The sequence below is a fragment of the Pongo abelii genome, chromosome 9 (assembly GCF_028885655.2).
Source record: "Pongo abelii isolate AG06213 chromosome 9, NHGRI_mPonAbe1-v2.0_pri, whole genome shotgun sequence".
In the NCBI taxonomy this organism is placed as follows: Eukaryota; Metazoa; Chordata; class Mammalia; order Primates; family Hominidae; genus Pongo; species Pongo abelii.
Genome location: NC_071994.2, coordinates 77,292,558 through 77,421,074, shown reverse-complemented (window position 1 = coordinate 77,421,074; position 128,517 = coordinate 77,292,558). Strand labels below are relative to the sequence as shown.

Genomic DNA, 128,517 nt, shown 5'->3' with positions numbered 1-128,517 from the left:
TGAATGGCCCCACTCCTGGAAGTTTGAAGATTTACTTCTGACAACCATTTCAAATTCTGTCTCCTTCACAGCCACAGGGCTATGGACCCTTAGAGACCTTTGAAAGCAACAGATGGTCCCATCCCCTATTCCAGAAGTCACAGCGCTTTTTCTTCAGCTGATACAGGGTGCCATTCTAAGGCCTGGCTGTTTTATCCCTCTGCTTCCCTTACTTTACTCAGGAAGACATTAAAAAAGTATGTCTTGGCCAGTTGTGGTGGCTCACACCTGTAATCCCAGCACTTTGGGAGGATGAGGTGGGTGGATCACCTGAGGTCAGGAGTTCGAGACCAGCCTGGCTAACATGGCGAGACTCCATCTCTACTAAAATTACAAAAATTGGCCAGGCGTGGTGGTGTGCACCCGTAGTCCCAGCTACTCAGGAGGTTGAGGCAGGAGAATTGGTTGAACCTGGGAGGTGGAGGCTGTAGTAAGTCGAGATTGCGCCACTGCACTCCAGCCTGGGTGACAGAGCCAGACTCCATCTCAAATAAAAAAAAAAAAAAAAGTATGTCTCGGCTGGCACGGTGGCTGACACATGTAATCTCAGGACTTTGGGAGGCCGAGGCAGGAGGAACACATGAGCCCAGGAGTTCAAGACCAGCCTGGGCAGCATAGCAAGACGTTGTCTCAAAAAAAAAAAAAAGAAAAAGTATATCTACCAAGCAGCATGCATCATTTCACCTCTAAATTCCCTTCCTTGACTACAGTTTCCTCTTTTTTTTTTTTTTTTTTTGGTGGAGTTTTGCTCTTATCACCCAGACTGGAGTGCAGTGGCATGATCTCAGCTCACTGCAACCTCTGCTTCCCAGGTTCAAGCAATTCTCCTGTCTCAGCCTCCTGAGTAGCTGGAATTACAGGCGACTGCCAGCATGCCCAGCTAATTTTTGTATTTTTTAGTAGAGATGGGGTTTCACCATGTTGGCCAGGCTGGTCCCGAACTCCTGACCTCAGGTAATCCACCCGCCTCAGCCTTCCAATGTGCTGGGATTACAGGTGACAGCCACTGTGCCTGGCCCAATTTCCTATTGTCTAACAATTTACAAAATCACCAAATACTTGAAGAATTATCAGATGTCAGAGAAAATGGGATAATTTTCAAAAGTGAAATTCATTCATGGAGTGAGTGGTAATTTTGTGCCAGACCAGCCCCATGCAGGCAATGAGGATGGAGACAGGATGATAAATTGTCCCTGCTGTCAAGGGAGCTCATCACTCACAGGAATAAAGCACCCAGGAACAGTTGTCTTGAGGGCAGGGACTGTAACTTCTCATCTTGCTGTCCCAGTTTTCAGCACAGTGTCTGGAACATTCCAAATGTCTACCCGCCTTTCCTCCCCCAACAAAAAATTAGCTAGTTAAGGTTTAAGTTCCCCAAGCATCTATAACAAGAGTGAAGAGGTTGACCTGAGTAATTATTTGATTTTTCCTCATCTGTCAAAAGGACCATTTTTGTTAGCTGGTTTGTTGACTTTTGCTTTCATCTATCTGGGTGTGTCTGTTGATATTTGTCTGAGTCAACTGTTTAACTGCAAGGAACTTGGCCGTTCTGATTCTAGGCGTTCCTCTCTGAGTCCTTGAGTGAGTGAATATCTAAGTCAGCATTAGGGCTTTTCCCTCCTGGTCTTCCAGGTTCCATGGGAGTGAGGAGGCAGGAGAAGGGGTTAAAATCTGAAACCAGACCAGTCTGGGTTCAAATCCTGGCCTGACAACTTACTAGCTGAGAGGTCTTGAGCAGCTGAGACTAAAGCTCCCTTCACATTGCTTCCAGCCCCATCTGCCCTTCCTGCTCCCCACCCCTCATAACCAACCACCCCAATAAAGAGAGGGAAGGGGTAAAGTCCAGACCCCAGGACTCAGGGCTGGGCAGGAGGCAGAGTTTCCATTAGGCAGTCTATGCCCAAAGCCAGCCGCCTCATTCATGTTCATGGTCAAGGGCTCTTTACAACAAAACCTGGGGTCCCCGGCTGAAGATTGTTTCTGAGGATCTTTTGTGGCTGCAGCTCTAAACACCTTTTGGCTCCTAACCTAAACTTCCTGAACTTTCTGAGAGGTTCAGAGATAAATTAGAGCATTGTTTGGCTATCTTCAATCCCATCTGGCACTCAAGTATCCATAGCCTGTGTAACCAGGGGAGCTCTTAACAAAGTTTGGTAAACAGAAAAATACAGAAGATTTCTAGACCCTGGACATCTGCTTCAGTATTTATGCAGGAACAGGGGATCCCAAATTTCTACATTGACTGGACCCCCAAGAAAAGGTCCTTTAAGACCTAAAAAAACTGGAGATAATTTTTTGATTCTAAAAAACCTGAAGATTTGAGAGAGGTTGAAGCAGCCTGAACTTGAAGGCAATCCAAATGGTTATTTCAAGAGGCAATAGTGATTAAGACAAGAGATTTGGCCGGGCGTGGTGGCTCATGCCTGTAATCCCAGCACTTTGGGAGGCCGAGGCGGGCGGATCACGAGGTCAGAAGATCAAGACCATCCTGGCTAACATGGTGAAACCCCGTCTCTACTAAAAATACAAAAAATTAGCCAGGCGTGGTGGTGGGCGCTTGTAGTCCCAGCTACTTGGGAGGCTGAGGCAGGAGAATGGCGTGAACCTGGGAGGCAGAACTTGGAGTGAGCCGAGATCGTGCCACTGCACTCCGGCCTGGGCGACAGAGCGAGACTCTGTCTCAAAAAAAAAAAGACAAGGGATTTGACCTTCAAGCAAGAACAAAATAGTCACTGTAGATTTTGGATACTGTTTGGATCAGTAAAGAAGGAAATGTAATTCCAGGTCCCTAAACTGAGGCTGTCCAAATGGGAGAGTTCCACTGTAGCCTGGGAGACATTTAAGAGAGACATATAACTAAATGCAATAAATATACTTTGGGTCCAGATTTAAACATACCAACTGTAAAAAGAAAAAAGATGAGATATTTAGAGAAATTTGAAAATTGACTAGATATTTCAGATTGACCTGATCTTGATAACCATTGAAGTTGAGTGATGATGGGTACATGAAGTTCATTTTGCAATTTTTTTCTACTTAGGCATATGTTGAAATTTTTCTCAAAGTAAAATAAAATAAGGTCAATAAAAAAATGAAATATTCCAAATGTTCAGATCTAGTTCTTCTCTTTCCTTCCATATCATCAATTGCTTAAAATCATGCCACAGTTTCATATTTGAATCACAATTTTCTGGTATAGTTTTGTGTTTTTCCTGGAGTTTCTTGACACTTTTCCTATTCCTTTTTGAGAGAAGAACTGTGTGCTTTCTTTATCATACGACTAAGAGCTTCTAGCTTCTTAATTGTACTGTCTATAGACTGAAATTCCCTTTTTTCTTAAAAACATTTTAAAGACCCGCCTGGCACGGTGGTTCACGCCTGTAATCCTAGCACTTTGGGAGGTGGAGGCGGGCGGATCACCTGAGGTCCGGAGTTCGAGACCAGCCTGACCAACATGGAGAAACCCCATCTCTACTAAAAATACAAAATTAGCCGGGTGTGGCGGTGCATGCCTGTAATCCCATCTACTCCGGAGGCTGAGGCAGGAGAAAGGCTTGAACCCGGGAGGTGGAGGTTGCTGTAAGCCGAGATCGCGTCATTGCACTCCACCCTGGGCAAGAGTGCAACTCCGCCTCGAGAAAAAAAAACATTTAAAAGACATTGTTATCGCAGTCTTCTGTTTCCATGTTCTAATTTAAATCAAATACTTCCTGGCAGTTACCATTGTGGGACTTCTTTTTCAATGTGCATGTGAGTTAGTTCTGTGGTTTCTTGGTTACTATGTGACTTAGGTCCAGCCTCCTAGGAAGCAGAGGCTGGGATAGGGATTTTGGTGACAGTGACCAACTGAGGGAGTGATCCCAGGAGAAGAGGAGGGAGGGAAGCAGGATAGGGCGTGGGAAGAAAGCTAAGCTAGGAAGTGTTCTTGGCTGGAGACTGGTCTCAGCCTGGTGCCACCTTGAGACAGGGGGCATTTTGTACAGTAACTCACAGCAGTTGGGAATGGGTGCAGCAGCCTGGTGAAGGGGATTTGAGTGAACTGACAGCATCATCCACAACTCTGGGGTCTGCAAATTTGAGCATGCACTACATCACTTGGAAGGCTGGTAAAGACACAGACTGCTGCCCTCAAACCCCAGAGTTTCTGACTCAACAGGTTGGGATGGGCCCTACATTTGCATTTTTAACATGTTCCCAGATGCCGTTTCTGGAACGATATCTTGAGAATCAAAGCACTACATTATATCTGATTTTTTGTTTTTTCTGGATTACAATCTCAAGTAATTTTTTCAGCAAAAGCACGTGGCTGGCCAGGTGCGGTGGCTCACGCCTATAATCCCAACACTTTGGGAGGCCGGGATGGGAAGATCACTTGAGCCTCAGAAGTTTGAGACCAGCCTGGGCAACATGGGAAACCCCATCTCTATAAAAAATACAAATATTAGCCAAGTGTGTGGTGGTGTATGCCTGTAGTCCCAGCTACTTGGGAGGCTGAGGTGGGAGGATCAGTTGAGCCCAGGAGGTCAAGGCTGCAGCAAACTGTGATGGTGTCACTGCACTCTAGCCTGGGTGACAGGGCAAGTCTCAAAAAAAAAAAAAAAAAAAAAAGATAAGAAAAAAAAATAATGTGTGGGAGGTAAATTTTATTAGTTCTCAGAATTTTGCCCCTAAGCTTGTTTTGTGGCTTAACTGTTCAAAACCATTTCCCCTTAGAACTATACAGACCATTGTTTTATAGCTTCTAGCTTCAGAGAAGCCCAGTGCTAATTTGATCTTTATTCCCTTACAGATAATGTTTATTTGTTTCTAATTTCCAGAAGGTCTTGGACTTTCTGAAACCTCATGAATCCCTAGGATTCTGCTCAGCATTCAATGGACACTTTTAATCTAAAGACTCATTTTTTTGTTGTTACTGCTCTGGGAAATTTTCTTCTAGTATTTCTCTGATTATTTTCTTACCTCTATTTTCTTTTTTTTTTTTTTTTTTTGAGATGGAGTCTTGCTCTGTCACTGGAATGCAATGGCATGATCTCGGCTCACTGCAGCCCCTGCCTCCTGGGTTAAAGCAATTCTCCTGCCTCAGCCTCCCGAGTAGCTGGGATTACAGGCATGAGCCACCATGCCCAGCTAATTGTTGTATTTTTAGTAGAAATGGGGTTTCACCATGTTGGTCAGGCTGGTCTTGAATTCCTGACCTCGTGACCCACCTGCCTCAGCCTCCCAAAGTGCTGGGATTACAGGGATGAGCCACCACACCTGGCTCTTCTTTCTCTCTGGAATTCTCATTAAACAGATATCAGACCTCCTGAATTGATGCTTTATGACTTGATTTTTTTCTCCCTATTTAAAAAAATTGTGTCTGGGCATGGTGGCTCACACTTGAGCCCAGGAGTTCAAGACCAGCCTGGACAACATAGTGAGACCCTGTCTCTATAAAAGGTAAAAAATTAGCCAGGTATGGTGGCATGCACCTGTAGTCCCAGCTACTTGGGAGGCTGAGGTGGAAGGATCATATGAACCTAGGTGGTCAAGGCTGTCATGATTGTGCCACTGCCCTCCAGCCTGGGCAACAGAGTGAGACCTTGTCTTAAAAAAAAAAAAAAGGTAAAATAAAAAATTATTATTATTATTATTATTTTTTTTTTTTGAGACGGAGTCTTGCTCTGTCCCCCAGGCTGGAATGCAGTGGCGCTATCTTGGGTCACTGCAAGCTCCGCCTCCCGGGTTCATGCCATTCTCCTGCCTCAGCCTCTCGAGTAGCTGGGACTACAGGCACCCGCCACCACGCCCGGCTAATTTTTTGTATTTTTAGTAGAGACGAGGTTTCACTGTGTTAGCCACAATGGTCTCGATCTCCTGACCTCGTGATCCACCTGTCTCAGCCTCCCAAAGTGCTGGGATTACAGGCGTGAGCCACTGCGCCGGGTCAAAAAATTATTTTTTGTCTCTATATTTTTGGAGAACTATATGAATTTTTTTGTTGTTGTTGTTTTGAGTCAGAGCCTCATTCTGTTGCCCCAGGCTGGACTGCAGTGGTGTGATCTTGGCTCACTACAACCTGCCCCCTCCACCCGCCCCTCAGTTTCAAACAATTCTCTCCTGCCTCAGCCTTCTGAGTAGCTGGGATTACAGGCATGCGCCACCACACCCAGCTAGTTTTTGTATTTTTAGTGGAGAGATGGGGTTCTCCATATTGGCCTGGGTCTCAAACTCCTGACCTCAGGTGATTCGTCTATCTCAGCCTTCCAAAGTGTTGGGATTACAGCCATGAGCCACTGTACCTGGCCACTTTTTTACATAAATTTTTTATTTTGGAATAATTTTAGATTTGTAGAAGGCTGGGTGCAGTGGCTCATGCTTGTAATCCCAGCACTTTGGTAGGCCAAAGCGGGTGGATCACTTGAGGTTAGGAGTTCAAGACTAGCCTGGCCAATATGGTGAAACCCCATCTATACTAAAAACACAAAAATTAGCTGGGAGTGATGGCAGGTGCCTGTTGTCCCAGCTACTCGGGAGGGAGAGGCTGCAGTGAGCCGAGATTGTGCCACTGCACTCCAGCCTGGGTGACAGAGCGAGACTCCATCTCAAAAAAAAAAAAAGGTTTTTAGAAAAGTTGCAAAGATAATATACAAAGTTCCCATATACCCTTCACCCACTTTCTTCTAATGTGAGCATCTTACATTGATGGGAGCCGAAGCCTGAGGGCTGTGACCAACTCAGCATTCCACTGGAGGCTATATGATCAAACAGCAAACTGTTTATCATGAATACAGAATGTGGGCAAACTCGCATCTGCACCTGCTACCAGAAGGTATGCTGAGGGCAGTCACTCCCTGGTGCCGTGCTCCTTGAGGTTATCTATGGGGACATCTGGAGCCTACTCTTAAAAGAATGCAGTCATGCAGACCGTGTACTAAGTCAAGCAGCTGACCAACAACCACCCCCTTCTCCTTATCTCCTTTACTTAATAAATACAAAGGGCTCTAGAAGCTCAGGGCCCTTGTTCACTAGAAGCAAGGAGCCCCCTAACCCCTTCTTCCAATTATACTCTTTTGTCTTTGTGTGTTTTTTTTTTTTTTTTTTTGAGACGGAGTCTTGCTCTGTCACGCAGGCTGGAGCGAAGTGGCACAATCTCGGCTCACTGCAAGCTCCGCCTCCTGGCTTCACGCCATTCTCCTGCCTCAGCCTCCCGAATAGCTGGGACTACAGGCGCCTGCCACCACGCCCAGCTAATTTTTTGTAGTTTTAGTAGAGATGGGGTTTCACCATGTTAGCCAGGATGGTCTCAATCTCCTGACCTCGTGATCTGCCTGCCTCAGCCTCCCAAAGTGCTGGTATTACAGGTGTGAGCCACCTCGCCAGGCCTTGTCTTTGTTTTTAATTCCCACATTCGTCCTCCTTTGTTCAGTCCACCAGGGTCCGTGGCATTACATAACTGTGGTCCATCAAAACTAAGAAGTTAACATTCATATATTACTATTAATGAAACTCCAAATTTTCACCAGTTTTCCTACTAATGTCATTTTCTGTTCCAGGACCCACTCCAGTATTTCCCACCGTATTTAGTCCTCATGTCTCCTTGGTCTCCTCTGTGACAATTTCTCAGTCTTTCCTTGTTTTTAAAATCATTTTCACAGTTTTAAGAGGGCTGGTCAGGTATTCCGCAGAATGTTCCTCAATTTGGAATTTTTCTCATGATTAGGCTGGAGTTAGGTATCTTGGGGGAGAATATCACAACGGTGGAGTGTCTGGCTCATCACGTGATATCAGCTGGTGACGTAACCTTGATCACTTCATTAAAGCAGTGTTTGCCAGACTTCTCCACTTTAAAGTTACTATTTTTTTCCCTATCCATACTCTGTTCTTTGGAAGTGAGTCACTAAGTCCAGCACACATTCAAGGCAGGAGGGCCAATTCAACTCCATCTAGAGGGGAGAGTATATCTATATATTATTTGGTATTCCTCTGTAAGGAAGATCTGTCCTTTCCTACCATGTATTTATTTATTCAACCATTTATTTAGACCACTATGGACTCATGTTTATTTATTTTATACCTTGGGTTATAATCCAATATGACATTATTTATTTTGTTGCTCATACTGTTCCGGTTTTGGCTGTTGAGAGCTCTTTCAGGTTCCTTTTTTTTTTCAGTGCTTCCTTATTTTCTGGCACTAGCTTCTAGACTTTTTTTTTTTGAGACGGAGTCTCGCTTTGTTGCCCAGGCTGGAGTGCAGTGGCCCTATCTCAGCTCACTGCAAGCTCCGCCTCCCGGGTTCACGCCATTCTCCTGCCTCAGCCTCCTGAGTAGCTGGGGACTACAGGCGCCCACCACCACGCCCGGCTAATTTTTTGTATTTTTTGGTAGAGACAGGGTTTCACCATGTTAGCCAGGATGGTCTCGATCTCCTGACCTCGTGATCCACCCGCCTCGGCCTCCCAAAGTGCTGGGATTACAGGCATGAGCCACCGTGCCTGGCCACTTCTAGACTTTTTAATTATATTTGTTATCTGGGCAATCATGTATTTTATTTTCCAGGACTCTTTCATGTTGTCTAATTGATCCCTTTATTAGCAGTTCTTTCTTGTTTTATGAATCCAATATAATCTCAAATTAGAATTTGTTTTTAATTGTAATATTGAAAATGCTATTTATTGGATTTAAATGAGCAGAATTACTCTCTAGATAAAGCATGGAAGACTTAATTATAGTTACAGAATATATTTAAATATTATAACTCTCAGCAATATAAGAGTATAACTATCAGTGTCAGAAGGCTGGAGTAGAGGAGGAGAGATCAAACACTGCACAGATGCTTTTTCATTTTACATAGTATAAATCAAGAGATACTATCTTGGCCAGGCACGTTGGCTCAAGCCTTAATCCCAGCACTTTGGGAGGTCAAGGCAGGAGGATCAGTTGAGCCCAGGAGATCGAGACCAGCCTGGGCAATATGTTGAGCCCCATCTCTATTATTAAAAAAAAAAAAAAAAAAAAAGACAAAAAAGACAGATACTATCTAAAGTGCATAGGAATGGAAGTAAAGGTTTTATGCAATTATCAATCAATGGAAGAATAAACTAACACTACAACACAATGTAGAAAGGATTGGGAGATGAGCATTAAAGTAAATGAGCAAATGTCCTTTTTCATGAGAAGAGTCAATAAATGTTAATTCAAGTGGATAAATCAAGAAATTGAGGTATATGCATATCAATCAGATTTGTGGTACAAACTACCATAGCTAAAAGCAGAAAAGGTAAAAATAAAGTTTTTTTAAGAAAGGGGGTAAGCGCCGGGCGCGGAGGCTCACGCCTGTAGTCCCAACACTTTGGGAGGCCGAGGCAGGCTGATCACGAGGTCAGGAGATTGAGACCGTCCTGGCTAACACAGTGAAATCCTGTCTCTACTAAAAATACAAAAAGTTATCTGGGCGTGGGCGTGGTGTTGGGCGCCTATAGTCTCAGCTACTCGGGAGGCTGAGGCAGGAGAATGGCGTGAACCCGGGGGGTGGAGCTTGCAGTGAGCCGAGATGGCACCACTGCACTCCAGCCTGGGCAACAGAGCAAGACTCCGTCTCAAAAAAAAAAAAAAAGAGGGGGTATAGGGCAGCGTGGGATGAGGTTGGGTGGGGCTTTGACTTTTCCCTTACTAACATTCTGTATTGAAACTTTTTTTAAAAAGTAATGCTTTTATAAAAATAATTAAAATGTACATAAATGTTGACTGCAGAAACATGCTGGTGCTTGATAGAACGTGCAGGGTGGGCAGGGATATGATGGGGCTGGATGGGGCAAGAAAGGCGTCTCCCTGCTTGGGAGAGGTGCAAAGTGTGCAGGAAGGAGGGGTTGGAGCTGTAGAAAACAGCCCACCTTGGATTCAGGGGGTCCCAGAGGGCAGGGCCCTTTCCTCTGCTCCTAAGCACGCTCATCATCCAACAATTTACCTAGCGCTTCCTAAGCTTCAGACCCTGTTTTGGGGGTGAGGATATGGAGCCATCTTTGCTCTGGATATTTAAACCATCATTACAAAAAGACTGCTGACCCTAGGGTTGGCAGTCCCCACCATGGGAGAGGTATAGTCCATCCCTTTCTGATCAAGGAGGCTGGAGGATTCCCAGGAGGCGGATGTAATCCCTGGTTTCCTCAGGACTGTCCTAGTTTAAAAACTCATAGCCCTATGTCCCAGGAAACCCCCGCATCTCAGAAACCTGTGCAGTTGGTCACCCTTCCAAGGGGGCAATTCCAGCCCAGCCTCTCATTCTTCGTCCATCTTGGTTCTGCTGAAGGAGAACCTCTAGAGCCCCTAGCATGATCTGCTTTCTGAATTTTGGAGGGTCCACAGTAGTCGGGGGGTTGGGGACAGTGCAGATCAGGGAGCCAGTAGGGCTGATTTTCTGGATGGTTAAAGGAAAGGCAAGAGAGGACTCCAGCAAAGGGAACTAGGAGAATTGGGAATAGAGTAAGGTAGGGTGATCTCTCATCCTCCAGAATTAGCATGTCTAAAAGCATACAGTTTGGGCTGGGCGCAGTAGCTCATGCGTGTAATCCCAGCACTTTGGAGGCCAAAGTGGGTGGATCACCTGAGGTCAGGAGTTTGAGACCAGCCTGATCAACATGGTGAAACCCCTGTCTCTACGAAAAATACAAAAATTAGCTGGGCGTGGTGGCAGGCACCTGCAATCCCAGCTACTTGGGAGGCTGTGGCAGGAGAACTGCTTGAACCTGAGAGGCAGAGGTTGCAATGAGCCAAGATCACACCATTGCACATCAGCCTAGGGACACAGTGAGACTCAGTCTCAAAAATAAATAAATAAATACATAAATAATTTTTTTTAAAAAAGCAGATAGTTTGGCCCTGGGAGAGGACCAGATTGTTATGTCCACCCCATTTCTTGAAATACATTTATTCAATGAATATTTATTGAGCACCTACTATGTACTAGGCTCTGATTATTCAGTTACAATACACACACTAAGTAATCAGCTCTGTTCTAGGCTCTGGGGGTGCAGTTAGAAACCAGGCAAATACAGACACAGATACAAAGCTTACAATCCAAAAGGGGATGCTGACAACTGACCATATTCTTATGGGCTATTTCCATCCCATTAACCTATTTGTCTATCCTTAGACTAGTACTGTTCAGTCTTTTTTGTGTGTGTGTGTGTGTGTGTGTGTGTGCCAGAGTCTTGCTCTGTCACCCAGGCTGGAGTGCAGTAGTGCAGTCTCGGCTCACTGCAACTTCCACCTCCTGGGTTCAAACGATTTTCATACTTCAGCCTCCCAAGTAGCTGGGATTACAGGCATGTGCTACCACGCCCAGCTAATTTTTGTATTTTTAGTAGAGATGGGATTACATCATGTTGGCCAGGCTGGTCTGGAACTCCTGGTCTCAAGTGATCTGCTTGTCTCGGCCTCCCAAAGTGCTGAGATTATAGGTGTGAGCCACTGTGCCCAGCCCCATTCAGTCTTCATAATGGTAGCTTGAGAATAAATTTTAAAATCAGGTAGTATGTGTCCTCCAACTTTGTTTCCCCCTCACCACCAAGATTGCTTTTGCTATTTCCATATAAATGTCTACAACAAAGCTTATTGTATTGGATTTATAGAACAATTTTCGGAAAATAACAGCTTAATATTGTGTCTTACAAACCATGAACTTGTTATGTTTCTTAATTTGTTTAGATCTTTGATTACTTTCAACAATGTTTTATGATTTTCAGTGTAAAGATAGAGGTCTTGCATGTCTTTAGTTAAATTTATTTATTTATTTATTTATTTTCTGATACAGAGTCTCACTCTCTTGCCCAGGCTAGAGTGCAGTGGTGCGATCTCGGCTCACTGCAACCTCCATCTCCCGGGTTCAAGGGATTCTCCTGACTCAGCCACCCGAGTAGCTGGGCCTACAGATGTGCGCCACCACACCCGGCTAATTTTTGTATTTTTTTTAGTAGAGACAGGGTTTCACTATGTTGGCCAGGCTGGTCTTGAACTCCCGACCTCAGGTGATCCATCTGCCTTGGCCTCCCAAAGTGCTGGGATTACAGGTGTGAGCCACTGTGCCCAGCCAAATTTATTCTTAAGTACTTTGTGTTTTTTGATGCTATTATAAATAGAAATTTAAATCTCAATTTCTTTTTTCCTTTTAGAAACACAATAGATTTTCATATATTGTTTATTAATTCTAGCAGTTTTATATGTTCCTTAATATTTTCTATGTAAATATTCATGTAATCTGCAAATATAGACAGCTCTACTTTTTTCTTCTCAATCTTTGTGCCTTTTATTTCATATACATATTTAATTTAATTAATTACATTTTTAAAAAATATGGAGTCTCACTCATTGCCCAGGCCGGGGTGCAGTGGCACGATCTTGGCTCACTGCAACTTCCACCTCCTGGGTTCAAGTGATTATCCTGCTTCAGCTTCCCGAGTAGCTGGGATTACAGGCATGTGCTACCATGCCTGGCTAATTTTTGTATTTTTAGTAGAGACAGGGTTTCACCATGTTGGCCAGGCTGGTCTCAAACTCCTGACCTCACCTCGGCCTCCCAAAGTGCTGGGATTACAGGTGTGAGCCACCGCGCCCTGCCTAAAGTACATTTTTTGAAGGCAGTATAAAGTTGAGCCTTGCTTTTTTATTCTTTTAATTAGAAGGTTTAGTCCATATATACTTACTGCAGTTTTTTTTTTTTTTTTTGAGACAGTTTCCCTCTTGTTGCGTAGACTGGAGTGTAATGGCGCGATCTTGGCTCACCGTGACCTCCGCCTCCCAGGTTCAAGCAATTCTCCAGCCTTAGCCTCCCAAGTAGCTAGGATGACAGTCATGTGCTACCACACCCGGCTAATTTTGTATTTTTAGTAGAGACAGGGTTTCTCCATGTTGGTCAGGTGGGTCACGAACTCCCGACCTCAGGTGATCCGCCTGCCTCGGCCTCCCAAAGTGCTGGGACAACAGGCATGAGCCACCGCACCCTGCCCCTTAATGCAGTTTTTATACGGTAAGATTTAGATCTACAATTTTGCTGTGTTTCTTTTTTGTCCCATCTGTTTTTTGTTCTCTTTTTCCTTTCTGTCCTCTTTCAGGTTAATCAAGTATTTTTAGTACTTCATTTAAATATATCTACTTCCTGTATTTTTAAGTGGTTCCTCTAGGGATTACAATATACCTCCATAACCTATCACAGTTTATTCAGAATAAAAGATATAGGCTAGGTGTGGTGGCTCATGCCTGTAATCCCAGCACTTTGGGAGGCCGAGGCCTGTGGATCACCTGAGGTCAGGAGTTCAAGACCAGCCTGGTCAACATGGTGAAACCCCGTCTCTACTAAAAATACAAAAAGTAGCTAGGTGTGGTGATGCACTCCTGTAGTCCCAGCTACTGGGGAGGCTGAGGTGGGAGAATCGCTTGAACCTAGGAGGCGGAGGTTGCAGTGAGCTGAGATCGCGCCACCGTACTCCAGCCTGGGCGACAGAGCAAGACTCTGTCTCAAAAAAAAAAAAAGAAGACCAGCCTGGCCAACATGGTGAAACCCTGTCTCTACAAAAATATAAATACAAGATATAAACAAGATGGGGTTTCTCCATGTTGGTCAGGCTGGTCTCGAACTCCTGACCTCAGGTGATCTGCCTCGGCCTCCCAAGGTGCTGGGATTACAGGTGTGAGCCATTGCACCTGGCTGTGATTATATGTTAAAGGGTCAGGCCAGACCTTTGGAAAGAAGAGGGGCATGGAGTGGGTAAGCCCCCAAATCTGTATATAGACTTATTTGGGGGCTTACCCCCTTTGTGCCCCTCTTCTTTCCAGGATTTCTTCTTCAATTTCTAGCCATTTTAGCAGCCCCTAATTCCACCCTTTAATATCTCAAGCAGCTTCCTGCTTCCTAGAGATTTCTTCCTGAGTCCTAGCTTCCATGCACTGCCCAGATTGGGTAGCACCTTCAGGAGGAAAGTATAGAAAAGGAGATTTCCCCAGTGTGTTTCCCATCTAACAAGGGTGAATCCCCTCCAGTTTCGGCCTGTTTTTGTTTACTCTGCAGTGCTTTCAAATCCTTGTTTTTGTTTTTTAATTCAAATACAGCGTTTCACTCTGTCACTCAGGCTGGAGTGCAGTGGCGCAATCTCAGCTCACTGCAGCCTCAAAATCTGGGCTCAAGCCATCCTCTTGCCTCAGCCTCCCAAGTAGCTGGGACTACAGGTGCACGCTACCACGCCCGGCGAATTAAAAAAAAAAATTTGTTTTTTGAGACAGAGTCTCACTCAGCCACCCAGGCTGGAGTGCAGTGGTATGATCTCGGCTCACTGCAACCACTGTCTTCTGGGTTCAAGCGATTCTCCCGTCTCAGCCTTCTGAGTAGCTGGGATTACAAGCACCCACCATCATGCCTGGCTAATTTTTATATTTTAGTAGAGACAGGGTTTCACCTTGTTGGCCAGGCTGGTCTTGAACTCCTGACCTCAGCTGATCTACCCGCCTTGCCTTCCAAAGTGCTAGGATTACAGGCTTGAGCCACTGTACCCAGCAAAAAAAAAAAATTTTTTTTTTTTTCAGAGACAGGGTCTCGCATGTTGCCCAGGCTGGTCTTGAACTCTTGGGCTCAAGCGATCCTCCCATCTTGGCCTCCTGAAGTGTTGGGATTACAAGCTGGAGCCACCATGCCCAGCCAAATCCTTGTTTTTATATTTTGTCCAACATTTATATTGTTATCTGGAAGATGGTGGAGGATAATACTCCAAAATTAACAGAGTCAGAATCATTTTCTCCCTGTTTTAGAAAGCTAGCAATACTAAGGCATCCTGGCAAAGGCCTGTCAGCAAGGACATCTATCCCTTCATGTTGCCTCCCATTCTGAGCTATTCCTATAACTCACCCAGTTGCATTTCACAGTGAAGTGGATACTTGAATTGTTTTTGGCTGCTCAGCCTCTAAACTCTTTTCTTATGTTTGGGGAATTGTCTATCCCATGAGTCTTACAGTAAGTCAAAGCCCACCTCCCAGAATGGAAATCTCAAATGCCATCTACGCAGTTTCTCAGCATCCTTGAAGCAAGGGTGGGAGCACATAACCTAGACTCAGCCAATCAAATGCATGGGGGACTTTGACTCAAAGATGTAGGGCCAACAAAGAGTCCATCATGGTGACAGAGGCAGCAGTGGCCATATCTAGTTTCTGGGGGCAGCAATGGGGCTGGGTTTGGTGCTGGAGATAGTGGAGATGTGAACAGTGGTGTCCATTGTTCAGCAGTGGCAGCTACCTGAATATACAGCCAATAATTTTTTTGTATGTTTAAGTCTGCCAGAATTGGTTTTTGTTGATTACAAATGAGAACTTTGACACCGGGCACGGTGGCTCACGCCTGTAATCCCAGGACTTTGGGAGGCCGAGGCGGGCAGATTACGAGGTCAGGAGATCAAGACCATCCTGGCTAACACGGTGAAACCCCGTCTCTACTAAAAATAAGAATACCAAAAATTAGCTGGGCATGATGGTGGTCGCCTGTAGTCCCAGCTATTCCGGAGGCTGAGGCAGGAGAATGGCACGAACCTGGGAGGCGGAGGTTGCAGTGAGCCGAGATCGCACCATTGCACTCCAGCCTGGGCGACAGAGCGAGGCTCCATCTCAAAAAAAAAAAAAAAAAAAAAAAAAAAAGAGATAACATTGAAATGTCCACCTAGTGATAAATACCAACAATCCCACCTTAGGAAAATGGGGACTGGAGATCTTGTTAGACAAACCTAAAACAGGCCCTGAGCTGTATGGGGAGATGCCTTGTCTGAGCCTGCTTCCTCAGGATACGGCCCCATCTTCCTTTCCAGTCCCTCCCCACTACTCTGCTTTTGCCACAGATCCATCTGAATTCCCCCAAGCATTGTGCCCTTTCCTTCCTTCCTGGCTTTGCAGCTGTTGTGTGTCCTCTCTCTGGAATGCAGTTATCATCCCTCCCTCTGAATTGCTGACACCATGTCCTAATTGGTCTTCCTGTCTGCATCCCTTCTGGTGCACGTCCAATCCATTCTTCACACATCCGCCAGAGCATCTTCTCCAAATGCATGTCTGATCATGTCACCTCTCTGCTCAGCCTCTTCATTGATACTTGGATGAAGAACAAATTCCTTACGTGACCCTCCAGGCCCAGCATGGTCTCGTTCCTGGTTACCCCTCCAACTTTATTGGGAGACACTTAGGAGGTAGTCTGGGACTAGGTAGCTAAGGAGTGAGGTGAACAAGAAAGGAGTCAAGGATCACACTCTAATTTCTGGTTGGGCAGAGGTAGGGAAGCTCCTTATTAGTTTCTCAATTTCTAACATCTTGAAGGAGCACATCAGTCAGCCTCAAGGCTTTTTTTGAGCTGGAGTCTCACTCTGTCGCCTCAGCTGGAGTGCAGTGGCATGATCTCAGCTCACTGCAACCTCCATCTCCCAGGTTCAAGCGATTCTCCTGCCTCAGCCTCCTGAGTACTTGGGACTACAGGCGCGTGCCACCACGCTTGGCTAATTTTTGTATTTTTAGTAGAGACAGGGTGTTGGCCAGGCTGGTCTTGAACTCCTGATCTCAGGTGATCCGCCCACCTCAGCTTCCCAAATTGCTGGGATTACAGGCGTGAGCCACCACACCCGGCTCAAGTCCTTTGTTGAACAAGGAGCTGAAAACTCATCCACCCACTCACTTACACTTCAGTCTGACTTTAGTCTGACACTCAGCTATCTGCCCAGCTACGCAGCAGCTTTGGGTTTGAGTCCTTTCTCTACCTTTCATTTGCTATGCCCTTGGCTTAGGCAGTTTCCCTTGTAAAGTTTTGTGTTCTCATCTAAAAAGCAGACATAATACTTCCTTTCTCTCTATCTCTCCTTTTGTTTCTTTTTTTTTCTTGCTTTCTTCTTCTTCTTTTTTTTTTTTTAAGAGACGGGTCTCTCTGCATAGGCTGGAGTACAGTGGTACAATCATAGCTCATGGCAGCCTCAAACTCTTGGTCTAAAGGGATCCTCCTTCCTTGGTCTCCCGAGTAGTTAAGACTACAGGCACACACCACCAAACCCAGCTAGTTTTCTGTTTTTTTATTTTTTGTAGAGGTCTCACTATGTTGCCCAGGCTGGTCTCAAACTCCTGGGCTCTAGCAATCCTCCTGCCTCAGCCTCCCAAAGTGCTGGGATTACAGGCATGAGCCACCACACCCAGAACCTCCCTTTCTCATTTTTTAATAAGAAATGATTGTGAGTGGTAAATTTCAGGCATGTGACTCGCCCTAGTTGGAACACAGTTGGAGATGACCATCTCCTATGAGCCTCAGCTGTAGAAGCCATTTGCCTTTGAGCAAAAAATCACTCTGTTGCTCAGGTGGAGGATGTGAGACAAATGGGTTGACGGGAAGAATGGAGGCCACCAGTCCTCTCGACCGTGACTTCCCTTGGAGAATTACATGGATAGTTGGAACAGACAGACCCTGACCCAAACCTCTGAGTCATCCTGGATCCTCCATTATTCACAGCCAGTCCCTCAGTAGGTGCTGGCAGCTCCCCTTTCAAATATATCCTGAACCCGGCCAGGCGCCGTGCCTCATGCCTGTAATCCCAGCACTCTGGGAGGCCGAGGCGGGTGGATCACTTGAGGTGAAACCCCGTGTCTCTACTAAAAATACAAAATTAGCCAGGCGAGGTGGCATGCGCCTGTAGTCACAGCTACCTTAGGAAGCTGAGGCACTAGAATCGCCTGAACCTGGAAGGCGGAGTTTGCAGTGAGCCGAGATCGTGCCACCGCACTCCAGCCTGGGCAACAGAGTGAGACTCTGTCTCAAAAAAAAAAAAAAAATCTGCTTCCCAAATATATCCTGAACCCCTTTACTTCCTTCATTTCTGTGGCCACCTGTCTTGCCCAAAACCCCACCCTGACGACTGCAATAATGGGGTGCCTTGCCTCTGCTCTTGTCCGGTACCAAGTCACCTCTATCCAACAGTTAGAGTGACCTTTAAAAATGTAAAGCAGATCCTGGTACTCAGCTGCTTAAACCTCCCACTGGCTCCCCAAACTCCTCATCCTCAACTACAAGTTGTGTGTGACCCTAACCCTGCTCCCTCACCTGTACCACCCCTTGCCTGTTCACCAATACCAGAAGCACTGTCCTTGCTCCTGTGCCTCTGCAGTTGCTGCTCCTTCTGCCTGGGCAGCTCCTTCCCTGACTGTCCCCTCACATTGCTGATTCTTTTCTGCAGGTCTCAGCCCAAAGCCCACCTCCTTGGAGGGCCTTTTTCTAAGTCTACTTGTCCCTATCACCCTGTTTCCTTATTGTTTTATTTTCTTCATAACACTTATTACTGGCTGAGATTATATTGTGGATATACAAAGAGTTCTCCTCAACATTATCACTTTTACATTTTATTAAATTTTTTTTTTTTTGGAAATGGAGTCTGCCTTGTCACCCAGGCTGGAGTGCAGTGGCGTAATCTCGGCTCACTGCAATCTCCGCTTCCCAGGTTCAAGTGATTCTCCTGCCTCAGTCTCCCAAGTTGCCAGGACTACAGGCACCCGCCACCATGCCTGGCTAATTTTTTTTTCTTTTTTGTATTTTTAGGAGAGACAGGGTTTCACCATGTTGGCCAGGCTGGTCTTGAACTCCTGACCTCAAGTGATCTGCCCGCCTTGGCCTCCCAAAGTGCTAGGATTACAGGCGTGAGCCACTATGCCCGGCCATTTTATTAATACATAAATATGTTTTTCAAAAATTAGCTGGGTGTGGTGGCGGGCGCCTGTAGTCCCAGCTACTCAGGAGGTTGAGGCAGGAGAATGGCGTGAACCCAGGAGGCGGAGCTTGCAGTGAGCTGAGATCACATCACTGCACTCCAGCCTGGGTGACAGAGCAAGACTCTGCCTCAAAAAAAAAAAAAAATAAATAAATAAATAATAAATAAATAAATAAATAAATAAAGTAAATTAAATCATAGTTTCTACTATGTATCAGTTTCCCTTTGGGGGAAGGCTAGAGGAAGGGAGGTCAGAGGCAAGTCCCAGAGGAGGCTATGGATTTGGGCAAATGACTTAATTTCTCTGGATATCAGTTTGCTCATTTATAAAAAAGGGAAAAGAAGGCCAGGCATAGTGTCTCATGCCTGTAAATCCAGCACTTTGGGAGGCTGAGGTGGGAGGATCACCTGAGGCCAGGAGTTTGAGACCAGGCTGGGCAACACAGTGAGATCCTGTGTCTACAAAAACTAATTTAAAAATTAGCCTGGTGTGGTGGTGTACTTCTGTAATCCCAGCTACTCAGAAGGCTGAGGCTGGAGGATAGCTTAAGCTGAGGAGTTGGAGACTGCAGTGAGCTATGATGATGCCACTGCAGTCTGCATTCCAGCCTGAACAACAGTGAGACCTCATCAGAAAAAGAAAAAGGGAAGAGAGCACTTATCTCATAGAATTGTATCAAGTAGCACCAGGCATACCACAGCCCAGCCTCATGGAATTTATAGGCCAGTGGGGATATACAGTATTTGGACTCCTGCATGTTGGCTCCACAGTCTACCAGTCTGTTCAGTGTCCCTAAATGTCAGAGCTCTGCTTTCCAAGCTGTGGGGAGAGGTTACCTGAAACCACCTGAAGCATCTTTCTGGACTGTTTCTTTTACTCGGAAGTAATTAAAAACATTATTTTTACAGCAAAACAAATACAAAAACAAATACAGTAACACAAAACATGATAAATTTAGGGCCAGGTGCGGTGGCTCACGCCTGTAATCCCAGCACTTTGGGAGGCCGAGGTGGGTGGATCACCTAAGATCAGGAGTTCGAGACCAGCCTGGCCAACATGGTGAATCCCCATCTCTACAAAAATACAAAAATTAGCTGGGCATGATGGCAGTGGCTGTAATCCCAGCTACTGGGGAGGCTGAGATGGCAGAAATGCTTGAACCCAGGAGGCAGAAGTTGCAGTGAGCCAAGATCATTCCATTGTACTCCAGCCTGGGTGGCAGAGCAAGACTTCATCTCAAAAATAAATAAAATAAATAAATACATTTAGATGTTTTGGGCATCAGCATGGAGAGATCCATTGGAGATCACATGGTTTGGTCAAACCTGTTTTATAGGTGGGGAAACTGATGTGGAGAGTGGCAGGACCTGGCCTCACCATCCTGGTTAGGGATCTCTTGTCATCAAAGAAGATTCTAGTCTGCTTCTTTCCAGATCTCTGAGTCCTGCAGAAACAACAGGTGGCTTCCTCTTCTTCCCCTGTGGAGGGTGAAGCCTGGAAGCCAAGACTGGGAGGAGGGTTCTGGGCCTTCATCCACATTCTCTAGCTCCTAACATTGCCCAGAGGTGGGCCACCCTGCCTACCCATCAGCCTCCCCCTGCCTCTCTGCCAAATCTGGACATAATTATAGTAATTATACTGCATATAAACAGTATAGGTAACTGCTTCTGAGCATAATTACAGGAGATGTTTACATACTCACAACAGCATCAGAGTAAATGATAGCTTCCCTTCCCCTTAATACTTAGATATCAGGGACCTATCAGGGATAATTAGCCAAATCTCAGTAGTGAGGGTGTGGTAAAGACGTTACCATTTCCCACTACCTGCAAAGCAGGAAGGCACCTCAGACAAAGCAGGGTCCCAGCCAAGATTACACAGGACATCAAGAAGCCTGCAGAGAAGTGGGCTAACATCTACTGGGCACCTACTGTATGCAAGCGCTCAGGGGAGGCCAGCAAACACAAGCGAGTTCTTTCAACCTATTAACAATTCTGCAGGCTGATATTAGTGTATCCTCACTTTACAGGTCCGGACATGGGTTCTCAGAAGCTTGGTGTATAGGGTCACCCGCAGCAGGCCATGGAGCTGGGCATGGGCGCTTTCCACGGTACTACCCGGTCACAGCAGCGGCCCAGCTCTGCCTTCTTCCTTTATCGCCTCTTCTCACTTCTCACAGCTTCCTCTTCCCGGGCAGCCTCCTGTAGCCCCTGCTGGCCGCGGGTCTCCGCTGAGTTCCCCAGTGTCAAGGCCATCTACTGCCCCCTCCGCCCCTTCTTCCTGTCCCTGTTGGGTGGCTGGGTGTTATCTCTCCAGTAGAAGGGGGTGGGGTAGGGTGGAATGGGGAAGGGTGGAGCACAGGGCGAAGGCCTTGCCAGGCATCCCGGGGTCTCCAGCTAAGCGAGGGGCTGCAGGGAGCGCGGCCTCGGGGTCGCCAGACCCTCGGCTTCCAACCACCCGCACACACAAAGGCTGCCCCGGCATGCGCGGGAGAGCGCGCTCGCACCCACGGCCGTGCGCACACACGCACAACTGCACAAAGACGTGCACACTCCTCCATCCACACCAATACACTCCCTAATAGGGCCCGCACACACCCGTGCGCCCTCACGTACACCACACCACCACCACCACCACACACACACACACACACACACACACACACTCTCTCTCTCTCTCTCTCACACGGACTCGCACGCGGGTGGACCCCCTCCCCCAGCACAAACGCCGACCTTGGGGCCCTGACTCGTCCCGCCGCTTTGCCCTGGCTCGCTGGGCGGCGCGCGCACACGCAGACGCACACACACACACACACACACACACACACACACCCTGCGCGGTTCCACGCCCCTGGCCGCGGCCCGGGCGCTGCGCTGCTCGACGCGGCGGGCGGCGGGCGGCGGGCGGGGACCGGGGGCGGGGGCGGCGGCGGCGGCGGCGGCCGGGAGAGCGGAGGAGGCGGAGCAGGGAGCCGGGAGCGGGCTGGCCCGCGCTCCTCCTGCTGGCCGGGGATTTTCCAGCCTGGGCGCTGACGCCGCGGACCTCCCTGCGGCCGTCGCGGACCATGGGCGACAAAGGGACCCGGTGAGTGCAGGGCGGCCACCCAGCGCGGGGCGCGTGGGGGCGATCTCGGCGAGGACACGGGCGGGGGCTCCGATTGCGTCCTGGTTCTGCGTTCGCGGCCACCCCGGGATCTAGTACCAGCTCTCCTCCACCCGAGGTCTCCTGTGTGGTCTCCCGGTCAGGGCCGTGGGCAGGGGGGACCCAAAGGGCGAGGGCCGGGCCGCCCCATGTGGGCCGCGGCTCCTGGCCCGGACACACAGCTCGCTGACACCCAGCATTGGCCGGCAGCCGCAGAGACGCACGGGGGCAGGTTGACATACAATACACGCACGGGCACACTAACCCGTGGCACAGGCATGCTGGCGCACACACTGGCGGCCACTGGCACACGTTCATCACACGCAGTGGCACGCCGTCATACACGCCTCGGTCAACACATTCTTGCTGACAGCCTTGTTGGCATGCACAGCTCATACTCCAACACACACCAATTCTAACACACCCTCGTACTGGCACACATGTGTGGGCATACACTGATACGCACACTGTCACCTGCACTCGCTGTAGCAAACACTCTTGCTGGCACACACATCACCCTCACTGGCACACACACTTGTGCTGGCATGTCTCACCAACACAGCGGAGCGCAAGGCCACACCAACACTGACCCCCACAGACACAATCAGACTGATGCCCTCAAAGACTGGCACCCCACAGGCACGAGCTGCTAGCCCAAGGCCCGCTGACACACAGGCTTCAGGCCCCACATGGCCAGAAGTGGAAACACACACATCACACAGGGTAGAGCGCCCCCCTCCCCACCCCCAGCCTGGGGAAAACAGATCGCATCCCATCCAAATAGATCCCATCCATCTACTCTGTTCCCTTTCCCTCTGAACTCCTGAGGAGTGGCTGGCCAGGGGCTGTTTTGAACCTAGGGCTGGGAGAACCCCTCCCGTTCTCCTAGAACCTGGCCTGAAATACTCAGAAAGAAACAGTCTATGCCTCTGAAAGGGGAAACTGGGACAAAAGGAGGAGGGGGCTGGAGCAGGACAGCCCCTGGGGGCAGCCCTTGAGACAGGACCAGCCCTGGTCAGGGGCTCAGCATTGCCACCCTATTTTCCCCGTTGCGCTCCCCACCCCCTAAGTGGGCACAGCAGCCTCTCCCTGCGCTCTCCCTCTTTCTCATTGTTTTCTGTCTTTCTCCTCTCCTATTCTTGTGTCCCACTTCTGCCTCCTTCCTTTCCTCCCCTCCCCCTCCTCGTTTCCATTTATTATTAAGCTCTTGCTGTGTACTAGGCATAGTGTGGGGGATCAAAGATGCACAAGGCCCACTTCTCCCCTGAAGGAGCTAACAGACTAGAGAGACACCACCCCAGTGGGCACCACCTTTCAGGGCCACTGACAAAGCCATTTCTCACCCACTGCCATCTAAGACTCTCTCTCAACAGTGTGAGAAAGGGCTTGCAGAGATTATTTCCATTTTCTAGAGGAGGAAACTGAGGCTCAGAGGCAACTCAGACTCTTAATGTTCAGAAACTACTTTCCAGCCATCCTCCTGACAGCTCTTCCAGGAGGTTAATTTTCCGCTTCCTGTTTTCTAGCTGAGGAACCAGAGGGCTAGAGGTCATGTGATTTGCCTAAGGTCAAAAGGGGCCAGAGGCAGGGCGGAGGCTGCAGTCCACTTGGTCATGTCTCTGTAGATGGCCCTAGGGCACTGCCAGGCCCCTCATGGGCCAGGGAGGGGAGCCCTGCTCTGTGCTGGAGGCCCAGGCTTTGGGGGGGACGGCAGAAGACCATGCTGTGTCTGCATGCACCTTGATGGCTAGTCCCCATTGCAGCTGGCTGGCCAGCATTGTGACCCAGGCCTCTGTCCTCAGTAGGAAGGTATGTGACTCCCTCCCCAGCCACATCCATCTGCCCTGAAATTAAGACCCTCTTAACCCATGAGGTCAGGCTTTTCTTCCTGCAGGGCATAGCAGGGAGTCGGAGCCATTCCCCACTCCTTTGTCCTTCCTAGGCTGCCTTGTGATGGGGGTGACTCAGCCTCTCTTGGGTCTTTCTGTACCTGTCTGTGACTTGGGGGATAAGTGTCATTGCTGTCCTGCTGATATGATTGTCAGGAAGATTTGGACACCATGGGCTTCCAGGCACCTGTTGGAGACCCTGTCTCTGAGGCCAAGGTATTTTTCCATGGCTCCCCCTGCCCTGCCTCAAACTCACTGGTGGACCTTTGGGACATTGGGCAATTGCCTTTACTTTTCCGGACCTTAGTTTCCCATCTGTAAACTGGAGCTATCAATACTTACATTTTAGGGCTTCCCTTGTACTTACTGACTTCACTGGGCAGGGGAAGAAGCACTGCCTGAAGCCTGGAGCCAAGGCCCAGCTAAATCCACCTGATGGTGGCCCTGACCTCCCCTTCAGACTCTCCTGCAGCCCCATGAGGCCTTTCTGTCCCTTTCCAGACAGTTTGCTAAGTAATTTGGAAAAGAAGGGCAAAATCAGTAATGGCTGTACCTTGTCTTTTTCCGTAAGCCATGAGATTCTACTTTACCCATGACTTAGAAGAGGAATCTGCAGGTATCAAAAACTGAACATCAGGAATCATCGCAACCATCCCTCCATCTGGAATTGCACCCCCATATGAAAGTGACAATGAAAATTTATCACAAACTGTCACTGCCCTCTAGGAACTCCCAGGGTCAAGGGGGAAAGAGATGTTAAATACCTGGACAGGGCTGTGCGTGGTGGTTCACGCCTGTAATCCTAGAACTTTGGAAGGCTGAGATGGGCAGATTGCTTGAGCTCAGGAGTTCAAGACCAGCCTGGGCAACATACCATCTCTACAAAAAATACAAAAATTAGCTGAGTGTGGTGGCACATGCCTATAGTCCTAACTACTCAGGAGGCTGAAGTGGGAGGATCACTTGAGCCCGGGAGGTCAAAGCTGCAGTGAGCCATGATCATGCCACTGCACTCCAGCCTGGATGAGAGAGTGAGACCCTGTCTGAAAAAATAAAAACAAAATACCTGGACAGGACTAATCACAGGGCAGGAGTATGATGGTTGCTGTAAGGTGCTCTGGGAACAATCATATATTCATTCAACAAATGTTGATGAGTGCCTTCTGAGTGCCCAGGGCCTGGGGATTCAGCGAGGAAGGAGTCTACTCTGTCCTCCAGGGATTTAGAGTAGAGCAGGTGGTCATAACGCAGGATGACATGTGTTGTGGGAGGCTTAAGGAGAAGTCCCCAACCCAGGCCCAGGCAGGGAGCATGGCACAGGAAGCTCTCCTGGAAAGGAGGTGGCGTTGGAACTACTGAGCTTCATCTGGAAGGATGAGTAGGCCAAGGGGGTGGGATTGAGAATGATATTCCTGGCCAAGGGTGCAGAATGTGCAATGGCTTGGAGGCAGAATGCAAGGCGTGCAGCCTGGGGCCTGGGCTGGGGATGACAGTGAGCCTTAAGAGGTAAACACAGACCGGTCACCAGCAGTCTGGGAATGTCAGGCTAAGGAGAGAGCATTTTCTCCTGAAGTGGATGGTGATTCAGAGAAGAGTGTGAGGCAGCAGAGGGCTGGAAGCAGATGTTTTCATTTCAGAGAGATGTCTTTGGCAGCGCCAAGGAGGGTGGATGGGAAGAGCAGGCCTAGAAGCAGGGAGACCAGTGAGGAGGCTGGGGAGAAACCTGAGAACTAAGGCTGCGAGCTCTGAACTTAGGCTGCAGAGAGGATAGAGCTGAGAAATATGAATGTGAATAGGAGGTGGAGTCCATCAACCTTGCTGGTCGATTGGACCTTTGCCAGGTATCTGGTGTGTGTTAGAATTACACGCATAATCTCAATGAATTAAACTGTAGTGTAGTAGTGTAGTGATTGTTGTCTCCATTTTGCAGATGAGGAAACAGACTAGAAGAGATTAAGTATTTGTTCACTGCCATTCAGCCAGCAAGCATAAGAACCCAGGCCTATTGACCCACAAAGCCCTCTCTGCTACTCGACGCTTTTGCCCAAGAGAGGGGGCCTTGTCTGGCTCACAGTTGGCCTCCCCAGCAGCTCCCAGCCTCAAGTTGTACGTCCTTTCTGGGCCTTGCTGTTTCCACTAACTCAACAGACAACATGAAGGATCAGATTTAGACAACAGGAGGGACTTCCTGAGAGGCAGTGGTAGGGAATGGAATTTCCTTTCCTGCAGATGAACTCCTCTTTTTTCAGAGAAAGGAGGGTGATGAGGACATGTAATCACCAGCTGTCTGTGAACTTTGGCTGTCATTTCTCTTGGTGGTTAAGCCCTGTGTGACCCATCTTGGCTGGAACACGGGGAAGTCCTGTGGCTTTGGCCAGGGCTGCTCATGGGGCTGCTGGGAGTGGTAGCATCAAGCCTGGCCCACTGTCTCTGATCCCTGATTCCAGGCCAGCCTCTGGGCTTCAGACTTCACTGCTCTCTTCCTTCCAAGTTTGGGCCTCCTTGCCTGAGGCTGACGCCTCCCGTTGGCATGGGTCCAGAGGTCCTGAGTTGTGGGCTTGCCACTTCCAGGGCTTCTGACACTTTGGGGTGGTGGCAGTAGAACAGCAGCCTGGGAGTCAGCACACCCCAAGTGAGGTCCTGGCCTCTACCCAGCCATCCTCCGCTACTGCCAGAGTGCCCGCGCCTACCATCTGGCTGAGGCCTGCATGGCTGGGAGCAGCTTGGTGAGGGAGCCAGGGCAGTCTGTTATAGGCTGGACGTAGTGGGGCTTCTGCGTAGAGGGGTCTGGATCCTGGGGTAAGGATCAAGGTGAGAGGCAGGGCTTTGGAAATGTGGATGAATGACATCGCATAGGGAGGAGGTATAGAGTATGAAGAGAGGATGATTAGGGACAGCCAGGGCCTTGGAGAGCACCAGTGCCTGGGCATGGAGAGAAGAGGGAGGAAACTGACGGAAGGCCATATTCTTGGAGCCAAAGAAGCAGGGACAGACCCACAGAGGATGAGCTGGAGCGAGACCCCTCAGATTCAGCCAGAAGGCAGTAGCTGGTGGCATGGGTTTTGGTGGAGTGGTGAGGGCAAAACTAGGCTACAGCGGGCAGAGAGGAGTGGGAGAGGACCCTGCTTTTCCACATGCCTGGAGCAAGGCTTGAACCTCTTGGAGGAAGGGCATGAGGCCCTGGGCTGGGAGCAAGCAGTATGGCGGCAGGCAGTGAAGACTGGGTATGGGAACCTAGGGGTTTTATCTCATCCACCCCCTCCCTCTGCCTAATGTCCAGAGGCAGAAGACCACTCCCCTGTGCTGTCCTTTCAGGCTCAGGCTGAGGGGTTGTGAAGTGTGAGCTGGTCCTGGGGAAGACATGTAATGTGCTGGCTCCAGAAAGGAGGGGCTTCTGACTCAGGTGGGGGACTTTGAGGAAGGCTTCTTCGAGGAAGTGACCCGGGAGCTGGGTGCTGGAGTATGAGAAAGACTTAGGCAGGAGTAAGGTGTTCTAGACAGAAGGAAGAGCCTAGGCCAAGGTGCAGGTACTGGGTGCAGGTGTGGGAGTGTGAGGGGTGAGGCTGTGGAGGAAGGGGCAGCCTTGGCCAGCAGGCCTTGGATGCTGGAGTGGGTGGTTTCAAGGTACTTTCTTATTCATTCATACCTCAGGCTGAGTGAGCTCCCCATTTGGTGAGCAGCTTGCGGTTCAGGGCTATTTCTGTTTCTCAGTTGATGCTTCCTTACCCACGCTGGGTCTGCTTCCCCAGGAGATGCCTGGCAGAGGTTTGCTGAACTGGACTGAACATTTTTTTCCCTTCTTGCCTCTGCTATCGGTCCAGGGACTCCCTAAGTGCTGAAATTAGGCCTTTCCCATTAGTGAATCCTAAGACTGAAAGCGATATTTCCCACATTAGGCAAGTTCTCAAAAGAGAGGGGTGGGGTCCTGACTTCTCCATCAGACTGGGAAGTCCTGAGGGACAGGGTTATACCACCCCTATTAGCATGGGGCGCCTGAGCAGGAGGCCTGGGGCTCCCTCATCTGATTGGCTTTTGCAGGTGGGAGCCATGTCTCCCTCCTCAGACTGGAGGCTTCTGAAGGAAGGATATCTCCTCCATCACACTGGGGGCTCCTGAGGTTGGGGCCTTGTCTCCCATGTGAGTCCTGGGATTAGAACACGTATCGTCTCAGATGGTCCCTGGGCGCCCCGCGTTCTTCCCTCCCATGTGGACAGGATGGGTCCTGTCCCGGGGTGGCTTGAGTCCTAGTAGGGGGTTGGATAACAGAGGGGATTGGCAGGGCAGGGTGGCTGCTTTTGAGAGGGTAACAAAGGACTCTGTTGTCCCAGCCCCCTCCCGCCTTTCCTAAGGGGCCCTGGCAGGGTCATCTCTCGGGAGACGCGCCTCCTCCTTCCTGGGACTGGCCCCATCTTTAGTCCCACTTCAGAAGAACTGCTTGTTCCTTCCCAGGAGACCTGGTGCCAGATGAGTCCCCTGGGAGTTGGACAAGACAGGTCCCCAGAATTGTGTGTGACTAAGGTCACCGCAGGAACTGAACAGCTTTTCCTCTGCCTGGGACTGGGCGGCACCTGGCTGAGGCCACAGTTGAGCTTCTGCCTCCCTGCACCTGGAGAGGGATCTGCTGGTCTAAAGGGCCTTCAGCACTGGGAGCACTGTGACTGATGTTGAGTCAGCGGGAGGCAGGATGCAATGTCTGAACCATTCAAGTGGTTCAGCAGCCCGTGTATGGGCCTGGATGAGGCAGGAGGTCCCTTTCATGCTGGCCCCGGGCCTGTAGCCCACAACCAACTCACTTGGTCCTTGTGCGGCTGCACCCTTCCCTCAGCCTTGCAGGGAGGCTTATTGAACTGGACTGAACTATTTCTTCCCTTCTTCCCCCATCACACTGGGGGCTCCTGAAGTTGGGGCCTTGTCTCCCACATGAGCCCTGGGATTAGAACAGGTATCATCTCAGATAGTTCCTGGGCACCTTCTCTTCTGCCTTCCCGTGTGCAGGATGGGTCCATCCTAGGGGTGGTTTGAGTCCTAGTAGGGGGTTGGAGAACAGAGGGTTGGACAGAGGGCGAGCAAACCTCTGCCAGATTTGTTCCCTCTTCACCCTTGCCCCTGCCTTGTGCAAAGAGCATGGAAAGGTTTTGGCATAGGGCCAGGGGAGGGGTGGGGAGTAGACTGCTGGGGCTCACCATCTCAGAAGGGTCCCAGAGGTATGCTCTACTGCTTACTTATTGCTGTGTGACCTTGGGCATGACATGCACCCACTCTGGGTCCTAGTTTCCCTATGAAGTCAAATCACGTGAGAGGCCCTTCTGCTAGCAGGTCCAGGAGTGACCTTTCTTCTGGGAGGCCAAAGTGGAAGATTGAGCAGCTCAGGCCTCTGCTATAGGCCAGTGGGACTGAGACCACCAGGGAGTGTGTCCTGGGTGGGGATGGGTGTTGGATGCTGACGGCCAGGAAGGAATTGGCTACTGCTCGAAAGGGTGGTGCTGTCTCCCATGGTATCAGGTCCTTGAACAGCAGTCGTGTTCACCTCCAGGGACATAAAGCATCTGTAGCAGGTCCAGGGCGTTGGCTCATGCCTGTAATCCCAGCACTTTGGGAGGCCGAGGCGGGTGGATCACTTGAGGTCAGGAGTTCCAGACCATCCTGGCTAACACGGTGAAACCCTGTCTCTACTAAAAATATGAAAAATTAGCTGGGCGTGGTGGTGGGCGCCTGTAGTCCCAGCTACTCTGGAGGCTGAGGCAGAAGAATAGCATGAACCCAGGAGGTGGAGCTTGCAGTGAGCCGAGATCACGCCACTGCACTCCAGCCTGGGCGACAGAGCGACCGAGCGACAGAGCAACAGAGCGAGACTCATCTTAAAAAAAAAAAGACTCAGGTTAGGAACACTTCCTTCAGGAAGCCTTCTCTGCTGCTCTGGGGCCTCCTCTGGGCACCTGCAGGCCCCTGTGATCTGATTAGCATGGATTATTAGCAGATTAGCATAGCGGTTAGGCTCTTGGAAGAACCAGATTTCCTGGTTTCCAGTCCCAGCTCTGACACTTACCAGCTGGGTGGCTTCCCTGATTACTTAACCCTTTCTCTGCTGTGGCTCCCTTATCGTAAAATAGAGTAGTAGGTTGTCATGAGGACTGAGTTAAAATTAAGTAAGATAAAGCAAAGAAAGTCCCCGTGCAAGGTCAGTGTTATGCGGCTGTTATCACTTATATGACCTCTCACCGGCCCTGCCTCCCTCACCCAGCTGTGAGCTCCCCCAGGGAAGGACCCTGTTTGATTCATTTTTTTGAGGCTCCCAAGGCCTCATTACAAGCCTGTATTATTGCTGGCTTTCAGTACCTGATTGCTGACTTGACCACGTACAACAGCTTTCCCATCCTTCAAGGCCTGGATCACATACATGCACCTCTTCCTCTGGGAAGCCCTCATTGGATTCCCAGCGCTTTGTGACCTTCTTGTAATCTCTCTCTCTCGGCACTCATCCCTCCCTCCCTGCATAGGTCCTGATTATTTGCACACTCGTGATGTCATCTTGTGAGGTCAAGAACTTTTCAAGAGCACCTGGCCTGGATCTGCTTGTCCCCAGCACCTGCGCAGACCTGGCATGCCGCTGAGCTCCATAAATATTTGTTCAGCCAAGGCATTTCACTGGGAGGAGATACTCTAGGGGGTGGGCAGTGTGGTTGGTGAGGACCATAGGACATCATTGCTGATTTCAAAATATCTCAAAGTAGCCCAGAGCCATAGGAATTAGATTATTCTTTGCGACCTAAAGGGCAGAGGTCACTGGATGTCCAGCTTTACCTTGCTTGAAGACTGTATTTTCTGACAACCAGAGCTCTCTGGGAAGGGGATTGGCGGCTCATTCCTACCTCTGGGCCTTTGTTCCTGCTGCGCCTGTCTACTTGTTCCAATCCTACTTCCTAAGTAGGTGCCCCGGCCATGGAGCCATTCTCTCCCAGCCTCCGAGGGCACGCTCCATTCTTCATCCTCATCCTCAGTCATGTACTGAGCCTTTCCTGGGTGTGGGCAGTGGCATGGGAGAGTAGGGAGTCCCTCCTTAGGATGGACATCTGGGTCTGGCTGCAGTCCCTCCAGTGTGGTTTGACCTGGCCTGAGGAGGGGACCATGGTTTCCGATGACCCACCGGTGATCAAGGAGCTCTTTATTCAGCTGGACAGCCTCCCTTGGCTGGCAGAGCACAGAGCTCCCCATCGGCTCCCCACTGGGCAAGTACTCAGAACCCACCTAATTACTGGGGACAGAATTCTGGGCACTGCATCCAGCAGGCTGCGGTCATAATCAGCTAATTAAACCACCCAAGCATTGCTCCTTGGCCCAGAGTAGAGGGAAGGGGGTTGGGGTGGTGAGGCTGGGAGGAGATGTAACAGGGGAGGCTCAGAGATGGGTCTGCAGAGCAGGGCTGGGAGAGGGAAGCAGGAAGTGCAGAGGGAAGGTGAGAAGCAGAGAGAGAGGCAGGCAGATACCCAAAGGTGCCATCTGAGGAGAGCACCCAAGTGGGGTGAATGGAGGACAGGGGCTCTGGCCTGGGAGACAGGGATCTCACTTCTTCACTGTCCCTGTGCTGCCATAGGCAAGCTGCTTTTCCTCATTGGGCCTCAGTTTCTCTATGTGTCAAGCAGGAAGTAGGAGAGGCTTTGGCCTAGAGGCTCCCTAGGACCCTTTCCTTCTCTCGTTAGGAGGGGAGAGGACGTGAGCAGCAGTGTGATTCTGGCAGGACAGCTTGGCCTCTGGTAGCCCTGCCTTCTGGAAGTGGCAGACAGTGTAGGAGTCTGAGCCAGCCTAGACTGGGTGAGAAGGGAAGACAGTTGGGAGCAGCAGTCTGCCCACCTAGCTCCCCAAGCACGTCCCGCCCTTGGTCCTGTCTTCAGGACTGTCCTGTGGTTCCCAAACTAGTCCTCAGCGAGGGACTCTTTAAGGCCAATGGCTCCCTCCCCAGGGCTGGGCAGTGTCATTTCCATCTGTGTAGGAATTGCCCAACTAGCACCCTCAGAGAGTGTGGAGGAGGGGCTCCCAGAGCTAGAGGCAGGAGGTCTGGAGTTTGGAATTCAGAGTTAGGCAGACTCTGCTCTACTGCTCACTTGCTAGCTCCATGACCTTCAGCTTGGGTCTTAAACTCTCTGGCCTCAGTTTTCTCCTTTGGGAAATAGGTATAATAATATTAATGGGGTTGCTGTGGGCAGAGAGGGTAAGGGCTTCATAAAAAGCCATTGTCAGCCAGGCATGGTGGCTGGCGCCTGTAATCCCAGCCCTTTGGGAGGCTAAGGTGGGCAGATGACCTGAGGTCAGGAGTTCGAAATCAGCCTGGCCAACGTGGTGAAACCTCGTCTCTACTAAAAATACAAAAATTAGCCAGGTGTGGTGGCACACACCCGTAATCCCAGCTACCAGGGAGGCTGAGGTGGGAGGATTGCTTGGACCCGGGAGGTGGAGGTTGCAGTGAGCTGAGATCTTACTATTGTACTCCAGCCTGGGTGACAGAGTGAGACTCCGTCTCAAAAAAAAAAAAAAAGCCATCGTCATTCAAGACTGAGAGTGGATCTCAGCTCCTTCCCTCTCCCATGTCCCCTTCCTCCTCTTTCATCCCTCTTTTCCGTGGTCCAGGGCTGTGTACACAGCTGAGTGCGCGGGGGTGGGGGCACAGGGGGTGGGGGCTGTGCCGGCCAGTGGAGAAGCTCCAAGGAAGGCAGGAAGGGAAGTGAGATTGCCCAGGGCCAGCAGCAGCAGTGTGGTACTGGGGCAGCTGGGGCCCCTCCCCTCTGGCCCTTCACCCAGGCAGATTCTCTAGGAGGAAGTGGGGAGAGATTGGGGAGCAGGAAGCTGGGGGCGGTTGTGGAGGGAAGTCCCTTGGCATCCTGGCCCCAGGCTCCTCTTTCTTAACCCTCACCCCTGTGCAGAGCCCCGAGCCTGGCTTTCTGCCAAGGGAGCCAGCAGGCCACTGTTTCACACACTCAGAAAACAACAGCCTTCCTGGTTCCCAACCCGAGTAGGAGGTGCCTGCTTGGAGCTCAGGCACTTGGAAAGCAGCTCCTGCTACAGGGTCTGCCAGGTCTGGAGGAGGCAGCAAAATAGAAGAAAGACCTCCAGCCCCCACGGCCTCTCCTCGCAGTGCTGGGCTGAGACATGCCAGGGACTCTGACTCCAAGGCAGCTGGTTACGTAACTGAGCATGCCTCCTTGCTCCTTTCCTCCCTGTCTCCCCAGAGGGACCTTGGAGGAGGTGCTGTATTGCTCAGAATTCCTGCACCCAGAAGGTCGTGGGGAGCATCCCCCTGCCTTGGATAGTGGTAGTGCCGCCCACACCGTGTAGGATGGTGAGCCGTGTATGCTTCCTCAGTGCAGGCCTCTGGGGTTGGCTCTTAGCATTGTCCCCCCCAACTCTCTTGGGAGCAGAGCTGCAAAGGGGGGAAGCCTCATTAGAGGAAACAGGCCATGTCCTGAGATAATTTGCCTGCAAACTGCCCCCAGAGGGCAACTGGCCTCTGCAGCCAGAGGAACAAATAGCTAGAATTTTACAGTTTGTTCCATTCAATTCCACAAACGTTTCTCCCTCCACTCAAGGCATGTCCCGAAGTGGCCGGGCCTGTCCCAGTGGTGTTATCTCTCTCTGAGTGGGAAAGGGATTTATGGAGCAGCTCTGCTCTGCCTCCCGCCTGAGGCTGCCCTTTCTCCGAAGTTGAGGGCCTGGTCTTCCCAGGTTCTGGGTGGCAAGGAACCTCATGACATGGAACACTATCTCCCTGGGCCTCGGGCTAGGAGTTTTCAGGGTTAGCTTATATCGTTTCTGTTAGGCCATCGCTGCCCTCCTGAGGAGGCTCCAAGGAACAAAGCTTTCTCTCTGTGCCACACCCCAGGCCCTGTGCTGGGCACCTGAAATATGAAGAGGACCCAGACAAGTCTCTGCCCTCATGCTGCTCAGATGTATTGTGAGAGAGGAAATAGATGATCACAACAGCTGCCAGAAGAGGGGTAGTGGGCATCTGTTTATAGCAGGGACAAAACAGGGCCAGAGGTTAAGGATCAGAGGCAGCTCCCCAGAAGTAGGGACCCACGAGCAGGTTGGAAAGTGCGTTTGTGTGAGCCAGAGGTAATACTCTTCCTGGCAGTATCTCTGTGACATGTGTTTTCATCCAGGACTGACTTCCTTCAGCAGACTTGAGAAACCTACTATGTGCTGGCATAGTGTCAGGCACTGGTTTCATCTGCTGTCAGTAAGGAGTGTCTTGGGAATGCAGACTGCTTGAGGACAAAAAAAACTAGGGTGAGAAGTGAAAGTTTTGCCACATGGCATCACAGTGAGTGTTTCGGCCTGGAGAAAGAAAATGGGATGGGTATATCAGGAGACACTGGACTCAGCAAACCTGCCGTTGGAAACCAGGGCCTACTGTCCTGAGGGTATGGAGAGGAAAGCTTCCCTCCAGCCCAGGAGACACTGCAGAGATCTGATGGCTCTTCCCAGAGGAGCCCATGGACGCGAGACAGTTGGGAAACTATGTCTTAGGAGAAACAGCTCCAGGCTTTGGGGCTGGCAGCCAGGGGCCATGCGCGCTGGTCTCTACAGATTGGAGGGCTATCTTTGGGGACACTGAGGCCACGTGGAGTGGTGGAGAGGAGGCAGCAGGCTGGGGTTCTCACCTCCCCTTTACCAGTAATTGCATGTCTGTAGGCAAGTTTTCCAGCCTCTGGAGATAATGTGTTCATCCTTTCTCGGTTATAGCTGTGCTAATTAAAGCACCCAGCACATTAGCAGGGCTCATCACTGGTTGATGTTATGATGGGTCTCTATTGCCCCAGGGTACTGGGAGAAACCTAGAGACATTTTAAAACTGAATAAGGAGATTTTTTTTTTTTTGCAACAGATTTTTTTCACATTCTAAAAATGACAAAAATGATTACACATCATAATCAAGTGATTAATATGCATTGTCGTTTCTCCCTGCGCTGACTGTTCCACAGCAACGATTCAGTACAGCAGTGATTCACGATGCATACTTGAAACAATCCAGCCACCTCTGATGTTCACCATTTGCAGAGTAAACTTTGTAGTAGGAAGAACTTTCAAAGAACCATGACCTGGCCCCACACTGAGCCCTGACCCAGCGTACAGAAAGACCTGGGTTGCTCTGGCCTCAACTTCCATTTGAGTGTAGAGCTGGATGGGGGTGTGCCGAGCTCCCTGGAGAAGAGAAACCCATTCCTTCCTGTGGGCAGCCCCAGTTCAGGGGATCCAAACTGAATGGTGATAGAGACATGTCTCCCAAAGTACTGTTCTCCTCATTCTACCGCCACTGGCTCAGGTCAAGCCCCACTCCTAGCCTGGGTCATTACAATTGTCTTCTAGTTGCTCTCTTTCTGCTCAGTCCCAACCCTCCAAGCCATCCTGTTATTCTGAAATTCACGTCTGGTCATATTCTTCCCAGCCTAAAGCCTGATCCACTGCTCCCCATCGCCTATGGGAAAGTCCCCATTCTCTAGGTGGCACTGGAGGCCCTTCAGGATCTGTCCCTAATGTCCCTTCCACACTCCTTTCCCAGCTGTCCCCACCACACTGCTAACAACCTGGCTGCGTTGACTTTTTTGGATCTTCCTCAACAGTCTTTGTACTTTTCACACCTCTGTGCCTTTGTTCAAGCCGATCTCTTTAGCTGGAGTGCCCTTCTTCCTCTGGTGAAATATTCCTTATATTTTCAGGTTGAACTTAAAGACATTTCAGGCTGGGTGCGGTGGCTCACACCTGTAATCTCAGCACTTTGGGAGGCCGAGGCAGGCGGATCACTTGAGCACCATTGCACTCCAGCCTGGGCAATAGGAGTGAATCTCCGTCTCAAAAAAAACAAAACAAAACAAAAAAGACATTTCAATGAAGTTCATTGAACAACTGCACAGGGCACCTGCTCTAGACATGAAGCCCTCCCTTGACTGCTCCCTGCCCAGGTAGAGTGAATGGCCTCTTCCAGGCTCCCTTAGCACTGTGCAGGCTTCCTGGATGGCACTTTATATTGTAGTTGACTGCTAACAAGTCAGTTCCCTCTCTGCTCGAGGGCAAATGTGTATCTCTTGTCTCTTGGACTCCCAGTTCCTGACTGGGGCCTGGCACAGTGTGCGGCCAGACTTGGGTTAGGGAGTGAGTCAGGGAAGATTCCCTGGAGGAAGTGAGCCCCGAGCTGCTGACTTAAAGAAAAAGCATCCTTTCCCTCTTCTTACTTCCTTCCTGGTCCTGGTGCTGAAGGAAAACAGTCAAAACTTTTTTTTTTCCTTTTCTGTTTTTCCTTTGAGATAGGATCTTGCTGTGTCACCCAGACTAGAGTGCAGTGGCATGATCATAGCTCACTGCAGCCTCGAAGATTTTTTTGTGGAGATGGGGTCTCACTGTGTTGCCCAGGCTGGTCTCAAACTCCTGGGCTCAAGAGATCCTTCTGCCTCAGCCTCCCATAGTGTTGGGATTATAGGCGTGAGCCACTGTGCCTGGTCTGAAACTGACTTTGAAAAGGGAAATGTATGGCTTTTAAATTGAGGGATGGAATTGCCTAGCCTGGAGATAATTAAATGAGGCTTAGATCTCCCTCTCTCCGTTCACACATTTCCTGAACACCTAGAACACTCCAGACACTGGAGCTACAAAATGAATTAAATAAAACATGTCTATCTTTTTCTATCTCCATAATGTTCATGCTGGAAACTGCCCTTTCCTTTTTCTGTTTCATTGGATCAAGTTCAAATCTTAGCAGGTCACTTGTAACTCTGACTCTGAGCATATTGTGCCACCTTTCTGAGCCCTAGTTTTCTTATGCATGCCACGGAGGTGATAATATTCCCCTCATAGGGTGGTGATGGATCATGTGTGTGAGGGACTGAACAGGTGCCTTTGACAGTGGTTTCTCATTGAGTGGCAGCCACTCTCCGACTGGAAGTTTCTTGAAGGCAGTGACCATGTTCGGTAGATAAATGTGTCCTTAGCGCCCAGCCCAGGGACCAGGTATGCAGTACACGAGGGTCATCAGCGATCCCAATTTTCCTGGGACAGTCTCAGTCTTGCATCTCAGGAAACCCCTCAGCTCACTCCTGGGCAAATAAGGACTGTGGGTCACCCTATAGTATCTTCTTATAAAGATTCATAGAATAGGTATATCCAAGAATTAAGCAAGCATTAGTGAAGGACAGGAGTAGGACTTGAACAGGCCAGGGCAAGCACTGGGTGGCTGCCTTGGGTGCTGAGAGGAGTCAGCAGAAGGGTCTGGAAGGCCTAGCATGTGGACAGTGGGAGGTAGGGATGGGGCCATCTGCAGCTTGGCAGGGTGTGGGGAGGACATCAGGCCCTGAGTCTGTAAGGTGACTGCTTTCAAACAGGTTTCAGGCTCCCAAGGGCCATGTGCTCTTCCTCAGACACATCCAGAGAGGGCACGGTTGATTCTCACTTTTTTGATTTCTATTAAATATATTGAGCCCTCAGCTGCTCTTCCGCCTTGGTAGCTGGAGGCCTCTTCTTCCTCAACCCACTGAGTCTTGGCGTGCCTGCCCACTGCCTTCTGAGCTGTCCATGCCGGACTGAGATGAGACAGGGCAGAGGCACGGGCTGCGAGATGGGAGAGCAGGGCTACAGGCTCGTTCTCAGGCCCAGCCCCAGACATTGAGTGAGCCTTGGTTTCTCACAGGGTATCTGTGAGTTGTCACGTGTGGAAAGCCCCTTGGCGTCTTTAGTATGCAATGGGTGCACAGCAACTCTCATGTTTTGTCCCCGTCTATAAAAGGGGGACAATAAAGCTTGCCCTGCTCACCTCCAGGACTGTTGTGTGGGCCAGACGGGATGTGGATGTGGGATGTGGGAACATTTGGTAAACTGTATCATACCCTACAAATGTTTGAGAATGGGGTTCTTAATAGGGCAGCCCTTGCCAGCCCAGGATTCCAGCCCAGGCATGGAAGGCTCCTCTTGGGGATGTGCCCCAGGATCACAAAGAAATCTGGCGATACCGCCCTTGTGAGCAGCAGACCCCTGCAGGCAGGTCCGAGACTCAGCTGAGCTTTTTTTTTTTTTTTTTTTTTTTTTGTGGCAGGGACAGGGCCTGGCTCTGTTGCCCAGCCTGGAGTGCAGTAGTGCGATCATAGCTCACTACAGCCTTGACTTCCTGGGCTCAAACAATCCTTCCTCCTCAGCCTCCCGAGTAGCTGGGACCACAGGTGTGCGCCACCATCCCAGGCTAATTTTTAAATTTTTTGTACAGATGTGGTTTTGCTACATTGCCCAGGCTGGTCTTGAACTCCTGGGCTCAAGCAATCCTCCCGTCTCAGCCTCCCAAAGTGCTGGGATTACAGGTGTGAGCTACCATGTCCTGCCAAGATCTGCTTCTTCTGAAACCATGGCAAGAGAAAGACAGACAGACTTGGACCTACTGCAGGGAGGGTTAAGTAGCAGCGGGACTCCCAACAAGAAGAAGGAATGTCTTCCGGAGCCTCATCTGTCTGTTGGGCTGGAGGCAGGGCCTTTGTGAAGGCGGGTGGTGCTCAGATCGCCTCTGGGCCCTTCCTCCAGCCCCGAGGCGGATTCACCATGAGGCTGATGCAGCTTCAGCTTCCAGCCCTTCACGCTCCAGGGCCCTTTCCAAGGCCTAGCAATGTGTCCATGTGTTCAGGGGTTTTGTGAAATTTGCAAAAGGAAGTTATTTTTGTACTCTTTAAAAAAAAAAAAAAGTATGTAAAGCTATGTAAGCTTTAGGCGCCCAAGCCCAGCTCTGCCCTGCTGTGGCAAGTTTTCGTTTGGGCTGGGATGTTGGTGCCACATCCGCTGCATGTCCTCAGGGGGCTCTCATCCCACAGCAGAGATCTGTCATAGGTTAGAGCCCTCCCTACAGAAGCAACACCTGAAAGGCATCCAGGGGATCCAGTTCTGGGGCAGGCTGAGCCTGCAGCTTCACTTGCCATGTAAACTAGAGACTGGAAAGGCTTCTCTGACTTCAATCTTCCTCTTCTGCAAAGTGGAGATAAGACCTTCCTGGAAAGGTTAAAATAATGAACCATAGGTGAAGCTGCCTGGTCTAGCCCCAGGTTTGTCCTGGGAGCTCAGGAAATGCTGATGAAAGCTGAATGGAGATGGCTCTGGGGAGCCCATGCCTTTCATTGGGATAGAATCTGTCCTGCTGTCCGTCAAATTCACCTGCTGTGTGCCAGGCCTGGTATTAGGCTCTGGGATACAAGCTTCTGGGGTGAGGTGGTCAGATGAATCAAGAGGGTGAAAGTGGTTATAAACTGTGGAGCACGGCTTGCCTGGGAAGGGGCTGTTGTAACCGGGATGGGGCCTTTCTTTTTTTTTTTTTTGAGACGGAGTCTTGCCCTGTCACCCAGTCTGGAGTGCAGTGGTACTATCTCAGCTCACTGCAACCTCTGCCTCCTGGGTTCAAGCAATTCTCCTGCCTTGAGTAGCTGGGATTACAGGCACATGCCACCACGCCCAGCTAATTTTTGTATTTTTAGTATAGACGAGGTTTCACCATGTTGGTCAGGCTGGTCTTGAACTTCTGACCTTGTGATCTGCCCACCTCGGCCTCCCAAAGTGCTGGGATTACAAGCGTGAGCCACCGCGCCCGGCCCGGGATGGGGCCTTCTGTGGGAGTGGGGCAGAGTAGAAGTCTGGACAGGCCTTTCCTGCTCCTGGGACTGGGTCAGGAGTCTGGCTGGTCTGGTGCCTGAGGGGAGCTGCCAGGGCAGGCTGAGCTGACCTTTCCTGCTCAGAAAGGAAGCCAGGCTGGCAGGGTGCGGTGCATCCCTCTGCAGAGTCAGGGAAGGGGAGTTTGTTGGCAGCAATGTCTTGCCTTCTGTGCTTCCCTAAGACAGGTGGCTGTGGGGAGGGCTTCGAGGAACAAACATGGTGTCCGGCTGGGTTTCAGATCCCACCCCTACTGCTTGTTACGCCTGTGACCTGGAGATGGTTACATAATCTTTCTGAACCTCGGTTTTGTCATTTTTAAAATGGGGGTAATAAAATCCTCTCCTCACTCCCATAGGGTTGTGGTAAGGCTTAAATGAGATAATGCAGGGCTTAACACAGTGCCTGGTACACAGTAGGTGCTCAATACATGCTGATTGTCCCTCTCCTGCCCCATGACCCTCATCAACTTCTCTTTTACACTTCCCCGTTTGTCTGTGCCCCCAATTGGGTGTGGGCTCCCTGGTGGCAAGGACTGAGTTTTGTTCACCAATCATTCTATTCCCCAGCCCTGGCACAATGCCCTCAATACACCCTGAATTGGTTGGCAAGAAGCTGCACTGGGCCCAAAGAAAACAGTGTTAAGTTTTAGCTGGAAACGTGCTTACAACACACCTACTATGTGCTCCTGCCAGAGCACTTACTGTATGGTTTCTGCCCTGCAGAGCTTGAATGGCCACCCACAGCTGTGGCTCTGCCCTCCTAGACAAATGGCTTTGTTTTTTTCTTCAGAGCACTTAGCACCTGCTGTAATCAATTTGGTGAGCATTGTTGAGTCAAACTCTGTAAAATATTTGAAGAGATTTATTCTGAGCCAAATATGAGTGGCCGTGGCCTGTGACACAGCCCTCAGGGGGTCCTGAGAACATGTGCCCAAGGTGGTCGGGGTACAACTTGGTTTTATGTATTTTAGGAGGCATGAGACATCAATCAAATACATTTAAGGAATACATTGGTTTGGTTCAGAAAGGTGGTTCAACTCGAAGCGGGGGGCAGGGGTTGGGGGGAGCTTCCAGGCTATAGGTACATTTTTTTTTTGAGATGGAGTCTCACTCTGTCGCCCAGGCCAGAGTGCAGTGGCGCGATCTCGGCTTGGCTTACTGCAACCTCCGCCTCCTGGATTCAAGTGATTCTCCTGCCTCAGCCTCCTGAGTAGCTGGGACTACAGGCGCGCACGGCCACACCTGGCTGATTTTTGTATTTTTAGCTGAGATGGGATTTCACCATATTGGCCAGGGTGGTCTCGAACTCCTGACCTCATGATCAGCCTGCCTCGGCCTCCCAAAGTGCTGGGATTACAGGCGTGAGCCACCGCGCCTGGCCAGCTATAGGTAAACTTAAACATTTTCTGGCTGACAGGTGGTTGAGTTTGTCTAAAGACTTGGGATCCTTAGAAAGGAAATGTTCAGGTTAAGATAAAAGATTGTGGAGACGAAAGTTCTTTTGAAGTCTTATGGTGGCTGCCCTTAGAGACAATAGATGACAAGTGTTTCCTATTCAGACCTTTAAAAGATGCTAGACTTTTAGTTAATCTCATCAGGATTGGGAGGGCCTCAAAGAAAAAGATCTAGCTATGTTTACAGACGCAGATTTTCCCCCACTAAGGATGGCTTTGCAAGGCCATTTCAAGATATGGCAGAGAAACATGTTTTGGGGTAAAATATTCTGATTTTCTTCCTTATCTCATAATTGTCACACACATCCCTGTGAAGAGACCACCAAACAGGCTTTGTGTGAGCAATAAAGCTTTTTAATCACCTGGGTGCAGGTGGACTGAGTCTGAAAAAGGAATCAGCAAAGAGAGAGAGATGGGGTGGGGCAGTTTTACAGGATTTGGGTAGGTAGTGGAAAATTACAGTTAAAGGGGGTTGTTCTCTTGCGGGTAGGGGCGGGGGTCAAAAGGTGCTCGGTGGGGTGGGGAGCTCCGGAGACTTATTGTCCAGGAGAAGGAATGTCACAAGGTAATGTCATCAGTTAAGGCAGGAACCGGCCATTTTCACTTCTTTTGTGGTTCTTCAGTTGCCTCAGGCCATCTGGATGTATACCTGCGGGCTTGAGCTCAGAAGCCTGACAGTAATGTTATGCCAGAGTCAGACTGGAAAGTAAGTCATGACATGTAGGGTTACATAAAACCCACCTGATGAGTTTCACTCGAGTCCGTGTGAAGAGACCACCAAACAGGCTTTGTGTGAGCAACAAGGCTGTTTATTTCACCTGGGTGCAAGCGGGCTGAGTCCGAAAAGAGAGTCAGTGAAGGGAGATGGGATGGGGCCATTTTATAAGATTTGGGTAGGTAAAGGAAAATTACAGTCAAAAGGGGGTTGTTCTCTGGCGGGCAGGGGTGGGGGTCACAAGGTGTTCAGCGGGGGAGCTTTTGAGCCAGGGTGAGCCAGGAGAAGGAATTTCACAAGATAATGTCATCAGCTAAGGCAGGAAGAGGCCATTTTCACTTCTTTTGTCATTCTTCAATTACTTCAGGCCATCTGGATGTATACGTGCAGGTCACAGGGGCTGTGATGGCTTCGCTTGGGCTCAGAGGACTGACAATGAGAATTCACGGTTTGTAGAAGATGACTCCCCAGACCCCTTAGACAGGAATTTGGGCAAGATCAAAAAAAAAATCAGACATGGCCAGACATGGTGGGTCACCCCTGTAATCCCAGCACTTTGGGAGGCCTAGATGGATGGATCACTTGAGGTCAAGAGTTCAAAACCAGCCTGGCCAACATGGTGAAACCCTGTCTGTACTAAAAATACAAAATTAGCCAGGTGTGGTGGCGGTTGCTTGTAATCCCAGCTACTTGGGAGGCTGAGGCAGAATTGCTTGAACCTGGGAGGCGGAGGTTGCAGTAAGCCGAGATCGCTCCACTGGGCGACAGAGCGAGACTCCGCCTCAAAAAACAAAAATCAGATTTTAGTCTTCAACATCTGAAATATGCCTCTCCCTGCTGGAATGCAAGTGCTGCAGGAGCTGTGTCACCAGGTGCCAGTGCCTGGCACGGGGGACACGGGATATTTTTGTTGAATGAATGGCTGTCTTTCTTTTTCTCTGAAGTCCAGCCGTGTTCAACTTTTAGCCCAGCTGCCTTCTAGTTGGGGAAAGTTCCCTGCCACTTTCATTCAGCTTCAGTTTCTTCATCTTTAGAATGGGAAAATAGCTGTACCATATAAAGCAAGTGCTCAGCCGGGCCTGGAACAAGGTAATGATGCCAGGTGCTATTTTTCAAATGATTTCCAAGGGTCCTTTCAGTTCTGACCTTCAGTGATCTCTCTGCCTCCTGCTCCTGGGACTGGGTCAGCTTGGAGGAAGACTGGGGAGAACATTCCATTCCTAGCAGACCCTTTCTCTTGGCCTCACAATGGATTTGAAGCTCTGTGCAAACTGTTTATATTTCTTCAGCAGAGTTTATTACCCAGGCAGGCCTTCTGCAATTAATTACAAGCAAAGCAAATAACTTGTCCTTAGGAGGCTGGGCTTGGCATAAACATTTACATATAGCCAGGGGCCAGCCCAGGGGCTGGGCTCTTTCCTGCAGCCTTTGGAACAGAGAGATTAGAGGATTAGGGTGGTGTGGGGTGTTATGGGGTGGGGTGGGGAGAAACAGCTTTCCTTCAACAGCTTTTCCCGGACTCCTCCTTAGCCCTTGAGATGCTGTGCTTATGCTTTCTTTCAATCTTCCTAATTACCCAAGTAGAGTCCCTGTTTGTAGTTGAGGAATTGAAGGCTCAGCTAAGTTCAGCAATTTGTCTGCAGGAGCAGCAGGATCTGAAGGTTCACACGGCAGCTGTGTAGGTAAATAGACTAGAAGAGAGAGGCTAGAAGTTGGGAAATGAGTGACAGATTGTTTGTTCATTCATTTATTCATTCAGTGCAAATTTGTCAGGCCTCTGTCATGTGTGAAAGGGAGTCTGAGAGGCAGTAGTGACTTTTTTTTTTTTTTCTTAGAGACAGGGTCTCAGTCTTGTCATTCAGGCTAGAGTGCAGTGGTGCAATCATGTCTCACTGCAGCCTCGAACTCCTGGGGTCAAGTGATCCTCCTGCATCAGCTTTTCAAGTAGCTGAGACTTGTAGCACAGGTATGTGCTACCATGCCTGGGTTTTTAAAATTTTTTGTAGAGATGGAGTCTTGCTATGTTGCCCAGGCTGGTCTTAAACTCTTGGGCTCAAGCAATCCTCCCACCTTGATCTCCCAAAGCACTGGGATTACAGGCATGCACCACAGTGCCCAGCCAGTAGTGATTATTGTGACTGTTTGTCCCTACATGGAATGTCAGAAACCCTCTGAGGATGGTCCCATTAGCAGGCTAATGTGTGGCAGAAGGTGGTTTCGTGAAAGGCCAGGAAGGCAGTGGTCTGCGTAGTGGTCATAGCCACACCATCTTATACAAAGAGACAGCTTGAGTGGATGTAGTCTTTAACAGGAGGGGCTCTGCAAGGACAACCCACTCCTCCCACCCTAGAATCTGGAATTCTAGATCCCTGAACCCTGCTTTTAGGCAGAGACGGCTCAGAGAAGGTTTGGCTCCAGGTTACACAGCAGCAGGGTGCAGTGGCTCACACCTGTAATTTCAGCACTTTGGGAGGCCGAGGCAGGGGATCACTTGAGCCTAGGAGTTCCAGGCCAGCCTGGGCAACATGGTGAGACCCCCATCTCTATAAAAAATACAAAAAAAATTAGCTGGACATGGTGGTGCATGCCTATATTTCCAGCTACTCAGGTGGCTGAGGTGGGAGGATCAGTTGAACACAGGAGGTCGAGGCTGCAGTGAGCCCGTGAGCCATACTTGTCACTGCATATCAGCCTGGGTGACAGGGCAAGAACTTGTCTCAAAAAAAAAAAAGGTTACACAGCACGAAGGGATGGTCCCAGCGAAGTGCTTTTTCTAGTGTGTTTATATTTGAGAGGTGCAGTGACCAATTTGCATGGGAAACCCTTACTGGCTGCCCCACTCTCTTCAGGGCTCTCTGAGTTCAGTGTTTTCTGACGGCCCTCTCAGCCCAGCCATTCCCATTCCACTCCATGGTTTTGCTGTGCAGATCTCTGGAGCCATCTGCTGGGGGCCATCTTCCTCTGTGCATTGAGGAATACTGGGATCCAGGGAGGACAGGAGCAGGGCACTCCTGTCTGTACGCATCTTGGATGTGGTATGCCTGGCCCCTGGCCCTGGATCCTGGGACTCCTTGGCTGGACAGGAGCCCATCCCAGAGGGTGAGACTGCAGCCTCCAGGCCTCTGCAGCTTCAGGCTATAGTAGAGTCTGGGACTTGGCCTGAGCTGTCCACACCAGGTGGCCAGCAGTTGGCACAGAGCCCAGCATGTGGTAACAGATGCCCAGGGAAGGCGTGACACTTGGGATGATGAATGGCTGGTGAGAGACAAGGATGTAAGAAGGGCACTTTCATTTGGGCAGCAGGGGCTTCAGTTCAAGTCAACATCTGTATCACAAATGAACCTCAATGTTGTCTTCTGGGGAATGGGGATGAACAACTGTCCTCACTCACAGGGTTTTAGGGAGGAGGAACAGGCAGCATCTGACTATTTACAATAGCCAAAAAGTGGGAACAGACAGCCTAAATGCCCATCTGCAGATGAATGGATAAACAAATGGTGGTATATCCATGCTGTACAACATTATTCACCCATGAGAAGGAATGAAATACTGATCCATGCTATAAAGTGGACGAACCTTGCAAACCTTACGTGAAATGAAAAAAGCCAGACACAAGAGGTCACCTATAGTATGAGTCAACTTGTATGAAATATCCAGAATAGAGAAATCCATAGAGACAGAAAGCAGACACTGGTGGTTGCCAGGGGTTAGAGAGAGGAAAGAATGGGGAGGGACTACATAGTGAGTAAGGGGTTTTACTTTGGAGTGATGGAAATGCGTTGGATCTAGATAGAAGTGGCGGTTTTGCACAACATTGTGAATGGACTAAATGCCACTGAATTGTTCACTTTATGTATTTATTTATTTAATTTTTATTTATTTATTTGTAGAGACAGGGTCTTGCTGCATTGCCCAGGCTGCTGTCAAACTCCTGAGCTCACCCAGGCGCAGTGGCTCGTGCCTGTAATCCCAGCACTGGGAGGCCAAGGCGGTCAGATCACCTGAGGTCAGGAGTTCGAGACCAGCCTGGCCAAAATGGCGAAACCCCGTCTCTACTAAAATTACAACAATTAGCGTGGTGTGGTGGTGAGTGCCTGTAATCCCAGCTACTTAGGAGGCTGAGGCAGGAGAATCGTTTGAACCCAGGAGGCAGAGGTTGCAGTAAGCCAAGATCTCGCCACTGCACTCTAGCCTGGGTGACAAGAGCAAGACTCTGTCTCAAAAAACAAAAAACAAAAAACAAAAAACAAAAAAAAACAAACAAACTCCTGAGCTCAAGTGATCCTCCTGTCTTGGCCTCCTAAAATGCTGGGATTACAGGCATGAACCACTGCACCCACCTCAATAAATTATTTTTTCTGCTGGTTGATGTGGTTCACACCTGTAATCCCAGCACTTTGGAAGGCTGAGACAGGAGGATTGCTTGAGTCCAGGAGTTAGAGATCATCCTCGGCCACCTAGTGAGACTCTGTTTCAAAAAAATACATTTTATACAATTCTTCTTTTTTTTTTTTTTTTTGAGACAGAGTTTCGCTCTGTTGCCCAGGCTGGAGTGCAGTGGCGCCATCTCAGCTCACTGCAAGCTCCACCTTTCGGGTTCACGCCATTCTCCTGCCTCAGCCTCCCGAGTAGCTGGGGCTACAGGCGCCCGCCACTGCGCCCAGCTAATTTTTTGTATTTTTAGTAGAGACAGGGTTTCACCGTGGTTTCGATCTCCTGACCTCGTGATCCTCCTGCCTCGGCCTCCCAAAGTGCTGGGATTATAGGCATGAGCCACCGCGCCCAGCCCAAAATTATTCTTAAAAATAACAAGAGTCTGGGCATGGTGGCTCATGCCTGTAATCCCAGCATTTTGGGAGGCCGAGGTGGGCAGATCACTTGAGCCCAGGTGTTTGAGACGAGCCTGGGCAACATGGCAAAACCCTGTCTCTACTAAAAATACAAAAATTAGGCATGGGTGTGGTGGGGCATGCCTGTAGTCCCAGCTACTCGAGAGGCTGAGGTAGGAGGTTGAAGCTGTAGTGAGCCATGATTGCAGCCCTGCACTCTAGCCTGGGCTGGAATGACACCCTGTCTCAAAAAAAAAAAAAAAAAAAAGACAGTAATTTTAAAAAGGCAGTATGTGTTCAGAGGGGATGGGGTTGCGATGAGACATGGGCGTTAGGGTGAGACTGCTGGAGATGGTGTGTGGGAAAGAGGCTGTGGCAGGTAAGGGTGCTGAGTGGGAGGCAGAGTGGTTAAGACCAAGGTTGACTGCCAGACTTCAAAGCTGTGTGGCCTTGGGCAGGTTGTTTAACCTCTCTCTGTTTCAGTTTCCCTGTCTATAAAAGAGGAATAACAAAATTTTTATTATGAGAATCTTAATCTTTTGTTATGGGAATCTTAATGTTTCCATTAGGATTAAATGAGTTAATATTTGTAAAGTGCTTGGCACAAAGTAAGTACTACGTGTTAGCTGCTGTTATTATCACTCATTCACATTTTTATTTATTTGTTCATTTACTGCACACCCACGCTGCGCCAGGCCCTGGGCTGCTTTCTGGGGACGCAGCTGCAAGCATGACTCAGTGCCTCTCAGGAGCTCTCGCACATCCTCCGGCAGCACCCTCCTCCTCCCAGCCTGGAGCCTTGGCTGTTAATGAAAATTCTTCATCACCTCCTGCTTCTCCAGAGCTGCCTGAGCAGGCACCACCTCCCCAGGGACCCTGCAGAGCTCCTTCAGGGCGTTAGAAAACTCCCTAGGCTTGGGAGCTGGTGCCCTAGGCTTGAGGGGACCTTAGGAAAGATCCCAGGCCTTAGTTTCCCTACCTGTCATGGGAGAGGTCAGGCTGGCTGAGCTCTGAGATTCTTCTGTTTTCTAACCTCCAGGCCTCTGAGTCAGCCGGCCCGAGTTGGGCCTGGGGCTTTTGCTTTGAGCATTGGCAGGGTCAGACCAGGGAGCCCTGGGCGTGAGGTCCAGAAGGGATCTCAGAGGTCCCTTTACGCACAAGGTTAGTGAGGTCCAGAGAGAGGCTGGGGCATGCCTGGGGGTGCCTGGAAGGTAATGGCCAAGCCTGGTTTGGGGAGGGGCTTTGGTGGCCTCAGCCCCTACCTGTTCTTAGCATGAGCCGCAGAGTTCACTAGTCTATATTTTGGATGGGCTTGAAGTGTCATGCCTGTTGAGATTTATTTTATACAAAGTAAACTGGGCCAGGCGTGGTGGCTCACGCCTGTAATCCCAACAGTTTGGGAGGCCGAGGCAGGTGGATCACTTGAGGTCAGGAGTTTGAGACCAGCCTGGCCAACATGGTGAAACTCCTGTCTCTACTAAAAATACAAAAGTTAGCTGGATGTGGTGGTACATGCCTGTAATCCCAGCTACTCAGGAGGCTGAGGCACGAGAATCGCTTGAACCCAGGAAGCGGAGGTTGCAGTGAGCTGAGATTGCGCCACTGCACTCCAGCCTAGGTGACAGAGTGAGAGACCCTGTTGAAAAACAAAAACAAAAACAAAGTAAACTGCCTTTTTTGGGCTGGCATTCTGGGCAGCCAGAGTAGGGGCTGGGGTGAGGGTCAGGGGATTCCTCCCCCACCCCTCTGGTAGCCGTTCAGGCTCAGTCTGACCTCACTTCTCCTGGACAAAAACAATCTGATTCCACTGCTGGTCCTCCTTACGGTCAATCTCTCCATGTTGGCACCTCCCCCACTGCCAGCCTCAGTTGTCACCCCTGCACCAGGTAGTCCCTTCTCCACCCCTGACAACCAGCATATGTTCCCTGCCATTTCCTTCCACAGGGTTTTCTTCAGGTCTCTACCCCAAGGCCCTCCCGCCCAGCCCTGCCTGAGTCTCTGACACCTGCATCCCTCCCTGCCTCACCTCACACGCCAGCCACCAGCCCTGGGTCCCCATGTGCTGGCTTCCCTCCCAGAGGTTTCTCCCAGGGACAGGGGTGGGGGTGGTGAGAGAGGCAGAAAAGTCTAGGAAGGGCCTTGCTCTCTTCTCCTTTTAAAAACAGCTGCACTTTGAGTGTAGACATAGCAGTTAGAACCTTCCAGAACTTTTCTGTGGTCTCAGGAGGGGACCAAACAGGCAAAGTCACAGCAGAAGGGGAAGCGGCCCGAGGAGGCAGGTGGAGTTGGAGTCAGGTGCACAGGCTCTCTGGGTTCTCAGAAGACCCAGGTATGTTTCCATTCTTGCTGCCCCCTATTCCACACCCACACCCACACGCACACTCCCCAGGCCTCCAGGGCTCGGCAACGGTGATCAGGGAGGGCTTCTTTGGGTAGGATGTTCATTTATTCAGCCCTTCATTCATTCACGGCCCTTGCTAGTGCCTCCTTGGTGCCAGGCCCTGTTCTGAACCGTGAGGACATGGAGTGGGGCCAGACCTCATCCCTGCCTGAGGCTGATAAGGGCGGCTGCTGTGGACTCAGAGGAGCTCCGCACGGGCAGATAAAGACCATTCATTCATTCACCAGGAAGTGCTCATCCAGCCTGCTGTGTGCTAGGCGCTATCCCAGCAGTAAAGGAAACAGGCAAGAATCCCTGCCCTCATGGAGCAACTGATGCTGGTGCTGTGTTCCCCTAGACCTGGGGGGAGGGTGCGGGCATACAGCCTGAGTTCTGAGGGCTTAAAAGAACTAACAGTTATCTTTCAGTAATTATTTAAACAACAACAAAACCCTCCACATTAGACAAGAAGAAGAGAGCAATCATCCAGAATTTCATCATTTAGAAACGACATTTCTAACACTTTTTGGTGTTTGTGCTTCTTGCTGTGTGTGTGTGCGTGCATGTGTTTGTGTATTCGAGCACAACTGTGATTAAACTGCATGTAAAATTTTGAATACTGCTTTTTTTTCTTCAGTATCTCCTATGCTATTAACTCATAGTATCTCAATTTGTTAATGATTGTTCCTCACGTGGGTGCCCTACAGTTTAACCAGCCCCTTCTTTGATATTTACATTATTTCTAGGTGTTTGGTTTTGTAAATAGTGCTGAAATGATTAGCTTTGGAGCTATCCCGTCACTTCCTGAAGGCAGAGCCTGGACCCTGGGTGGCTCAGAGGTCCCAGGCTTGGCTCTCAGCCCATCCCATCTTCCCTGCACACCTTTCCGCTTCCTTCCTGCTCAGCTGCTTCCCTTCTTGCTCATAGGGGGAGAGAAGGTTTCCTCTCCAGGTACACTTATTTTTTTCTTTTTTTTTTTGAGACAGATTCTTGCTCTTGTTGCCCAGGCTGCAGTGCAGTGGCGTGATCTGGGCTCACTGCAATCTTCGTCTCCTGGGTTCAAGCAATTCTCCTGCCTCAGCCTCCCGAGTAGCTGGGACTACAGGCGTGCACCACCACGCCTGGCTAATTTTTGTATTTTTAGTAGAGATGAGGATTTTACCATGTTGGCCAGGTTGGTCTCCAGCTCCTGACCTCAGGTGATCCGCCCGCCTCGGCCTCCCAAAGTGCTGGGATTATAGGCGTGAGCTACCATGCCCGGCCCCTCTAGGCACATTTCAATGTGGGTTGTTCCCTTTATCTTTTGCTACATAACAAATCACCCAAAAACTTAGTGGCTCAAAACAACAACATTCATTTTGTTATGGACTGTGGTTTCTGTAGGTCAGGAGTTTGGGAAGAGCTCCGCTGGGCTGTTCTGGCTTAGGGTCTCTCGGATGGCTGCAGGTGGCACAAGGTGGGCTGGAGCAGCTGGTTGCTTGGAGCAAGACCCATTGATTTTATCTCTGAATCTGTCCAGTTTTCTCTTTCTCTCTCATTGCTACCTCCCTAATCTGGGCCACCCTCATTTCTGACCCAGATGAATAATATCAGCGAAACATACAGCACTTCCGGTGGTCCAGGTATTGTTCCAAGTTCTTTACATGCGTAAAGTTGCTCATTTAATCCTCACAACAACCAGGGAAGTAGATACTGTTGTAATCTCCATTTTACAGAAGGGAAAACTGAGACTCTGAGAGGTTTCCCATCTAATAAACGGCAGATCTAGGATTTGAACCCAGAGTAGTCTAGTTGAATCTGCCTCCTAACTGGTCTCTCTGCTTCCACTCCAGTCTCTCTGCCCTTCCATTTGCCTCCCAGCAGCCAAAGTGAATGTACTAAAGCATGACTGCATTGTGTCAATTATCTGCTGAAACCCCACCGACATCTTATCATGGTGACAGAGTAAGATTCACACCTCTGATCCGGACTTCTGGTGACCAGGCCCTGCCCCCATGTCCCTGCTGGCCTTGTACCTGCAGTGATTCCCCTCTCTTCCCCTAGAACCTTCCCATAGTAGGTTTGGTGTGTTTTTTTTTGTTTTGTTTTGTTTTTTGAGATGGAGTCTTGCTCTGTTGCCCAGGCTGGAGTGCAATGGCATGATCTCGGCTCACTGCAACCTCTGCCTCCTGGGTACAAGCGATTCTCCTGCCTCAGAATCCCAAGTGGCTGGGATTACAGGCGTGTGCCACCATGCCTGGCTAATTTTTGTATTTTTAGTAGAGACAGGGTTTTGCCATGTTGGCCAGACTGGTCTTGAACTCCTGACCTCAGGTGATCCATCCGCCTCAGCCTCCCAAAGTGCTGGGGTTACAGGCATTCGGCTGGTAGGTTTGGTTTTGTTTTGCCTCAATTCAGCACCCCAGCCCTTGTCCCTTTTGGAGTTAGTACTGCTGCTTCTTCAACTCCTAGCCCAGATGTCACTTTCTTGGGGAAGCCTTCCCTGACTCCTCAGGCTGGTCTGTGCCCAACCTGGGCTCTTGGAGCCCTCCACTTTACAGCATTTATTGTGAGAGTCACCGTATACTTGTTTGTATGATGCCTGTCTTGCAGGGCTGCTGTGTTACCTGCTTGTAGGAACGCTCTGTGTTCTGTTTGCACTGTGATCTGTGTCATGGTAACCAAAGGAGTTGTGTAGTGCAGAGCCCTGCAGTTTCCCTGGCCAGAAGGGAAGCTTTATGTAGACAGGGTCCTTTGCCCGAATCTGCCCTATTTACCATATGTCTGATGGCCAACAGTGTCTGACACACAATAGGTGCTCAATAAATTCTGTTGAATATTCATAAGAAGATCTAACTTGTGTTACTAGGTGCCAGACACTACACTCACTTAATCCTCAGAACAACCTGATGGGGTGGGCACTGCTGTTATCCCATTTTACAGATGAAGAAACAAGTTGAGTGAGGGGAGGTCACTTGACTGATGCCCTGTAGCCGGTTCCAACCAAGGCAGACTGGTTCACTAGGACAAAAAAGTGAATGAAAGTAGGACCCCTAAATTCCAGCAGCTTCGAGTAACTCAGATGAGGGCTGTAAGGAAAACACAGACTAAAGTCATCCCAATAAAGCCTCTCTCAAATGATGTTGAGGATGTGTGTCAGGAAGGTGGTTTCCTCCAGCAGGGAGAGAAGAAGGAGAGAAAAGGCCCCTGGACAGGAGATGGGTTACTTTTGTGGTCACTCTCCCCTTGGGCTCCAAGCCTGGCTGCCTACTTTCCTGACTGCAGCTTCTGCCTCCCAGGCTCACTCTGCCGTAATAGAGGCCTGAGGAAAGAGGTGGGGGGGGTGGTGGGAGTGGTGAGCAGGAGTGGGGTGGGATTCTCTTCCACGTGCTGAGGTCATACCAGAGGCCTTTTTTCTTACCTACCTGGAGGCCTAAACTTTACCTTGTGCCTCTCCTGAAAGGAAGGAGGGAAGGAAAGCAGGTGTGCAGGTGAGGGAAAACAGAGAACCAGAGAAGTCAAAGGATTTGTCCAAGACGCATAGCCAGGTCCCTGGGAGCCTCTCAGCCCCCACTAGTGAGTGTATGTGTGTGTGTGTGTGTGTGTGTTGGGGGTGGAGGGGCAAAGATGATGTCTCCCTATTCCTCAGCTCCCGTGGCCCCTCCCGTCTCCTCATCCCAGCCTCCTGTCCCACCAGAGGAAAAGGCCCCCATGAAGGCTTTGCGAATGGAACTGAAATGTGTCCCAGCGCCCAGTGGTCTGGGAGTCCAGGGCCATCTCTGTGCCGGCACTTCCTCTTCTGGGTTCCTTGGATTTCCTAGCAGATTCCAGGCTTTCCAGAGACTAGGATGAGTTTTACTCTACAATGTTTTTGAGTTTGTGCGGTGCTGGAGCCAGCCCAGCTGAGGTCAGGTCTGAGGGCTTTGGGAAGAGTTGGGTACTTGAGTGGGGTCTCGAAGGAGGAATCGGAGTTACCATGTGGTGCCCATGTCCTCTTTCTTCCTGGAGCCTTCAGCCCCTGCGGGTACAGAGCTGGGCAGGCCCTGATGACTGATCCCTCCCCATCTCTGGTGGGGCTACCCAGCCCCCGAAGGTTTCAGAGGCTCCAGCCTCAGGGCCACCATCCAGCCACCCGCCCTTGGAGGCCTCAGCTTCTTTCCCGCCTCCTTCTCCACAGGTCTCAGTCTGCTGGGGATTCTGTTTTGGTTGGAAGGAGGAGGCGGAGGAGTTTGCATGTCTGGCTCTTTCCTCCTTTCTCATTCCTCCTCCTTTCCTCCTGCTTGCTGATCAAGATGTTTCCTCCGCCAGCCTGGCTCCACTCCAGCCCCCTCCCCACCTTGGGCAGGCAGCAGCCATCCTCTCCGGCCTGGGGCTTCTGTGGGCTGTGGCTTCCCAGGGGGCACCCTTAATGCCCTCTTCTCCAGTGGAGGGTCTGCAGGCGAATCCTTCAGGATGGGGGCACCTCACCTCTTCTCTTCCTCCTCTGTTGAAGCCCAAATCTCCTGGGAGAGGAGGCTGCAGGCCCACTCCAGGGCTGCCTCCTGCTCTGGCGGGGGGACTTTGGGCTCATCCCTGTCCCCCATGGGGCCTCGGTTTCCTGGGGAGTTCACAGCCAACTGGGCCTCTTGACACAGAGGTACATAGCATGCCTTGTATTTGTTTGGTAGTAGTTTTGTGCTGCTTTGCCAAGCATCTTTACTCCAGGCCTGGAAGCACTAGGAGGGGCTACCCTCCACCCCACCACCTAGGCAGTGGCCTGGAATGTAGAATTTGAGTACTTCTAATTTTTCAAACCCCCAGGGGTCCCCCTCAGGACCCTCACGGTCCCTTTCCCTGTCTGCTCCTCCTGGCTTACAGAGCTTCACAGGGATGAAACCAACATATATCCTGGCCTGACAGAGCCCAACCTTGGCCTTGTAGCCTTAGCACCTTGCACTGTGCCTGGGGCAGGGCAGATGCTTATTAAATTTTTGTGCAACGAATGGCTGGAGGAGCAGCCAGGGAATCGCAAGATGACCTAATGGAGCAGTGAGGGCGGACAAGGTGCTGAGGGAACACTTCCCAGAGCCCAACCGCATTTTGAAAGATGAGTAAGAGTTGGACAGAGAGGCAAGGTGGGAAGGGCATTCCAGGCAGGAGCAGCCTGTGCAAAGTCTGAAACAGTGTGGTCAAATCTGGCACTTAGGACATGTGTGAGGAACCTCTCATCTGGGCATGGGCATGGGCACCCTGGCCTGCTGGAGTGGCACCAGCGATTGGCCCCCTCACCTGGTCCCAGGTCTGTGTGCTGTGGGCCTGGGCTTGGAGAGCAGGCAGGCAGTGGAAGGGGAGGATCCTGGGGGCTTGCCAGGGCTCCCCAGGTCTTGACGCTGTGCGAATCCTTCCCTCCTGAGGCTTGGGCTCTGCTCCCCCGGGCGAGCAGGTTATAGGGTTTGAACCTGTTGGAGCCAGCTGTGGTTCAAGCAGGTTCTAGCTACATAACATAGATAGAACCAGGCTCAGTTCTGGTCTCCATAATTTCCTGGCTGGGACCCAGGGTAAATGATTGACTTCTGTGTGCTACAGTTGTTTCTATAATAAAGATAATAGAATCTACCTGGCAAGATTGTTATGAAAATCAAACAAGGAAACTTGTGTAAAGTTTTCCTTTTTCCTCCTTTCCTTCTGCCCCTGCTCCCACGTGCTCCTCTCCTTCTTAGTAGGGCTGGCCATTTGGACTGAGGACCTGACTATTGTTTGAAGGATCCTGGACATCCTCAGCCCTGACAGCCCAGTTCTCAGCATCTGTGGGCCACAGCATCAGCATCCCCTTTAGAAATGCAACAGTTATGCTGGGTGCAGTGGCTCACTCCTGTAATCCCAGTGCCAGTGCTTTGGGAGGCTGAGGCGGGAGGGTCTCTCTTTTTTTTTTTTTTTTTTTTGAGACAGAGTCTCACTCTGTTGCCCAGGCTAGAGTGCAGTGGCATGATCTCAGCTCACTGCCACCTCCGCTTACCAGGTTCAAGCAATTCTCCTGCCTCAGCCTCCTGAGTAGCTGGGATTAAAGGTGCATGCCACCACGCCCGGCTAATTTTTGTATTTTTAGTAGAGATGGGGTTTCACCATGTTGGCCAGGCTGGTCTCGAACTCCTGACCTCAGGTGACCCGCCCACCTCAGCCTCCCAAAGTTCTGGGATTATAGGCATGAGCCACCGTGCCCAGCCACAGGGAGATCTTTTGAGCCCAGGAGTTCAGGACTAGCCTGGGCAACATAGTGAGACCTTGTCCCCACAAATAATAATAAAAAAATTAGCCAGGCATGTGCCTGTAGTCTCAGCTACTCAGGAGGCTGAGGCTGGAGGACTGAGTCCAGGAGTTCAAGGCTGCAGTGAGCTATGATTGTGCTGTACTCCAGCCGAGGCAACAGAGTGAGACCCAATCTCTCTCTCTCTCAAAAAAAAAAAAAAAAAAAAAAAAAAAATTAGAAATGCATATTTCCAGGCCTACATCACATCCACTGAATCAGAACTCTAGGACTGGGCCCCAGCAACCTGTTTTTTAACAAGCCCTTCTGGTGATTGTGACCCCAGCTCAAGTGTGAGACCCACTGCCTTAGGGGACCTAAGCATCTCGGTGGGTGGAGCCTGGCTTTGACTTCGAGTCAGGACTTTGTCTTGACATCTGAGCACATTTTCAGTTTGCACCGGGGCCCACAAATTATGTAGCTAGTCCTCGGTGCTGGTCCTTGCCGTGACCCAGGCTAGGGGGTAACCTCCAGGAAGTCACTTCGCCTTTCAGAGTCTCGCTGTCCTCATCTGTGCAGCCAGATGATCATTCTCACTCTGCTGGAGCACTGATGGGGGTTAAGTGTGATGCCTAAGCACAGCTCTTAGCACAGGGCCTGGTACAGGCGAGTGTGGAGTGACTCTGAGGCTGGGTGCCAGTGCGGTGCACACCCCTGGGGATACCATGGCAGCAAAACAGACATGTCCTTGGCTTAATGGGGCTTATGGTCTGGAGCAGGTAGACAGACGGCAAGAGATGCACACTGTGAGATGTGCTCCGAGGGAAAAGTGCAGGCACAGGAGATTGTCTGATGGGGGGATCTGACCTAGTTGCAGCTCACTAAAGGCTTTGGAAGTGCCAAAGGAGCAAAACTCAGAGAAGGAGTGGCTGTGAACCGGACATGGGGGTGGGGATGCCGTTGGGGGTTGGGGGAGGCAACAGCACTGCTATGTGTTATTTTCACAGAAATTAATAACCAGCCTCTGGGGTAGGCTGATGGGAGGGGAGAGCAGCTGGAGGGAGGAGATGGGCCATAGGGGCTAAGGGTGGGTGAGATGCTGCTTTGGGGGCCTCATCTTCCTGGTCTGGGTTCCTTTCCTTCAAAAGACCCTAGAGTGTAGCCATTTAGAATGGAAATGGGGCCCTCACCCAGAGGCCACCTGACACAGTGGAGGAGAATGACTTTGCCAGCCAGTGCCACAAGTTAAGTTGTTTTACCTCTGGGAACCTTAGCTTCATGTAAGCAAAATGGGATTATTATTATTATTATTTTGAGACGGAGTCTCACTCTGTTGCCCAGGCTGGAGGGCAGTAGTGCGATCTTGGCACACTGCAACCTCCACCTACCGGGTTCAAACGATTCTTCTGCCTCAGTCTCCCGAGTAGCTGGGACTACAGGTACACGCCACTACACATGGCTAATTTTTTTATTATTAGTAGAGATGGGGTTTCACCATATTGGCCAGGCTGGTCTCGAACTCCTGACCTCATGATCTGCCCACCTCAGCCTCCCAAAGTGCTGGGATTACAGGTGTGAGCCACCGCACCTGGACTATTTTTTTTTTAATTAAAAAAATTTTTTTTAAAGAGATAAGTCTCACTGTCTTGCCTAGGCTGGTCTTGACCTCCTGTCCTTAAATGATTCTCCTGCCTGTGTCTTCTGAGCCGCTGGGATTACAGGGGTGAGCCATCGTGCCCGGCAAAATGGGACTAGACTACTGCCTAGCCCCTCTCGTTGTGCTGTTGTGGGGTTTAAGCGAGATGTTTCATGGCAGGTTCCCATGACACCCACCCGCTGGAAGTGCTCAGTGAATAGTCCATTCCTCTTTCCCCTCTGTCGGTTTGCAAGTAGGGAGCTTAGTTTTGAATTAGGAGTTCCTCTAGCCCAGGCTCACTCCGCTGGGGAAGTGCTGGTCTCTTCCTTTAATTGTAAGGAAAATGAGGCCGATCACCCCTTTTCTATAGATGACCAGAGGAGATAAGGACATAACCAGCACTTTTTTTTTTTGTTGAGATGGAGTCTCACTCTGTCACCCAGGCTGGAGTGCAATGGCGCAATCTTGGCTCACTGCAACCTCTGCCTCCGGGGGTCAAGCAATTCTCCTGCCTCAGCCTCCCAAGTAGCTGGGATTACAGGCACACGCCATCATGCCTGGCTAATTTTTGTATTTTTGTAGAGACGGGGTTTCACCATGTTGGCCAGGCTGGTCTTGAACTCCTGATCTCAGGTGATCTGTCTGCCTCGGCCTCCCAAAGTGCTGGGATTACAGGCATCAGCCACTGCGCCCCACCTGTAACCAGCTTTGAGGCCCAGAAGCAGAGGCTCCAGAGACAGCTGAGTGCCACTTTTCCAGGTGTCCTCCCCGTTTGGGTCCCGCCTGGGGGGTTAATTAAACCCACCTAGCTGTATCATAGAGTAGGGGTGGGGTGAGTGTATTTTCCTCTAATTTGGTCTTGAGGTTTCTCTCTGAGAATGGCTATAAATTCTAGCCCTGCCGACGGAGTTCCGGGGCAGGTGGTTGTGGGCGTCCACAGTGCGCCTTTCATGAGATGCTTCTTTATCCTGGTGGATGGTCTGATGCCTAAGTATCCAGCTGTGACCAGGTGTCTCTCTCACAGGAAACTGGCTTATAGTGGAAGGCGCCTTGTGACTCTTTCCTGACCTGTGTCCGTTTATTCCTACCAAGAAAACCACTCTCTAGGAGAGTACGTGGTCAGGTGAGACACGGAGGAAGCAGCCAGCAAAACCCGGGAAATAACAGAAGCAGAGTATTACTCACAGAGGGGAGGGCAGCGGGGAGCTGCCTGGGACCCCGTGCTTAGCCAGTGAGCTGGAGCAAGAGAGAGATGGGAGGACCTGTGGGCTGGAGGCTTTGTTGGGGTGCAAGATGTTACCCACGCAGTTTCTGTGGGTAAATATAATTGGTGGGATTAGAGCAAGCAGGTAAAAGGCATGGTGACTGAGGGGGGTCACTGCGGCAAATCCATGCAGCCCATGTGGGTGTGGGGGTCAATGGGCAAGTTAGGTGGCTTCTGTCTAGCTGTCCCATGGCGAGGTGGTCACCAGGAGGAGGTTGCATAAGGCAGATACCTGGATGGGTCACATTGAGGAACTGGGAGGAGGCCGAGCACTGGAAGCTGTGACTGAGCCCCACTTCTGGTACGAGAAAGTCTGACGTATTCAGAATGGGTGCCCAAGCAACATGAAATTGTTAAAATTCACTACAGCAGGTGATCTCCCCCATCCAGCAGTGTGGGGTGGTGGTGGTGGTGGAAGCAGCACTAACTGGGACCCAGGCGTCCCGAGTGCAGGCCCTGCTCTCTCAATGGAAAGAGCAGCTGTCATCTACCATGGGCCTCTCTGTTCACCGGGCACTGAACCAGGTGCTCCACATGCATCAGTGAAGAAAGGCACTGTTGGCCAGGCATGGTGGCTCATGCCTGTAATCCCAGCACTTTGGGAGGCCGAGGCGGGTGGATCACCTGAGGTCAGGAGTTTGAGACCAGCCTGGGCAACATGGCGAAACCCCATCGCTACAAAAAATACAAAAATGAGCTGGGTGTGGTGGTGTGGCGCATGCCTGTAGTCCCAGATACTTGGGAGGCTGAGGTGGGAGGATCACCCGAGTCTGGGGAGGTCAAGGCTGCAGTGAGCTGTGATGGTGCCACTGCACTCCAGCCTGGGCAACAAAGTTTTTTTTCAAAAAAAAAAAAAGGTGCTGTTGTTAGAGACGAGAGTCAGAGGTTCAGTTACCCAGCTAGTGAGTGGCAGACCCCAAAGCCTTAACCATTGCTCTGACCTGACTCCCAGAGTGACACTGTGGGGCCTGCAGCAAGTCCTGCCCTTCTGTGGGCCTCGTGTTGCCATGCATGCTCTTAAGGGGACACCTTGTGTTCCACAAACCCCCTCTGCTCCAGTGTCCTGGGGTCTGCATTTCTGGGGTGGGGGGGCATCCCTGGGAGCTGTGCCACCATGCCCTGCTGCATCCAGTCTGCTGTTACCTTTACTAAGAAGATGACCCAGTGACTTGGGCCCTCTCGACTCCAGCCTCCCGGGCCCCTTGCCATTGAGGGCTGACCCCTGGCCCTATGTCTTCCGTACCCACAATGGGGAGCAGAGGTGGCCAGGACCCATGGTTTCTCCACCCTGTGTTAGTGGGGCCCCAGGCTGGTGGGGCTGGAGTCCTGTGGGAGACCCTGAAGTGAGAAGGAAATTGGTGGCTCCAGGGAACTGACCAAAGGTCAGTGTGGCTGGAGGGTATGTGGGGGCAGGGAGCATGGTGGGAGGGAGGCTGGAGGCTGGACAGAGGCTGGATTGTGAAGAGCTCTTGGGAGCGGTTAAGAGTTTTTAGGCAGAGGAGGCACGTGATCAGGTTTGCATCTAGAATGACTGAGAAAATGCCTGCAACTGTTAAGGCAGTGTTAGGCACATAGGAAGCACTCAATAGCCATCAGGCCTGGCTGTGATGCTTTTTCTGTTGCTCATTATGAATACCCAGACTCCACTGCTTACTAGCTGGGAGAACTTGGGCCAGTCACTAACCCGGGGGACTGATTTTCCTTACCAGTAATGCAGAAGGATAAGGAGTTTCCTCACAGGGGTTTTATCAGGATCCAAGAGCTAAGTAGGGGGTTTCATCTCATCTCAGTTAATCCGGCAAACACTCAGCCAGCCAATCCCAGCTGCACAGCCAGGGCCCTTCCTGTGTGTCACACGCCTCCCTGCTTCTCAGTCAGGACATGGCAGTTCTTAGTCACGGGATCTGGAAGGGCCCAGCTGTAATAAGGCACAAAGCTTAACCTTCTCCAGTTCTCTCTCTTGTCCTCAGCCTTAGCCTACAGTGGCAGACCCCTGCCTCCTCCTCAGACTCTCCCCCTAGCCTGAAGCCCTGGCTGAGGGGCCCCCAACCTTAAGAGCCCATAGAGATTCCCACAGGACCTGAGGGAGTTATTATTGTAATTGTTATTATTTTTTGAGATGGAGTCTCACTCTGTCATGCAGGCTGGAGTGAAGTGGCTCAATCTCAGCTCACTGCAACCTCCACCTGACAGCTTTAAGCAATTCTCCTGCCTCAGCCTCCCAAGTACCTGGGATTACAGGTATGAGCCACCACGCCCATAATTTTTGTAATTTTAGTAGAAACAGGGTTTCACCATGTTGGCCAGGTTGGTCTCGAACTCCTGACCTCAAGTGGTCTGCCCGCCCTTGGCCTCCCAAAGTGCTGGGATTACAGGTGTGAGCCACCGCACCTGGCCTGAGGGAGTTATGAGCCTTCTGTGAGCCTCAGTTTCCTGGTCCGCAGAATGGGAATAAGAATGCCTGTGGTATTAGTCTCCTATTACTCCTGTTGAAATTACCATATATTTAGTGGCTTAAAACAACACAAATATATTATTTACAGTTCTGGAGGCCCAAAGTCCTGAAATGGGTTGTCAGGGCTCTGTACACTCTGGAAACTCTAGCGGGGATCCATTCCCTTGCCTCTGCTGGCTTCCAGAAGCTGTCTGCATGCCTTGGCTCCCAGCCCCATCCTCCAGCTTTGAAGCCAGCAGTGTAGATTTTCGTCTGTCTTTCAATGCTTCCATCATCCCATCGCCTTTACTCTCTCTGACCCTCCTGCATCCCTCTTGTCAGGACCCCTGTGATGACATTGGGCCCACCCAGGTCATGCAGGATAATCTCTCCATCTCAAGGCCCTGAACAAAATCACATCTGCAGAATCTCTTCTACCACATGACCTAACACAGCCACAGCTCTGGTTATTAGGATGTGGCATCTTGGGGGGCTGTTACTCAGCCTACCGCACACACCTTGCAGAGCAGTTGTGAGGATGACATGAGACATGAGACAAGACAAGTGAAAGGCTCCCAGTGCCTGGGACAGGCAGTCAGTCCCCTTTCTCCTCTCCTGGGGCCTTTGTCTCCCCATCTGTAAGACGAGGCCCCTGGCAGTCCACACAGTCTGAGCCCACGTCCTTCCAGCGTGCAGTACACACAGGCAGACTGTCCCTTCGGTGGCCAGGGGTCCTAGGAAGTGGCAGACTTGAGCCCTGTCCCTGACGCCTCTTCTCCCACTCCCTCCCAGGGGCAGGCCTGTTCTCAGTTCCCGGTGGTGCATTTCCCATCATTCCCAGGGACGGCTGCTGGGAAAGGCTGAGCTCACCACTCCCCGGGGAGGGCGAGGGTGGAGGAAGGAGAAGGGAGAGGCTGGCAGCAGCCACTGCAAGAGATGGGAGAGGACAGGCCATGGAAGGAGACTTGCAGCGGGAGAGGCTGAGGTGATCAGCCCTCAGAGGAGGGGAAGAGGCTGGGCAGGGCCTCCGATCTGGGCCTTCGAGAATGGTCAGCTTTTCCTCAGCCCCTCGGCCCAGGCCCTGCTGCTTGGTTCCTCTGCCGGCCGTCTCCTCTCAGCCAGCCCCTTCTGACAGGCCCTGGTGGCCGGAGGAGTGTGCGTGTATGTTGGGGATGAGAGGAGGGTGTCACAGGCCAGCAGGGGCCGAAGTGGGGTGCTGCCGCCGGACAGGAATCCAGGAATCCCCCACTTCAGTGAGAAGAGGACCATTTCAGCCAGAGTCCACCCCTCACTTCCCTCTACTCAGAAATCCGTCACCGTTTGCCCTGGGGCTCACCATCTGCCTTCACTGGACCTTACTTTTTTTGTTCGCCTGTGTGTGGCAGGTGGAGGGCCCTGGGAGAGGCAGTTAATAACACCATTATGGGATTTAAGAGGGTGAAATGAGATTGTGATTTTGAACTGATTTTTGAAATGTGCGGTCTGCTATGTGAGGATGTGCATTCCATGCATAGCCTGTTCCTTTAACGTTCTCTTCTGCAATTTGACAATCTGACAAACTCTTCATTGTGCTTCAAGTCCAGCTCAGATGTCACCTGCTCTCTGTAACTTTCTCAACAGCCCCCTGCCCATCCCAGAAAGAATGGAGCTGCTCCCTCCTCGGAATTGCTGTGGCCTCTTAATTTTTTTAATTTTTATTTTTTCTTGAGACAGAGTTTCGCTCTTGTTGCCCAGGCTGGAGTGCAACGGCACCATCTCAGCTCACTGCAACCTGTGCCTCCCGGGTTCAAGTGATTCTCCTGCCTCAGCCTCCCAAGTAGCTGGGATTACAGGCATGTGCCACCACGCCAGGCTAATTTTGTATTTTTAGTAGAGACAGGGTTTCACCATGTTGGTCAGGCTGGTCTCGAATTCCTGACCTCAGATGATCTGCCTGCCTTGACCTTTCAAAGTGCTGGGATTACAGGGATGAGCCACCGCGCCTGGCCCTGTGGCCTCTTTATAACCCTCTCTAGGGTGCGTTTGGTGGGCTGGGTATTGGTTTGGACATCTGTCTCCCCTACCCTATGTGGGCAGTACATTTGTAACAAACCCCTCTGCTCCTTAAGGTCACTGTGGTTGTGGTGGGACAGAGGCAGTGTGGCAAAGGCAAATGGGGAGCCGGCCTCCTGGGGTCTGGCCTGTACAAAATTGCCACATGTCAGTCCAGCCCTTAGAACTGAGCAGACCACATGACTGACTCAATCAGATTCACATGAGCCTGAGCTAAAAGCAGGCGACCAAATCATTCAGGTCCTTCTCTCTCTGTGGCATGAATACCCATACCCACTGCCTCCTGCTGATAATCGGACAACACAGGGGCTGAGTTGCTCATGAGGTTTCCTCATGAGGGTGAAATGTGAGCCAAGGGACGGTGCTGAAGGAAAGGCCATCTAGGTCTTAAGGAAGCACATTCCGTAAGCGCATCCACCACACTCCAAACCCCCTGGGAAGCCTGTGTCCCACTGCCTGGTGCCGGTTGGATACACAGAGAGTATCAAATAAATATTGGAAACAATGTAGCATGGTGACCAAAGGCTCCTCCACTTCCTGCAGGTGTTCTTACATGCGATTCCTTATACCTTTTCCCCCCTGCTAGACTTTAAGCCCCACAGAGGCAGGGCCCTGGATGGCTTTGTTCCCTTTGGTGTTCCCAGTGCCTCTCAGTGCACTCACCTACCTATGTTGAACCCAGGTTACATGCCAGGTGCATACAGACGTCGGCCTTTCATCCCCCTCAACACCCTGGAGCAGGCTGTGTTGCCCTATTATCCAGGTGAGGACAGGGAAGGTAAGATGCCATGTCCAAACACGGCCATGTCCAAACACATACCAGGGGAGAGAGCGAGACCCCATTCCCCATTGCTCCCCACATCCATTTCCATTTGCGCAGTTCTCCCCGAAGTTTGGGATCAGATGGCCTGAGCTTCTAGGTTGTGGTAGGCAGAGCTGGTTCTGGGGAGGTCACAGATAGGTTGGTGGCTAAGAAGAGGGCCAGCACCGTTCCTCCTGCAGGCTTCTTACTACCCCTCCTGAAGCCATAAAAGGGAACTGTTTTGAGGAGCAGGTGGAAGGTTTGGGGGTTGCATATTACCAAGTCCCAGTGTATGTCTGGGGAAAGGTCTGGAGATGCTCTAGAATGCTCCTCCCCTGCTCCCTGCCTCACTGAGGCACAGCTGCTCTTGGTTGGCTTTGCTGTGCCCACCTTATCTGCAAGCCTGTGTGTTCTTGGAAGTAATGGAAATGCATTTATTTAAAATGCTCGATAATTCAGCCTTGTCCTAATATCAGGCCTTTGTCTCTGCTCAGCACTCTGGTCTCCCCAGGACTCCTCATATACCCATTATTTCCTCCCAGCTACCTAGGCTCCTGTGAGGTAACATGACCCCCAGTGAGAGCCTGTAAGCCAGCTGAAGCCAAGATGGACAAGGACCTGCCCAAGGCCACCAGTGGGTCTGCTTGCTGTGGTGGGGGTTAGTATTCTCATCATTCGCAGAGCTCCAACTCTGTGCCAGGGCCTCGTTTCACTCAAGACGGCTGTGGTGCAGGGTGATGAGGCTACAGGCCTGCCTGACCCTAAGCCTGTGCCCTTAACTCCTTTATGATGCACCTTCTCTGTGCCAAGCACAGGCCTTGCCCTGGAGGAGCTCACATCCTGGGGGGGAAGTTCTCAAATAAATGATGCCCACCAAGGCAGGGGTGTGAAATAGGTGCCCTCAGAGAGGCCTGGCAAAGCTCCCTGAGGGAGCAGGGCTTGAGCCCTCTTCTCCAGGGGTCCCTGCAATGTGGGGCCAGGCCCACCAGGCAGGCTGCCTGAGCACTTTGATGCTGGCTGTGCCCACTTGTGGGCCTCTGGCCTCCCCAGGCCACCTTCTGACAGCACAGGGAGCTGTGTGGGCAGGAAAAGGAGCAGGGGCTTTGGGGCCACCAGGCAGGCATTGCCTCCCCTGAACTGGGTAACTTTTCTCTTCCCCTCCCTAGCCTCCAGTTTCCAATTCTGTAAAATGAGGATACTGGCTTTTTCTCCTTGAGTTATCCTTGAGATTAAACATAAATATTTAAAGTACCTAGCACATGACAAATTAATAAATGGTATGTCTTAAAATAATAACTGGGCATGATGGCATGTACCTGTAGTTGCAGCTACTCAGGACGCTGAGGTGGGAGGCTCACTTGCGCCCAGGAGATCAAGACCAGCTAGGGCAATATAGTGAGACCCTTTCTCCAAAAAAAAATGTTATTGTAGGGCTATTTTTTTTTTTTTTTTTTTTTTTTGAGATGGAGTCTCACTCTGTCGCCAAGGCTGGAGTGCAGTGGTGCGATCTTGGCTCAGTGCAACCTCTGTCTCCCAGGTTCAAGCAATTCTCTTGCCTCAGCCTCCTGAATAGCTGGCATTATAGGTGTGTGCCATCACACTCAGCTAATTTCTTTTATTTTTAGTAGAGACGGGGTTTCACCACGTTGGCCAGGCTGGTCTTGAATTCCTGACCTCGTGATCCACCTGCCTTGGCTTCCCAAAGTGCTGGGATTATAGGCGTGAGCTACTGTGCCAGGCCAAATTTCTTAATTTTCTTAATAAGAAAATATGCCCAGTCAGATTGCTTTTCGGTGAACGGGCATTCAGTAAACATTTACTTAGTGCTGTCTCTGGGTTCGCTTGGGCCTTGGTCATGGGGCCTGGTTTCAAATGCTGGCTCAGCGACTCCCTGGCTCTGCTCAGTGGACTGAGCTCCTGGGCCTTGGTTTCTGCCTCTTGCTTATGGCCTCTGGGGCCTCTGGTGAGACTGAGCTCATAAAGTGTCGGCAAAGTACTTTGTGGATCGATGCTAACTAATAGCAGTTCCCTGGAGCTGCCATGAGTAGGAAAGATGACTATGGAAGTTGCTTGGACCAGGCTCAGGGCTGGCACCCAGGGAGGGCCAGTGTTGTCCTCACAGTGGGACTAAGGAAGGGCCTGCTATCCCCTGTCCCTGATGCTTTATTCCACTTTAGCCCGGAGTGGGTGCTGATAAAGTTTGATGATGGGGATGGTGCTATCCGTGGCCATGGGGGAAGAGGCTTGCTCAGTTAGTGGCAGAGCCAGGTGTGGATACCCATCTGGGTCACATCCAGCCAGAGCTGGAGCCATGGCCTGTCCTGGGATCCTCTTGTCAGGGATCACCCTGTTGCCCCCTGCCATCTCTCCAGAGGTTGCTGGCCTCTACCCAGACACACAGCTGTCATAAATATGGCGTGGTGGCTTCAGTTCAATGGAGAGCATAAATGGGGAGTTGGAGTGGGACCCTGGGCAGGGGAGGGTGTGAGCAAGACTCCCTGTCAGTTCTGCTCCAGAGTGAAGACCTTCCCCGTGTGTTAGACTGAGCTAAAGTCTGTCCTGGGAACTTCTAGGGAGAGGGAGCAGATGGGGATCATGCCCTCTGGGAGCTCCTGGTGTGATGGAGGAGGCATGGCCCTGTCCTCCAGGACACTCCTGTCTGATGGGGCAATGTGGCTCCTGTTTCCTGGGACTCCCTATGTAACAGCGGGGACACAGTCCTCTTGTCCTCTAGGAGCTGTGTGCCTGAGGAATGAGGCATGGCCTCCATCCTGCAGGAGACTCCAATCTGATGGGGGAGCTGTGGCCACTTCCCTCAGAGAGATTCCCTATTTGAGAGAGGAGCCCTGACCTCTCTCCTCAGGAAGGACCCCTGTCTGATGGAGGCTCATCTTGTCCTCTCACTCAAGAAACCCCATTTATGGCCTTCACCTTTGACCCCTTCACTTTGACCCCTTCCCCTACCTGATTCATGGGGAGCTCAGGTCCCACAGGCAGCAGCTACAGACGGAGCTGGGCAGTTATGAACTTGGCTGCTGTGGGGCAGGGAGGAAGGGAAGACAGGAGACTCCTTACAAGAGACTGCAAGAAGGTCCCCTGCAGCAAGTGAGGGTAACATAGAAGCCTTCCTGGTGAAGGTGTCTGTATGGGATCCTCTGATGGACAGGAGGTGCCTGGCTGTGACAAGTACCCACTGGGGATAAGGGGTAAGAGCTCCCCCAGGCTGGAAGGGAAACTTGAGGGGTCACTCTGGTGAGCCCCTGTCTCCATGCAGGCTGGACTGCTGGAGTGGAAAGTGGTCTAGGGAGACCGTCACCATCCTTGGGGAGACCCTCACCCCCTGCCCGTCTGTGTACAGGCAGAGTGCTGCCAGCCCAGGGACATCCGCCCTCCATGGCCCGAGAAGCCCGGAGGAGGAGAGGAAACAGGACGCGTATCAGGAACGCCTTTTCCTTTTCTTTGTAACTAACCCCTCACTTGGGGCTGGGGAGAGCTGAGCCTGCGGGGCTGGCCCTGGCCTGGCTGTTGCTGCCTGCGGCCCCCAGCTCAGGCTCCCTCCACCTCACAGTCCACGGCTTTGGCGCCGCTCCTGGGCTGGCCTCTTCACTCCACTGAATCTCTGGGCTCTCATCTGTAAAATGGGGTAAGACTTTCTATCTGCCTCATCAGGAAGTTTGCTTTTCCTCTCTTTCTGGGATTTACATGATTTCTTCCTCTCTCCATGAGATGTGCAATGAGTGCTTCCTGCGCACCAGCCTCTGGCAGAGGTGGGGATGGAGAACACAGGGAGGAACAGTGTGGGGCGGAGATGGGGGAAGGCTGTTTGGGACTTGTCTAAGGAGTTGGGAGACATTGAGTAGAAATGTCTGAAGGCTGATGGGTGGGGGTCAGAGAGGGTCTGGCTGGAGACGAGGTTTGGACTTACTAGCATCTGGTGGCAGCTGAAGTGGTCAGGTGGGTGGAGTTGCCCAGGGAACTCCTTGTCATGGGCTCTGGGAAGGGGCCAAAGTCAGACTCAGCTCTGGAGTCTCCTGAGAGCTGGGCACAGAGCAGGGATGGGGAGCCATGTGGCCAGGGCCTCCAGCAGGATTGAAATGGGGTCAGTGGGTTTGGTGCTCCTTGTGAGGGTTGAGACCTTTGCCTTTGCAGTGTGATGTCGGGGTGTGTGGGGAAGGGTGGATCACAGAGGATGAGGAGGGAGTAAAGGTGAAGGTGCTCAGACATCAAGGAATTTGGTCAGTCAGGTTGTCATTCTTTTGCTTGTGTTTCTCATTATTCATATTACTCCCCTGCTGACTGAAGGGCTACTGTGGGGTGCATGTGTAGTCGGTTATATGCTGTGTGTATGTTGTATATGTGGGGGTTTGTAGACAAGACGTGTGTGGGGAGTGTGATGCATGTGTGTTATTGTTTAGTATTTGTGTGTGTCTTTCTGTGCATAGCATGTAGAGTGTGTGCACCCAACCACATTCAGATCCTTGATCCATACAGCAGGCTGGTGCTGAGTCATCTGCCTAGGCTGGAAACTGGGAAGGATTCATCAAGCTTGTGAATTTATCTTCTCTACTTAGGGTTACACCCAACAGTGTGCTGGTAACAACTGGCCCTCCAGAAAAAAAGGAGGGTGGGAGATTTTAGCATCTGCCAATTTCTGTGATGTAAATTCTCTGACTTCAGATTTCACTCTACCAGCGTGAAGTCACTGAATGTGCAGTTGGGAAGAGATGAACAGTAGACACCATTGTATAGCATTTCCACCATACAGGTATAGTAGGCATAAATACCCTTGAGGGTATGATATTGACAACAGTAAAATAATTAGTAAGTAATCAGTTTTGAAAATGCATTCCTGGGCCAGGCATGGTTTCTTATGCCTGTAATTCCAGCACTCTGGGAGGCGGAAGCTGGAGGATCACTTGAGGTCAGGAGTTCAAGACCAGCCTGGCCAACGTGGTGAAACTCCATCTCTACCAAAAAAAAAAATACAAAAATTAGCTGGGTGGGTGTGGTGGCACACACCTGTAATCCCAGCTACTTGGGAGGCTGAGGCACGAGAATTGCATGAACCCAGGAGGTGGAGGTTGCAGTGAGCTGAGATCATGTCACTGCATTCCACATTCTAGCCTGGGCAACAGAGCAAGACTCTTGTCTCAAAAAAAAAAAAAAAAGAAAAGAAAAGAAAAGAAAAGAAAATGCATTCCCTTTGCTTTTAATAGAGTTTATTTAATTGTAAGTTCACATTAGGATTTCTATTTTTCTTTTTTTTTTTCTCTCTCTTTTTAAAGACAGGTCTCACTATGTTGCCCAGCCTGGTCTCAAACTCCTGGGTTCAAGCGATCCTCCCACTTCAGCCTCCCAGAGTGCTGAGATTGCAGGCATGAGCCACTGCTCCAAGCAGGGTTTCTCAGCATCAGCACCATAACATTTTGGGCTGGAGATCCTTTGCGGGGGGTTTGGGGGGACTGACATGTGCATTATGCAGGCAGCATCCCTGGCCTCTACCTACTAGATGTTAGTAGCACCTCTTCCCCAAATCATGACAGCCCACAATGTCTCCAGACATTGCCAGGTGTCCCCTGGGGTGCAAATTCACCCCCGGCTGAGAACCAATGATACTGGCTGTGTTTAACAACTAGCTCACAAAATTCTTAAAAATGTGACACTTGGCTCTTATGAGCCTGTACAAGCCAGCTCAGCACACCATGGGCACCGCATCCAGATAAATATAAGGCAGTTTTTTCTCCCAAAATTATTTCCCTGGAAAAAGCTGCCACCTTAGGCCTTAGATTTTGGTCTGTACGGAGTCCCTGACCACAGAGAACCCTCTCGGCTTACCGACTGATCCACAGAGCAGTGGACACAGAGTCAGAGATATGCTGCCATAGTGGATCTGTTGTGACATTTTATGAAATGTGAGAATAGGAAGAAATTAATGATGTTTTTGAATTAATATCTTATTTTAACATGTTATTCTATATCCTTAAAAGTTTGCATGTTGAAATTGGCAAAACAAACAAACCAAACAAAAACTCCCTTTAAATAAAATCTTTCCGCTGGGAAAATAACGGCCTGTCTTGTGTCAGGAGTGCCCTATAGCTAATGGGTTCCCGCCAAGACTGTGCATCCGTGGTGCTCATCCAGGTGGCAAGGCTGCTGCTTCTTGGCCCAGGTCCTATTTTTTCCTAGCCTCAAGCTCAGGGCTTGGCTCTTGTTTGTTCATTCAAAATCTTTATTAAGCACCTACTATGTACCAAGGAACATAAATGACTGAAGTCGCAGTTTGTGTTTCCTGGGGTTTGCCATCATTTCAGTTCCGTGGCATCCACTCAGGAGCAGCCGTGTGCAGGCCCTGTTTGGATGCTCAGGGGCCAGCAGGAGAGGGAGGGAAAGATGCACATGTGTGCTGGGTGCCTGGTGGTGCCTGGAACGGAGCTGGGCACATCACACATGCACCTCCTCCCACCCTCCCACTGTGCTTTTGAGGGACGGCTTGCTTGTTCGTGGAGTGTCTGCCTTCCGCTGCCCTGTAGGTGCTCTGGGGAAACAACACCGACATCGGGTCCTGTACCTTCTGCAGGTAAAAACAGCCCCAGGCCCAGAGATTTGAAAAATAAAGGGAAGAAAAGAAAGGAGGGAAATAAGAAAGACGAATGGAAGGAAGCAAAGGAGGGAGCAAGGGCAGAGGAGTCAGGGCAAGAGCACTTTAAACCAATGCAGTCAAGGAGGGCTTCTGGGTGAGGTGACGCTGGGACTGTGTGAAGGATGGGAAGGGGCTGCAGTTGGTAGAACTGATGCAAAGGATAGTACAGGAAGAGGGAAGAGCAGGGCACGTGCTGGAAATTTCTGGAATGTGGATGTCTACACTGGGAAAAAGTGGGGCACAGTGGCTCACACCTGTAATCCCAACACTTTGGGAGGCTGAGATGGGCGGATCACGTGAGGTCAGGAGTTTGAGACCAGCCTGGCCAACATGGAGAAACCCCGTCTCTACTAAAAATACGATAATTAGCCGGGCGTGGTGGCGGGCACCCGTAATCCCAGCTACTCTGAAGGCTGAGGCAGGAGAATTGCTTGAGCCCAGGAGGCGGAGGTTGCAGTGAGACAAGACCACGCCACTCCACTCCAGCCTGGGTGACAGAGCGAGACTCCATCTCCAAATAATAATAATAATAATGATAATAATAATCTGGGGGAAAAAACATCATAAATTGTGTTTTCTACCCAAGACTGTAGGGAGACAGACAGTTTAAACATTTCCCTGTCCCAGCAGGAGTAACATGACCATCTCCTCCCATCCGCAAAGCTTTCTCACCTGAGGGACATTTGGGGGAGAACTCTCCCTGAGCAGGGGGTGGGGACAGGACACTGGCCAAGATAATGCTGATGATAATTTCATAGTATCATAGCACAATGTCAGCTTCCCTGTGTTGAGTCACTACTGGGGACCAAGTTTTTACACATATCCCCAGCCTATGGGGTGGATATTATCCCCATTTTCTAGGCGAAGGAAGCTGAGCCTTTGAGAGGATAGAAAATGGGCCTGAGGTCACACTGGGCTCAAGCAGAGACTCAGGCAGGGAATGTCTGCTTCAGCCTCTGGGCCCTTTCGGCTGCCAGCATCTCAGCCCCAGGAAGGCTGGGCAGCGCTCAGGCGCAGTCTGTGGGCTCTTTGGTATCCAGCTGCCAGCCCGCCTGGGGAAATTTTGATTAGCCCTTGATTTTCAGACCTCCAGCTTCATGGGTTAACAGAAAATAAGCCAAGCTCTTTTAAGAAACTCTCCCCTCTGTCCATGGCCCCCTCTTTCCTCACTCTGCACCACCTGAGAATTTTCACAAATGTGCTTCATGGCCAAAGAAGCGAACCCGTGAATGCGGCAGAGGCTTGGGGAATTGCTGTCTGCCTAGAAGTCTATGGGAAGTCTGCAGCCCAGGAGACTGACTTGGCCAGAACACCTCGCCCCCCAGCCACCATCCCTGACCCCTCTGGCCTGCCAGGCACTGCCCTATGCCCTGGGAGCCATGGCAGATTTGAGCAGGGATGTGACAGCAGACAGGAACCACAGAAGCCAGCGGTCCCCATCCCAGTCTGACTCTGGGCACACTAGCGAGTCTCCCTGAGCCCGAGCTTCCTGGCTCTGGTGTGAGACTCTTCTCTCACTCGGGCTTTGATTTCTCCCTCTGGGAAATGAAGCAGGTGGGACTGTGCTCCCTCAGGCTCCGGAAATCTCTGAAATGGGGTGACATTTCTTGCCTTCCTGCCTCCTTCCCCCTCCTGGGCTGTCCTGAGAAGCAGGTGCACTGATGGCGGGTAAACAGGCGGGCCACACTCTGACACAGGGAGGGCTGGGAAATTCTGGCAGAGCAGACGAGCCGGTACACAAATAACTCTGCTACCAGGGAGAATGTGATAAGGGCCTAGGAACCTCTCTGCAGCCGCTGCCACCTGCTCCGTGCATCTCCCTGCTCCCTGATGGCTGCTCTCACACCGAGGGAAGTGGGTCAGAATGTAGGGCGGCTGCGTCTGAGTGAATGCCCCCTTGCATCTCCCCACCCTACCCAGCTGAGCCATGGCTGCTATTGGACAGGGATGGGGGAACGTTATGGGATTGAGGGCATCTCTGGGTCCAAAATATGGCCCTGGCCAGTCATTCTCCCTCCCCTCAAATGCCCATGGCTCCCCATTGCCTTCTGGATAAGGTCCAAGTTCCTTAGCCCAGCACTCAAGGCCCTTCACAGCCCTACCCTCCTAGCTGAGGGCCCTGACATAGAGGTGCTCCGTGATTCTCTGTGGAGCGAATGGACCATTCTCCAGCCCAGCCTCTTCCCCTGGGGCTCCTCCCAGGCACTTGGGGCACACTCCAGCCACACCAGAGGCTTGCTGTCTCCTGAGCACCTGGTGGATTCAGTTGCCCTCTCCAGGCCTCTGCCTGCAGTGTGGTCACCTTCTGCACCTCCTGTGTCCTTCAAGACCTTCCTCATTGCTACCTCCTCCTTTGAAGGTTTTTTTTTTTTTTTTTGAGATGGAGTCTTGCTCTGTTGCCAGGCTGGAGTGCAGTGGCATGATCTCAGCTCCCTGCCACTTCCTCCTCCTGGGTTCAAGCGATTCTCCTGCCTCAGCCTCCAGAGTAGCTGGGACTACAGGCACCCACCACCATGCCCAGCTAATTTTTGTATTTTTGGTCGAGATGGGGTTTCACCACATTGGCCAGGATGGTCTCAATCTCTTGACCACACGATCCGCCCACCTTGGCCTCCCAAAGTGCTGGGATTAAAGGTGTGAGCCACAGCGGCCAGCCCTGAAGGCTTTCTTGATTCCCCAGACAGAACCACATAATCCCACCTCTCAGGCAGTATTGTGAGTGATTAAAAGTGTAGTCTCTGGAGCTGGAGTATCTGGGCTCTGATATCTAGCTCTGTTGCTTACTTGCTGTGTGACCCTAGGCAAATTACTTAACCTCTCTGTGCCTCAGTTTTCTTATCTGTGAAATGGGATGATAGTAATATTTATTATAGAGTTGTTGGAGAGATAAGTGAGTTAATATTTGTAACTCACTTACAGCAGTAACTGGACCTGGTTTCTCTCCTGGATAACCTGGACAAGCTTTCTTTTCTTTCTTTCTTTTTTTTTTTTTTTTTTGAGACAGAGTCTCACTGTCTTGCCCAGGCTGGAGTGCAGTGGTGCGATCTCAGCTCACTGCAACCTCGCCTCCTGGGTTCAAGTGTTTCTTCTGCCTCGGCCTCCTGAGTAGCTGGGATTACAGGCACATGCCACCACACCCGGCTAATTTTTGTATTTTTAGTAGAGACAGGGTTTCACCACATTGGCCAGGCTGGTCTCAAACTCCTGACCTCGTGATCTGCCCCCGTCGGCCTCCCAAAGTGCTGGGATTACAGGCGTGAGCCACTGTGCCTGTCCTACCACCATCTTTTTACACTTCATCCATCCTCATACTTGAATAATTCTCTTAGGGCATTCATTTAACCATATTCATCCTATATTTATTTATTGAACACCTACTATATCCTAGGTACCATGCTATGCCCCAGAAATACAGTGACTATAACACAAATAATATCTCTACTTTCATTGTTGCTATAAAAGTGAAGCAGAGGGTGTTATCAGACCATTAAAAGTGTGGGAAGTGCTATGAATGGGGACACACTGGATGTGGAGCTGAGGGGCCCCTAACCCATACTTAGCGGGTAGTCAGGGAAGGCTTCCTGGAAAAAGGATAGCTGAGCATACGATACATTAGGCCTGGGGAGGGATCTCAGGATTCACAGAAACATGGATCCTGGATTGTAAAATCACAGAACCAGAGACTCTTACATCAAAGCATTCAGAGTTTAGGGTCCAGATTTTCCCTACTTCACTTCCTTTTTTTTTTTTCTCCTAGATTCTCCTTTCTCCAAGACTTGAGACATATCTTGTTAGGGAAATCCAAGCATCTTTATAAAGTACTTTATGCTCATTGTATAACAGAAAAATTATAGACATAAAGAAGCGTGTGGGTGGGCAGAGTCTTCTTCAACTCCTGAGTATTTAGGCACATTTCCTTTTCTTTCATTCTCTCTGTCTTTTTTTAGTTGTTTTTTTTAAATTGAGATGTAATATACCATAATATTCACACTTTTAGGGTAAAATTCAGTGGTTTTTGTATATATTCACAAGTTTGTATAACCATCACCACTATCCAATTCCAGAACATTTTCATCACCTCCCAAAGAAACTCTGTACCAATTAGCAGTCACTCCCCATTTCCCACTCCATCAACCCTTGGCAACCACTAATTTACCTTCTGTCTCTATCCATTTGCCTTAGTCTGAACATTTCATGCAAGTGGAATCATATAACATGCAGCCTTCTGTGTCTGGCTTAATTTACTTAACATAATGTTTTCAAGGTTCATTATGTTGCAGCTTGAATCAGTGCTTCATCCCATTTTGTGGCTATATAATATTCCATTGTATGTATAGACTGAATTTTAAAAAAATACGTGTATTCGTTGATAGATTTTTTTTCACTCTTTTTGGCTATTTTGAATAATGCTACTACAAACATTTATGTGTAAGTTTTTGTGTGGACATTTTCAGTTACTTTGGGTGTATACACAGGAGGGGACTTACTGGGTCATATGTTAACTCTCGGTTTAACTTTTAAAGGAACTGCCAAACTGTTTTTCAAAGTGACGGCCCCACTTTCCATTCCCACCAGCGATGTATGAAGGTTCCAGTTTCTCCACACTCCTGTCCACACTTATTATCCTTCCTTTTGAGTATAGCCATCTTAATGGGTGTGAAGTGTATCATTGTAGTTTTGACTGATGACTGATGATGCTGAACATCTTTTCATGTGTTTAGTGGCCACTTGAATATCTTCTTTGGACAAATGCCTATTCAAACAAATCCATTGCCCATTTAAAAATGGGTGATTCACCTGTTTGTTGTTGAGTTGTAATAGTTCTTTATATATCCTGGCTATTAGGATCTGATCAGATAAATGATTTGAAAATATTTGCTCCATTCTGTGGGTTGTCTACTCTCCTTCTTCTTTTTTTTTTTTTAATAAATTATACTTTAAGTTCTAGGGTACATGTGCACAACGTGCAGGTTTGTTACATAGGTATACATGTGCCATGTTGGTTTGCTGCACCCCACCCATCAACTCGTCATTTACATTAGGTATTTCTCCTAATGCTATCCCTCCCCCAGCCCTCCACCCCCCAATATTCTCTTTCTTGACAGTGACTTTTGAAGCACAAAAGTTTTAAAATTTTTGCTTCAGTTGCTTGTGCTTTTGGTGTCATATCTAAGAAACCATTGCCTAACCCAAGGTCATGAAGACTTACACTTATGTTTTCTGCTAAGAGTTTTATAGCTGCAGCTTTTACATTTAGGTCTTTGGTCCAATTAATTTTTTTTTTTTTTTTTTTGAGACAAAGTCTTGCTCTCTCTCCCAGGCTGGAGTGCAGTGGCACGATCTCGGCTCACTGCAACCTCTGACTCCTGGGTTCAAGCGATTCTCCTGCCTCAGCCTCCCAAGTAGCTGGGATTACAGGTGCCTGTCACCACACCCGGCTAATTTTTGTATTTTTAGTGGAGACAGGGTTTCACCATATTGGCCAGGCTGGTCTCGAACTCCTGACCTTGGGTGATCTGCCCGCCTCAGCCTCCCAAAGTGCTGGGATTACAGATGTGAGACACAGCACCCGGCCCCATTTGAGTTAATTTTTGTACATGATATGAGGTCGGGATCTAACTTTGTTTTTTTGTATGAGACTATCCAGTTGTTCTAGCATCATTTGTTGAAACAATGTTCTTTCCCCATTGACTTGCCTTGGCTCCTTTGTAAAAAGATCAATTGACCATAAATATATGAGTTCATTTCTAGACTCTCAATTATATCCCATTGATCTATATGTCTGTTTTTATGCCAGCATAATATAGTCTTGATTACTGTAGCTTTGTGGTAAGCTTTGAAAGTGGGAAGTGTGAGTCTTCTAACTTGGTTCTATTTTTTTTTTTCAAGATAGTTTGGCTATTCTGGATCCCTGGCATTTCCTTATGAATTTTAGGATGAGCTTCTCAGTTTCTGCAAAAAAGCTAGCTGGGATTTGATAAAGATTACATTGAATCAGTTAGGGGAGCGTAGGCATCTTAACATTAAGTCTTCTCATTTGTTTCTTTTGGGTATTTATTGAGTGTAAAGTTCAGCTCATGCCAAACATACTATTCTGATTCCTGACTTACTCTGCTTAATATTCTATGATAGGCATTTCCTTGTGTTATCAAAGATGGAAACCTAATTTCAGTGCTGTATAATATTCCATTGTTGGCTGGGCACAGTGGCTCACGCCTGTAATCCCAGCACTCTGGGAGGCAGAGGCAGGCGGATTGTCTGAGCTTAGAAGTTCGAGACCACCCTGGACAACATGGTGAAACCCCGTCTCTACTAAAATACAAAAAATTAGCCGGGCGTGGTGGCACGCACCAGTAATCCCAGCTACTTGGGAGGCCGAGGCAGGAGAATCACTTGAGCCTGGGAGATGGAGGTTGCAGTGAGCCTCGATGGTGCCACTGTACTCCAGCCTGGGTGACAGAGTGAGACTCTATCTCAAAAAAAAAAAAAAAAAAGGAAAAAAAATTCCTTGTTTAGCTGTATCACATAGAATTATAAACTCTTGTTTTGGTGTAATCAGTCTTGGAAGGTGCTTCATTTGGGTTCCTTGTTGTGTAGCCCTCTCCGTGACAGGCACAAAGGGACACCGGGAGGACTGATGGCTCACAGAAGAGCAGTGAAATATTAGTGTCAAAGTTGGTCCACAGGTATGCTATGCTGCAGGTGGGGAATGAAGCTCACTGAAGAAACTGACATTCTGGTTCCTGGAGAGTTGACCTACCTGTCTTCTTGGCGGCACCACCTTGATGGACTCAGAAGACAGCATCCAGCAGTCTGCACAGACACGGATAGGGCATGTTTGGTTTAGGCATGTTTTTCTAGAACAGTGGATCTGAAACATTTTTAAATTTGCAGCATGAAATTCATTTTACATTGTAATTCAGTACACACACATTCACCTGAAACAAACATTTTGCTAAATAATACTTTTTTTTTTTTTTGAGACAAAGTCTTACTCTGTCGCCCAGGCTGGAGTGCAGTGGTGCGATCTCAGCTTACTGTAACCTCTGCCTCCTGGGTTCAAGTGATTCTCATGCCTCAGCCTCCTGAGTAGCTGGGATTACAGGCATGTGCCACCACACCTGGCTAATTTTTTGTATTTTTAGTAGAGACAAGGTTTCACTATGTTCACCGGGCTGGTCTCAAACTCCTGGCCTCAAGTGATCCACCCGCCTTGGCCTCCCAAAGTGTTGGGATTACAGGTGTGAGCCACTGTGCCCAGCCAATACTCACTTTTTGTATCAGCCAGGAGAAGCCAGCCTGTGGCCGGTGAGAACCCCCAAATCTTAGTGGCTCAAGAGCTTTCATTCTCCCTTATGCTACACATCTGTCATGTAGCAGGGCAGCCCTGGGATTTAGGTTGATGGAGGCTTTCTCATCCAGATCATTGCTGGTTTCAGTGGCAAAGGAAAGAGAGCATGGCAGGCAAAAGAATGCTCTTCCCGAAGATGTCTACATCATAATCCTGGGAACCTGTGAATATGATATGTCACATGGCAGAGGGTAATGACGGTTGCAGATGGAATTAAGGTTGCTAATTAACTGACCTTAAAATAGGGAGATTGTTCTGGATTATCCAGACGGGTTCAATGTAATCCCAGGGGTCTTTATAAATGGAAGAGAGAGGCAGAAGAGGAGGTCAGAGTGAGGCAATGTGATAAGAACTCAACCTGCTCTTGCTGCCTTTGAAGATAGAAGCAGGGGTCATGAGCCAAGGAATGTGGGCAGCCCCTAGAAGCTGGGAAGGGCTGGGAAACAGATTCATCCCTTGAGCCTCCAGAAATGAATGCAGCCCTGTGGGTACCTTGATTTTAGTCCCGTGAGGCCCATTTAGTGTTTCTGAACTACCAAACTGTAAGATAATATGTTGGGTGTGTGGGGTTTTTTTTTTGTTTTTTTTTTTTGAGACAGGGTTTCATTCTGTCACCCAGGTTCAAGCGCAGTGGCACAACCTTGACTCACTGCAACCTCCACCTCCTAGGTTCAAGTGATCCTCCCATCTCAGCGTTCGAGTAGCTGGTACTACACGCACACGCAACTGTGCCTGGCTAATTTTTGTATTTTTGTAGAGATGGGGTTTCACCATGTTGCCCACATTGGTCTTGAACTCCTGAACTCAAGTGATCCTCCCATGTCAGCCTCCCAAAGTGCTGGGATTACAGGTGTGAGCCACCACACCTGGCCTGTTTGTGTTGGTTTAGGTCACTAAGTGTGTGGTAATTTGTTACAGCAGCCATAGAAAACGAATACAGAGGGCATGGGGAATCAAGCACCAGCACTTAAATCTGCCTGGCACTGACATCTGGCATTTCTACTCATATTTCGTTGGCCAGAGCAAGCCACATGGACATGCCTAACTTCATAGGACCAGAGAAATCTGATACTCCCATACCCCCAGGCTTAGAAGGAAACTGAATTTTGGTGAACATAGTAATGTCTATTATACCTTGCTACCTGCAGTGCATGCTTATATTTTCTAGTCTATTCCATTCCATTTCATTAAAAAAAAATGTATTTTAAGTTGGTTATTTATTTATTTATTTATTTATTTATTTTTGAGATGGAGTCTTGCTTGTTGCCCAGGCTGGAGTGCAGGGGCACGATCTCAGCTCACTGCAACTTCTGCCTCCCTGGTTGAAGCGATTCTCCTGCCTCAGCCTCCCGAGTAGCTGGGATTACAGGTGCATGCCACCATGCCCCGCTAATTTTTGTATTTTTAGTAGAGACGGGGTTTCACCATGTTGACCTTGAACTCCTGACCTCAAGTAATCCTCCCACCTCGGCCTCCCAAAGTGCTGGGATTACAGGCATGAGCCACCATGCCCAGCCGTAAGTTGGTTTTATTATCAACTAGTATGTTGTGACCCCCTGTTTGGAAAACATTACTCTACAGACCCTCTTCTGCCCGGGCCTCCTCGACCATATGACACACCTAGATGTGTGACACACCTAGGCATAGCTGATTGGCCCAGGTGTGGAACACATGACCAATGCTGACCAATCAAATTCCTCTACTGGGAATTTGGAAGTGGGCCATTCAACCAGTTAGCAGTGGGAAGCTGAGTGAGAATCAGAGTGGAAACAGTGTCAGAGTGGGAGTCACATCCAAGCCAAAAGGATGGAGGAGGAGAAAAGCCTTGAGTAAGTAGAGAGAGCTGATCCACAGAGGCAATGGGGCAGCTGCCCAGAAAGCAGTGCAACCGGGGAACATGAAGCCCCAGGAGGAGAGGTGCAGAGAGAGTGAGACTGCCTGAGATTCAGATGGCTTCCCAGATCCTGCGCCAGCCCCCATGCATCCTGCCTGCATCCCGTGAGAGTTTTGCCTTCTTATAACATGCCTTCCCCTTTTTCTTGAGCTACCCTGGGCGGTGGGGTTGGATGTGGTGGGGGCTGGTTCTGTTCCTTGTCTCCACTGAGCCTTAATCAGCTGGAACACTGCTGGTATTTCTCTTATAGGCACCCAGCTCTGTGAATCAGGCTGTGGGGCATAGATGGGGCTGGGGATGAGGCAGACCCTGCCTCTGACATCCTGGAAATTTGGCTTTGACCAGTCTTGGACGTGTGGGCTTGCTCTTCAAAGTTGACAGGCAGAGCCATCTGTGTGATGCTGCATAGGTGGAGGTCCCAGGAAACGAAACATCCTCACAGGGGCCTCTTTTCTGATAGTGTTAGGGTCAGGAAGTCAGAGGAGTTTTATCCCAGAGGGCTTGGCAGTGTCACGGAGTGGAAAGGACATGGGCTCGGGAGACAGGCAGACCATGCTTCACCTCGGTGAGCCTCAATTTCCTCATCTCTGAAATGGGATTGTAAGGATCAGCAGTGTTCTAGGAAAAATACCTAAAGTCATGTCTAGAGCATGGCATGCTCTCGGGGAATGTGGTGGCTGCTGCTGTTGTTTGAGGAAGCCATCAGAGTCCTGCTTCCTGAAGGAGGTGGTCCTGGTGCTGACGAGGTTAGCAGCAGGTCATTCCCCACTGCTGGCCACACTTCCTACCCGGCCACCCTCACTCTGCCCCTTGCCCCTCTCCTCTCCTCATTTCTCCTCTTTATTATTACTCCCGATGTTGATGAAAACACCCGGTTTAGGAAAACAGCTGGGTTGGATATGAAGCACCCAGCTTCTGGAGGCAGGCAGATAGAATTGGGTCTGAATCCTGACCGAGCCCCTGGCTTGCTGTGTGTTCTTGGGGAAATTACTGCGTCTCTCTGAGCCTTGAGCTAATTACCTATAAAATGAGGATGATAATCCCCATTTCACAGACCTATTATGAGAAATAATTAGCCACTCAACAAAGTTCTGTCTTCCCTTCCTCCCTTCTTAAGTTGCCCCTTCCAGCCTGACCAGGGTATCTCGCTCCTTCCAGCAGTCCCTGGAATGGTTTTCCCTGACTCAGTTGTTTGTGGCCTCAGGCACTTGTGGCCTCTCCTTTCCCTCAGACCATGGGCTCCCGAGGCTTCTGGAAGCAGGTGGAGTCCCTTGTGGCCAGTGCCACTTCTCTGGTCTTCTCTGCACGTCCAGCCCCAGCTTGGGAGCTGCTGCTTCAAACCTTGTGATCTGTATTTTTCCTCACTTTAGCAATTATCACACCCCAGCTGACTGTGGCATCTTCACACTCTGAACACTAATAAATATTTATAAGAAGGAAGCTAGACGCGGTGGCTCACGCCTGTAATCCCAGCACTTTGGGAGGCTGGAGGTGGGAGGATCACTTGAGGTCAGGAGTTTGAGACCAGCCTGGCCAACATGGAGAAACCCCATCTCTACTAAAAATACAAAAATTAGCCTGGCCTGGTGGTGCACGGCTGTAATCCTAGCTACAGGGGAGGCTGAGGCACGAGAATCGCTTGAACCTGGGGGATGGAGGTTGCAGTGAGCTGAGATCACGCCACGCACTCTAGCCTGGGCAACAGAGCGAGACTCCGTCTCAAAAAAAATAAAAATAAAAAATAAAAAATAAATATTTATGAGCAGGAGAAAAGCCCAGGGCTCCCAGGGGAGGTGGGGCGGGATGTGCCAGGCTTCTTAGCAAGCCATGCTCACACTCATCAGTGGTTCCTGCCAGCCCAGAAGTGAGAGGTGGGGGTGGGCAGGGCCAGGGCTATCAAGGCAGTGCAGAGCCACCACCTACTTGCCTTCTCTTCTGGAAGGAGGCAGGAGTGGCTGTCCATGTGCCATGGCGGGCCTCACCGTCCTGCCCACCCTGGTGCCTGCTGGACCCTGTGTTCCTGGGGGAGGACTGCATGGCAGGAAGCCCTCTCAGCCTCATGTGTCCCTGAGGCTGTTTTAGCCTCTGTCCATGGCTGTTTTAGCCTCTCTTATTCCATCTTTTATTTTCACCCGTCCGGGGCCTGTGTCCCTGTCCTCCCCTCTCTTCCCCAACCCCCTCTCTTATCTCGGGGTCTCTGTCTCTGTCTTTCAATTTTCTTCTCTCCCTCCCAACAATTACTTTGAGAGATCCTGGAAGCTAGCTGTTGGCAGCTGGGGAAGGAGGTCTCAGGCTCCAAGACCCAGCTCAGGGGAGAGGGCAGGAGGAGATACAGAAGGCACTTTTTGGGAGTCATGGACTACATCTCAACCTGATTCCTTATCCAGCTGGGTGACCATGGCTTATTCTCTGCCTTTGCTGGGCTTCAGTTTCTGTTAAGTAAGGCAGTTGATTCCTTCACTCATTCATTCATTCACCTGTTCAACTAATATTTATTGAGTGTTTGCTACCTGCCATTCATCATTTTTTGTTTGTTTGTTTTTGAGACTGAGTCTCGCTCTGTCGTGCAGGCTGGAGTGCAGTGGCGCGATCTTGGCTCACTGCAACCTCCGTCTTCTGGGTTCAGGCAATTCTACCTCAGCCTCTCGAGTAGCTGGGTTTACAGGCGCCCACCACCATGCCCAACTAATTTTTGCATTTTTAGTAGAGACGGGGTTTCACCACATTAGTCAGGCTGGTCTTGAACTCCTGACCTCCTCGGCCTCCCAAAATGCTGGGATTACAGGCATGAGCCACCGTTCCTGGCCCCATCATTTATTAAACAATGATTGCAGTGCTGTGTTGGGTGCTTGGGATAGATGCATCTGTGGATAAGAGAGACAAAGATCCCTGCCCTCGTGGAGTGACATGTTAGCAGAGTAGACACATAATAAACAAGCAAAATATGTGTACGTTCGAAAGTGATAAGTGTTGGCTTGGCGTGGTGGCTCACGCCTGTAATCTCAGCACTTTGGGAAGTCGAAGTGGGCAGATTGCCTGAGTCCAGGAGTTTGAGACCAGCTGAGCAATTTGGTGAAACCCCATTTCTACCAAAAAACAAAACAAAAGAAGAAAACAAAAAATAAAAATTAGCCCGGGGTGGTGGCATGTGCCTGTGGTCCCAGCGACTTGAGAGGCTGAGCAGGAGGATTGTTTGAGCCCAGGAGGCAGAGATTGAAGCAGTGAGCTGAGATCACGCCACTGCACTCCATTCTGGGTGACAGAGTGAAACCTTGTCTCAAAAAAGAAAGTGATGAGTGCTATAGAAAAAGAAGAAGTAGAGCAAGAGAGGGACTTCAGGCCCCGGGGGCACAGTGGGGTTGAGCATGCAGATGTCTCGGGGAGAGCCTCCCAGAGAAGAACTGTCCCTGAGGTGGGAATCGCCCTGGTGTGCTTGAGGACCAGCCGGGGGTAGATGTGGCTGGAGATGGGTGAGGGAGAGTAGTAGGAGGTAAAACCGGGAGGTGAGGGTAGATCACACAGACCTTACAGCATGCCAGGCTTTTCCTCACTTGAGCTCAGAAAACTTGCACTTGGAGACTCCTGCAGCCTGCCCTGCAAAGACCTGACTGAAAGGGGGCTGTTGTGTAGCCCAGGAGAGCTCTAGTGGCTATCGTGGAGGCTTACCAGTGGAGATGGTAAGAGCGGATTACATGGGCACTGTTCGGATCTCAAGCTTGCATGGTGCCTGTCAGTCACTCCAGCCCTGGTCCCCAGTCCTGCCTCAAGGTGGCCCGCAGGAGCTTGCCCCTGGGCAGGATACGCGAACCCTGGCCTGACCTCTCTTTCTCTCCACAGAGTGTTCAAGAAGGCCAGTCCGAATGGAAAGGTGAGTCTGTAATAGCTGCGCCCAGCGCCTCCCTGACCTCACACTCTGGTCATTTTCTCTTGGGAAGCAGAGGAAACGGCATGTCCCCTGAAGTGCACACCTCTGTGGGAGGGGGCAGGTGCTGCTCCCCGTCTTAGGGGTGACACAGCTCTGTCTCTTGGAGCTGTCAGTTGAAGGGGGAGGGACACACTCAGGAAACTTTCACAGTGGGGAAGCACAGCTACCCTGAGCTCTGGTGTAGGGAGAGATGGCCTGTCATAGAGAGACTTCAGTAAGTGTGTGACAGTGGAGGACAAGCCAATCAGTAAGCGCCGAGGGCCGTGGGGGAGTGAGTCCCCTGCTGTGAGAGGACCCTAGCATCAACTCCTTAGCCAGGGCAGCTCCCAGGGCCTGGCTTCCTTGCTTTCTCCTTGCAGGCCCAGACGCCGTCCTGCTTCCCCGTCAGTTCAGCAGGTAGACATTACTGACACCATTCCACACCAGGTCTGGGCTGAGCCGGTGGGGACAGGGGCAGGGTGTACTGAGATGAATGAAGCACAGTCTGTGCCTCTCACAGCCAGATGGCAGAGGCAGACACAGAAATCCATCATTTCAGCATGAAGTGGCAGGCGGGAGATACGGGGCCATCGGGGCTGCAGGACCCAGCCTGGTGTGCAGTGGCAGCTTCTAGGAGGGATGCATTTCCAGCAAGGCAAGGTGAAAACAGCATTGTAGGCAGGACATAAAAGCATAGGGACTGTGGGAATCTTAAGCAGCTGAGTTCAGAGTGCCGAGAGGGAGGCTGAGGCTGAGAGGCTGCAGGGCTGGTCACGGGGACACTGTGGCTTGGCTTATGAGCTGGCCTGGGTTGGCAAATAGCACCACGTGTGCTTCCACATCTCTCTTCTGTGCCCACAGTAGATAACATCAGTCACCATCGCCCTTCCCTGCTGCACCAGGGTTTCATCTTAGATTCCTTCTCAGCCCAGAGTCCGAGACAGCTCCCCGTCCCCTCTCTCCGCCGGTAGATCAGAGTTGGCACTTGGAATGAAACCCATTTGTCATCCTTATTTTTGGACACTGAGGAACCATTAATGGGTTTCAGGCGGCAGTAGCATGGTTAGATTTGAATTTTAGGGCTGGGCACAGTGGCTCACGCCTATAATCCCAGCACTTTGGGAGGCCAAGGTGGGTAGATCACTTGAGGTTAGGAGTTTGAAACCTGGTCTCTACTAAAAATACAAAAATTAGCCAGGCGTGGTGGTGCATGCCTGTAGTTCCAGCTATTTGGGAGGCTGAGGTGTGAGGATCACTTGAACCCAGGAGGTAGAGGTTGCAGTGAGCTGAAATTGCACCACTGCACTCCAGCCTGGGTGACAGAGGGAGACTCCATCTCAAAAAAAAAAAAAAAAGAAAGCTTTGCATTTTAGGGTGACTAGTCTAGCTAAGGAGGAGAGCAGGCTCTCAGCGAGTGAGCAGCAAGGGGCTGGTGTGGTGGTCTAGGCAGGAGTGGCTGTGGGGATGGAGAGGGATGGACTTGAGAAATAATGATGGCGGTCGAGTCACGAGGATTGAAGGGTTGTTGAGGAACAGCACACATCAGGGTGACGCTCTGGATCTGGTTTAGCCGCTGGAATTCTGTCTCGGGGTTTTTCCCTCCCGGCTGGCTACTGAGTGGGGCCTGAGCCCCCAAACACTCAGTGCCTCAGAAGGCAAGTCCTCACACATGGAACTGCTAACTGTGTGAGGCGGTGCATTTGTTCATTAGCTGGATGTCACCCTTCCACAATGTATATCTATTTTAAAACATTGTGTTGTGCATGATAAATAACATATACTTTTAAATCAATTTAAAAAATTAATTAGGCCAGGCGCAGTGGCTCACGCCTGTAATCCCAGCAATTTGGGAGGCTGAGGCAGGCTGATCACCTGAGGTCAGGAGTTTGAGACCAGCCTGACCAACATGGTGAAACCTCATCTCTACTAAAAGTGCAAAAATTAGCTGCGCGTGGTGGTGCATGCCTGTAATCCCAGCTACTCAGGAGGCTGAGGCAGGAGAATCGCCTGAACCCGGGAGGCAGAGGTTGTAGGGATCTGAGATCGTGCCATTGCACTCCAGGCTGGGCAACAAGAGCAAAATTCCGTCTCGAAAAAAAAAATATTTAAGAAAAAGAAAACGAGTCCTCGTATCAGTGAATCCCCGCCTGGCTGCATGGAGGGAGGAGCAACTGAAGAACACAGCGCGGCCCGTGTTCAGAGCCTCTGAGGGCTCAGCGCTCCCGCCTGCCTGGGGGCTCTCACCCTCTGAGATGCCACACTCCCACTCACCCAGCTTCTCTGCCGCTGCTGCTCCACCGGCAGTGGTGCTTGGCATGAAGATCTCTCTGGGCCTCAGTGTCCTCATCTGTAAAATAGGAACAATAATGACTCCTTCACATTATTGGAAGGCTTTGGGTGGAAGTGATGCTTTTAAGATTTTACAGGGGTTTGCGAATCTTGGTATTAGGGCTGGGGTGAAGGCCCAAGTCCAGTTAGGATTTTGATAAGGGTTAGGGATGGGTCTGGAGTTTCAGAAGCTGCCCGCAGGGTTTCCTCCAAGACAGGGTCCTGTGTCCTCTGGGCCTGCAGCTGCTAACGCCCCCTATGCCTCTCCTCCTCAGCTCACCGTCTACCTGGGAAAGCGGGACTTTGTGGACCACATTGACCTCGTGGACCCTGTGGGTGAGTCCCTGGAGGGTGAGAGGAGGGCTAGGGGAAGATGGGGCTGGCAAAGCCTCCCAGAAATAGCTCTCAGCTCTCCAGAGGGGCCTGGTGCCAAGAACGGGGGTGAATGGCTTCCTGCTTCAGGCAGCAAGCATTTACTGAGCAGCTACTTTCCCACTCAAGTGAGGACTGTAAGAAGAGACTGTGGGAAGGACTGAGGTGAGAATCAGGGAAGGCGTCCTGATGATGGTAAGAAGGGTGAGGGTGATGACGACAGACACCGCCACTTACTATAAGGCGTGTCATGTAGCAGACAGTGGGGGTGGCTATGATGACTATCCCTGCTTTACAGACAAGGAGAATGAGGCACAGAGTGGCTCAGTGACTTACTCCAGGTCACAGAGTGAGTAGATAGAAGAGCCTGGTTCAAACCTGGCAGAGTCTGCAAAACTCTTTCTTCTGCTTCCTTGTGATGGCAAAGAGTGGGAGACAGAGGGAGAATCCTTCTTAGGACTTGTGAAATGGGAGCTGTCCTCATGTACATGGGGGTCCTGCTAGAAGCTGGGCTGTGGCTGAAGGCACCTTCCAAGTTCTTGTTCAAGTTCAGGGTTTTGCAATTTCTGCATGCTTGACATTTTGGATTGGATAGTTCTTTGTTGGTGTGGCCTGTCCTGTGTGTTATAGGCTGGATAGCCACATCCCTGGTCTCTACTCATTCGATTCCCAGAGTACCTCACACTCCAGTTAGGCCAACTAAAAATGTCTTTAGGCCAAGTGCGGTGGCTCACGCCTGTAATCCCAGCATTTTGGGAGGCTGAGGCGGGAGGATCACTTGAGGTCAGGAGTTCGAGACCAGCCTGGCTAACATGGTGAAACCCTGTCTCTATTAAAAATACAAAAATTAGCTGGGCATGACTGTGGGCACCTGTAATCCCAGCTACTTGGGAGGCTGGGGTGGGAGAATCGTTTGAACCTGGGAGATGGAGGTTGCAGTGAGCTGAGATTGTGCTACTGCACTCCAGCCTGGGCAATAGAGTGAGACTCCATCTCAAAAAAATAAATAAATAAAAATATTTATTCATTGCCAAAGTGTCTCCTTTGGGGGCAGAATCACCTTAATTAAGAATGACTACTCTCATTGGAAGGGCCTTGGTCTCATGGCCTCTTCTCATGTCTGTTTGTGAGAGGAAAGCCTAAAATTACTCCTATTTTATAAACGGGCACAGTGAGGTCCAAAGAGGTTCAATGATTTTTTAAAGATGAGCAAACCAGCTGGGCATGGTGGCTCACGCCTGTAATCCCAGCACTTTGGGAGGCAGATCACCCAAGGTCAGGAGTTTGAGACCAGCCTGGCCCACATGGTGAAATATCATCTCTACTAAAAAATACAGAAAAAAAAATAGCAGAGCGTGGTGGCATGCACCTGTATTCCCTGCTACTGGGGTGGCTGAGGCACGAGAATCACTTGAACCCACGAGGCAGAGTTGCAGTGAGCGAGATCATGCCACCGCACTCCAGCCTGGGTGACAGAGCAAGACTCTGTCTCAAAAAAAAAAAGGATGAGCAAATCAAAGTGAGGCCTAGTATGGCCTTTCCCATCATGTCCCTGCGGGCTGTCCTGGGGCCAGGGCAGGAGTGATTTGTGTGGTTCCTGAGCCAAGGAAGCAAGCCCGGCTGTAGGCTTCAGCTCACCAGGAGGAAGACCTGGGGACCCTGGGCTCCCAGGGCCAGGGGGCTGTCAGCAGAGCCCTTCATGGCCTAGAGCAGAACACCCCCAATTCTCCCCTCCAACCCTGCCTGGGACGCTGTTTGGTGTCTTCTGAAGCTCAGTGTCCCTTTGCCATTGGCATCTTCTCCCTGAGGTAGCCCCTCAGAGGCCGGGAGCAGGCATCCTGGTGTTCACCTGTGGCTGCTTCATGTTGTCATTTCCGGTGGGCCCTCTGAGGCCAGTGTTGTCCATGCCCATTGGCCTACTAAGGACAGCAGCAGAGGCGGCCCAGAGACTGGGAGAGGACAGGGGCAGGAAACCAGTACCCAACAAACGCAGGCACCCTGAGAGCTGTTCAGCAGGTGTTCACAGAGCACCCCCTTTGTGCCAGGCCCCTTGTGAGCCCTGGTATCCCCGAGAACTCTGGGGCACTGTGCAGAGCTGATCAGGGACTCACTGTGAGAGATTCTTCTCCCATAGTGACCCTGCCATTTGGCTTGATCTGATCACACCCTCCCTATGCTTACCAGTTCCCCACCAAACCTGCACACAAGTCCAAGCCCACTGGCCTGCCCAACAGGACATTGATGATCCATCTTGGCCCTCCTCTTCCACTGGCAATGGAGTGACAATGGGTTAGAGGGTAGGGGGAGAGAGAGAGGAAAGAAAGGTTTGGCCAAAGATAGACAGGGAATGTCAGCCAAGGGGGTGACCCTGAGCCAGTGTTTCTGGCCTCCTGGGGTGCTGAGCAGAGATGTCCTTTGTGTCCAGCTGGACTCTGCCCCCGAGGGCAGGCCTCAGGACACTGAGGCACCTTCCACAATTGCAGAGTGCTTTTGAGTGCTCGGCACTGTCTAAACGCTGTACACGTATGCACATTCACACATGTACCCGTTCAGCCCCATGAGGGAGGCACCGCAGATCACAACCCCCAATCCACATGTGCCAAGCCCAAGCTCTGAAAACCTAACATTGCTTCCAAGTTTAATGCAGAATTCATTTATTGGCAAACCTGACCCAAACTGATGCGAGGCTATTTATGCCTTATTTAGCCTCTTGGTGAGAATATTTGTGTTTTCCTACAGAGGTATTAATGGCTTTAATAATAGGGTACAGATCTTGCAGAGGTCATTACAGAATATATGGAACATGTACCATTTTGCCTATTTTATTTTATTTTATTTTGAGACAGAGTCTCGCTCTGTTGCCCAGGCTGGAGTGCAGTGGGATGATCTCAGCTCACTGCAGCCTCTGCCTCCCAGGTTCAAGTGATTCTCTTGCTTCAGTCTCCCGAGTAGCTGGAACTACAGGCGCCTGCCACCGTGCCCAACTATTTTTGTATTTATAGTAGAGATGAGGTTTCACCATGGTGGCCAGGCTGGTGTTGAACTCTTGGCCTCAAGTGATCCGCCCACCTCAGCCTCTCAAAGTGTTGGGATTATGGGCATGACCCAGCATGTCCGGCCCATTTTGCCTCTCTATACTTCGCAATTTCTAAATTCCAAAGAATACCTGGTTCTAGGAGTTTCGGACCTATGTTATTATTCTTACTAACAGATGAAGAAACAGAAATGGTCTCTAACCTGCCTAAAGTCACCAGCTGGGTCCGTTATACTGGCCTGGGATGGGGGAAGGGTGGAGCATGGCGGAGGTGGGCAGTGCCACCCTCTAGGTGCCGGCCTTTCCATTTTTCTCAGGATGATTTTAGATGAACAGATGGTTGGATCTGGGCTTGGGCTGGTGTTTGGGGCACAGAGGTTTGGGAGACCAGGTTGGGAGAGGCTGCTTACTCTCTGTCCTTTCCTCAGATGGTGTGGTCCTGGTGGATCCTGAGTATCTCAAAGAGCGGAGAGGTAGGCTGTGGCCCCCATCCCCAGCCTGTCAAGGGCCTCCTCTTCCTCCCGGACCTCTAGCATAGGAACTCCCTGCCCATCCCCACTGGTTCCCCTGAAAGCCCCAAAAAATACCCCCACAGATGCCCTTGCCTCCTCCAGCCTGGGACAGCCCTGCCCCAAGCCTACTTTGGGAGAAGGTTTCCCCATGCCCTGAGCACTTTCACATCAATATGTCATGACTATGGCGAGGCTGGGGATGCCAGCAGGGCAGGAGTAGGTTCTTCTTTAACAGAACAGAGCATTGATACCGGGGCAGTATCAATGCGCAGGAAGACAAGAGTGCGGACTGAGCTGTGACAAGACCCTTGCCGTCCAGATACCACCCAGCACTTTCCCTGCCCCCACAACTCCCTGCTCCTTCCGCAGGTCCCCTACCCCCACTCCAGGTCTGCCAGACTACTCCAGCCCCCGCCAAGCCTGTCAGACCGTTTCCATACCCCTCCACATATGCCCTGGGGAGAGGTGGGAGGGGGAAGGACAGAGCTGGCTCAGCAGGCAGCCCCCTCCTCCTCCCAGGGGCCAAGCCATTGGCATCCTTCCGGTACTCACTACCAGCCCTCCTGGTGGAGACAGTGCAGCCGTCCCCACAGAGCTTGGTACAGGCCTGGGGCCTCCACTGGGGCCCGTCCCAGGGCTGCTGCCGGCACTCTGGGGGGCTCGCTTGCTGCTCTCCCAGACCCCTCCTCAGTGCTCCTCGCTCCCCACAGTCTACGTGACGCTGACCTGCGCCTTCCGCTATGGCCGGGAGGACCTGGATGTCCTGGGCCTGACCTTTCGCAAGGACCTGTTTGTGGCCAACGTACAGTCCTTCCCACCGGCCCCCGAGGACAAGAAGCCCCTGACGCGGCTGCAGGAGCGCCTCATCAAGAAGCTGGGCGAGCACGCTTACCCTTTCACCTTTGAGGTCAGGAACTGCCATCCCTGGGGCCCCATTCCAGAAACGCTGCCTCTAGGAAGCCCTCTGGGGTGGGCATAAGAGGGAGGTGAGGGTCAGCTGCTCCCTGCCACCCAGTTTCCCAGTGTATGCTGGGACCTGGGGCACTGTCACCTGTGTTACCTGGTAAGTGTCTCTTCTCCAGCCCCTGCTGGGGTTTGTCACCTGTACCTTTGGGCTACTCCTCAGACCCTTCTGAGGCCAGGTCATTGGTGGGAGAAAGGGGGTGCTAAGGGGCCTCAGAGAAAGAAAGAGCCCTTTCTGGCCCCTGAATCACTGCAAGGTGTTTTCCGCTCAGATCAGCTCCCCACTTGCCTGGCAGCAACCCAGCTCGCAAGAGAGGGATGGCAAGTAGGTGATCTGTCTGCCCCACCACCTTTCAAATCAGAGACTTTAAGATGCTGGATTTCAAAATCTCAAGTTTCTTAGGCTCTCTGATTCTGAGATTCAGTGTGGTCTCTCCCTTTCGGGGAGGCTGAGAGAGTGGAGAGGGTCATGGAGTCACCTTTTCCATGTAGACATGTTAGCTCCCTATGGCTGCTGAAACAGATTGCCACAAACTCGGCAGCAATGAAAACAACACAGATGTATGAGCTTACAGCTCTGGAGGTCAGAAGTCCCAAAACATGTCTCAGTGGGCTAACATGGAGGCGTGGCAGGGCTGGCTCCTCTGGAGGCCCTCAGGGAGCATCCACCTTTTCCAGCGTCGCTTTCCTTGGCTCACGGTGCCTTCCTCCATCGTCAAAGCGAGCAGTGGCCACTGAGTCTTCTGTACATCCCATCACTGTGGCTCGGACATTTCTGCCCCCTGCTTCCACTTCTAAGGACTCTTGTGATTATACCAGGCCCACCAAAATTATCCAGGATATTGTCCCCATCTCAAGGCCTTAATTGGATCTGCAAAGTCACTTTTGTCATTAAGGTCCCAGGTTTGGGGGATTAGGGTGTGGACATCTTTGGGGGACCATTATTCTGCCAACCACAGTAGACATCATAGAAAGATCTATTTAAACCATTGCTGCGAGGACTGGGCTGGGCCAAACCCTTTAGATAAAGAAAACTCAGACACTTGTGGGGCATGGCTTGGCATGGTCTGATGGGGTAGACATGGCTTGTCCCCTGGGGCCCTTGGTCTGATGGGTGTATGGGAGTGTCTGGGCTGTGATACATGAGGCAGGACAGTGGCAGATGTGATAGGTGGCTCGTTCTGTCCTCTTCTTGACAGATCCCTCCAAACCTTCCATGCTCTGTGACGCTGCAGCCGGGGCCCGAAGACACGGGGAAGGTAGGTCACCCCAAGGGGACCATCTCTCTGGCTCCAGGACTCTCATGTCCCCAGGTGTCTGGCTTTCTCCCTGGGAGGTGCTGGACACACAGGACCACTCTCCCTGTTGAACAGTCTTTGTGTCTAGGCTAAGCTGGTCCCACCTTGGACAACCAGTCTCTCTTCAGACAGGGCAGCAGATATGGGGTCAGCCTCACTCTCCTGTTCAGTGATGGGTCCAGAGGCCCTCCTGAGTGGCGTTGGCTGCAACAGGACCAAAGTGGTCTGAGGACCTACACCTGGCCTCACGTAACCCTTGGCAACCTTGAATCAAGGTGCGATCATCCCCATTTCACAGATGGGGAAACTGAGGGTTGGAGAGAAGTGACACCACTTGCTCCAGACCTTTGAGTCCAGCTTTCTCATCTGCAAGATGGAGATAACAGCACGTGCCTCTTTGTCTTGTTAGAGGGATACCGGAGAAGCCACCCGGGGCCGAGTCTGCACACAGTAGTAGGTGCCCCCAGTCTGCTCAGGTGCCTGTTGCTATTTCTGGGCAGCTGCCTGGATGAGGATGGCCACCCAGACTGAGGCAGGAGTCCAAAGAGCAGAGCCCCGTTTGGATGGTTTGGGATGTCCCATGTCAGATGGAGGAGGCAGCACAGCACTGGGGCTGAGCACAAGGGCGTTCCCCTGCTTCTTCCAGACCAAGGAAGGCTGGGCTATGGGAGCTTGGTGTTCCTGTCCAGTGTCCTCGTTTGTAAAATGAGAGGTGGGCTGGCTGTGTACTGGGGACCCTGCTTCTCCAAGGCCCTGTGGTCAGTGACCCCTTCCCCACAGGCTTGCGGTGTGGACTATGAAGTCAAAGCCTTCTGCGCAGAGAATTTGGAGGAGAAGATCCATAAGCGGTGAGTAGGATGCCAGGGTGTGGGCCGCCTGCTGGGTGAGGGAGGGAGACAGGATGGGCAAAGTCCAAGAGGAGATAAGTAACAATACCTGGAAGTGTGCGAGGAGGGGCGCACATTCCAGCCTTGGAAGGGCACTCTGGAAGCTGGGAGGTCACGGAGGGCTTCCTTGGGGAGGTGGCTTCGACTGCCCAGGTTCAGGCTGCAGCATCTTCTCCTTTGCACCATTGTGGCAGCTTCCTCCCTCATCTCCCTGCCTCTCATTTCATCCCCTCCAGACTGCATGTCTTTTTAATTTGTTTTGGAAAAACCCTAAATTCAGATTGTGTTAAACAGTGAGCAGGCTGTTTCCTGACCATCCGCATTTTCCAGTTTTCCTCCTGGGAGGCATTCAGCAGGGGTGGAGTGTGTGCCAATGGCAGCTTCTAAGTGAGGAGGAAGTGGAGATAGTGAACCCATCCAGGGGAGAGTGACAGGGAGGTTGGCCCACATCTAAGAGAGGGGAAACGTTCTCTGGAGAAGCACAGCCCGGGCAGACAGAGAGCCCAGGCTGGCAGCCAGAAACAGCTGGCTGGGATGTCTCATGCCTGCCCCTCCTGGGTCGGGCTGTGCTCTGTCTGCCTCCTGGAATAGCTGGTGGGCCCTCGACGCTGATGTTCCTGCATCCAGAGGCACTGTTCCCAGAGGAGGTTGGCTGAGGGTACAGCAGCCTTTTTAGGGCGTAGGCTGAGTTTGCCACCTGGTGGCTGTAGGGTGTATTGCAAGCATTTGCATCTGCAGCTCTGGCAGCTGTGTGTGGGGAGATGGGACTTTTCTCCCTCGCTTCTCTGTCTCCCTTTTCCTCTTAAGACCTGAGACCAGGGAAAAGGAAGCGTGCTGTGGGATGTGGGAGGAGGCTTGGTAAGCACAAGAAAGAGGAGGTGACATCGAGAGCCACCCCTCTCACCCTACCACCAATGGGACATTTAAAATCCACACCAAGGAGTTACTAATAATAATGATATAGAAGCTATCATTTATCAACGGCTGATTAGGTGCCAGACACCATTCACAGTGCTGGGCTGTATGAACTAATTTAATCCTCACAGCAGCTCTAAGAAGTAGGTCCTGGCTGGGCGCGGTGGCTCACGCCTGTAATCCCAGAGCTCTGGAAGGCCAAAGGCGGGTGTATCGCTTGAGGCCAGGAGTTCCAGACCAGCCTGGCCAACATGGTGAAACCCCATCTCTACTGAAAATACAAAATACAAAAATTAGGCAGGCATGGTGGCATATGCCACCTTCTGAGTAATCCCAGTTACTCAGAAGGCCGAGGCAGGAGAATTGCTTGAACCTGGGAGGCAGAGGTTGTAGTGAGCTGAGATCGTGCCACTGCACTCCAGCCTGGGCAACAGAGTGAGACTCCATCTCAAAATAAATAAATAAATAAAAATTTAAAAAGGAAGAAAAGAGGTAGGTCCTTCTGTCATCACCCTTTACAGATGAGGGAACAGAGGCAGCGAGAGGTTAATGTACCCAGGGCCACATACTTAGTAAGAGGAGAGCTGGGAGTTTGACCCTGGCTTCCTGGTTCCAGGCAATGGAGGCAGCTTATCTGAGCAACGGAGATGCTGGCATTCCCAGCACGCCACAGAGACAGCCTCACCAAGTCCGCCTCCCTCACCAGATACTCATTTGCTCCCTGATCCCCTGTAACCTTCGTGGAGCCAGTCTCATCCATGGGCCTTCTCCCCTCCCTGGGCTTGTCCCCTTCACTGGCTTGCATCCCCCTGACTGAATCCACACCTCCTCCCTGAACCCCAACGCCTCCCTGAGCCCCATTTCTTCTTGGGACCCCTGTCCCCTCTGCATAGTTTTACATAATAGATATCTGGCAGGTGTTTATTATATGGCAGGCACAGTCATAGGTGCTGAGAGTACAGCTGTGAACACCTTAGACACAAATTTCTGTCCTTAAAGAGCTTACACAAATAGTGTCCTATGTTACCAAAATAGATGACAGAGGGACACTATTTGTGTATGGTGACATAGGGAGGCAGGAAGTGACGATGTTACCTATTTGGTGACATAGGGAAGCAGGAGGTGAAAAATGTAGTCCCTGTTTCAGCATCCTGCTGGATGAAGTGTGGCCACAGGGCACTTCTGGGCAGAACAGGGGAGGATGGAATGGAGCCAGAAGGTGACAGACCCCTATGCTGATCTTTGCAGTTTGGCTGGATTCTAAGGTGATGGAGAGCCATGCCAGTCTCTTGAGCAGGAGAATGATGTGAGGCTCGCAAGGAGAGGGGATGAAGGCAGGTGACCCTGGTCCTCTTTCACTCTGCCCATCTCCATTAGGAATTCCGTGCGTCTGGTCATCCGGAAGGTTCAGTATGCCCCAGAGAGGCCTGGCCCCCAGCCCACAGCCGAGACCACCAGGCAGTTCCTCATGTCGGACAAGCCCTTGCACCTAGAGGCCTCCCTGGATAAGGAGGTAGGAGGCTCGGACTTGGCAGGGGGTGGGGGCTGCTCCACCAGGGCCTGGGCCTCAGATTCCAGCTCTCTCCTGGCCTGCAAGGATGCCTCAGGTAGGAGCTTCTACCCCAGCCCAAGGACCACAGGCCTCAGGGAATCTGAGACCTCTCATGGGGGATTTGGAGAAGCCTCTTGGGCCTAAAGGAGTGGCAGAGGGGGCATGAACTTGAGAGATGTGATGGACTTCAGAAGCGAGGAGCAGACCCTCCCGAAGGTCCTGGACATCTCCCCCACACCTCCACCAGCTGCCTGCCTCAGGCCGAGTGCTGAAGGTCAACCAGCATTGCAGAGGGGGCACGGCGGGGGGCCGTGACCTCCCTGCCAAACACTGAGCATCAGGGCGACAAGCCCTGCAGAAGGAAGGGCCTCCCCTCAAACTCTGAATCAAACCCAGCTGACTGATGGCTGCTGTGAGCTTGGGCTGGCCCCTCCTCGAGGTGTTGGCACCCCCTCTCTCTTGGGGCATGGCTGAAGGGAAGTGCCTTGGGGCAAGATGCAAGTTGAGGTCTTTTTGTAGGGATTCAGAGCTGGCTGCCTTAGTGAGCTGGTGAGCCCCTCCTCACCTTTCCCTGCTTCTTCCAGATCCTTCCGTGGACAGAATTTAGAGCTGGCAGGGACTTCAGACATCACCTAGTCCAACCCCTTCATTGCACAGAGGGAGACCTTGAGGCTTAGATAACCTACCCACAGTCACACTGCTTTCATCATCATCAATGTTATTGTTGTTATTGTTGTCGCAATTACTGCTGGCCAAGCCAGGGCTGGAGCCCAGGACTATCACCTTCCAATTCCGTTATCTTTCAAGGGTCCCACCAGGGAACTGAAGGCTAATGTGCCTGGTGGCTTTCGTGCCACCTTAGCAGCAGTGGGAAGTGGCTGATGAACTTGGGGCAAATGTCACAATGCCTTGGGGGATTCGGAGAAGCCTCTTGGGCCTAAAGGAGTGGCAGAGGGGGCATGAACCTGAGGGATGTGATGGACTTCAGACGCGAGCAGCAGACCCTTCTGAAGGTCTGCCCAAGGTCTGGGGAACACCAGAAGATCACGTGGGGGCTTTTCTCCCTCCCCTTTCCCTAGAACCTTGCTGTCCTCCCAGCCAACCCCATCCCTTCTTATGCCCCCCAGATCTATTACCATGGAGAACCCATCAGTGTCAACGTCCACGTCACCAACAACACCAACAAGACGGTGAAGAAGATCAAGATCTCAGGTATCCCAGACAGAGGGTCAGCTTAGGGGACAGCAAGAGGCAATCTTCCCAAGGGCTGGGGGTGGCTGAAGGATCTCCCCTTGTTAACAGCCTTGTATAAAAAATAGCCACTGAAGCCCAGGGCCTGCTCTGAGCCACAGGGCAAAGCTTTTGAGTTGGGTAAGGCAGGCTGCTTATTGGCTAGGTAATGAGTTTGCTCTTTAAGCCACCTCTTCAGTTTCTTGGGTTCTGGACAAAGCTGTCCTTGAGGGGAAGGCTTTGGTTATGGAAGGAAATGGGTGTGTTTGGGGCTACCCTTTGGATGTAAGACAGGGGTGGTCTCATGCAGAAGTCCCCACTGGTGGCCTCTGGCCATTGCCTGAGGCTGAATATCCCCAACCCAGGGATGCCTGTGAGACTCCATGGGAGCTGCATTCCCGACTCACTCCACCTTGATTCCTCTCCCTCCTTAGTGCGCCAGTATGCAGACATCTGCCTTTTCAACACAGCTCAGTACAAGTGCCCTGTTGCCATGGAAGAGGCTGAGTAAGTGGGCACAAGTCTGGCCTTGGGCGTGTGGGATTGGGTGGGAAAAAGAGAAGCTCTAGGTGTCCTGTTACAGTTCCAGGTGGCTCTTCTCCACCTGGCAGAGGGCTGGGCCTCAGACTTCCTTGCCACTCAGAGTAGATGATCCCGAAGAGCCTTTTAGAAACCATCCACCTGATTTAGCTATAAGAAAATGCATGCTACAGTCAAGGAAGACACCCACTAAAACTAGAACGACAAAACAAGAGCTAATGAATGTAAGGGGATTGGGGTTGTGAGAAAAAATAATTACATTGTACAAGAAACCTAGGTTGAAGGGAAATACTTTGTTCTTCAGCTTCCTGGTAGCCAAGGCAAAGTGGGTAAGGCACTAGGTATACAGCTCTTGTCTCATAAAGGGGTAATCCAGCTCATTGGGTGAAAGGGGTTGTGTGTGGGAGGGTAGAGAATAATTACACACAAAAAATCATCTAGGTTTGAGGAGAACTACTATAGTTGAGCATGGACTGAACTGTGTCCCAAGCTTGTTGGCAGCTAAGGCAAGAGGAGAGATCTCAGGTGAAACATCTTTACTTACCTAAAGAAAGTAAATGCTTCCATTCAAAGACATACACATTTTTTTTTTTTCCTGGCCCTGCCAGTAATTTCTTGGGGCAATTATACCTGACGTAATTTTACATGTATATGTGTATTTGTTTATATACAATTCCAATCAGTATTTCTTGCAACTGAAAACATTTTTAAAATGTTACTACATGGCCTTTGAAATAGTTTTTAGTGTCCTATAGGTGAACATGCTATGATTAGATCAAGCTTTCTCTGGTTACTGGATATTTTTCATATCCACTGTTGATTTAAAAAAAAAATCAGAGCTATGAGGCATAGATTCCTGATGGTAAAGTGAAGTGATCTCGAACCAGAGTAACATATAATCCCTAAAGAGTAGAAAATCCCAACCACTGCAGATGGTGCCAGCGTCTGCACAACGAATACCAGCAGGGATGGCTGGGGAGGCATTTGCACTCACAGACTTGTTTACTTCTCAGGAAGCGCTGTGGGGCTGGGGTTGCTGCTGCCCCAGTATGTAGAGGAGGAAGTGGCTGAGAGAGATGTGACTTGCAAGCTAGCAAGCAGCAAAGCTGGGGCTGGAACACAGGTCATCCGACTCCAAGGCTTGTTCACTATCTGCTGCATGACAGCTCTCTCATTGGAAAGGATGGGGGATAGAGCAAAAGCAAGTAAAAATTGGACAGTCAAAACACCCTATATATGATGGATGTGATCAAGCAAGTAAACTTTTAATTGTCGAGCCTAGATGGTGGGTATATGGGTGCCCAAATAGCTTCATTTACGGTTTGTGTGTAGCTATAATTTTTTCTTTTTAAAATTTGTTTAGAGACAGGGCTGGTGCTCACGCCTATAATCCCAGCACTTGGGGAGGCTGAGGCAGGCAGATCACTTGAGGTCAGGAGTTTGAGACCGTCCTGGCCAACACGGCAAAACCTCATCTCTACTAAAAATACAAAAATTAGTTGGGCATGGTGGCGCACGCCTGTTATCCCAGCTACTTGGGAGGCTGAGGTAGGAGAATTGCTTGAACCTGGGAGGTGGAGGTTCCAGTGAGCCAGGATCACACTACTGTACTCTAGCCTGTGACAGAGCGAGACTCTGTCTCAAAAAATAAAATAAAATAAAATTGGTTTAGAGACAGAGTTTCACTCTGTTGCCCAGGCTGGAGTGCAGTGGTATGATCATGGCTCACTACAGCCAGCCTCGAACTCCTGGGCTCAAGTGATCCTCCTGCTTCAGCCTCCCAAGCAGCTAGGACTACAGGTATGCGCCACCATATCAGGCTAATGTTTAAAATTTTTTGTAGAGATGGGGTCTTGCTATGTTGCCCAGGCTGGTCTCAAACTCCTGGCCTCAAGCAATCCTCCTGTCAGCCTCTCAAGTTGCTGGGATTACAGGCATGAGCAACTGTGCCCGCTGAGGCTGTACTTTTTTTTTTTTTTTTTTTTTTGAGACAGAGTCTCGCTCTGTCGCCTGGGGTTGGAGTGCAGTGGAGAGATCTCGGCTCACTGCAAGGTCCGCCTCCCGAGTTCATGCCATTCTCCTGGCTCGGCCTCCTGAGTAGCTAGGACTACAGGCGCCTGCCACCATGCCCGGCTAATTTTTTTGTATTTTTAGTAGAGATAGGGTTTCACCGTGTTAGCCAGGATGGTCTCGATCTCCTGACCTCGTGAACTGCCCGCCTTGGCCTCCCGAAGTGCTGGGATTACAGGCATGAGCCACTGCGCCCAGCCAGCTGTAATTTTTTAAATAAATGTGCCTTTTAGCACTGTGCTGCTTGACTAGGATAATCTTTTAGAACATCCCAGACTCAGTCCTCTTTCTGCGTGGAATGTAGATGTGCCTCTTTTGAGTGGCAGTGGTCTCCTTGCCCGAGCTGGGCTGGCCCAGGTGGTCCGTGCATCTGGGGGACAGAGGTTGGGAGAGGGAGACTTGGAGCAGGCCCAGACTAGATATTCTGCTGGGCTGGAGATCAGGGCTGGGGTTGGCTCTGGGGAAGGCCATCTCCACAGCTGCTTCCCTTCTTCCCAGTGACACTGTGGCACCCAGCTCGACGTTCTGCAAGGTCTACACACTGACCCCCTTCCTAGCCAATAACCGAGAGAAGCGGGGCCTCGCCTTGGACGGGAAGCTCAAGCACGAAGACACGAACTTGGCCTCTAGCACCCTGTGAGGACCTGCCCTCCTAGCCCTGGGCTCCTAGTGCACCTTGCCTGATGGGGCCACACCCTCCTTGGTCCCCCCAGTTCAAAGACAAGGTTCAGGCTACCCTCTCCACAGCCTTGTCAGGGCCTGTCCTCAGGTGCTTGACTAGTCAGGGAAGCTGCCTCCTTACTCCCATCCCTACCCAGGGGTGACTGAAAGAATAAGATGGACCACTAGGCCAGCTTGCTCAGGCAGTGCTGGGCTCTGCTACCATGCCTGGGGGAGGGCAACCTGGGAAGGCTTCCTGCAAGAGGTGGCAGCTTCTGAATGCCTTCAGTCAGATGGGGTGTCCCTGAGGAGAGACCAGGGTGGTGAGCTGGGTTAGACCCAACATGGGGTGCCCTCCAAGTCAGGGGTCCCAGGGCATCTGGTCACTCCTGCTGCACGGTCATCATGGATGCCTCTAGGCTACTCTGCTCCAGCAGAGCCCTGGCTATGGGGATGCCATCTCACCCTCTTGTGAGTGTGGTCCTTCAGGGGGGCTTTGGCCTACATCTAGAGCAGCCACCACTCCCAGCACAGACTTGGCTCTCTTCAGCAGCCCCTGCACAGCTTCCCACTTACCTGAAGCTTTTTGCCCTGTCCCCACCCTGGCTCACACCCTACCCATCTTCAAGACCCAGCTGAGGCATCATCTTTGCGGAGAAGTCCTTCTCTGACGGCGCCCACCCCACCCCAGCTGCCTCGCCCTCTGTGAACTCCCCGTGTGGCCCTTTCTGCCCATGGGTTGCTGAGAGAAGCAGAATCCATCTGAGGGGAGGAGGAGCCTGGCCCTCACAGCGGGGACGCTGGCCTGGGCAGGGAGAAGGGCTCAACAGGGCCACACAGCAAGCAAGTCTCACAGCGAGACTTGGAACCGGGGCTCTGGGTCCCTGCTACCTAAGGGCCCTGCTCGCCTTCCTCACCTCCACTGGGCTCTATTGGACATGGTAGCTGAGTGGCTAGCTAGATGGGGGATGGACGGCCACTGCCCCCCAGCACACCCACCCCTGAGGTGTCTCACCCACCGGGCAAGGCCCCCTGAACCGGCTCCCCTGTGTCACTTTGCAGGTTGAGGGAAGGTGCCAACCGTGAGATCCTGGGGATCATTGTTTCCTACAAAGTGAAAGTGAAGCTGGTGGTGTCTCGGGGCGGGTGAGTGCTCTAGCCAAGCCCAAGACCCTGGAGTGCAGAGGGGAGCGTCCCAGATGCCCACAGGCCCCTCCCCCATTCTGCCTGTTTGCAGCCCTTTTAGCTGCATCCACCTTGGAGGAGGAACCTCCTGTCCCTTGTCTTCCTCCCTTCTGTTCCTCTTTCTCCTTCCCTGCTCACTTTCCCTCTCTTCCTTCCTCGGCCCTAGCCCCTCTCTTACCCCTGCCCATCTCTTTCTCTCTCCTCCTCCTCCGTCCTGGGTCTGGGCTCGCACCGAGGATTGGCCATGCCCAGGGGACCGCGTCCTCAGAGTCTTTGCTGTGGGGTCCCCAGGGGTGCCATCTCTTCATCACCCCTTGGGCATAGCACCCACCCCATGCATGCGCAAGCTGATTTTCTGAGGAAACAGCTAAGAGGGTTCAGAACTCAGAGCTGGATTGGGGATTTGCTAGCTAGTCAGCTTTCCCATTTTACAGATGGTGAAACAGAGGCCCAAACAGTGCCCCAAACATTGCCTGAAATCTCCTCCCCAACTCAGGTCATAGCGGTGGACCAGACTGCCCTGCCCTGGAGCATAGTTTGGTGGAAGCTTAGGGAGAAAAAACAAAAACAAAAACAAAAAACTACCATGTTTCTTTTTTGTAACTTAATTCATAAATTTCTATGAAAAGATTGAAAAGCTAAATCCCATTAGACATTGGGTCTTCTCGATTATTAGAAGAATGCCTCTTGGCAGGTGGCAGTGTGTAATCCTGACCTTATATAATAGGACATCTCAAAATTACAAATCCCAAATCCTGTGTCTGGCGACCTTTCAGGATCCACAGTCCCTCATTCTTGGCAACCCCAGAGTCCTTCCCTCTGCCTTTAGATAGTCCGACCTCCCTTGGGGCAGGCAGCACTGGGGTTAATTTTTACACTCCCTTTACAGATGAGGATCCTGGGGCTCAGGGGTTTGCTGAGCTGGGTCTGGATCTCAGTCCCTCGGGGCAGGGCTAATGCCATTTCGGTGTATCCCTGAAGGAGCAGTCAGGGCTGTGCAGGGGGGTGGGTGGGAGTGTGTCCCGTGGGTCTTCTCTATCCGGGGGACAGCAGAAGTGGTGAATGAATGTGCTTTTTGTTTTCTTCCTCTCTGAACTCCTGACCACTTCTCCTGCCTCCTCTGACCCACCCAGCCTGTTGGGAGATCTTGCATCCAGGTAAATTCCTCCCTTCCACCTGGTTCACCTACCTTCCTGGAGGGCCTGGAGCCCATTGGCTTGACTGACCAGAATCACAGGGCACTGGGTTGGAAGGAATCTTAGTGGTCATTTCAGATAGCCAGGTTCAGGTGTGAGCTGGGAGACACAATTTCTCCTTAACGAACCTCACCTTGCTCTTCCATCCCACTTGAGTGACAGGGATCTTTACAGAGAGCAAAGCCTGATTACACTGATACAGGGAGTGGCCCCCAAGAGAGCTGTCTGAATTACTGATCACCTGAATTATAGGAGCTTTTGGAGAAATGCAGATTTCATGGCTTTCAAACTTCTACACTAGTGAGGATGAACTGCTGGCCAAGTGTTGCTAAGGAGAGGTCCTCAGGAGATCCTATTTTGTAAACAAGGTCTCCTTGCAGCCAGCTGGATGCACTTATATTCCAAAAATGCATGTACCCCAAACACAGCAGTTTGGCTTCCTCCTGTCACAAGATGGCGGTGTGGCTCATCCTAAGAAATCTTAGACTAATTTGACAGGTGAAATTCATTCAATTCAATTCAGTTCCATATCATTCAGCAAAGATTTCCTCAACCCAGGCTTGTGTCCAGGCTGGTGCTGAGTGCCAGAGTCCCAGAGAGGAATCAGATGTGGCCCCTGACCTTATCATTCCTGGCCCGGTAGAAGGTTAAGATCCAGATCCTTCCACTAAAATGTTGGCAAACGCAGTCTTCCACCAGCTCCATTCTGAAGCAATCCCCAAAGCAAAAGGAAAAAGAAAAAAAAAGAAAAAGAGAGCGAGAGAAGAAAAAAAGGCCAAATAGCTCTGACAGCCTTATAAAACCCCCGGGTTCCCACTGAGGGGACTTAAGTAATGATTCTGGCAGGCACAAGCTTCACATTTTTATTTTTATTTTTTATTCTTTTTGAGACAAGGTCTGACTCTATTGCCCAGGCTGGAGTGCAGTGGCACAAACTTGGTTCACTGTAACCTCCTCTGCCTCACGGGCGGAAGCCATCCTCCCAACTCAGCCTCCTGAGTAGCTGGGACTACAGGTGTGCTCTACTATGCCCAGCTAATTTTTTTTTTTTTTTTTTTTTGAGACGGAGTCTCGCTCTGTTGGCCAGGCTGGAGTGCAGTAGAGCGATCTTGGCTCACTGCAACCTCCGCCTCGCAGGTTCAAGCAGTTCTCTGCCTCAGCCTCCCAAGTAGCTGGGATTACAGGCGCCCACCACCACGCCCGGCTAATTTTTGTATTTTTAGTAGAGACGGGATTTCACCATCTTGGCCAGGCTGGTCTTGAACTCCTGACCTCATGAGCCACCATGCCCAGCCTAATTTTTTATTTTTAGTAGAGATGGGTGGTGGGGGCAGTGTCTCACCATGTTGCCTAGGCTGGTCTCGAACTCCTGAGCTCAAGGGATCCTCCCGCCTTGGCCTCCCAAAGTACTGGGATTACAGGCGTGAGCCACTGCGCCTAGTCAGACTTCACAGTTTAACTCAGCCCTTTAGCTGCCTCATCTCCCAGAAGTTCCAGTGGTTCTAGAAGACAGGCGTTGTTATTCCCGTTTCCAAGTTGAGCTCAGTGAGACTCAAAAGCTAGAAAGTGCTGCACCAGCGGGTGGCGAGGCTGGTGGAACAGACCTTTCTAATTGCAGGGCTTGTGCCTCTGACCACTCCATTCCCTGTCCCTTCCTCTTTCCCAACTGGGCTCTGGACAACAAGATCAGTGGGATGTGGCTTGTGCCTGTAGGCACTTGCAGTTGGGCGGTCTCCTAGGGTGATGCCACCCCAAGCTGAGAGGAGCCTTCAGGGTTGCTTTTGTTAGTCTCAATTCTGCTACTGTCACACAGTGATCAAGGGTGTGGTTATGGAGCCAGAATCTAATAATAACCATTAATAGCTGTGTGGCCTTGGGCAAGATATTTTAATCTCCTCATGCCTCAATGTCCCAGTCTGTACATTGGGGATAATAATAGGGTTGTTGCGAGGATTAAATGAGTTACTCTATGGAAGGGGCTTACAGTAATCCTTGGCACAGGGTCAGTACCATGTGAATACCTTCTCTTATTCTGTCCATCAGGGCCAAGTACAGAGAAAGCCCATCAGAAGCACTGGCTGGTGGCTGGGTCTTCCCGGCCGCTTTCCCCTGCATCCCCACAGTGTAGTCAGCCTTGGGCCCTGGGGCTATCCTAAACCTGACTAAACTGACCTCAACAGTGCTTCATCCGATTGCATGGGTGCTAGGGTCACCTGAGCACTTTTACAAGAGCGCCCTGGAGGTGTTGGGAGATGGGATGGTGTGAGGGTGGGAGGAGTTCCGACCTGGAAGTTGGGAAGGGCAGTCTCGGGGGAGGCGAGGGTGGCTGTGGCGATCTGAGGTGGGCAGGGTCCCAGGGCACCTCTGGAGCCCCGCAGTGACCATGGTGCATGCTGCCCTGGGCAATCCTTTCCCACCCCTGGGCCTCCTCCCGTCCTGTGGGAACCCAGGGAGCCTTCTCAGGAAAGGCGAGGCTTCCATTTCTTTTTGGAACCAGAGGAAGTCTCCTCGTCCAGCTCCCAGGCAGACCGAGGCTCCGAGTGGCAGAACTGGGGCTGGAGGGCATCTTTTGGATCTACCTCCTCTGATGGCAAAACCCTCTGCAGTCCTCGGACTGACAGGGCATCGACATCGAGTCTCACAGCCTGCGAGTCCGCTCGAGGCTCACTGGGTCTGGGTCTCTGTTTCAGTGATGTGGCCGTGGAACTGCCCTTCACCCTAATGCACCCCAAGCCCAAAGAGGAACCCCCGCATCGGGAAGGTGAGCAGAATCTGTGGGTCTCTGGGGTACGGGTTCTCCAGCAGCTGCCATGTGACCCTGTAACCCACCCCGCCCCGGGTTTGCCCTCAGCCCAGTCACCCTTTTCTCAGGTCCCCAGATCTTTTGTGGGATCCAGAACTTGATTTGCTTCTGACCCCACCAGGAGACAATGAGGCGTGGCTCCTGTTCCCCATGGGAGAGGGAGGCCAGGAGTGGAGGAGGGAACTCATTGGCCATGCTTTGAGCCTCTATCTTGCACCCAGGCATGGGGTGGATCCTGTTTGGAAGTAGGGGAAGGGGCTGCTTGGATAAGATGACCACTGGACACACTATTGTCATGTTTTTCTTCTTTTTTTTTTTTTTTTTTGGTTTTGAGACAGAGTCTCACTCTGTTGCCCAGGCTGGAGTGCAGTGACGTGATCTTAGCTCACTACAACCTCCGCCTCCCAGGCTCAAGAGATTCTCCTGCCTCAGCCTCCCGAGTAGCTGAGATTACAGGCAGCTGCCACCACACCTGGCTGATTTTTGTATTTTTAGTAGAGGTGGGGTTTCACCATGTTGGCCAGGCTGGTCTCAAACTCCTGACCTCAGGTGATCTCCCCACCTCAGCCTCCCAAGGTGCTGGGATTACAGGCGTGAGCTACCATGCCTGGCCTGTCCTGTTTTTCAAGTGATAGCAGATTGGTCATATTTCATTGAATCTGAGACTTTCAGTGGAGAGAGACGACGTAATAGTAGGTACGATTAGGAAAAAACTTCCATGGTTAAACTGTGCAGTGCCATTGACGGTAAGACACACTCCAAGTTTGGAGATGTTAAAATGTGAAGGAAAATATAAAAAAGATTGTCTTAGAATTGGTGAATGGCATGCATGCAAGGAATTAATGTAATTCATGTTGGAGACCTGTCAAAAGAAACAGAAGTTTAGAGGATTTTCTGTTCTTCTGGGGCTGCAGTGGGGATCCGGGGCCCTCCTGGTGCCATCCTCCCTGCCTTTCAGATGATTTGGGGTGTTTCAGTACCAGGAATGAGTCCTCTCCCCTCTCCATTCCCCTTTACCCTTTGCCCTCCTCATGTTAGTCTGGTTGTCCCAGGGTGGGGGCCTGTGCTTACTCGTGCCATGCTCATCCACTCACTAACCCCTGGACACCCTGCCCACCTGCCCTGTGTTTAGTTCCAGAGAACGAGACGCCAGTAGATACCAATCTCATAGAACTTGACACAAAGTAAGCCGAACCCTGCCTGCAGACATCTGGGGGGTGGGTCGCGGGTGGGCGGGGTGGAGGGGGTCATTTGCATATATGCTTATTAACCCCTGAGGAGCCGCTGGTCTAACCCCGTCTGCTGAGAGCCACCTCTGCTCGCCTCTTCAGCAACCCGCTTGCCTGCATGTGACTTGAAGGACCCTCCGTGCCTGTTCCTCTTCCTCCTGCCTTGGTGGGGTCTGTCTTCCTCCCTCGTCCTTGCACGTCCGTCCGTCAGTCCGTTCGTCCATCCACAGCGCCTGCTCGGCTCACACAGGGCTGGTCCATGGCCCTGGGCTCGGCTCTCCTGTCCTGCCCACGCCAACCAGTGGAATCAGGCTGTGGGGTGGGCAGGGGACTGGGGATCTTGTTGCTTCTGACTCCTGAGGACCAACTGATGTGGATTTCCCTGCGGTCAAAGGCCATCGAGTCACCGGACAGTGGCCAGAGGGGGAGGACCTGGGCCGACTGCGCGGACCACCTCCAGGGCCAAGTGGCTTTCTTGCTCCAGCTCCAAAGCCAATCTTCCCTTGTCCCCCAGGAGAAATCTGGGGTGTGGGGGTCTCAAGTCACCCCATGAGGATGCCCCATGCACTGGCTGAACCCTGTTGGGCAGGGGACCCGGGTGGACCCCTGCATGGTCCTAAGTGGACATGTTTCATGGTAGAAGAGAGCTCACTGTTCTTAAAGGCAGTCTAGTCCTGAAACCCCACTCAAGCCTCCCCTTTCCTCATGAACAGATCCTCTGCCCCCCTATTTAGATTCACATCCTCCTACCCCAGCCTTCTTCTGTCCGGGATCCCCCATGGTAGAATCTGAGCTGCCTCTTCTGGGAGAAAGGTTCTTCATGGTCTTCTCTTCCATTAAGCCAAACTACTCCTTGCTGTCCAGAAACGGGAATGCTTCCTAAGGGTAGTTTTCTGGGTGGTGGGGTGGGGTTTGCTGGGCCTATTCTTGGGGGATTCAGAACATGCTGTGAAACTACTGGTGGCCTGGCCTCTCACAGTGGGAATAAGTCCTTCCTCTGGCTACAGAGCCACACTGCTCCCCCTACCTCCTAAAGAACCGGGTTACTTTTCTAGCCCTCAGGCACAAGAGTCAAATTCATGCCCCTCTCTGCCCCTTTCATGACTGGCCCGAGTCCTGATGTGACTGTCCCCACTGCCACAGGTGGCATCCACATATGCCAGCCAGACAGGCCTTTCTGCTCATGGTCAGCCCCAGAGGCCAGAGACCTCAGAGAGGGTGGTTCTCTCCCCGGCCCCAGAGCCATACTCTGAGTCACATCTGGCTGGGCCTCTGGATAAGGCTACTCTCCCTGCCCCTGCAAACACACCACATTTTCCTTGTCTCTCCCACCAGTGATGACGACATTGTATTTGAGGACTTTGCTCGCCAGAGACTGAAAGGCATGAAGGATGACAAGGAGGAAGAGGAGGATGGTACCGGCTCTCCACAGCTCAACAACAGATAGACGGGCCGGCCCTGCCTCCACGTGGCTCTGGCTCCACTCTCGTGCACTCGGATGCTTATTCGTCTTCTTCCCGTTCTGGTTTCTTTTCCCCTTTGTTCTTCCAGTTTCTACCAGGGGGCCCCGTGGGCTTCCAGATCACGGTGATGAACCTCTGGCCTCAGGATTGGCCCCACATCACCATGCCAACAGGACCACAGTGCACTGGCTCCACCCCATCTCTGCCATCTCCACTCCCCTCCTTTTCATGCTGTCTCCCAGAAAAGCTGCCAGGGCTCTGGCCTTGGAATTGGACTTGAGATGGGGAGCAGACAGGGGAGGATGGGGAATGTGGGACACGGTGTGGTGGGCATGAGGGCTTGGAGGGGTGGGGATGAGGGCTCAAGACATGAGAGAAGATGTCCACGGTCCCAGGTGGTTAACAAAGTTCTGGCAGCTAAAAGATTACCGCATTGAAGGCCACCTCCTTCTGGCTGGGAGGGGCAGACCTGTGGACAGATTCTCAATGCCTTTTTGAAGTTCTGACCCACCAAAGACCTTCTGCCTTCACAATCCTCCCCACCTGATATCCCTCTGTGTCTGATAGTGATGTTGGTGAAAGTTTGTAGACCCCAGGAGTAGAGAAAAGCAACTGGACTGACTTTCTTACCAGCAGTTACCTAGACTGAGGCAAGCCATGTGGACTCACCCAAGTATATTTCAGTACTGTCAGGCTGTGACATCTTAGCTACCTTGTATTTCAAGTGCATGGGCCTGTCTAGAGATATGCACAGAGAGAAAAGCAGAGGGAGGGAGGGGGTCTTCAGCAAGCACCAGCCCCCAGCAGAGTGAGCTGAAGCTCCTGAGGAGGGTTCCTGAAGGGGGGCGCTCAGAGATGGGGGCAGGGGGCGGGGAGAGGAGAGTCTGCCTTATGTCCCTTCCTTGTGGACTTCACATGGTCATGCAGGAAGTGAGGATGGGGGTCCAGCGGGGGCCAAGGCCACTAGTATCCTCCTGCTTCCCCCTGCCATCCTCCAGGGCTGGACTGACCCTACGGACTGGGAGAGAGTGCCTGAGGCCACCATGCCACAGTCAAAGGGGGTCCTATCTCAGAAGGTGGCAGCATCCACTGAGATATCCTCACCCGAAGGGAAGGAGGCTGCTGGGTAGTAAATAAGCCCCTTCTTTTCTTGGTGAGTTGATGACCTCCAGTAGCTCCCAGTGTCATGGGTACCCAGTACGCATTGGCTGGTGTTGGGGTGATTGAGACCTGGGCCAATTCCTGGGGCAAGAAGCCAGATAGGAGATGGATAGAAAGTGTTAGGAGTCATCCTCTTTGCCTGGCCTTTGAGAATAACTTACTGTGTGACTTTGGGCAAGTTCCTTCCCCATTCTGGGCCTCAGTTTCTCACTTGAGAAAGCAAGGAGTTTGATCAGATGATCACAATGGGCCTTCCTAGCTCTGGCCACCAAGAATTTGTGAACATTAGAGCTCCTGGTCTGGTGGGTGGAGCCAGAGCTGCTGACTGGTCTCTCTGCCTCCAGAGGGGATTTATTGGACCTCAGAGGTGGCAGGGCCCTATGGAGCACCAACTCCCCTCAACCCCACCCCCTGCCCAGGACTGGGAAGGGATTGATGTCAGGCTGTGGCCATAGCTAGCATGAGTTGCCCAAGAAGGGACAGAGTATGTCTTTGCTGAGGCTTGGCTGAGGGTCTTGTGATAGGGCTTGCAGTACCTCACAGCCCCCTGTGGGCACAGACACCCTGAGGTTTACCCAAGCAAATATATTGATTAGCAGGACAAGGGCTCTCTCCTCAGTTTCTGCTCCCTTCCATCTCTCTCCCATACTTGTCTGAACAGGGAGACAAAAAATCTTATACAAGTGGCATCTCAATCCTTTCCAGTCCAGCACCTCCTGGGGCAGGCAGTGTGACTTATTTCCCATGGTGAAATCACCTGTTTCACAAGCCTGGCAGTGCGACTTCTGAGTCTCATGACCACTCAACCCAAGGGACCTCTCCCCGGACCAGAACCAAGTCAGCTGGGGGCAGTCGTACTACCCTGTCCAGTCTTGAGGGCCTAGTTGCAGGTCCCCCAGGCATCCAGCCCCTCCTAGAGCTTGCTGGGCAGGCTGCACCTCATCTGGGCAGGCACAGAGCTGATGAAATGCTGGAGCAATGCATGGCAAACATATGCCCTCCAGTGTCTTCTGAAACCTCTGGGGCTGACACAAGATCTTTTAGTGTTTAGGATGACCTCTTTCCTGCAAACTTCTTCCCCTATCCCTAACTCATGCATGGAAAAGGTTTGTCAGGCAGGATTCCCGAGCCTCCTCCACCTCAACATCACGCTCACCGTTTTGGGTTTAGCCCAGTGTTATTTAGCAAATTTCTCCAGCTGCAGGGAAGGATCAGAGCACTATCTTTTTTTTTTTTTTCTCCTGGAGCCAGGACTGCACAAGGCAATGGCCAAATTTGGTTGAATTCAGCCTACCATCCTTTGCTGATGACTCAGCTCTATGCCAAGTACGGGAGACACAGAGATGGGCCAGTCCCAGCCCCTATCCTCAGGAAGCCCATGGTCAGGGAAACGTTGTAGGGAGAAGTAATAGAGGGCAGTTGCCTTCAGGGCTCCTGGTGGCTGCTGGTCCCTATGGTGCCTTGATATGAATTAGAAGATGGTGCCCTTTCCAGGTGGATTCAGACCTACACTAGAATGCATAGCTTTGGGAGTGACACACAGGTTGGATTTTGGCACCCCTTGCCCCTTGGCCAGGTGCCCTGCTGCACGGCCATATGCTGCAGCCTCGAGGGACACACAGGCCAAAGTGTTTCCTTCAGCCTCTTCCTGGAGAGGAAGCCCCAGGTCATGTTTCCAAGCTTCTGGTCAACTCCAGGCACCACCTCCCAGCCCCCAAACATGGCCGAGCCAGTGCTTCTCTGCAGGGCCCCTTTCCTTTCTGGAGTCAGCCTGTCCAGGTGATACCTTGAAGTGAAACTAGGGGCGGGGGAGCCTCACTAGGCCCCAGGCACCATCCCACAGTACTGGCGGTTTCTGTGCCAAGCGTTTGGGGCCTGCACTGGCCAAGCCATCCGTCATTGGGACTTTGCAGTGCGCCCTGTGGGTGGCGTGTGGACACTGGTCTGGGCAGGAAGGAAAAGCATGCCCCGGTGAAAACCCACCAAGCAGAGAGCCAGCTGGACCTCCTCAGCATTCCACCCAGGGGAAGAGTTCAGTTCCCATGAAGATAAGGACTGAGTTATTTGGCTGCATCTCTCCTCAGCCTCAAAGCTCAGACCTGCTAGAGTGGGTTCACCTGGCTGTTGGTTCTGTGGGAGAGTTCCTGACAAGCTGGTTCCTATGTGGTGCAGTAAAAGGAACTCTGTCCTGGAAGTCCCCAATGCCGCCTCTCAGTCCTGGCTGTCACCAACCACCTGGGGGGCTTGGGCAAGCTACTCAACCTCTGGGGCTCAGTTTCCCTAACTGTAAAATGGGATTGTAATCCCTTCCCTGCCTGATGCAGGAATTGTTATGAGGCCCAGATGAGATGAAAGTCAGCTGTTAGGGCTCTGTAAGTTGAAAATGGCTGGACGTGTGTGGCCCTGCCACTGCAGAGATGGCCCAAGGTCACACAGGGAGTTTGCTGCAGGAGGAGCCCTTCCCACCAGTCTTCATCGCTTGCCCTGCTTCTCACTTAGGCAGATGTCAACCAGAATGAGATACAGCCAATTTGGCTTTGATGACCCAGCTGAGAGGGAAATTTAGACACGATTCAGGAATATCATGCCCCAAAATAGTGGCCCCAGCAACCAGGACACAGGGAAGACATAGATATTGTCAGTGATTGGTGGAGGGGGACATCTTGGATCCTCCTAGGCCTGGTGTCACTCACATCTCCCATCTCTCAGACCCCACAGAGGCCAAGGGGCCTTGGCTCTGACCCAGGTTAAAGAGAGCCACCAGCCGCCAGGCTCAGGGAGCTGAAACCACCCATCCGCAGAAATCTAAGGGCAAGGAGAAATAGAAATTGTCTGTTCCTTCCCTTCAAAGTGTAAGGCCTCTTCCAGGAGCGACTGGAGCCACCACAGCTTCTCAGTGACATTGGGAGGGCTTCCGGCCCAGGGAAAACCCAAGCCTTTTGCCCTGAGAGCAGCGGACGCAGTGGCGTTAGCATCCTAGAGCGGCAGCTTCTCTCCTGCCGGTCACTGGGGACTGGTTGCTCTCCACCCATCCAGGAGGAAGGGGTTAGGTCCCAGTCTTACACTCTTATAGGGTCTCATGGACATAGGCCTATGCCTGTTCTGATATATATATTTTTTAAACTCAAAAGGACCAAAACAGACTCCTGAACCCTCATCTATATGGCCTGCATTGGGCCTGGTGTTTCCTCCTGGCCCAGGCAGCTCCATCACTTCTGTCATTCCTCCTGGACTAAAGTGGCAGGACCCCACCTCTACCACTTCCCCACAGGGTCACTGCACAGTGGCTTCAAAAACAGGCCCTGTTGAAGGGGAAACATCCTCCACCCATCACACTCCAACTCGTCACCCCAAAAGGGAAGTCAAAGCACAGGTCCGTGGGGCCTATGGTTTGTAGACACTGACACAGTGGTTTTCAAACCAGGTGCTGCGGAACCCCTGGTATTCCACAGAGCTTTGTCAGGGGATGCTAAAGTGGGAAGATGGGAGTGGAGGCAAAGGATAGGTTTCCAGCCCTCCTCCCATTTCCATCTCCACCAGGGCAACTCTGCTTTTATTTGTCTTGCCTACTGAGATTTCATTTTCAAGCTTTCTTTGAAGAAACACTTCAAACCACCATCTCGAGGTTTGATCTTAGACCAGCCAGCACAGGTTCTATTCTTGCTGTTCATGTTGGAATGGCTCCAGCATTCCAGTACAAAGTGTCTTTGTGTTGGAACTTGGGTCACAGACTCAGGCACAAGCATTTACACACACACACACACACGTACATGTACATAGTTGATGGTTTTTCTAGCCAACCCACCCTGAAGCTCTGGCCAAGATTTGATTTGGACAGGGGCCTGGTGCTCAGTGGGGATGGGTCTTGACCCTGATATTGGCCCATGAAGCATGGGGAGCTCTGGAGCAAGGAAACAGGCTCAATCCCCACCGAGGACTTGTGTCTGCACCCCTGTCTGGCACCCCACTTTCCTGGCCTAGGCCCAAGGGACACAGCAGGAGAAGCAGTGTGATGGAGAGAGAGGCTAGGGTTAAATTCATCTTTACACAGAGCCGGATGGATGGAAATCTTGGCTCACATAAAAGACAGACTCAGGGAGGATTTTAAGACAAAAGTCCCTCCTTTGAGGGCAGGATTCCCCAGGAATCCTGAACACTTTAGTGAGACCTGGACCAGCCCTTGGCACAAAACCCTGCCTGTCCTGTCCCTCACCCCTACCCCCCAGGGAATTCTAGGTGAAAATGTGAAGCTCAGGGCACAGCAAGCTCATGACATGGGTGTATTACATTCAGTCCAAGTGTATCCTTAGTTTCCCTGTGTGTAAAATGGAGCTGGTCCAGGCTCTTCCCACCTCACTGGGACAATTGCAAGCATCATAGGAGAGGTGGGTATGATAGGTGGTCATATGAGGTGGTGAGTATGAGAAGTGGGTGCCTCACAAACTTGGGGTATGGTCCTGACCTGCATGGCAGATGAGCAGAGCACTTCGGAACGAGCATAGGAAGTGCCATCTTCCTGGGCATCTCTGCTCAGTGTTAAGGTCTAGCCACAGACGCTGTGGGACCTGCCTCTTCCTATGGAATGGGGGCCTGCATGGGTTGTGTCCTGGGGCAGGAGTGAGGGATGGCTGGGAAGAATCTCCAGGTCTGTGGCCCTTGTGTTGAGTGATTATTTTGTGACACTCTCATTCCTGGACCACCTGCCAGGTTTATCTGTTATACCTGTGGCATTCTTATTATGTCAGACAAGTTATTATAGTTTATTCAACTTTAACAAATGAACAAAAGAATAATAAATAGGAGGCCATTAAAGGTCTTTTGTGGCAGAGGATGGTGGCTGTGCTTTCATTTCTGTCTCATAAGCCCATGGCAGGTCAAAGACCAAGAAATGCTTCCCTGCTGCCCTGGACTGGCAGATGGGGCTCACGACTGGGTGAGGTGCTCTCTTCCCTTGTCTGTGGCCCCAGCTTCAGCCTGGTCCTTGTACCAACTTCTGGAGACTCCCAAAAACTTTTCTCCTGTCCCTCTTCTGCCACTTTTCAGCCTTATGGCCTTGGGAAGCTGGCATACCTCTCATCCCTCTCAGATACCACAGGATTTTGTGACCCATGGTTTGCTCCTGCAGTGAAGCCATCCTATCTTCTATCTTTGGCACCACTGACCACATCAGCGGGAGCCCTTGCCCCAGCCCCAGCCCTGCTTCTTGTTCACTTCTTATCTCCTGCTCTGCTGGGTCTTCCTGAAGTCATTTCAGTTTTCTAAGACTTACTTGCCACCTGGTCTAACAGAACATATGGGAGGAGTAAGGATATCAGTGAGGAAGAGTTGATGTTCTAATAGATAATGTACTGTATCAACACAAAAGGAAGACGCCCATGCATATAAGATGACTTTCCTAGAAAATTAATTATATATGAACTCTCTCTCTCTCTCTCTATATATATATATATATTTTTTTTGAGATGGAGTCTCGCTCTGTTGCCCAGGTTGGAGTGCAGTGGCGCAATCTCAGCTCACTGCAAGCTCCACCTCCCGGGTTCACGCCATTCTCCTGCCTCAGCCTCCTGAGTAGCTGGGACTACAGGCGCCTGCCACCACGCCCGGCTAATTTTTTGTATTTTTAGTAGAGACGGGGTTTCACTGTGTTAGCCAGGATGGTTTCGATCTCCTGACCTCGTGATCCGCCCGCCTCGGCCTCCCAAAGTGCTGGGATTACAGGCGTGAGCCACCGCGCCCGGTCTATATATATATATTTTTGAGATAGAATCTTGCTCTGTCACCCAGGCTGGAGAGCAGTGGCGCGATCTCGGCTCACTGCAACCTCTGCCTCCTGGGTTTAAGCGATTCTCATGTCTCAGCCTCCCTAGTAGCTGGGATTACAAGCATGTGCCAACACGTTCATCTAATTTTTGTATTTTTTGTAGAGATGGGGTTTTGCCATGTTGGCCAGGCTGGTCTTGAACTCCAGGTGAACAATATATTTTTTAACATTTCTGTAAAATACTGTGCAATGTAGATCAGAGCATTGCCCTCCTGGTTGGCCAGAAGGGAGTCTGTTTCCTCTGATGTTCCCTTCCAGCCAGAGTAGGGCAGTGGGAAGACACTGACATTTGAATCAGGAGACTTGAGCTACAGCTTTTGTTCAGCTGCCCTCCCATATGGACTGTGTCAGTCTGAGTCCAGATAAGCAGTTTATCCCTGCAGCAGGAATTTAATTGGGCCAGATGCCGTGGCTCATGCCTGTAATCCCAGCACTTTGGGAGGCTAAGGCAGGAGACTCTCTTGAGGCCAGGAGTTCAAAACCAGCTAGGACAACATAAGGAGACCCCCATCTCTCCAAAAAAAAAAAAAAAAGAAAAAAAAAAACGAAAAAAAAAGCCAAGAGTAGTAGTGCATGCCTGTAGTCCCAACTACTTGGGAGGCTGAGGCAGGAGGATCCCTTGAACCCAGGAGTTCAAGGCTGCAGTGAACTATGATCCTACCACTGCACTCCAACCTGGGTGGCAGAGCGAGAAATTGTCACCTAAAAAAAAAAAAAAAAGCCAGGTGCAGTGACTCACTCTTTGGGAGGCTTGCTTGAGCCCAGGAGTTTAAGACCAGCCTGGACAACATAGCGAGACTTCATCTCAAATTTTTTAAAATTAAAAAAAAAGAAAGCAATTTAATTGGGGAAATGTTTATTAAAATGTTGGATGAGATGAAAGTGCAAATGGGGTTTGAGACCACCCAAAGATGTGGCACAATAGGAGACCATTACTACCCCTAGGGTGGAGGGACAAGGAGAGGAGCTGAGGAACCAGGGCAGCCTAGCAGGAACATTGAGGAAGAGGGTGTCTATGAAAGCCAGAAGCACAGAGGAAACATCGCCCTTGCTGGGAATGCCGCCCAAAGCAGAGAGACTGGAGACACGCTCTGGCTTCTTCTCTCCTCCTGCCCTCCAAATTTAAGCCAGAGCCTCCTATTGGCAGAATCTAATTAAAAGCTGATTTTCAAGAAATATGAAAATGTAGTTTGCAATGGTCAGGGCCTGACAATACAGAGCAGGAGAAGGTCAAGGGATCTGATCTGAGATCAAACAGGCAAATGGCAAGCTCTTCCTTAGTGTTCTCATCCAAAAAGTAGAAGTAGTTATGTTGGCCTGGTTACCACAGTTTCGAAGCAATGCCTTGACATCTGAACAGGATTCCAAACAAGGGAGAGATATTTGCTGTTTTCTCATATCTTTCAACCTAATGCCACTATCACTGTCTTCACTGTGCTTTGGAGCTTCATTTCTCCAGCACATCAAAAGAAACTGAGCAGGAGGTTCAAATTCTGGCCAACATGGAGTAAATCCATTATAGCCTGTCTCTCCTACTGATTACACTGAAAAACGCTGGACAAAAATACAAAACACAATTAAATAACAACTCTGTGAAAGTTAGACAAAAGAAGGCAAATGATACAGGTGAGTTAAAATTTAGAGATGTCATCTCCATAGGATGATTTTCCCATTTTTCTCTTTTCTCGTGGCTTTTCACTAAGATTAGAACCACCACCCACAGAAAGTGAGACAGAGCTTAGAATTTGAACTTAAGTTGGTTCATTGCCTCCTGAAACAACAATAACAACACGATCAACATTCTATAGAGGATTATAGCAGGACCCAGAGTCTATACAATATAACATTCACAATGTTCAGGACACAATCTGAAATTACTCAACATACAAATATGGTAGTCCCCCCTTATCTACGGGGGATAAGCTCCAAGATCCCCACTGGACACCTGAAACTGCAGATAGTACCAAATCTTTTGTATACTATGTTTTGTTCTATACATACATACCTATTATAAAGCTTAATTTATACATTAGGTACAGTAAGAGATTAACGACAATAGCTAATAATAAAATAGAACAATTACAACAAATGCCAGCATCACTACTTTGCACTCTGGGGCCAATGTTAAGTAAAATAAGAGTTACTTAAACACAAACACTGTGATATTGCAACAGTTGATCTGATAACCAAGATGGCTACTAAGCGACTAATGGGTAGACAGCATACACAGCCGAGGTACACCAGACAAAGCGATGATTTACGTCCCAGGCAGGAGAGAATGGGTCACTGTGAGATTTAATCACACTATTCAGAATGGTGTGCAATTTAAAACTTATGAATTGTTTATTTCTGGAATTTTCCATTTAATATTTTTTATTTCTGGAATTTTCCATTTAATATTTTCAACTGTCATTGAGTGCAAATAACTGAAACCAGGGAAAGTAAAACTAAAGATGGGGGAGTGGGGTGACAACCCATAAAAATGTGACCAATCCTCAAGGAAAAATACAATCAACAGATGCCAACTCTAAGATGACTTAGATGTTGGAATTATAAAAGATTTTAAAGTGGCCGTTATAACTTGAAATGGATTGAAATAGTTCTCAGCAGAGATATAGAAACGATTAAAAAAGAACCAAATGGAAATTTTAGAACTGAAAAATACAATATCTGAAATTAAAAATTGATTGGATAAGTTCATAGCAGAATGGGGGGTGACAGAAGAAAGAGCCAGTGAACTTGAATATAGGTCAATAGAAATTATTCTATCTGAAAAAACAGAGAAAATAGGTTGAAAGAAATTAACAGTCTCAGGGACCTGTGGAACAATATCATAAGGCCTAGGATTCCATGTCACTGGACTCTCAGAAGAGAGGCAAAAGAGACTGGTGGAGAAAAAATAGTTGAGAAAATAATGGCCACTAACACCCCAAATTTGGTAAAAGACATAAATTTATAGATTCAAGAAGCTGTGCAAATCTCAAACAGGTTAAACTCAAAGAAAATCACACATAAACATACAAAATAACCAAACTGCTGAAAACCAAAGACAAATTTAAAAATCTTGAAAGCAGCTAGAGGCAAGGACACATTCTTGTATTTTCTTCCATACAAAGGATGACTATCTGAACGCGGATTTCTCATAGAAGACATGGAGGCCAGAAGAAAGGAGTACAACATTTTTACAGCACTAAAAGAGTTGTCAACCCAGAAATCTATATCCAATGAAAACATCCTTCAAGAAGGGTGCAAAATAGATTATCAGATGAAGGAAACCCAAGAGAATCTGTCACCAGCAGACTTACTCTAAAAAAAAAAAAAAAAAAAAAGCTAAACGAAGTTATTTAGTTTAAAACAATGCCAGAGATAAACCCAGATGTTTAGAAATTAAGAGCAACAGAAATGGTAATTATCTGGATAAATTTAAAAGGCTATATTTATCATTTATCCCCTAATCTTCTGAAGTTCTATAAAGTACTTATTATTGGTGTTTTTTGTTTGTTTGTTTATTTGTTCTTTTTTTTGTTTGTTTTTTGACACGGTCTTGCTTGGTCACCCAGGCTGGACAGGCTGGAGTGTAGTGGTGTGATCATAGCTCACTGCCACCTCGAACTCCTGGGTTCAAGTGATCCTCCCACCTCAGCCTCTTGTGTAGCTGGAACTACTGGCATGCACCACCACACTCAACCAATTTTCTTTATTTTTGTTGTAGAGACAGGGCCTTGCTATGTTGCCCAGCTGGTCTCGAACTCCTGAGCTCAAGCAATTCTTTTGTCTCAGCCTCCCAAAGTGCTGCGAATACAGGCATGATCTACCGCACCTGGCTTATTACTGTTGAAAAAAAAATTTATAACATTGTCTGATAGGTTTACCAATGTTGATAAATAGATGAAATACATATAACAACTATAATGGAAAGGTCAGTGGAGGGAGATAAACCCATTTGTTTTTTGCTTTTGTTTTTGTTTCTTTTGAGACAAAGTCTAGCTCTTGTTCCCCAGGCTGGAGTGCAATGGCACGATCTCAGCTCCCTGCAACCTCCGCCTCCTGCGTTGAAGAGATTCTCCTGCCTCAGCCTCCCCAGTAGTTCGGATTACAGGCGCCTGCCACCATGCCCGGCTAATTTTTGTATTTTTAGTAGAGATGGGGTTTTACCATGTTGGCCAGGCTGGTCTTGGGCTACTGACCTCAAATGATCCTCCTACCTCGGCCTCCCAAAGTGCTGGGATTACAGGCGTGAGCCACCACGCCCGGTAAACCTATTTGTTTTTAAGGCTTCTATATTACATTTGAAATGGTGAAATGGTACAGTGTTAACCCTAAGTAGATTGTGAAGGGTTATATATGTATATTGTGGTCCCTAGAGCAACAATTAAAATAGAGCTGAACATATAGATAAATCATAATAGTAAAAAAAATTTTAATGATATATTAAAAATATCCAAGTATTCCAAAAGAAGACAGGAAAGTTGGAACAAAGGAATAAAAAATAGGGGGACAAACAGAAAAATAAAAGTGGTAGACCTAAATACAACCATATCAATAACTACACTAAACATAAATGATCTCTACATAACAATTAAAAGATAGAGGTTGCTAGATTGGATTAAAAAACAAGATCCAATTATATGCTGTCCACAAACATACTTTAAATATAAAGAAACCTACTTTAAATATAAAGACATAGATAAGCATGTCTTTATGAAAAGAATGAAGATATATCATGCAAGCAATAATAAAAATAAAGCTGAAATGGTTATATTAATATCAAACAAGATAGACTTCAGAACAACAAATGTTACCAGGGATAAAAAAGGGGACACATATAATAATGAAAGTGTCAATTTACCAAGAAAACATAACAACCCTAAATGTGTGTGCCTCTGATCATGGTGTTTCCAGATACACAAAGCAAAATGTAATAGAATCAAAGGGAGAAATATACAAATCCACAACATTCCTCCCTCGGTAACTGATGGAACAAGAAGACAGAATATTAGTAAGGATATAGAAGACCTGAACAACAATATCAGTCTGACCTAATAGACACTGCAGAATATTTCATCTTGAAACAATTGAATATGCATTTTTTTTCAAGTGTACATGGAACATTCCCCAGTAACTATTTTCTGGGAAAAAAAAAACCTTAACAAATTTTAAATAATTTATATTTTTTTTATTTTAAATTTTTTTATTTTTCTTTATTGAGACGGGGTCTCGCCATGTTGCCCAGCCTGGTCTTGAACTCCTGGGCTCAAGCAATCCTCCTGCCTCAGCCTTGTAAAGTGCTGGGATTACAGGTGTGAGCCACCACACCTGACCAAATTTAAAAGAATTTAATAAGCACATTCTCTGGTCACAGCAGAATTAAACTAGAATAACAGAAAATTATCTGTAAAATTTGCAAATATTTGAAACTTAAGCAATTTCTAAATGGGCCAAAGAGGAAATCACAAGGAAATTTATGAAATGAAATGAAAATAAAAACAAATATCTAAATGTTGGGGTTTGAGCTAAAGCAGTGCTTATCTCAACAGATGCAGAAAGGCACTTGACAAAATTCAACATCTGTTCATGATTTAAAAAAGCAAACAGCTCTTAGAAAACTTTCTTAACCTGATAAAGAGCATCTACGAAAAAACCTACATCTACTAACATAGTTTATGGTGAGAGACTTAATACTTTTCCTCTAAAATTGGGAACAAGGCAAGGATGACTACTCTTACCACTCCTATTTGACATTGTACTAGAGGTCTAGCCAGTGCAATAAGGCAAGAAAAAGGGAGAAAAGGCCTACTGATTATAAAGAAGAAATAAAATAAGGCCAGGCACAGAGGCTCAATAACTGTAATCCCAACACTTTGGGAGGCCGAGGCAGGAGGATCAGTTCAGCCCAGGAGTTTGAGACCAACCTGGGCAAGATGGCAAGACCCCATCTCTACAAAAACTTTTAAAAATTAGTCAGGCACCGTGGTGCATGCCTGTAATTCTAGCTACTTGGGAGGCTGAGGTGGGAGGATCCCTCAAGCCCAGGAGTTAGAGGTGGCAGTGAGCTATGATTGCACCACTGCATTTCAGCCTGGCAACAAAGAGAGACCCCCGTCTCTAAAAAAAAAGAAAATGAAAATGGTTTCTATTCACAGACATCTTGATTATCTACATTAAAAATCCTAAGAAATCTGCAAAAAAAAAAAAGCTACTAGAAATAATAACTGAGTTTAGATAGATTGCAGGAAACATGATTAACACACGAAAATCCACTGTACTTCTATAGAGTAACACGGAACAATTGAAATAGAAATTTAAAAGATGATGCCATTTATAACAGCACCCAAAACTGAAATACTCAGATATAAACCTAACAAAATATGTGCACAATCTCTATGCTGAAAAGTAAAAAGTACTGATGAAAGAAATCAAATAGGCCCAAATAAACTGAGAGCTATACCATGTTCACAGCTAAGAAGATTCAATATTGTTATGTCAATCTTCCTCAAACTGACAGTAGATTCAATACAATACAAATCAAGACCTCTGTAGGATTTTCTTTTAAAGACATAGAGGAACTGATTCCAAATTTATATAGAAAGGTAAAAAATCTAGAATAGCCAAGCAATTTTTATAAAGAAGAACAAAGTTGAAAGACTCTACTATCTGGTCTGAAGGCTTACTAGAAAGCTACAGTAATCCAGACAGTGTGGCAGTGGTGAAAGAATAGACACCTGTATCAATGGAACAGAACCGGGAATTCAGAAATAGACCTGCACATAGATGGTCAATTGATTTTCAACAAAGGCACAAAGGCAATTCAGTTGTTGTTTTCAACAAATGGTTTTGGCAAAGATGGAGAGGAACTAGAACTCTCATACACCGCTAGTGGAAATGCAAAATGATACAGACACTTTGGAAAACAATGTGGAAAGTTCTTATAATAAATTTAAACATACTCACTATAATATTCAGCAGTTCCACTCTTGAAAGAAAAAGTGGCTGGGTGCAGTGGCTCATGCCTATAATCCAAGCACTTTGGGAGGCCAAAGTGGGAGGATTGCTTGAGCCTAGGAGTTCAAGACCAGCCTAAGCAATATGGTGAGTCCCTGTCTCTACAAAAAAGGAAAAAATTGTCCAGGGCTGGTGGTATATGCCTGTGATCCCAGATACTCAGGAGACTGAAGAAAGAGGATCGCTTGAGCCCAGGAGTTTGAAGCTGCAGTGAGCTGTGTTTGTACCACCGTACTCCAGCCTGGGCAACAGAGAGAAATCTTTCCTCAAAAAATAAAATAAAATAAAGAAAGAAATAAAAAGTGACATTCCTTCAAAAACCTGTACATGAATGTTTACAGAGGCTATATTCATAGTTGTCAAAAACTGGAATCCATCCAAATGCTCTTCAGCTATTGAATGGATAAATGATTGTACAACCATATGATGGAATACTACGCAGCAATAAAAATGAACAAACTATAATGATACCTACAACATGGATGAGTTTCTACTGCATTATGCTAAGTGAAAGAAGTCAGATTTAAAAGGACAAACATGTATGATTCTACTTATATGACATTGTGTCAAAGTCAAAACGATGGAGACAGAAAACAAAGCAGTAGTTGCCAATAGCTGGACTTGGGGGACAGGCTGCTACAAAGAGGGATTTTGGGAGGTAATGGAACACTCTATATCTTAATTGTCAAAACTCATAGAACTGTATGCCAAAAAGAGTGGACTTTGTATAAATTTCAATAAAAAGAAATGGAGCAATTTACAGCTCACAACTGCAGACGATATTTACTGGGCATGTACCATTTGTTGGGGCTTGTGCTGGCCCTGAAGACACTAAGATTAAATGAGACAATCCTGGCTGGGCGCAGTGGCTCATTCCTGTAATCCCAGCACTTTGGGAAGCGGAGGTGGGTAGATCACTTGAGGCCAGGAGTTCGAGACCAGCCTTGCCAACAAGGTGAAACCCTGTCTCTACTAAAAATACAAAAATTAGCTGGGCATGGTGGCGGGCGCCTGTAATCCCAGCTACTCGGGAAGCTGAGTCACGAGAATCTCTTGAATTGGGAAGGTGGGGGTTCCAGTGAGCCAAGATTGCGCCACTGCATTCCAGCCTGGGTGATAGAGCGAGACTCAGTCTCAGAAAAAAAAAAAAAAAGACAATCCCTTCTGTCAAATTGCTTACAGATTAATTGGGGAATAAGGCATGATGCTAAAGGTTTGGAATTGCTGATGAGGGGTATTGCAGAGAGGGCCTGTTGTGTAGTCACAGCATGCCATGAGAGCACCTAAGGAGAGGTCTCACGTTTAGCTAGAGTGGCCAAGATGAGAAATAGGCAGCTTCCAAGAGGACGAAATGCTTGAACTGAGTTTTTGTTTTTTGTTTTTTTGTTTTTTGAGACAGAGTCTCACTCTGTAGCCCAGGATGGAGTGCAGTGGCACAATCTCTGCTCACTGCAACCTCCACCTCCTGGGTTCAAGTGATTCTCCTGCTGAGTAGCTGGGACTACAGGCACACACTCACCACGCCCAGCCAATTTTTGTATTTTTAGTAGAGTCGGGGTTTCACCATGGGCCAGGCTGGTCTCGAACTCCTGACCTTAGATGATCCGCTCACCTCGGCCTCCCAAAGTGCTGGGATTACAGGTGTGAGCCACCCCACCTGGTCTTGAACTGAGTGTTTAAGGGTAAAAAGGGAATTAGGTAGGCAAGGAGGGGCTATGGACCTTCCAGGTATAAGAAACAGCACATAGGGAGTCTCAGGGTGAGACAAGCTGGGCCTTCAGGCAACTATAACCACATCGGAGTGACAAGAGTGAAGGGAGCTGGAAAAGCTGGCAGGAGATTGGATTAGTGGGTGGGAGTAACAGATAATCAGTAAAAAAAAAAAAAAATAGCTTTTTTTGCTTGTTTGTTTGTTTGTTTTTTGTAGAGATGAGTTCTTGCTATGTCACCTAGCCTGGTCTCCAATGCCTGTCCTCTGATCCTTCTGCTTCAGCCTCCCAAAGTGTTGGGATTACAAGTGTGAGCCACTCACTGAACCTGGCCTTAAAGAGCTTTGTTTTTATCCAGAAGACAGTGGGACAGGTTTTAGGCAGAGTAAGGAGAGGGATCAGATTCACGCATTTTCACTGCAGTGTGGTCTGCAGTGTGGGACCAGAGAGGGAGGCTGCAGGCTGGGGGAACAGGGAGGAAGCTGGGGCAGGGATGCAGATGAGCGAAGTCCAAGCTGCGACCAGGTGGGGAATGAGTCTAAGGACAGTGTGGGGAGGTGTAGGAGTACAGTGGCCAGAACTTGCCTTCCACCTGATGTTTGAATATTTGGTCTCAGCACCTTTGTGCTCGCTGCTGCTTCTGCCTGGATTAACTTTTCCTAGATTCTCTGCATAGCTCATTCCTTCCCATTCTTCAGGGTAGGTTGCCCTCAGAGCGGTCTTCCATGACTTACCCCACTCAAAGGAGACCTCTCCTTGTCACTCACTCTCACATTACCTTGCTTATTTTCCTCATAAGTATTGTGGTTGTTATTCACTTGTTTATGGTCTAAATAAGAAAAGGGCTCTGGAGCAGAGCCTGAGTTCTAAGCCTAAGTTGGCCTCTTGTTAGGCGTGTGATCTTGAGCAAATTATTCATCTCTATGTGCCTTAGTTTCCTCATTTGTGAAGTAGGAATAAGAATACCTGCTTCACAGAATTGTCATCAGGACAAGATGGATTAATATATGTAAAGTACCTAGAACAATCTCTGGCACATAGTAAATTCTATATGTGTTAGTTTTTGCTATTATTGTTTTATAAGGACAGAGACCTTATTGGTTTTCTTTCTTTTCTTTTTCTTTTTTCTTTTTTTTTTTTTTATTTTTTTGAGATGGGGTCTCACCGCTGCCCAGGCTGGGGTGCAGTGGCATGATCTCGGCTCACTGCAATCTCCACCTCCCAGGCTCATGCAATCCTCCCGCCTCAGCCTCCTAAGTAGGTGGGATTACAGGAGGGCACCCCTGCGCCCAGCTATTTTTTGCATTTTTTGTAGAGACGGGGTCTCGCCATGTTGCCCCAGGCTGGTCTCGAACTCCTGAGGTCAAGCAATCTGCTGGTCTCGACCTCCCGAAGTGCTGGGATTAGAGGCCTGAGACACCACACCCGGCTTTAGTTTTCTTTAAAATTGTATCCTCATCTTCCTAGCACAGTGCTTGGCACACAGCAGGCACTTACACACTTGTTGGATGGATTATTGACTGAACGAAGAAAGGCACTTTCCCATCTCCACCAGCAGACGGCGCATGTATGCCAAGAAAAGTTAAAGTTGACTCGGCTCCCACACGGATCGGCCAACAGATGTCGCTGCAGCTCCCCGGGGCGAGGAACCAAGACTAAGCCAGTGGCAGGAGCTGCTCAGACAGAGCCCTGGACAAAGATCCCAAATGGAGGGCCAGAAGCTGTAATTGTATTAAAAAGCCAAAGTTGGCCAGGCGCGGTGGCTCATGCCTGTATTCCCAGCACTTTATGAGGCTGAGACGGTAGGATTGCTTGAGCCCAGCAGTACAAGGTTACAGTGAGCTATGATAACACCACTGCATTCCCAGCCTGGGTGACAGAGGGAGACCTCATAAATAAATAAACAAATAAATCAGTGCCAAAGTTAAGAGGCTAAGACTAAATTGTGTTTTGCATGACCACATATTCTAAAACTGCATTTTCTTTCTGCTTACTCACTTTGTAGACAACGGAGTCAGCTGTTGTCTTATATAATCAAAACTCCAGTTTAATGAAGTGGGGGGTTGTGGGAGTCAAAGGAAGCTCCCATCCAATGTGCAGAGGGGGAGGCCACAGAGTCCTGCGTGATGCTTCTTCCCCTGCGTTTTGTATTTCTGTGGGGGCAGGGGCTGGGAGAGTGTTCACAAATCTCTGTGCACCCTGACTGGGGACCTAAAAGTGACTGGGTCCGGCCTCTGTCCTGTGGGAGCTTCTGGTCTGGTGCAGACAAGAGGCAAGAAAACCAGTCAGTACAAAGAAAGGTCTGGGTGGTACAGCAGTAGGAGAAAGACAGTGGGGTCATAAAGACTGGGGGACTCCTGGGCTGTCTTGAGTGCTCCCTGTGTTGGGGAAGGCATCCTAGACAGAGGGTACTGTGTGAGCAAAGGCACAGGGCATGGAAGAGCTGGGCCCCATTACTAACATCTCCATAGTTTGGTGCAGCTGGAAAATAGGGTTCAAAGAAGGGGAGTGTATTGGTTATTTATTGCTGGTAGATTTGCTGGTCAAGTCTAACAGTCTAGTACTTTTTCTTTTCTCTCCAGGTCTTGTCAAAAGTCATTGAAGTCCAGGGCCCAGCAGCTTGGTGCAATCCTAGTTACTCTTCTCCTTTTTTTTTTTTTTTTTTTTTTGAGACAGACTTTTGCTCTTGTTGCTCAGGCTAGAGTGCAATGGCACAATCTCGGCTCACTGCAACCTCCCCTCCAGGGTTCAAGCGATTCTCTTGCCTCAGCCTCCCAGTGGGCATGCGCCACCATGCCCAGCTAATTTTTTGTATTTTTAGTAAAGATGGGGTTTCACCATGTTGGTCAGGCTGGTCTTGAACTCCGGACCTCAGGTGATCCACCCACCTCAGCCTCCCAAAATGCTGGGATTACAGGCGTGAGCCACTGCTCCCAGCCAGTCCTAGTTTATTCTTGCTCCAATGTAATGATTAATAGTGGCCCCTTTCACTCCCAAGTTTGCCAGCTTGGATGATCCCCTAAGTTAGGGGCCTCCCTGGGATCCCTGTGCTTCCATGATCACAGTGTCCTGTGTGTGTGGTCACCATCTTGATCGAGAACAGGAGCAGGATCTGGTTCATCCAGGTGAGCCTCGTGCTCAGATGATAGAAGTTTAGGAAGAATTAGTTTAATGCCTGGGACTTCAGAGCCTGGAGGTCCAGACAAGCCCCTTTCTCCTCTCAGGGAGGGTAGACATAACTCCCAGCAGGGCCGCTGCCGGCACGATGCTGGCATGGGGCTCCTGAGGCCTGTCCGGAGCCGCTGACAGAGGCTGAAGAGTCCTTCCAACCCTCCACGGCTCACTTTCTTATTTTTATCTTCAGGCTACCTCAGGCTTGGGGCTGGCTCCTGGATGCACTGACAGGTGGAGATAGCAAGTTAGGAGGCAGGGTGGCTCTGCCAGATGCTCAGACCCAGGGCAGAGCAGGGGTAGCCCTGGGGCATCCTGGGCTCAGGATCTGCTCCTGACAACCTGTGTGACCTGGACGGGCTCCTGCATACTCTTGGCCTCAATTTCCCCACCCATCCAATGAAGGGTTAGTTGAGGGTCTGCATGGGCCTGGCCAGCTCCTGGCAAATCACCCTGTGACAGTGCTGAGGGACGCAGGTGGGGGTGGTGAGGCAGGGGTGAAGGGTAGAGGGGGGACTCAGAAGGCAGCCAAGTGTATTATTAGCACAGGAATATTAACTGCCCCCGTCACTTCTCCCAGTCTGGGAAAGGCCATACCCATAAATTAGGGCCGAGAGTCTGCCAGGCAGCGGCTTAATGAAGAAGGAGATGGACTTCAGGGACAGCAGGCAGTGTCTCCAGAGGTCACAAGTCCAGCCCCAGCCCGGACAGAAGGAACCCGGAGCCAGAGGCAGGCAGGGGTGTCCGAGGCCACAGTGTCAGGCTGGGCCAGGAAGGCAGGGGCTGGTTCTGCTGTGGTCACTGCTGAATCCCCAGACCCTGGCACATAGTAGGGTCTCAACTGGTATTTCTGGCTAAGGACCAGGTGACATGACAAGTCAGGTGCTGAGTTCAGACTCAAACCCAGTCCTCCTGACTCTAGCTAGTTCCTCCCTGGTTCCCAGCCCAGGTCTGAGGGTGTGGGTAGGTGAGGGGGCGTGGAAGCAAAAGGCTTCTCAAGGAGACGTCTTTGAAAGACAATTTCACAGTGTTTATGAGGTCACAGAACCTGGGAAGTCTGCCACATTTCTCCAGGTGTGCAGCTGGCTTCACATCTCCCGTGTTTCTGACAGTCACACACACCTGTCCTCTCCTCTCCTGTTCTTTACCACGCCTGCTCTTTAAGGGGACATCCTACAGGCAGATTTCTTCCTCTGCCACTTGGCTCCTGCAGGCAGGCCCCAGGCCTCTGGGCCTCTGCTCACCTCACACTCCAGCAGCACTCCCAGTGTGTGATCAGAGGAGGAGGCTGGCCATTTAGTGGGGCCCTGGCACCTCTGAGAAAGAGTCTGGAGTGGATGGTGTCAGGGAGTCTGGGCAGGGCCAGTCAGCTGCCCCATCTCACTTTTTACTGCAAGGCTTCTGTGGGCTCCCCTCCCCTTCCCTTCTCTCGCTGCCCTTATCTGGCCATGGCTTTGGTTTGATTCCTCTGTGTCTCCAGTGCCCAGCATGAGGCCAGGCACAAAAAGGATGAGCAGAAGGAAGGAACAACCAGGCTTTACAAGCAGGAGGCACAGTGCAGCTGCTTGTGCCCCCATCACACCTCTCTACCTTCCTGACTTTTCCTCTAAGGGCAGAGGTCCCTCTAGTGCTTCCCAGTGGAGAGTGCGGTGAATGTAGTAGATCCATTCTACCCCATACGCATCCTCCTACCTACCCCCAGCCATTGCTGGCCTTCAATCCTCAGGCTAACGAGATCTTCCTGCCTCCAGACCTTTGCAGAAATTGGTACTTCTGATCTTTCTCTGTTCAGCAAACTTCTACTCATCCGTCAAAACCCAGTTCAAATGTGACTTCCTCTAAGAAGTCTGTCTAGGTGGGGTCAGGGCTCTTACTCTGAGCTCTCATTATTTCCTGGGATTTCTTTTCTCCAGATCTTGATTAAATGTGATTCCTTCCCTGGATTGTTAGCTTTTCTAGGACTGGCAGAGTTGCATTCAGTAAGGGCTGAGTGAATGGCTGGGTTTGTAGAAGAGGTGAAGCTGGCAGCCCTGGACCTTGTTGATAGCCCCATAAGGCTATAGGCCACTAACAGACAGCAAGGAGGATGGCCGCCCAGAAAAGACATTTAATGGGGATCAGTGAATGGTACTAAGGTTAAACACCAACTGGCACACAGTAGACACTCAATTAGTTGATTTTTGATGACTATTGATTTGATACTTAGCAGTAGCTCTCATATACATCTTTGGAACTGGAGAGATCTACAGATTTACAGATCGCCTCCTCAGTTCCAAGGACATGCTCTCTGCTAATGTAGCTTAAGACTACAGTAAGTCCTGGCAAATAAAACTGCTATTAGCTATGGGTTGTCAGCAAAAATCTTTGAGGTTTTATGAGAGCTACCGCTAAAC

At 50.1% G+C, this 128,517-nt stretch overlaps 1 protein-coding gene across 3 annotated transcripts; it reads left to right on the top strand.

Annotated features, from left to right (window-relative positions):
- The first annotated feature begins 21,719 nt into the window (after positions 1 to 21,719).
- Positions 21,720 to 113,250, top strand: ARRB1 (arrestin beta 1). 3 transcript variants are annotated; one of them, XM_024255317.3, is made up of 16 exons: positions 21,720 to 21,861; positions 82,957 to 82,987; positions 85,627 to 85,687; positions 89,186 to 89,230; positions 89,980 to 90,176; positions 91,432 to 91,491; positions 92,311 to 92,378; positions 94,710 to 94,845; positions 96,012 to 96,096; positions 96,549 to 96,621; positions 99,223 to 99,360; positions 100,447 to 100,530; positions 101,703 to 101,726; positions 104,456 to 104,526; positions 105,701 to 105,752; positions 107,133 to 113,250. In XM_024255317.3, exons 1-16 carry the CDS (start codon positions 21,842 to 21,844, stop codon positions 107,242 to 107,244), a joined length of 1,257 nt encoding a protein of 418 aa, XP_024111085.1. In that variant the 5' UTR covers positions 21,720 to 21,841; the 3' UTR covers positions 107,245 to 113,250. The 3 variants fall into 3 exon arrangements, with proteins under 3 accessions (XP_024111085.1, XP_054380807.1, XP_024111086.1); XM_054524832.2 differs by lacking the exon at positions 107,133 to 113,250 and adding an exon at positions 105,900 to 105,974 and having other exon boundaries at positions 21,731 to 21,861; XM_024255318.3 differs by lacking the exon at positions 101,703 to 101,726 and having other exon boundaries at positions 21,731 to 21,861.
- Positions 113,251 to 128,517: the final 15,267 nt, after the last annotated feature.

Excerpts from the sequence above, each read along its gene's own strand:
- ARRB1 (XM_024255317.3), top strand. The coding sequence starts at position 21,842 with ATGGGCGACAAAGGGACCCG. Across the intron at positions 92,379-94,709 it reads GAGGAGAAGATCCATAAGCG|GAATTCCGTGCGTCTGGTCA; the intron begins GTGAGTAGGATG and ends CATCTCCATTAG. Across the intron at positions 100,531-101,702 it reads CTGGTGGTGTCTCGGGGCGG|CCTGTTGGGAGATCTTGCAT; the intron begins GTGAGTGCTCTA and ends TGACCCACCCAG.